The sequence below is a fragment of the Hemitrygon akajei genome, chromosome 27 (genome assembly GCF_048418815.1).
Source record: "Hemitrygon akajei chromosome 27, sHemAka1.3, whole genome shotgun sequence".
NCBI lineage: Eukaryota > Metazoa > Chordata > Chondrichthyes > Myliobatiformes > Dasyatidae > Hemitrygon > Hemitrygon akajei.
The window spans coordinates 34,862,134-34,988,282 of NC_133150.1; the positions used below are offsets into that span (position 1 = coordinate 34,862,134).

General features: G+C 43.9%; 1 protein-coding gene and 1 long non-coding RNA gene across 2 annotated transcripts; one reads left to right on the forward strand and one right to left on the reverse strand.

Annotated features, from left to right (window-relative positions):
* Nucleotides 1-16,549: 16,549 nt before the first annotated feature.
* Nucleotides 16,550-64,049, forward strand: nuak2 (NUAK family, SNF1-like kinase, 2). Its single transcript, XM_073030621.1, has 7 exons — nt 16,550-17,111; nt 38,753-38,873; nt 46,131-46,282; nt 51,935-52,000; nt 55,963-56,082; nt 57,469-57,601; nt 60,124-64,049. Exons 1-7 carry the CDS (start codon nt 16,875-16,877, stop codon nt 61,221-61,223), a joined length of 1,929 nt encoding a protein of 642 aa, XP_072886722.1. The 5' UTR covers nt 16,550-16,874; the 3' UTR covers nt 61,224-64,049.
* A 1-nt stretch (nt 64,050) lies between these two features.
* LOC140717251 (uncharacterized) lies at nt 64,051-76,367 on the reverse strand. The gene is made up of 4 exons (XR_012096502.1): nt 76,263-76,367; nt 70,964-71,136; nt 64,542-64,727; nt 64,051-64,373 (listed from the first exon to the last, which is right to left on the reverse strand). It is a non-coding gene; the product is annotated as an uncharacterized lncRNA (long non-coding RNA).
* Between the last annotated feature and the right edge of the window lie 49,782 nt (nt 76,368-126,149).

The following is a 126,149-nucleotide window of genomic DNA, read 5'->3' on the forward strand; positions in this document are numbered from 1 at the left end:
AGGGATGTTATGGCTCCTCATATGTTAACCCTTTCATTCCCAGGATCATTCTTGTGATCTTCCTCCAGATCCTCTCCATTGCCAGCACAACCTTTCTTAGATAAGGGGCCCAAAACTGCTCACAATACCCCATGAATAGTCTGTCTCTTTACCAGAGTATAATTCAGTAATAAAATTGTACTGCTTTACAGACCATATAGATTTGTTTGTGCTCTGAAGGAGTTGGAGGGGTGATCTTATAGAGACTTTGGATGGCCCCAGATAGGGCAGGAAGTCATACCTTTTCTCGGTTAGGAGAGTCTAAAATGGGCAGGCATAGTTTTAAACGTGTTTTGAGTCATAAAGCAATACAGTGCAAAAAAAAAAGGCCCTTTGGCCCATCTAGTCTGTACTGTACTCTTATTCTGTCTAGTCCCATCAACTGGCACCTGGACTATAGCCTTCCAACCCCGCCCATCCATGTACTTATCCAAGGGGCAAGTTTTTCACAAAGACGATAATGGGTTCAAGGAATGATCTGCTAGAGGATATGGTAGAAGCAGGTGCAAATATAAAATTTTAAAAAACATTTGGACACATGCGTGGACAGGAAAGGGATATGAGGCAAACACAGACAAATAGAAATAATAGATATCTTGGTCAGTATGGGTGAGTTGGGCTGAAGGGTCTGTTTTCATGCTGTATAACTCTATTACCATTACCAACTGGCCTCCCTCTGCTAAATACAGCTACTATCAAGAATCAGAATCAGAACCACATTTAATATCACTGGCATATAGAACATGGCACATAGAAATCTACAGTACATTACAGGCCCTTCGGCCCACAATGTTGTACCGACCATGTAACCTACTCTAGAAACTGCCTAGAATTACCCTACCGCATGGCTCTCTGTTTTTCTAAGCTCCATGTACCTGTCTAAGAGTCTCTTAAAAGACCCTGTTGGATCCAGCTCTACCACCGTTGCCAACAGTGCATTCTGTGCAACAACCACCACTCTCTGCGTGAAAAACTTACCCCTGATATCTCCTCTGTACCTACTCCCAAGCACCTAAAACTCTGCCCCCTTGAAATGTCGTGAAATTTGTGGTTTTGTGGCAGCAGTCCATCGCAATACATAATAGTAAAAACTATAAATTACAAAATGCATAAACAAGCTCAATTAAATGAAATAAGTCGGGCAAAAAGAGCAGCAAATACCGAGGAAGTGTGCATATGTTCATTGTCCATTCAGAAATCTGATAACGGAGGGGAAGAAGCTGCTGCTGGAACTTTGGGGGTGAGCCTTCAGGCTCCTGCACCTCCTCCCTGATGGCATAAGTCAAGGCAAGAGGGCATATCATGAGCTGACCATGGAGAAATTCACAGGATGAGCTCGCACGGGTGAGGGACACTACTATGTAATTATAAAGAAATCAGACCCGTTTCCCAAATCTAATGTCAAATCAGGTAGGATGGAGTCAGTCAAATAAACGGCCAACTTCCTTATCTCGAGTGTTGAACAGTTGTGACCCACTGGGAACTGGCACATTTATTGGACGGAAATAAAGTGCAGTCAAACACATTTCCTGAGCTGTAGGCTTCCTTGATGATCTAATAGCAGCTGCCTCTGCCCCATGGACTCAGCAGCCCGAGAACTTCACTTTTTAGTTGTTTTTTTGTCCTCGCCGTATTCTATTCTGCTTTTTAAAGCAAATTAGCTATTATTCTGCATTCATTGTAGATACAACAGGCTACATCAGAGTATGAGTACCAGAGGGACAAGCTTCAGTATCCTGGCTGGCTTTCACTATAGCTTTCACTGTTCTTTTGTTCTTAAATGGGAATTTAAAGAGCATTTGATTTCCTGCCTTTAATTGGGCTTGGCATGACATCATCCTCACTCCAGAGACATGAGCCCCAAGCTGATACTCTGTGTAGGACCGAGGGCGTGCCGTGTTGTCAGAGACCCCCCCCCCCCCCCCCAATCTTTTCTTGGCAGTCTTCTCATAAAGATGCAAAACAAATTCAGTGCCATGATTTTTGTAGAGGAGAAGTGTGGAGCTCTCCCTGGTACATTGAACAAAATATCACTGGAATAGGTGGCCTGATGCTTGTCTCATTGGAACTGGGTGAAATCTGGCTGCTGCATTTCCCAGTACTTCCAGGAATACACCACTCCCAAAATTCACCTGCAATATGCCAGTCTAGAATGAGAGCTTACTATCTGATATTCCTAAATCTATGTGTGTTCAATAGGTTTCAATAGGTACATTTACTGTCAGAGAAATGTATACGATATACATCCTGAAATTCTTTCTCTTCGCAAACATCCACAAAAACAGAGGAGTGCCCCAAAGAATGAACGACAGTTAAAGGTTAGAACCCCAAAGCCACCCCCAGTTCCCCCTCCCACGCACAAGCTGCAGCAAAGCAACGATCCCCCCCACCAACAAAAAAAGCATCAGCACCCTCCACCGAGCACTCAAGCGTGCAGCAAAGCATCAATAAAGACACAGACTTGCAGTACCCCAAAGACTACTCATTCACCCGATATTCAACATTCCACAAGCTCTCTCTCTCTTCCTAATAAGGGGGAAAGAGATGTCCATGTTTCACAGCGAGAAGGGAGACATGACAAACAACTCGCTGATTTGTGATGTTAAAAGTCTGTTGCGTACTGAGCTCTGCGCCCAGGTCTCTGGCCACACATCCAGCAGCCAAACCACTGCTCCCGATGTTCCGTGTTCTCTCGAAACACCTCAGTCAGGAGCACCGGCCTTCAATCAGCCCGTCTCCAGAGCCACAAAGATCCGGCGCGCTAGTCTTCCAGGCCGCGTTCTTGGCATATCAAAAATCGCCCGGCCGTGAGGCCCCGAGAGCAGGTCCTATTCCCGCAAAGAACTGAAGTCAGACTGTAACTCCAGGTCAGGGTCTCCGAAAGAACCTTGAAAAGGAAAAAAAGATATCAAAGATAGACCCGATGCAGACTGGGAGACCGTTTCGCTGAACACCTATGCTCTGTCCGCTAGAGAAAGCAGGATCTCCCAGTGGCCACAAATTTTAATTCCACGTCCCATTCCCATTCTGATATGTCTATCCATGGCCTCCTCTATTGTCAAAATGAATCCAAACTCAGGTTGGAGGAACAACTCCTTATATTCCGTCTGGGTAGCCTCCAAGCTGATGGCATGAACATTGACTTCTCTAACTTCCGTTAATGCCCCTCCTCCCCTTCTTTCCCCATCCCTGATTTATTTATTTCTCCCCCCCCTTTTTTTCTCTCTCTGCCCATCACTCTGCCTGTTCTCCATCTCCCTTTGGTGCTCCCCTCCCCCTTTCTTTCTCCCTAGGCCTCCCATTCCATGATCCTTTCCCTTCTCCAGCTCTGTATCACTTTCGCCAATCACCTTTCCAGATCTTAGCTTCACCCTCCGGTCTTCTCCTATCATTTCGCATTTCCCCCTCCCCCTCCTACTTTCAAATCTCTTGCTATCTTTCCTTTCGGTTAGTCCTGACGAAGGGTCTCGGCCTGAAACGTCGACTGTACTTCTTCCTATTGATGCTGCCTGGCCTGCTGCGTTCCACCAGCATTTTGTGTGTGTGAAAGATAGAAATAGAGCTGTTTCCGAAGATGTAAAGGAGTCGCCGTTTAGTGCCATCTTAACTTTGCTCTGCCCTCCAGAAAATAGTATGTATGTACGTACTAATTTCTTTATGTATTTACTGTGATACAATGTAGAAAAGGTCACTCCGGCCCTTTGAACTGCACCACCCAGCAACCGCCAATTAATCTGGCCTAATCACAGAACAATTTACAATGATCAATTAACTTACCAACCTGTACATCTTTGGACAGTGGGAGGAAACCAGAGCACCCAGAGGTAACCCACACAGTCATGGGGAGAACGTACAAACTTCTTACAGGGGCACAGAGAATTGAACCCGCGTCGCTGGTACTGTAAAGCGTTGTGCTAACCACTGCGCTCCCGTGCAGCCCAATATACAAAGGAATAAACACAGCAAAACGTTTTACATTTTAGTATCAGACTGTCACTAGTGTTTCTACTTCCTCAGGGGGATAAAGAAATTTGGCATATCCCCTTCCACATACTAATTTTTATTGACGCATCACAGAAAGCGTCCTACTTAGATCCATCACGGTTCGTAAGGCGACCACTTTGCCTGTGACCACAAAAATCTGTGGAATGTTGTGGACCCAGCTCGGCACATCACAGAGAAAAGACTCCCCTCCATGAACTCCATGGGTTAAGAAGGAAATGGATCAGCCATGATGAAATGGTTGCGCAGATTTGATGGCCCGAATGGCCTAAACCTTCTCTTATATCTTATTCACCTGTAAAGCAGCCAGATTAATTAGAAAACCCCACCCACCCTGGATATTTTTCCTTCTCCCTCCTATAAGGCTGAATGTATCACCAGCCTCAAGGACTCTATCCCTCAGTTATGAGACTATTGAACAGTTCTCTATTACAGTAGGATGGACTCTTGACCTCACAGCCTACCCCATCATGAGCCTGCACCTCCTTTTCTGCCTGCACTACGCTTTCTCTGTGACTGCAACACTTCATTCTGCGTACTGTTATTGTTTTCGCCAGTACTACCTCAATGTAATGATGTGTTAAAATTATCCGTACCGATGGCCTGCAGCCAAAGTTTTTCACTGTATCTCAGTCCATGTGACAATAATAAACCAACTTACCAACTTAATTTTATTTGGTCAAAGCATTCACTGGTGTTAGCACATTTTGTTTGGTAAGGGTGGTGCGGTGGCGTAGGTTAGCACAATGCTTTACAGTGCAGGCGACCTGCCACTGCCTGTGAGGAGTCACCTGTTGTGACTGTGTGGGTTTCCTCTGGGTGCTCCAGTTTCCTCCCACAGTCCAAACCGGTTGGTAAATTAATTGGTCATTGTAAATTGTCCTGTGATTCGGCTAGGGTTAGATTGGGGGACTGCTGGAAGGACCTATTCTGCGCTGTATCTCAATAAATAAATTTTAAAAGATGGCTGACTCTATCCCTTATAATTTTAGAAATATCCAGAAGTTCACCCCTCAGCCTCTTTCATTCCATGAACATTGGTGCAGGCAGAATGGATTAATTAGGGGTTATTAGCTTAATTAGTTTGGCACTACGGGTGGGTATTGGGTAGATGGAGCACGTCAGCCTGGGAAGGCAGTCCATCTAAGAGAGGGAAAACTCTGATTTCAAACCTCCGCTGCCTCGCGGCCATACCCACTCATGGGAAGGGCTTCGGGAGTAAACCCTGAGGACAAATCCGGAGCTGGAGTCCCTAAGGCAGTCCTTCAACCTCACTCTGGCAACTCCTGTGATGACACTGGTGCCAAGCTGTATCAGCCCTTGCCCTTCCCTTGGACAACATTGGTGGGCATGGAGAGGGGAGACTTGCTGCATGGGCAACTGCCAGTCTCCCATAAACCTTGCCCAGGCCTGTGCCCTGGAAACCATTCCAGGCGCAGATCCATGGTCTCACAAGACTAACAGATGCCACCACATGTGGGTCAAAGAGCCTGTTCCCATTCTGTACTCTTCTGTGTTGACAAAGTACCATCGATACTCATGTGGCCCTCTGAGCTGACACACTATTCTGCTGTTAGGTTTCCCCACCAGACTCAACCCCTCAATGTGGAGGGACCTAGACTGTGATCGTTCCCCTTTGCCACCAAGCCTCAATGTGTTCCTCAGCATGTATGCTAAGCAACTCAGTCTGCTGTTCAGATAGACATCTTGGCTGCCACGGAAGAGATGGGCTGAAGAGTCTGTTTCAATGAGGTATAACTCTATGACTCCACCGAGTCAGAAGACATGTTTAAAAGTAATCCAGAATCAGGATCAGGTTTATTATCACTGACACATGATGTGAAATTTGTTCCTTTGCGGCATCAGTACATTGCAATGCATAAAATATACTCTAAATTATAATAAGAGACATACACTCAGTGGCAATTTTACCTGTACCCTTGCTCGTTAATACAAATATCTCATCAACCAATCATGTGGCTGCAACTCTATGCATTAAAGGATGCAGACATGGTCAAAAGGCATAGTTGTTGTTCAGACTAGACATCAGAATGGGGAAGAAATGCGATCTAAGTGACTTTGACCATGGAATGATTGTTGGTGCCAGATGGGGTAGTTTGACTATCTCAAAAACTGCTGATCTCCTGGAATTTTCATGCACAGCAGTCCCTAGGGTTTACAGGGAATGGTGCAGCAAGCAAAAAGCATCCAGGAATGGCAGTCCTGTGGATGAAAACGGCTTGTTAATGAGGGAGGTCAGAGGAGAATGGCCAGACTAGTTCAAGCTGACAGGAAGGCAACAGCATCTCAAATAACAACTCATTACAACGGTGGTGTGGAGGAGGGCATCTCTGAATGCACACACGTCGGACATTGAAGTGGATGGGCTAAGCTACAGCAACAGAAGACCACACCGGGATCCACTCTTGTCCTGATAAAGTGGCCACCGAGTGTGGTAATTTTTAAAAAAGTTGAATAAGTAGTGCAAATGGAGAGCAAAACTACTGAGGTAGTGTTCATGGGCTGTCCAGAAACCAGATGGTGGAGGGGAAGAAGCTGTTTCTAAAACATTGAGTGTGGGTCTTTAGACGTTGGTCCCTTCTCCCTGATTGTAGTAATGAGAAGAGGGCATATTCTTTTTGGTGGGGGTCCTTTATGATGGATACCACCTTTTTGGGGTATCACCTTCTGAAGGGGAACGGCCATGAGTTAGAGCACCACTGTTGAGACAGACGATGTTGGCTTTCAAAAGAATTAGCTGAAGGAGAGGGGTTGGTGGGGGAGGGCACAGAATGAAGCAGAGTTGGGACAAGGCACCGAGTCCAGATTTTATTCCATCAAGTTTTTAAGCGTGGCATGGTTGTCCTACGGTACGCTGCTATGGGGCTGTCGGCTTTGTGATGTGGTTACTGAGGAAAGCTTGCCCAAACCAGCTGAAACACACAGAGCTGCTAATAACAACACATCCCGACAGTCCTTTCCCTAAACTGGCTCGCTCGAGGAATGGAAGGAATGCTGGCGTGCTTTGGAAATGCCTTCCCCTCTTACCGTCACGGCAGGGGAGGCCGTGGATAGGTTTCACCCACTGTGAAGATCAAGGATAGGAGGGCTGCTGGCGATTGAAGCGGAGGCCACACCAGGATTCATGATTCATCAGTCAAATGGATGGATGAAGGGGGTAAATGACCAGGGCTCAGGGTGAACGTGTAATTAGGTCACACGAACAGCAAATTGGGCGAATGCAGTGCTTTCAAGTTGTGATTCCTGTGTAATTCAATATAACTTAATGCTTTGAGGCTCCAGGCAGATGGTTTGATGTGAAGTGCTTTCAAATCTCTTGTAATATTTAAAAAGAGCGTGAGCCATTGAGTGACCCCAGGACAACCATATCCCAGGAGTCTGAACAGTGAATGGTATTACAGTCGGAGAATATTTCCATTGAGAATTACAAATGGAAAATAAAAGAGAGACATTCAGAAAAGACAGCAGAATGTAACAGAGACATAAAGGAAAAGAGATGAAAGGACTACCAAAAGTGATTCACGTTTTTTTTAACTGCTCGGGCAGAATCAGCAGGAGATGGAGTTGGGAGCGTTGATTTCAACACAGCCAAAGATACAGGGAAGAGGATGAAGCTTGCAGACAGTGTACTTGAAGTCAAGAGGGGTCTACAAAAAGGAGGCTGGAGGAGCACTAACCTTTGACCCTGAAGGACAATTGATGTCAGATGCCGGATAACCTCCGGCCCTATGGGATTACATCATCGGGGACTGTGTAGCTAAGGAAGCAGGAGAGAGACAGTTTGTAATGTTGACATCACTGTTTGCTTTAGAAAGATCTATCATCAGTTCCTGAAAGAAAATTACCACAGGGGGGTGGGATGGGGGGGGGGGATCACTGCAGGACAGCATATAATGAGAGCAATTAAAATAGCTTTATAATAGATGAGCAAGACTTTTTTTACAAGTGGGGAGAAGAAAATTGCAGCTTGTTAAAGGGAAAGAAATATGCATTTGAATTGAATTTCGTGAGAGGGTAACTTATATCTCATGCACAAGGACTTACATAATGTTTGTAGCACCACAGTGTGAAGGGACAGCAATACATTAAAGGACAGAACTTGGATAAGACAGCTGGGAAAATCCTCAGCCTTCAAGTAGTTTTTAACAAGAATTTTAACAAGCTCGTCAAAGTAGTGATTCTTCCCAAAATAATGTTGGAGAGTAACGAGAGAATAAAAACAAATTAAGCACTTTGCAAAGGAGGAAAATGTCCCAAGGCATTTCTTCTTCTTAAGCAGACCCTGAGATCAAGGAGAACAGGCTTCCACTTTAGTTCTATCAGTTTTGAGGTGTCAATGAGGCTACTGTGGGACCCACAAACATTGCCGGAGTAGGTGAAGTGGGAGGTGGGATGGGTGGGTGATTTTGGGTGGTAGCAACGTTCACTGGTTCTACTTGCTATAGACAGACAAACTCGAAGTTACATAGAACATCGAACATTACAGCACTGTCTAGGCCCTTCAGCCCACAATGATCAATCTAACCCTTACCTCTCTCCATCATCCATGTGTCCATCTTAAATACCTCTAACGCATCTGTCCCCAATGGCACACTCTGGGCACTCACCACTCTCTGTGTAAAATTCTACCACTGACATCCTCCCCGTATACTTTCTTCCAATCACCCTAAAATTCTGCCTGCAATTTTACTGCCTTTCCAAATGCTCTACAATTCTGAGTGGTCTTAGGCCCGCGATTCCAATGAGCTGGAGGGGATATTGTAATTTCCCAAAAGAGTTTTGAAAATGTCCTTGAATCACTTCCTCTGCCTATTTGGCAAACTCTTGCTCCAGAGGAGCTCAGATCACAGAGTATTTCAAGCTTATTAGCATATCCTGAGGCGCTTTTTAGACCGTCCCTCAAGATTGAGGGTGACTTGCTCCAGCTTCAGTTCTGTGGGCTCTGAGGCGGCAGATTAAGGCATCTTCACCCTCCCTGTCACCTCCATATACTACCTCCCAGCTTCAGTCACTACTCTGCTCTCCCCTGCTCCTTCTGCTGGCCAACCCGCTTCACCTAGATCCGCCTATCGCTTGCCAGCTATTAGAACATGGAATGCAGAACATTACAGCACAGGAACAGGCCCTTCGGCCCACAACGTTGTGCTGAACCAACTAAAAAGTTAATCAAACCCTCCCCAAACTAACCCTTCCTACCTACACGATGTCCATATCCCTCCATCTTCCTCACATTCATGTGTCTATCTAAACATCTCTTAAAAGCCTCTAATGTGTTTGCCTCTACCACCATATCAAGCAGTGCATTCCATGCATCCACAGCTCTCTGAGTAAAAGATTTACCCCTCACATCCCCTTTGAATCTACCCCCTCTCACCTTCAATGTATGCCCTCTGGTATTAGACATTTAAACTCTTATTATACTTTTGCTTCATCCCTTCCCTCCATCTCTTTATACTTGGCTACCTCCTCTGAGGTTTTCAGTCCAGATGAAGGATCTGGATGCGGAACAGTGACTGCCCACTTCATTTCCTTCCACAGATGCTGTCTGACTTGCTGGGTTCTTCCAGCAGTTTGTTTTCCGGCTCCAGATCCCAGAACCTGCAGCCTCCCGTGTCTCCACATGACCTGAGTGGCCTGTCCAGCTGAGCTAATGAGGTCATTAAAGTCTCAATGCTGGGGACGGGGAAAATACACCAGCATTAGTTCACTTCTCATGCAATAACCTAGTCAGTGCTGCTGTACATTGAATTTGCTTCTGCACCTTCATGGGATTGAACTTTCTCAGAAGGGTTAAGCTTATCCCATTAATCACCAGGATGCTTTTAGGAGTGACAGAGAATTATTGGAGACCAGCAATTGCACAGAGTTGCACAGACCCTGTTTGCTTATTCAGCTGTGGAACATCGAACACTACAGCACAGTACAGGCCCTGCAGCCCACAATGTTGTGCCTCCCTTGCAACCTAACCCTTCCCTCCCACAGAACCTTCCATTTTTCTATCATCCATGTGCCTATTTAAGTGTTTCTTAAATACCCCTAATGTATCTGCCTCTACCACCAGCCCAGGAAGGGTGTTCTACGCACCCTCTACTTTCTGTGTAAACAAATCTTACTTCTGACATTCCCCCTTGTAGTTTCTTCCAATCATCTTAAGATTACGATCCCTTGTACTATGCCCTAGGAAAAAGTCTCTGGCCATCCGCTCGAACTATGTCTCTTGTCACCTTGTACACCTCTATCAAGTCGCCTCTCCTCCTCCTCCTTCACTCCAAAGAGAAAAGCCCTAGCTCGCTGAATCTACCCTCACAATATACGCTCTATAATCCGGACAGGAACATTACATTCCTCGGTGTGATCATTTCACAGGACCTGTTCTGGACCCAATGCACTCGTGCAATTATGAAGAAAACACAATAGTGCCTCTACTTCCTTAGACTTCTGCAAATATTTGGCATGACATCTAAAACTTGGACAAACTTCTGTAGATGTGTGGTGGAGAGTATATTGACTGGCTGTATCACACCCTGGCATGGAAACATCAATGCCCTCGAATGGAATATCCTACAAGAAGTCTGGATACGGCCCAGCCCATCGAGGGTAAATCTCTCCCCACCATTGAGCACATCTACATGGAGGTTTGTCACAGGAAAGCAACACCCATCATCAGGGTCCCCCACTGCCCAGCACATGCTCTCTTCTAGCTGATGCCATCAGGAAGAAGGTATAGGAACCACAAGACTCCCACCACCAGGTTCAGGAAGTATTATCCCTCAACCATCAGGCTCCTGAACTGGAGGGGATAACTTCACTCGCCCCATCATTGAAATGTTCCCAGAACCAACAGAGTCACTTTCAAGGACTCTTCATCTCATGTTCTCAATATTTACTGCTTATTTAATATTATTATTAATATTTCTGCTTTGTATTTACACAGTTTGTTGTCCTTTGTACACTGGTTGCCCATCCTGTTGGTGAGACCTTTCCCTAATTCTATTATGGTTATCATATTTATTGAGTATGCCCACTAGAAAACGAAGATCAGGGTTGTATACGTTGACGTATACCTACTTTGAACTTCAAAAATCCTCTGCACCTCTCTAAACCTTCCACGTCCTTCCTATAATGAGGCAACCAGAACAGAACACAATATTCCGAGGATTCTATAGATTTAGTAGTTTTGCATTGATGGTGCTTGCTGGTACTTGTTTGGGCTTTAAGGTGTCTGCTGCAGATGTCCAGGTGCAGGAGGACACGGATCACTGCTCCGGGTTAGAATATGAACTGCTTGTTGAGTTTGATGGTTTGATCTTCAACCTGCCCTCGCCTCAGACGGCCAAAGACTGTGTCTGCATACAACAGGCAATCACTGATTCCTGCCTTTATTGGAATTGGCCACTAAGATACGAGGCTCTGCAATGGCCAGCATACTGCTGCGGATCTTCATTAATGGGGGCAGTTGTCTACCCAGGAGGCAGCTTGTTAAAAGAGGATCGTGTAAGCCAGGACATGGGCAGCAAGGAACGATCTGCTGAAGGAAAGGAACTCAACGTGTCATAGAACATCAGCCAATACCAAGCCACCTGGCCAACAAACTTGTGTCAATCCTGACGCTGATTGACACTAAATGTTCTCCTGTTTATCATCCATATCCCTCCATTCCCTTCATGTTCATGCAAAAGCTTGAGCAGAATTTGTGGAAGGAAAGGAATTGCTTGACAGTCTGGGCCACACCCTTGCATTGCCACCAAGGTTTTAACCCAAAATATTGAAAATTCCTGTCTTCCGATAGATGCTGAGTTGGGTCAGATCCCAACATCTGAAGTGTTTTATGTACTGCAAGGATTTAGTTCCTGGCAGCTTTAGAGGACAGGATATGGGAAATAGACTCCTACACTCATAGCCTTTGTGTTCCTTTTCATCACTCTTCCAGCTGCATCAATCTTCACCCTCCCCTCTCCACCACCACCCTGCTCCATCTCTCTCCTTTTCTTGTCTTCTTCCCCTCATATCCATATGCCTCTGGCCCCAATTTCACCTCTCCACATCCCCTACCTACTTCAATCTTCCCATCACCTTACGGATCAAAGCCCTACATCGCCACCAGACCCCCAGTCTCCTCCGGCCCCTGTCGCACCACTCCCCCTTTCCTCTCTATCCTTGCTATTTCCTTTCTCAGCTCTCAGACCCAATGCAGGCATTCAACCCGAAACATTGGCATTTCCTTCTGAGTTGCTGAGTTCCTCCAGCAGGTTGTTTGTTGCTCCAGATTCCATGCATCAGCTGTGTCTTGTGTCTCTTAGATCAGCAGTGTACTTAAGCGGAAAACAAGTATGATTCAGCAGCAACTGAGCTGAGACAGAAGCTGTTGCAAAGGTGAAAACAGGTAGTCTTAGTCATGCTGTTGGTATGTAGATGAAATCATTTTGCTGGGTCAAATATACCAAGCTACAAACACTCTATGACTGTTTCAGACTGAATGTTGTTGCATGAGGTTTAAGTGCTGGCCAGCATCCCTATAACTTCCTTGTTCTTCTCCAAACAAGAACAATCTTTTCTTGTTCTTGTGATCAAGAACACAAGAGCATGTGATCACCATCATGTGATCTTTAATGTTCACCTAAGAGGTCTTGGCTTGACATTTTATGCTAAAAACTACAGGGATCCGACTGTGCTTAACTCTCTCACTACTGCAGGCAGGGTTAGGGTTGGGTTTAGGTGCTTGGAGTATGGGCTGAAGCCTCTAAGACATGGACCCCTTGCTTAATGGTATAGGTCCATGGCATAAAAAAAGTTGGGAACCCCTGCTCTAAGAGTCCTTAGCTCCTTCTAAAGCCCACAGTTTCAAAGTTCAAAGGTTCAAAGTAAAATTATTATCAAAGTACTTCTGTGTCACCATATCTAGCTTGAGAATCATTTTCTTACAGGAGATTGAAGGAATAGAATTTATGAAAAACTTTCAATAAACAAAAACTGACAAACAACCAATGTGCAAAAGCAGACAAATTGTGCAAATAATTTTAGAAGAGTAAGTAACTAATGCTGAGAAAATGAGTTGGAGAGTCCTTGAAAGTGAGTCTATGAGTTGGAGAGTCCTTGAAAGTGAGTCTATAGGTTGTGGAGTTAGTTCAGCATATGAGGTGAATGAAGTTATCCACGTTGAATCGGGAGCCTGATGGTTGTAGGGTAATAACAGTTTCTGAACCTGGTGGTGTCTGATCCAAGGCCCCTGTACATCTTGCCTGATGGTAGCAGTGAGAGGTTTGGAATGCTATTGGCTAGAACACGCTGACATGGTGGCACACAGGGGCATCAGCACTGGAGAAGGCAGTGTGAATTGCCCTCTAGGAGTATAACATAATGTGTGTATTGTACAGTATAGTAGCACTAAAGACATGCCTTCCTGTTGTAGGAATTCCAATGGGGGACTTTTCTGGTTTTGATTAGGAACTCATTGTTTTTCCATGGTTATGTCACTGGTGATTAATCGCAGACACCATGTCAGTCAAACAGACTCAGGAAAAATAAAACAATGCTGAGTTCCTGATGTCACTGCAGCCATGGAATTCATACAGACCCTTCCCAGGGTCACCCGATGGAAGCTGCTCTGCCCATATTTGGACTAAACCAGTTTCTTAGGGAAACAAATGCAAGTTGATTTTTCAGTGAGAAAGAAACTACGTACTAATCTGTCAAACTAAACAACTGTGGAAGTGCTGTCTCACTCTCCAGTCCCTCGCCCTCTGCTGATGTGCAAGGGCATGGTTCCATGTGCCTTTTGCAGTTCAGTGCAGTGCCACAGTATAGCTTTACATTCAGGCTGGGCGGCACATTGCGTGCCCAGTCCGGCCCTTGCTCGAGACCCGGGCATGGCTGCTCCAACTGGATAGTGATGGGAAGTGAATGCTCACTGCTCTTCACTAACCTGAGGCCACTCTCATGTTGAAGGAACAATGCTTATTATTCTGTCTGGAAAGCCTCCAACCTGACAGCATGAACATCGATCCCTCTAGCTTCAGGTAATTTCTTTCCCCTTCCCCTTCTCTGCTTTTACTTTCCCCATTCTGGTTACCCTCTCTCCTCTTCCCTTCTCCTCACCTGCCCATCACTTCCTCCAGGTTCCCCTTCTCCTTCCCTTTCTTCCATGCTCCACTGTCCTCTCCTATCAGATTCCTTCCTCAGCCGTTTAGCTTTTCCACCTTCCCCTCCCCTACCTTCTTATTCTGGCTTCTCCCCTCTTCCTTCCCAGCCCGAAACTGTGACTGCTTATTCTCCTTCACAGATCCCGCCTGACCTCAAGATTTCCAGCAACTGCAAAACCTCCTGCGTCTAGAAGCATAGTCATCCCCAGTCTCAAGAAAGTGCTAATCAGAAGAAGCAGGTGGGTTTGTACGCTCTCAAATTTGCAAATACCGCAAACTCAGAGCTTTTAAGATTTTCTAAGTAGTACTAACCAATGTTTTCTAATTAGCCAGATGTTGCTCATGATGAATCTTTACTGAGGAAATCTGTGTTTTTGTACCTTGTGAACCTCAGTACTTCTGGGTTGGAGTGTCTATATTATTGACGAGTACCAATGGGAGTGCACATGGAATTCTGCTCCCCCTTGTGGCCAGTCTGATATTGCACTGGCACTGTCTGGAATATTAGCACTGCAATTGGCAGGATTTATTTCGTCCTTTTCTCCTGGTTATACTGTACTGTTCCTCCAAGTAAAAGATCTCCACTCATTTACTTGTCATTTAGAATGGAATAACCACACATTGCCAACGATGAAAAATGATTCAACATCAATGGATTTCTCGCTGATGACGTTTCAGATTTCAGTGGGGTATAGACCATATGACCGACCACAAGATATAAGATACAAGATATTAGGCCATTCAGCCCATCAAGTTTGCTCTGATATTAGGTCATGGCTGATTTCTTTTTAACACCAGTTTCCTGTCTTCTCCCCTAATCCTAAACCAGGAACCTGTCAATCCTAGACTCTCCTACCAAAGGAAACATCCTCTCCATGTCCACTCTATCCAAACCTTTCAGTGTCCAGTGGATAAAATCCTTGTCTTTCTGAACTGCATCAGTACCGGGCCCAGAGATATCAAGCGCTCCTCATATGTTAACCCTTTCATTCCTGGGATCATTCTCTTGAACCTTTTCTGGACCCTCTCCAGGGCCAGCACACCTTTCTTTCGATACAGGGCCAAAAACTGCTCTCACTATTCCAATTTTGGTCTGACCAATGCCTTATAAAACCTCAGGGGTGCCTAATTGCTTTAATTTTCCTGTCCTCCGGAAATGAATGGCAGCGTTGCATTTGCCTTCTTTGCCACAGTCTCAGCCCGCAAGTGAGGTAATCCTGAAAGTTTGCGAAACAAAGGGAATGGGTGAGGAAGATGCTGGATATATTTGAATCAAGGACTGATTGTGGTATTGGAGAACGAAATAATTGTTACTCTGGATCTAATGCAGCGCAAAAAAAAAACAGTAATATAAAGAAAGCAATAAACATAAACACATAGATATACATAAAACATAAAAAGATAAAATAAAGCTAAACTTATAAAATAAAGCTACTTAAAATACATAAGATCAGGATCTCGGCTCTAAATACCAACTGCTATTCCACAGTAAGAGGCTTTATCTCTGAGCCATGCGTTCGTTCAGCACGGGACTTTCTGCTCTGAAGGTATCCTTTCCATGTTAGTTAGTTCCAGGAAATGCCCATTCATCCTAAAGACTTACAGTTTTGTAAACACATTTTGATGACGTCGGGTGTCACTTTTAGTTTTTTTTTCATTCCGTACAAATCACCGATACAATAAGGTCAAACTAGCCGGGCAAGTAATCAGGTGACTTTCTGGAAAGGTTGATGTCAGTTCTGAGGACAACTCAACAGCTCGAAACGTGTTTATCTCTCGCCTAGCCTGCCGAGTTTTACTTTTCGCCGAATTCTATTCTAATTTGGGATTTTCAGAAACAACCCTCAAGCATATACTGCTCGATATAAAGGTCACCGACTGGAAGCCTGGTGCGATTTTGCACTATCTGATTATTCCATCCCCCCTACCTCCCGGTGAGCCCGCAGTGTCAGTGCGCACTCCGTTCCCAGTTAACTGATTTCACTCGGCAAACACGAGGAAATCTGCAGATGCTGCAAATTCAAACAACACGGATTGCCTGAAAATATCTGGGCGAAGGGTGTGTGACAAGATAGAGAGAGGGGATGGGGTGGCGATGGGATGTAAAATATCTGTATTTTCATTACAATTCATTGACCAGCTGCATCATCCCGCACTGCATAGGCTCCCGTGCCTATTATCTATGGCGATGATGCCTCTTGTGGCCGAATAGCAAGTGATTAAAGAGTGCCCCGATACGCGGAGTGTCGGGACCCCCGCAGAGCAGCAAGGCAAGCGGCGAGGGAAGGGATAAATGGGACGTTCGTTATTTTTAATATTGATAATACACTTCGTTAAAAGAAGACCCGGTGGATGATTGACGACGCATTGAGGCTGGGCTATTGGCCCGGGTGTTGAAGGGGAGGGGATAGGCTAATGAGGCGTCTGCTGAAGGGTTCACACGCGACCGCGGTCTGGGTTGTTGCAATTGTGTTGAGGATACGTTAGTGTCCCTGTTACCTGGATAATGCAGGAACAGTAGCAAGCGTTCAAAATATGTACCGTTTCACCGCCAAACTCTGACCATCCGGACTCAGCGCTGCCTTCTCTCTCTTCCCCCTCCCTCCTCAGTGTCTTCGGCACTTTTATTTCCACCCTGTCTCCCCTTCGAATCTCCTTCCCTTCTCCCCCCGCATGGATCCAGCCTCTCCCTGTCTGGGTGCCGCCTGCTCCCCGTCCGTGAGCGGCGGCCGGGATCACCATCTGCCGGCGGGCGCCCGCTCCTCGGCGCAGACGCCCGAGCTGAAGCGACAGGCGGTGAAGCGACACCATCACAAGCACAACCTGAAACACCGCTACGAATTCCGCGAAACCTTGGGCAAAGGCACTTACGGCAAAGTGAAGAAGGCAGTTGACAGATCCGGCCGAGTGGTGAGCATTTCTGCAATTCATTCCATAAAGAATTATGTTAGTTAAATCTGTTTGCATGTTAGCATCAAGTTTTTTTTCCACCCGCTGGGGAAATTTGCAGCACAAAGACTGGGTGGGGAGAGAGAGGCTGACGGCATCTGTCCTGAGCGTTCTCGTCAACTTCAATGAAACTGACTCGCTGTTAATTTCCCTGGAGTTTAACGACTCGCTTCATTTACACCCGGATCCCGTAGACCGGGGCCTCTTCCAACCTGCTTAATCAGCGGTTCCGCTCGCCATCCCAGCCCGCTTCTAACAGATTTGGGACCGATGCTGTTTGTAAATGGTTAGACCATAATTCCGAGGCCGAGATGCTGTACCGAGATGGGTCTCGGCCCGAAACGTCGACTGTTTATTAATTTCTATAGATGCTGTCTGACCTAAGTTTCTCCAGCATTTTGAGTGTATAGTGGTTGTGTTTTTAAACAGCTTCATACAGAATAGTCTGTGAATTTCTCCTGTTTGTAAAAGGCTGTGTTTTATTGTAATATGATCATAGATTTTCCTCTGCAATTTTCCAAAATATTACAGAACATATTTTCTGCGTGTATATATTCTATATTATACAATAAAACATGTTATCGTTTATATTATATATTCGGTGTAATTTTCCTCACCTTGTTATGGTTTGAAGAATATATTATATACATCCATATATATTTCCTCAAGTTATGGTTTATGAGGATTATATATTATAGTGCACATTGAAATGGATTATAACAGATCCAGTTAATAATTAAAGCATTTAATGTGGGTCAGACGACAAAACTGTCGATCTGCCTGAATATATTTTGTTTAAATGATGCCAAGGCGTAATGTTACCGTGTTTAAATTTCCAGAGGTAGCAGATACCCGTGGCACTGTTTGTCGCCCGGTGCTCTGTTGTTTGCGGCAATGAAATATTAATCGTTGATTTCCTGCACGTTTTCCCGAGAGTCTGGGGACCGAATCCCGCTGTCCTGCCGGTTCTGAAGCAGAGCCGGGTGGTTACGGTGGCTGCAGGGACCAGTTGTCGGTTTTGTTCCGCGGGACTTGGTTATGGGAACTGTTTTAGCTTTTCTTGCCTTGTACAACTCGGTGTCTCGCCGAGTTTCCGCTTCACACAACTAGTCAAAAAGAACATGCAGGCTGCCACTAAGACCCAGTTTGGATTCTCCAATACAAAACCACAAAACACCGCAGCTGTTGGAAAACTGAAATGAAACAGTGGAAGCACTAAGCATCTGTAGAGAGGGAGACGAAATTAACATTTCAGGTCAATGACCTGCTATCAGAACTGGCTCTCTCTACTTCTCAGCGCGCTTGACCATTTGGAAATTTTGGGGCTCGTTTCAAAGATTTCCAAACCATAAAATCTAAAAATGTCTCCACCTCTTCCCCCCCCCCCCCCCCCATTGGTTCTGAAAATGTTTATAATCAGTTAAAAACTGTAATGTTTAGAGGCAGGTGTATTTTGGCCTGTATTGAAGGGGTTTAAAAACTGGAATGACCTTCCGCTGTTCCCTTTCAACGTACAGTAGCTAACTTGACCCGTTTGCTGTCGCCAGGTTATGTACACCCAACAAAGGGACATCTCTGATTACCACCAACTCCATAAGACATGGGAGCAGAAGTAGGTCATTTGGCCCATTGAGTGTGCTCAAATCCTGGCAGATTTACCCTCCTGAACCCCATTCTGCTGCCATCTTCCTACAGTGTTTAACACTTTAATTCGCTTTTTCCCCATTATTATGTATTGCATGGTACTGCTACCACAAAGTTAACAAATTTCACCACGTATGCCAGTGACGTTGCACCTGATTCTCATTCTGATTAAATTCAGAAGTTTGATATATTTGCTCCTATGGTCAGTAGAACTAGTTTCCGGTCTCCACTTCCTAATCAGTTACCATATTGGGGTGTGTGTGTTTTCTTGCTTAACAACAACATCGACTTGTGGCCATCTGTAAAAACAAGCTGATCATTCTCATGGACAGCCTGTAAACAACCTCTTTTCCCCCCAATGTGAAGCCATAGGCAGACTGTGTCTGTAGTTTAATTTTCCTTCATTGAAGCGTCCAAGTTGTCAGCCTTTGTGCACAGGTTTTCTTTTTGTTTCTTTGTTTTACAGTGAATGCCTGCAAGAGGGTGGATCTCAGGGTAGCATATGGTGACTTGGGAGTATTTTGATAATAAATTTACTTTGAACTTTTTTTTTAATACCACTTGTTGAAATGCAACTATAAAATAGGATGGGGCAAATTAGAATATCTACTAGACGCTGCGCTTGGCCCAGATAATGGCCAGTTTAGGATTAATTCGGATAACTGCAGGCATTTTAATGAAACAGAACGATGCACAGATGGTAAAGCGGCTGGGTTTTCAGTTTCCATTGAGCCAGCGTTCTGCAAGTTGCTGGCCAGAGATGGACAGGAGGAGATGCCAGGCCACTGCAGTCACGGCTGCTTGCCTGATCTACCAACAGAAGGACAGTTTCTGCACTGGTCCCTGCCTCAAGGCCCCTGTCGAACCCAGGCTAAAGCGGCAGGGGTCACTGAGGTCTGCCTTGATGATCTGAGGATATCAGGCATGGGGATTTTGAGGGATTGCACCCGTGGTATATAAACAAACTTCAAATTAAATCTATTATCAAAATATACGTAAGTCACCATATGCTGCTGCGATTCATTCACAGTAGAACAAAGAAATATAATAGAATCATTGAAAAACTGCACGTAGATAAAGACTGACAAACTGTGTAAAGACAAAAATAAAAATAAGAAATAAAACTGAGAACATGAGTTAGAGTCCTTGAAAATAAGTTTGTGGAATCAGTTCCGTGTTGAGGCGAGGGAAGTTATCCAGTCTGTGTCAGGAGCCTGATGGCTGAGGGGTAATAGCTTGTCCTGAGCCCGGTAGCGTGGGACCTCGGGCTCCTGTACCTCCTTCCTGACACCAGTAGCAAGAGGAGAGCGCGGCCTGGGCGGTGGGAGTCCTCGATGGATGCTGCTTTCCCTGAAACTGGAACTTCTTCCTGTATAAAAGTTCCTCCCTGCAACTTGAGTCAGAATTAGAGTCGGGTTTATTATCACTGACGTCCGTCGAGAAACTTGTTGTTTTGCAGTAGCAGTACAGGGCAACGTATAAAAATACCTTGGACTATAATAAAAGATCGGAGGTGCAGAGGGACTTGGAAATCCTTGTGCAGGATTCCCTCGAGGTTAACTTGCAGGTTGAGTCAGTGGCAGAGAAGGCAAGTGCAAAGTTAGCATTCATTTAGAGAGGACTGGAGTGTAAAAGACTTCCCATCCTCCAGCATGCTGGCTCACTCCTGAGACCAGTTCATGTGACTGGCCACTTGCCCGTGAATCATGTGCTTGGTCATTCTCCCAATTCTTGTCCGGAATGTACGGCTGAGTGAGCTGCTGGACCACAATGATGCCAAATTCTTCTCAAGGGCCATCGTAATCTCAGAGGACGTCTTCTCCCCGTGCTTAGGTCCGGGGAAGCAGCCCGGTGATACTGAAATCAATGAATCCCTGGCTAGTTTGCATCAATTGTGTTGTCACTTTACTGAACCGATTGTAGTGATCAGGATGATAAGAGGCATAAACCGAGTGGCTAGTCAGGGATTTTTCCCCAAGGCAGAATTAGATCATATGAGGGGGCATAGTTTTAATGTGATTTGAGGAAAGTGCAGGGGGATGTCAGGGGTAGGTTTTTTTAACAGAGTGGTGGGTGTGTAGAATGTGCAGGGTGGGGTGTTGGAGGCACATTAGATAATTTCAGGGACTCTTGGATAGGCACATGGATAATAGAAAAATGGCGGGCTAGGTGAGAGGAATGGGTTAGATTGATCTTAGAGTTGGTCATAAGCTTGGCACAATATTGTCAGCTGAAGGACCTGTACTGAGCTGTAGATGTTCTAGTGATTCTTTTTGGGTGGTTCTTTGAAAGTGAAGAAGACTTACTTTTTTTGGTCGCTCTGAGATGAATGATACGTTCAGCATTTGGGCTCGCAAACTAAGGGAGACGGGGCTGGGAGTGCCTGATGGGTGGGTATGTAATTTGGAAGACGGTGCTCCATCCACCATCTACACAGGGCTTCTGTGTGTCTCTGTTGCATGGTCTTGAAATTCTTAATACAATCCCAAATTCCTCCACTTTGAGTGCTCGTGGGCTGCATATTCTATGGGGAGTGTGGCGGGGTAGGGGGTGGAATCTTGCATTTTATTTCCACAGAGGCTTAGCAACCCCCTTCAGATTGTTTCCTTTGTCCGCCTGATAATCACTTCCTATGACCGGTTGTCAGAGTAGTGTTTCGAGAATCAGTTTCCAGACACTGATCTGCCAGACAGGATTTTTATTGAAGGCCTCAGCGCCAAGATGTTGGCCTGAGAAAGAACACTGATGTTGGTTTGCATACCTGTCCAGCACCCTGGAGAATGCTGCAATTTAAAACTTCTGCTTGTTGCATCTTGATGGGATTGCATTCCCTGGAAAGGGCGGACCCTGCCCCATCATCCGTCTAAGTGAATGCTTTCAGGAGAATGGAATGACAGAGTGATGCGTGGATTGGAATCTAGCTATTGTGTCACTTAGCAGTGAACTTGCACCCACTGACCATTGAAAGCATTAGGGGGAAATGCTGCAGAATTGGGCTCTTTGCTATTTGGTATCGGGTTATTAGTGTCACATGCACCAAGATGCAGTGAAAAGCTTCCCTTGCGTACTGTTCATACCGATCAAAACCAGAAAGGGGGCATTGTGATAGAATAAGTTAAAGCAATAACAATGCAGAATAAAGTGGAAAAGTGCAGAGCAGGTAAAAGATAAAGTGCACGTAAATGAACCGGATTCTAAAACTGGAGCTGGTAACATTTGTTTTCATCAAGTGTCTTTAATGCAATACCACATCCTGACTCAGAACTGGATAGCAGGCCACATGAATAATTGGAGAGGTGCTTAGCTTTGCAGCTGTAGAATCAATAGGAGTCCGATCTCTCGAGTCGAGTGTGATGTTCTCCTAAGGGGTTGTCTGTTGGTGGCTCTGGACATGGTGTATGTCGGGTGTGAGAGAGCAAGATCTCAGTGGCTGTTAATGTTACAGCGGATCAAACTGAGGATCAGCAAGATGTCAGAAAAGGAGGCGCACAAATAACTTGAAGGGCCATAAAGCTGATTACAGAGCAGTGGAGGGAAAAAGCCAGGGATAGATTTGAAAGAATATCAATTTGGGCTCTTTTTTAAAAAAAAAAAGTGGGAGCCATTGTAGATACTCAACCATAGAGTTGCTGGTGATTTTGTGCAGATTAGTGTGACATCCCAGTTGAGGAGGAGTAAACTCTCAACTTTGGGGGAGGAAAAAAAAATAACAATTTCAGTCAAGCTTTATCATATGGATATCGCGCGTAATGGTTGAATTTTCTTTTCATTGCCTTGTGTTAGCATTGACCCCAATTTGGAAAGGCCAGGGCAGCCATGGCCTCTTGCATGAATACTAGGTAAGGTGGATTGTACTAAATAATGAATTGAGTAGAACTGTGCCTAGAGAGACAAAGTTGTAAGGAAACCGAGTACTACTATTTTTTTTTAATTATTCTGAATATGTGTCTTTCCAGTGAGACTAACTTCCATTATCTCTACTGAATGACCCTTAAGAAAGTGGGTAAACTACTAGGTTCATGTAGTTCCACGGTGCTTTCAGACAGGGAGTGCCAGATCTTCAGAGTTCAAAGTAAATTTATTATCGAAGTACGTTTATGCCACTATATACTAGATTCATTTTCTTGCAGGCATTCACGGTAGAGCAAAGAAGTATGATAGAATCAATGAAAAACAACGTAAAGACTGACAACAGCAAATATGCAAAAGAAGACAAACTGCAAATACAAAAAAGAAAACAATGAAGACGATAGAATTGTTTAGGTAGTTCAAAAGTACGTTTATGAAAGGGAAATTACAGGCTGGAGATTGCAGTGATAGTAGCTCAAAAGTGTATCTCGTAGTTTTGTGAGATGCCTACAAAACATCACCATACAGTATATCGCCCAGTCACAATGAAGTAACAGTGTTCTACACCCAATAGGGGGTGGTTTATTGTTTAGGGTTTAACAATGCCTTTTCCCCGAAATACTGTGGGGAAATTGGTGCAGGAAAGCAGTATTCATCATGGGGGAACCCCATCACCCAAGACGTGCTCTCTTCTTACTGCTACCATCAGGAACAAGAGTCTCAGGACTCTCTCACCACCAGGTTCAGGGTCAGTTACTACCCTTCACCCAGCAGGCTCTTCAACCAAAGGGGATAGCTTCACTTGTCCCATCAGTGAAATGTTCCCACAACCAATGGGCTCACTTTCAAGGACTCTTCGTCTCATGTTCTCGATATTTATTGCTTTTTTATTAATTATTATTGTTTCCTCCTTTTGTTTTTGCACAGTTTTGTTGTCTTTTGCACACCGGTAAAATGCTGTAGTTGGGCGGCTCTTCATTGATGCTGTTATAGTTATTATTCTATAGGTTTATTGAGTATGCCCGCAGGAAAATAAATCTCAGGGTTGTATATGATAACATATTTGGACTTTGATAATAAGATTTACTTTGAAGTTTGAAACTATAGATCAAAAATATTTCTACTGCTTATAGATGATCTATTATCATTCACTTTAATAGTTGCATAGTGTCTTAGAAATAATACACTAGATCTATATCTTTACAATTTAATCAAGTGGTGGAATTTTTATTACTGTTCAGATAAACGCAGTACCCAGGCAGTGTTCAGTGGCTCTTTTGTACTCGTTGGAGAGACGCTGCCCCTTAGCACTATGTCAGTTGCCCTGCGTGATCACAGAGGTTCCCACAACAGTGCTCTCATTGAGTTGGTGCTTTTCTGGATGGGAGCCCTGGATGAAATTATTCAAACAGGTGCAGCTGTGTGAAAGGCAGTCTGTCCATTAAACATGGAAGAGGGATCACAAAGAACGTGGAGCAGGTAAACGTACTGATTAACTCCGCACCCTGCTCTACTTCTGAAACCTGCTTTCACTTTGGAGAAAGTTCAATTACAGAGTAGTATAATTAAGACGCATTTGTAGTGCTGCACGTTGACCCGGGGGAGGGATAGGTCACCAACCTTTCTTAGCTCTTCATGTTAAAAATACCTCAGGCCATCAGATTTCTGAGCTGTCTCCTTTTTTTTATGTTATATTTAGAGACTCTTGTCTTTTTCTAATGAGAAATCCTAGCTTGGGAACGTTTGAAAAGGCGAAGAGAGTGAGAGATATCTTGGTAGGCTGGTGATAAATCTGTGCAATGTAAACAGAAGGCAAGTCTGAGTGGGGTTTAGGGGTTTCCAATTACCTATTAACACCCGTCTCTAGGTGGCCTGAATCTGCCAAATCCCTTATGGGGAAATTAAGCAGTGCTTGACAAAGAAAGAGGTCTAGACTCATCTGCCTTCTACCATCCTGGGAGCCCTGTGGTTAACAAATAACGAGCTGTGGAGTAATTGGAGTAACTGATCTCATTCAGACCCCATAGCCAGACAAGAGGTGAGGGGGAAATCCCAAAGGCTCTAGGGAACGGGCACAAGTTCATTAATTTCTCCCAGACTAGCTGGATTCGCCATATGTCAGATCTCTGGTTGATCCTTTGCCATCTCCCTGATATGAGGTGGATTTTGGTGCATCAACTTGTTTGGCTTCGTCAAAGGCTCGATCAGAAATTGGGTTGCTGTGGGGAGCCTTCCTGAATGCCACACGGTGTAGAGTTGAGTACGATGCTCTCAGTGTAGTAGATCTCCACAGAGATTCAACCTAGAAGCACCCTCATCTAGACCTCAGCATTAAAATGATGGGCACCTCCCTCAGCAGGCTCGAGTCTGGAGGCTCACTGTGACTGACGTTCTGACAAAGGGTTGCTGACCGGTTTCTCCTTCCAGCTTTCCGGTTTTCATTGCGTATTCCAGCAATTTTTCCATGGCTAAAGTTCACCTGTCGATTCACAGCAATGTCCTCTATACAGATGTCAGCCCCAGAATGATGTAACAGTGGATGCAAATTAATCTATCCTGAAAAATATCTGTTCACCAGAAGTGAAAATGTGGGTCTGGTTTTCCCACCCTCTCAAAAGAAAACTGTTGAGACCAGAAATTAATTAAAATACTTTATTTTATTTAAAAAACTGATACCAATATCATTTCTATAGAAACAAGTTTGGGATGTGGACCCACAACAGGTAGGTAGAATTAAGATATGGTCCTTAATGAGGGTAAATGGGGTTTTTTTTGTCGATGGGAATAAAAGGTTGGCATGGAAATGGTGGCAGACTGGCCTGTTTCTGTGCTGTACTATTCCATGACTCTATCTTGATATAAGTGATTGGTAAGCAGGAATGTGAAGCTATAAAGCTTGCGGTTCCTCCATAAGCTGTCCTTTAGTTCCTATTTTAATTACAGTGCATCTGAAAAATTCATGGCCTTGACCAAGGTGACCAGGAAACAATACCACATTGTTCACTTCTTCTCGATTCTATTTTTGCTTTGGATTGATATCAAATGCAGGGACATTACCCTTTGATCTCGTTTGCAAATAAAAACTGCCAGAACTGCATCGTAAAAGGCTGTTCTGGTGTAGAATGCATAACCGAAATGTAATATCAGCAAATAAGTAACGAGCAATAAAATGTCTCTCTCGTGCAATTCCAGTTAATCAGTTGCTAGGCTGCTCACGGAGTGCCCTGAATTGGATGACGAAGGCGGAAAACTGACGACTGTCTCCCCAGGCTAAGATGCTCGTCAAGTTCGACGTCCCTGAAATTTGTTCAGGGTCCATTCTTGGTTCAAAAAATTGGTTCCAATGTCCGTTTTTTCAGGTGTGCGCTTGAGTAGGCCATTTGACCTACAGAAGCACACAAATAAGGTCAGATAGCCTACTCTAGCATACATCTGAAGACGAGCACTTGAAGCAATTTCAGGGATGCCTTTGGCGCACTCGAGCTGATTCTGTTCTTGCATCGTCTGCTCAAAGATTTGTGGAAATACTGCGCATAGTGCTAGGATGCCTGTTGTATTCTTTGGGGATGGTTTTCCTCCCCATTTACCCAAGAGTATCTCAAAGCTCTCTCATCACTCTCCACAAAGAGATTAAACCTAGAGGCACCCTTGTGTGGACCTCAGCAGGCTGGAGGCTCACCATGACTAAAGTTCTGACGAAGGGTTGCTGTCTAGTTTCTCCTTCCACAAGTGCTGCTTGACTGACTGAGGTCTTCCACCATTCTCACTTTCACGGCTAAAGTTCACCCTGTAGATCCACAGCAATGTCCTCTGTCAGTCCCAGAATACCACACGGACCTACGAACTAGGAGATTGAATGTCTGCGACTATGATCGGTGGCCTGTCCACAAAACTCTCAGCTATTACTCCAGTACTGTGGGAGTGCTGCACTGCCAGAGGTGCTGTTTATTTTTACTTGCTCCGAATCGGATAACAAGCTTGAACTCCCTGGTGCCATTTCAGAGCAGGTAAGGATCAATCACCACCACAGGTTATCTGGTATTTATTGTGGGAGCACACTGTTGTCACGTTCCCTGTGCCACAGTGGTACTGTACCCCAAAACGCCTTCATTCTGCTGAGAAGTGCTTTGCCCGATTCTCATCTCATGCAAGGCACCATGTAATTGTGAGGTTGTAACTGTAGACTCCAGGGCAGCTGCCAGGTATCATTTGATAACCATTCATAATCTCATAAATGATAGTGTAATCACATGAAAAATACGTCATTGCCTTGTCCAATTGGGTAATGGGTCCCAATGAAGATGAACTGTGGAGCAGTTAACTGATAAGAAGCTTGTATCATTGGGTGGATGGAAATGTTTTTGGTAGCATGGGAGTAGTTAAGGATAGTGGCAGTGGAGAATGCTGACTGATCTTTGTTAATATATTCTGTGTCTAATTAAAGAAAAAATAATCAATTGCGAGCAACAGATTCAGAGGACCACCTTGGGCAGTTTTAACCTTTCAGTTATTTCTTCACTTGTTATTTTTTTCTTTGCTTTGGAGATCCCTCCATAGCTTTATCGAAGTGGGTGGACCAGCCATCTTGAAGAAGCAGAGATTGGTCGCATTCAGGAATTCTGAGACCCCTTTGAGAAAGGTGAGGTACGTCAATCCCAGAAGCAGCCGTGATTAAGTGATCACTCCTCAACGCAAGAAGCACCAAGTGTCCTTGACTTCGATTAGTCTGGTGGTGAGCCGGCCGGAGATGGGTCATTATTCCCAGGTGTGTCCCAGTAAACTCGGACTCGGCAAGAGTGGCACTTGGAGTGCTCTGTGCAAGAGGTCGAATGCAGGGAACGATGCAGGTGGCCATGGTCCATCCCTGCATTGCTGAAACTCACTCAGTTGCTTGTTGGAAAATGCCCAATTCAAAGTATTTATGAAGGTGATTATAGATGCAATCATCCAGTCATCCTACAGTGTGAGAATGAGGTACGAGTACAGGGAATGTAACTGAATGTAAGGATGAAAACAGTTTATTGACTATTATATGTTGAATGTTATAATTTGAATATTATTTTCTATTCAGTAGAGATACAACAATAATATATAAATTTGTATTTAATTTGATGATTCCACTTGATAATCAGTGAGATTCAAAATGTTACACAAGACGTTCTCCTAATGTTTGGGGTGAAGTACATTGAGTTGTTCCATCAGGATTTGGGATGAGGAGCAAGGTGGGTAAGGAAATAATGTAGAAATTGGGCTTATCATGATATTCTGCAGATGCTGAAAATCTACAGTAACGCACAAAATGCTGGTGGAACACAGCAATTCGGGTTCCAAAGTGGTCACAAAGCTACAGAGCAGGGAAGCTGTATAGATTTTTTTTAAAGCGTTCTCATAAATGTTTGCACAAGGCAAATACTGGAGTTAAGTCCATGTCAATTAGCCCTGCTGCAGCCCTGTTGGTTAGAACTGGCCAATGCTTGTTTGCTCAGGGGGATCGTTTAACCTGGTGGACATACATGCAAGAATGCAGGTTGGCAGGGAGGAAAATAAATTGATTCAGGAGTCTGGTTTCCACCTGCTTGCCGACACCCAACAGAAGATGTTTAATTTTGAAATACTGAAACCAGCAAATCAACGTCCTCTTGCGTAATGGCCTATTTTAAAAGAAAACAAGCCAGTGCGAGTGGACTTTAACCAGAAGTCACTCCTGTGTGTCTCCTGGTTATTGCTGCCCCAGAGTTTTAGCTAAGAGGTTACACAAGAAGCTGGTGAAGCATTCTGGTGAGATTTGAGAAGATGCATAGTAGTGTAACACGTACACACTGCGTGACAGCTTGTAGCACAGTGAACCCATGAACGGCAACAGTCCCATTACGTAGTTTTAACGAATGTCACAAAACAGTACTGAAGGCATTGACTATGACTGCAAGAACAGAAAAGCATTGCACGGTTTATCTTTGTACAAACGTAAATTTTTTAAAAAATTATGAATAAAGTTTATTTTGATATTTTTTAAAAAATCTGTTGTTATCTGTTCAATATCAAAAAAAGAACCCTGCTTCGTCAGCAACTGTTCAAGGTGGCAGCTCACCAGCACCTTCTCTGGGGCAGATAGGGATGGGCAATAAATGCTTACTTGTCAGCTGTGTTGACATCCCAAGAATGAATTGGGGATGGAAAAAAAGCAGTTAACATTTGGAATACATTTTAAGGTTTTGTTTGTACTTCAAAGCAGCTGCCATTTTTCTGTAAAGCATGGAGTCCCTGATGTTGTTAGGCAGCCCTCTGCCTCAATGTGCCTCTCTTTAAGTGCTGTTTATAAAACCCTGTCTGCTTTCCCCTTCTATATTCAGTCTTGGGGACTTTCGCTGATGGCATGTGGTTAGACTGTGTTCTTTATCACAGGCAAATATGGAAAATAAGCCCCTTTCTTCTTCGGACAGGAGTGGTCACAGTTCTCTCTTGTCAGTCTGAGTCTGAAAGTTGTGTCTTCACTGGACTGATGGGTTTGCTGTGAGGGGAGGCTTGTCCCCCAAAGTTTAGAAGAATGAGAGGTGGTTTCATCCTTGCAGGCTGAATACTTTTCCAGGAGTAGACCATTCAGGAATAAAATGAGGAGAAATTTCTTCAGGCAAAGGCTGTTAATCTTTGGAATTCCCTCCCCATGGGCTCAGGAGGCTCTGCTGCTGTGTACACGTTTAAAAAAAAAAAAGGCTGGTAAATTTGTTTATTGCTGTCACATGTACCAGTGTCCAGAGGAAACGTTGCTCGGCACGTAATCCATATGCAGCATTGAGCATTGCATCACGTCAGTACATTGCTTTTCTCTTTGCCTATCTCAGTAGCAGAATGCATAGTGTTAACCTTACAGAGAGAGTGCAATGCAGGCAGAGAATGCGGTGTAAAACCATGGCGACCAGCGCTTTCTCATTATTTCCAAGACCCAACATCTGCAGCATCTTGCTTTTAATCACATCACTGACCACGAGAGGCTGATTAAATGATAGAACCCGAGGTTCTGGCTATTCTGCGTTCACTGACTTTTTCAGAACTTGCTGTCCATAGTCTAGTTTTTCCCCGTATTGCTTGCACAGACACTACTGCTTTCCCACTTCGGGTTTTCTCCCCCCCTCCGCCTGTACAGACTGTTGCTTTATCTTTTTACAAGCCTTTTTTTTCCATTCTGTGGTCTTTAATAAGTAACACATCACGCATCAGTGCACAAACGCATCCCCTGTGAAGGCTGATTCCTTGAAATCCACTTAGAGGATTAACCACGTGGGTCAGCTGCTGTTCAGCCTGAATTCCACAGCGCTGCACCCCCTCACTCCCTCCTGCCTTACCCAATAACGCTCTCCTCCTCCAACTCAGACACAAACGACCTGAATCTGAATTCTCTCTGTGGGATGATTACTGATGATGCATGCCGTCTCCTGCGGTGAACTGTTGAGCACTGACATTTTTCTCTTCCCCCCCCCCCCCCCCCAAGCTGAATCGGCTTTGGAGACAAAAGATGAATGTTTAGGCCAGACCAAAGAGACTGGGGCAGCCTTTGTGTGCCTGGCCAGTGTCTCCAAAGGATAAAAGGGTGCTGTGAGACGTTATTCATGTCTTGGAAATTTGGGGGGGGGGGGGAGCGAGGCATGAGGGGGTTGAAAATTATTTTAAGTTTTATGCTCATCAAAATGTGATGGGAGAGAACTGGAGCGGGTGCAAGGGAGGATTTAAGGGATGTAAATCTCTGTTAAAAAGTCAGGGTGGGCCAGGGCTACTTTCTTTGAATGGAAGAGGGTGATGGGAGATGTACCTCAGGTGTACAAAATTCTGAAGAAGCTGGATCAAGGTTGGGTTGGTGATTTCCAAGGTCGGTGGCAGCGACTGGGCGACACGGTCACGAAGAGGTTAGCACAATCGCTTTACAATGCCAGCGGTCACCGATCAGGGTTTGATTCCCACCGCTGTCCATAAGCAGCTTGTCCACTCTCACTGCGACCATGTTGATTCTCTCTGGGCTTCCTCTCGCATTCCAACAACGTACAAGTTGGTGTTAGTAAGTTGTGGGTACGCTATGTTGACGCCAGAAGCGTGGCGATACTTGCTGGCTGCTTCCTGCACAATCCTTGGATGCAAAATGATGCATTTCACTGTATGTTTCAATATTTTGATGTGCACATGACAAATAAAGCTGATTTTTCATTGCCTTCAAAGAGTTTTGACCTGCAGTGCCAGTGATTTAGGATTATGCTAACATAGACACATTGAGCTGACTGGTCTCCTACGCTGTCAAATATTCCATGTTCCAAACAGCACTGTGGGTGTACCTACACCTCAGACTGAAGCGGTTCAAGAAGGCAGCTCATCACCACCTACTCAAGGGCAACAAGGGTTGGACAATAAATGCTGCTATAGCTGGTGATGCCCACATCCCGTAAATGAATTGTTAAAAAATTGATAATTCTGCTTTGCCAAAACGAGTGGGGTATCATGAATAATCCTGGAAGTTGCTGTATTTCCATCCCCAAAGGGTCACCAAGTCAAGCTGTTGGGATGTTATAACAACCCAAATGTTCCATGGTCACCCATCCTAGTAATAAATACTGTTTGAAGACTTGAATTTCAAGATTGTTTATTGTCATTCTTCAGTATACAAGTGTAAAGGAGAACAAAATGATTGTAACTCTCAATCCAATGCAGCATTAAAAAAAAACATAATTTAAACAAGCTTATTAAAATGTATTTAAATTTAGGTACATTAAAAAACACTCAAGTTTTTTTAAGTTCCCAGTTGTTGTGGCTGAATTCAAGCTTGTCCCTCGAAATCAGGAGATCAGTCTGTTATATCAGCTGCTTCTTGGTTGTTAAACTGTCTGGTGTTGGATCAGCGGCATGCTGTCAGGCTGGTTGGATGATCCAGGATAAAAACACACAGATTTAAGGCAGGGCCATTCAAGATTGAAGGCTGTAGGTAGGGGAGGAATGTCCAGATTCCAGTTCCAGCTCTTGAAGTGACCATGCCTCCTTTGATTCACACTTTATCAGTCAAAACTAGGTTAAGTGACATTGGCTAAGAATCTCCACTTCGCTTCACACTATAGAGGATTTAGAATTAAAACCCAGGGCATGCCCTCTTCTCATTACTACCATCATAGAGGAGGTATGTGAGCCTGAAGACACACTCAACATTTCAGGAACAGGGTTTTTTTTTCCCCTCTACCGTCAAATTTCTGATTGGACTATGAACCCATGAACGCTACCTCACTGTTTTTGTTCTCTATTTAATTTATTTTTTTATATATATAAAGTGGATTCCAATTGTTAATTGGGCCAGTGTTAATTGTGTTGCTTATTTGGGCAACTCTTAAAGAAAAAAAAACCAAGAAAATAGTGAAATTCCCTTCACTTATTTGGGGTGCTATGCTACTTAATTGGAACAGGAAACGTGCAGAACAGTTTCTAACTAGTGTCAGTCACGTGTACTTTTGTGGTCATTCGATCCTATGCCATGCTTGGAGGGAATCGTTTTTACATAGTATCAGTTGTGTGTGTTCAGAGAGCAGTGATTTTTGTCACCAATGGTTGGCAAGAAATAAGTGGTAAGATAATTCAGAACAGTTTTGCTGACTGTAATTTCAACCATTCAGGCATGGAGATACCGGAAACAGCCAGGAGTGTAAAATGAAATAATTCTGCTATTTCAGCAAGTTAATATCTGTGAAGAATTTGAAGTTGTCAACAATCATTTTGCATGTTACAACAAAAATGAATATTTGGAGGATGTATTAGTCAAAGGCAGTCCATTATCTGCACTAGGAGTCTCCGTGATTTTGTTCATTTACAGTCAATCAAAAGAACAAGGCAGTGTGTACTAGATGAATTCCTCTGTCAGTAACTATCAGGAACTAATACACAGTGTTATAGTACTGTAATAGCATTGGTAGTGTTCTAATTTGTTCTGTATTTTATTTAAATGCATTATTTGTTACTTCGTTAAATGACGTTTGTCTTTTTTTATAATATCTGTTTTCAACTATTTCAGTGAAATATAGGGAAGCCATTTAATTGGGCCCAGAATGTACTGGTCCTGATGTGTACCAATTAACTGAAATCCACTGTATTTTTTATTGCAATTTATAGTACATTTTACTATAGTATTTTGCTGTACTGTTGCCACACAACAACAAACTTCACGAACTGTCTGTGATCGTAAACCTGATTGATGCTGCTGGGATAATTTGGCCTGTAAGGAAAAGGGCAAAGTAATATCAAACTTCATCTTCACCAATGCCTGGTATTTCCAACGTTCACCGTTCCTTTTTAAATTATCATTATGCTTTTGCACATTCGTCTGTACTCGGTCTCAATCTGTCAGCGAGTCCTGCTGTGTGAGACTTGGCAGGTTCCTCTGACCCGTTTTCACCCATTGCCCCCATATTCACTAACCCGCGCTGCTCCGGACTTGTTATACTGATTGCAGCCATGTTTACTCTGTGAGCTTCATGTGAACAAGGAAATTCATCGCACCCTGGTGTAATCTAATCTATAATTTTTATCAGAAACACAAGAGGTTCTGCAGATGCCGGAAATCCAGAGCAACACGCACACACAATGCTGTAGGAACTCAGCAGGTCAGGTGGCATCTATTAAAAGGAATAAACAGTCAATGTTTAAGGCCGGGACCCTTGGTCAGATTTTATCAGCTGTCTTAAATCTCCAGTTTCCTATTCCCTTTGCTACCTTCGTCACTCCCTCCATCCTTGCTGTCCTTCAGTTCTGATGTACTTCTGGTGTTGGTCACTCCACCATAGCTAGCCATGAACGTACCAACCTAGGATTTAACCTCTGGCATTTCTTTCTCAAAACCTTGCAGCTCCACCTGCCTTCCTTGCAGATGTCCTTGAAACCTACCTCTTCCTCTGGATTTTTGGTCATCTTGCCCAATGTATGGCAAGGCTTTGTTTAATAACTACACCTGTGAAGTGCTGAGGAATGAAGACCATAAGACATAGGAGCAGAATTAGGCTATTCAGCCTATCGCGTCTACTCTCCCATTCCAACATGACTGATTGTATTATCCCTTTCATCCCCATTCTTCTGTCTTTTCCTCATAACCTTGAACTCCTTTACTAATCAAGAACCTACGAACCTCCAACTAAATATACCTGATGACTTAGCCTCCACAGCTGCCTGTGGCAATGAATTCCACAGATTCACTACCCTCTGGCAAAGGAAATTCCTTCTCATCTTTGTTCTAAAGGGACTTCCTTCTATTCTGAGGCTGAGCCCTCTGATCCTACTGTAGGAAACATAATCTCCACCTCTACACCACTCTATCTAGGCTTTACAATGTTCAACAGGTTTCAGGAGATCCATTCCCCCTTATTCTTCTAAACTCGAGTGAGTATACTCCCAGAGCCACAAAATTCTCCTCATACTTTAACCCTTTTATTCCCAGGATCATTCTCGTGAATCTCCTCTATACCATCTCCAACACTAACACATCCTTTCTTGGATAAGGGGCCCAAAACTGCTCACAGTATTCCTCGTGCAGTCTAACCAATGCCTTATGAAGCCTTGTTTTTATATTCTAGGAATACAAAGGTGGAAAATGCAAGCTGTTCTGTCACCACCGGAGACGGACTCTTGGTGGAAAAAGTCACATGTCAGTCATTTGGCTGAACGTAGGCCGACTGACAGACCTGTGTCTATTTACATTGAATCTCTTCAAGCGAAAGCAACCCAGCTGACTGGCTTCATGTAAAAGGGCGTCACGGATTTGTGCCAAACTCTAATCGCCATTCCAGATGCCTTCCTCCCTCTGTTGTCAAGGTGACCAGGATCAATGGTGTTGAATTAGGTTTTGTTTAGTGTGTGGTTTCAGGATCACTGCAGTCCCTGGTCCTTTCCCAGGAGACCTGTTTGTTCTGCGGGAATTCCCGCCCTAAGTTTCCACCCTGATAAGTTCCAATAAAAAGGTTTTGCATAATAGCCTGTGACCTCAGACAGATGCAGAGATGGCTTTGCCAGAGATAGCCTGATGGGCTGTCAGTTTGGGTCAAATGCACAGAACCCGATTTATTTTTTTTTTAAACTTCTAAATTCTGAAACTGAGGGACAAGAGATTCCCCTGGGTTCAGTGTCCTGGGATTTGTGAAGTGTGCCAGTGTATGAAAGAGCCCTGCATTCTAACATTTTTCACATCGGTCTCTATCAGGAACGTTAGCATTCTAAAGCTCCCAGTCTGGAAAGGCCCAATGTGTCCAGAGGCTCCTTGTGTTCGTTTAAGTAGCTTTTGATTTTGCAGATGTAGAAAATACGAAACAATTACTTTGCGTATAGCAAGCTCCCACGTACTCCATTTTGAAAATCTCTTCATGCAATGTGGATTGAAGTGTAAATATTGACCGCGGTAGTGCAGCTGTTAACACAGCGCTCTCTGGCGCTAGTGACTGGGGGGGGGGGGGTTCAATTTTTGCTGCTGTCTGTAAGGAGTTTGTATGTTCTCCCCCGTGACTGCAGGGGTTTCCTCTGGGTGCTCCCGCAAGGCAAAGATGTATTTGCTAGTAAGTTGTGGGCATGCTAAGTTGGCGCCAGAAGCGTAGGGGTTATTGCGGGCTGCCCCTAGCACGTCCTCAGACTGTGTTCATCGTTGATGCAAATAGTGCATTTCACTGTACGTTTCGATGTACTTGTGGCAAATAGAGCTAAATAGAGACAATTCCTCTTGACACTGCAGCACTCCCTAGGAATTCCTTACCTCCTGGCTGTTATCTAGCTTGACCCCAAGTTGAAAGGTTGGAAAAGGAATGGGCCCGGTGCCCTGTCAAAACAAGCCCCACTTAGTTGACTTCTTAAAAGGTCGAGAAATGAAGCACCAAAATTAATTTGCTGATTGTGGAAAATATCCCTAGGATATATAATGACTCCCCACTTAAAACACTTGGCCTCAGCAGAGAGGTCATAACTACAGGTTAAAGCGGTTGTGATCTGTTTACCCGGCCTTCATTTTTGAGTAGATCATCATTTTTTCTTGCCAATTGTATAGACCCCTTCACAGTCCGCCTAGCAACTTCACTGCTCTTCTCCCTATCTGTTCTTCCTGGACATCAATAAATTGTTTTCTTTTAAGTTCTTATTCTGTGTTCTCTTACTTAACCAGCACTTATTAATTATCTCTGTATCTTCATCCAGTGCCCCGACCTCTGTGTTTCTGTCTCCTGAGTCATCTCTGATTTTTATTGCTCCGCCATGTGTTGCCGTGACTTCAGCTGCTGAGCCTCGGCTCTAAAATTCCCAGCTGAATCTTTCTGACCTGGAGCACTCCCACGCCAGATTTCACGCCCCCCCTCCCCCCCAGCCATGCCTTTGATCACCTGCCCAATGGTGGGAGTATCAAATTCCGTTTGATAATGTCCCCTTGAAGCTCTGCGGTGCGCTGCTTCACAATTGGGGAGATTAGAAAATACAAAAGAGGTTCAGATGCTGGACATTGGAAGTCAAATATTAGCAGGTGCAACAATATCTGCGGAGAGAGAAGCGGATTAAACTTTCCATGTGGACGATCTTTTGAGTTCTGATGAAGCCTGAAGTGACTCTGTCCTTCTCTGTTGCCTGAACAGTAGTGTTACTGCCATTTTCTTAATTTATTGGTACTTGGCATCCTGACTGGTTGAACCAGAATTGGGCTCATTATCACTGACATACATTGTGAAATTTGTTTTTGCAGCAGCAGTACAATGCAACCATAAAAATTAGCATAAGTTACAATGAGAGCATATTTTTGAGGAAAAAGGAAATCAATAGTGCGTAAGGAGAGCAGAATAGGTCTTGTTTATGAGATCTGATGGCAGAAGGGAAGACTAATCTCGATTGCACAGGAACATAAGCTACAGAGAGTAGTATACTAGGCCCAACAGATCACAGGCACGTTGCTACCTACCATTAGTAGTATCCGCAGGAGGCACTGCCTCAGGAAAGCAAAGTCTGTCGTCAAAGATCCCCACCACCCAGGCTCTGCCACCTTCTCACAACTACCATCAGACATGAGGTACAGAAGCGGGAAGTCCCACACCAACGGGTTCAAGAGCAGCTACTTCCCTTCAACCATTCAGTTCTTGAACCAACTGGCCAAACCCTAATCATTGCAGTTTAGCATCAACATGCTGTTTTGATCACTTTCACTAAAATTGATCCTTTTTTTTTGTTCTGATTGTGTTTGGTAAAAATCGTGTGTATGCTTTTTTTTGTTGTCATGATGTTGTGTCCCTGTAATGTAGCTGCAAGTAAGTTTCTTTTTGGTTGCACCTGTGTATAGGTGTCCTTGTGTATGTACATGATGGTAGGTTTAGCTTTGACTTGGCCCAGAGACTGGAACTACTTTGGGAGTCTGAATCCCATATCTACCCTGCTTTTCTGCTGCTGAGAACGAATGTGGAGACTCGGCAATGCGCACGGACTCAGAAATACAGCTTGGTAAACAACAAGCAGCCTTTCTGTAGTAGGAGTGATCTTTTACAAGAAGTACGGTACTCAGTGAAAGCTACAGTACTGGAATTGAGTCACAGAGCACCTGTCACAGGGAGGGCAAGAAAAGCTCCTCTGGTGAGGGCTGGTTCTGTTGACAGTCAAGGTCAGTGTTTATATTCCCACTCCAGGAACTGGTTGTCTTATTTCTCGGATTCCTATGCCTTGATTCACTTCTTGTGCTGCCTTCACAATCGAGTCGTTGGCTTAGGGACTTTGACCCGAAATGTTAACTGTTCTGCAGATGCTGCCCAACCTGTTGAGCAGTTCCAGCACTTTTTGTTTCAATTTCAGATGTTACAGCCGCCCTGCCAACAGTAAACTGTACTAATAAATTTTAAATTGCCCAATAGCTGTTCACTTAAACAGTGGTATAGTGGCTAGCATAACACTATTACAGCACCAGCATTCCAGGTTCAATTCCACTGCGGTCTGTAAGGAGTTTGAACGCTTCCCCCCCCCCCCGGAAATCGCATGGGTTTCCTCTAGGTGCTCTGTCTTCCTCCCACGTTGCAAAGACGTATGGGTTAGTAGCTTAATTGGTCACATGGTTGTAATTAGGTGGAGTGTAGTTGGGCCGGTGGGGCGCATTGCCGTGATGCATTGGGCAAAAGAAATTGACTCCGACCTACGGAAGGAGATGTCCAGATTCTACTGAGCCCGAGCCACACCTCCGCCATTACCACCTCTGGTCTTGTGGCTGCATCCAGATGCACGGTGAACTGCAGTTGGCCGAAGTGAAGATCCCCATCGCTTGCAACCGACTGAGAGCTCTTGTTATCAAGGGCACGCCCCAATGTTTGCAGAAGATTAGTATCCTGCTCAAGGAGTAGGTGTGACTTCAAGAAGGAGAAGGGCTGTTTGGTTTATTACCGCATAATGTACTGAGATGCGGTAAAAAGCTTGTCAATAAGTTTTGGTACATTTGACGAAAGAAGAGGAGGAGTTTAATGAGCTTGTCCTGGAGCTTAGATAGCTGATGTATGATTGGTTTTCCATCATATCTGACGGCAACAGAGAAACCTGTGCGGAAAAGTTTTTAAAGTGGAAAAGCACTTGGTGCAGTTCCACTCTCTTGACCTTGGAAGTCCGGGGTCCAGTGGTATGAGGAGTTGCCAGAACTGGGGTCTTCCTTGGTTGCAGTGTGACCACGACTACTTCTGTGCCTTGTCACGCCCTTTGCTCCCCACAAAGCACTGCAGAATTGCCCTCGTGGCTGTCGGATCGCACTGTTGATCCTATCCACTCAGTCTGCCAGAGCTGATTTTGCATGCTAGGACAGGGCCCCCGTCTACCCTCATCTGGTTTGACCACTCTGTCAAAGCAGAGTGCCAGGGTGTGACCCCTGCAGCGTGCAAACAGCTACTTGGAACCACGGATAAGAGCTGAGTGTCTGAGTGACTTAAAGGAAGTCAGCTAACCCAGGATGGCCCCTTTACCAGAGGTGCAGAAAATCAATCTCAGGATAGTATTTGGCATTTTGCTAATAAATGTACTTCAAATCCAAGGAAGGATCTAGCCATGGTTTTGAAATAGCAGAAGTTCATTGTTACTCAGTTGGTTTTAAAGGAGTCTGTTTCTTATTCCTGCAGGTGGCCATTAAGTCAATCCGCAAAGACAAGATCAAGGATGAACAGGACCTGGTTCACATCCGCCGGGAAATTGAGATAATGTCATCGCTCAATCACCCACATATCATTAACATCTATGAAGGTAGGCCTGGGTTTGAGATTTGTGTCTCGTGTCGTCTCATTAATGGAAGCTTCAGGAGTTCCAATAATGACATTTTCCATCACAATATAATTTAAATAACTTCGGGTTAAATTGTGCCTAATTTTCTTGGGTAAATTGGTTGCTTAAGATGGTCGTCTGGAAGGATTGTTGCCTAAGTTTGATAGGCTATGCTGTAAAGGAATTAATGCACTGACACGTTCCAGTCACCTCTGTTGGGTTGGAAGTAAGTTGCTGCTGATCTTGAGGAACTGACTTAAGATGATGATTGGTCGAGACAACTGAGGGTTGCTTTCTCCTGCATCTGCAGAAGTTGTTGTCTCTTCAGATATCTTTCAGATGGGCTGCTAACTGGAAACATCTGCTCTCTATGTTAGATACAAAAGATTGCTGTGGCATTATTTCGAAGATCGGGCAATTTCTCCCCAGTGTCCTGGCCAATATTCATACCTCAATGAGCATCTATAAACAGATTATCTGGTCGCGAAAACATTCCTGTATTTGGAATTTTCTTGCGCACAAACTGTCTGCCACGTTTCCTACGTCACAGCAGTGACTACACACAAAGTGCTTAATTGGCTGTGAAGTTCTTTGAGACATACTGAAGTTGTGAAAAGAAAAATTGAAATGCAGGTCCCTGACCTTTCACCAACAATGGGCCTAATGTCTGTTTCAAATTCCCCCTTCTGGTTCTGGTTTGCTGGAGTCCTAGTCCTACATTGAGGTGGGAAGGGATGGGGGTGGGCTGTCAAGCTTGACAATCTCCCTAACCATAAAGGGGGATGTTCAGTCTGGCCTGTGTGAATGCCCCTCCAAAATACAGGCCTTTCTTTGTGTGTGATCTCAGATTGCGAGCATCAGTCAGTAGCTGGTGTATTTGGAGGGGTTACACATCCTGACATGAGCCCAATGCCCATCCACGGCACGTTGCGATATCTTCTCCACTCCTCCCTCCCACACTGCTCTCCCCCAACTCCAGGACCCAGTGCCTTCAGGAGGTAAGGTGGCGCAAACTGAGAGAAAACAGGCCGCTTGTTCCCCACACCCTCAACTCAATCCCTCCCAAAAACAGCGGCTGCAGCCAAAATGCCTGTTGACTGCAGAGCTCATTGGCTGCGCAGAGTTCACCTGTAATCTTAGACGGTCTGCGTGTGCGTGAGCAATAGTCCATGGGGGAGATGGATCTGGTTTGTGTAAAGTGTGCAGCTGTCTCCAATACTTCCAATAACTCCTCTGGCAGCCTTCCCATCCTTGATCTTTGAATAAAAATGTTGTATGGGGGTTTTTTTTTAAGCTTTTAAATGGGTTGTAAAGCACACAGCATGGCTTGATTTATGAAGTGCCTCTCAAGTCTCTTTAACAAATAGCTCTCATCATGGGAGCCATTGGAAATGCTTGTGGTGACACTTGTACGTTTGCAGGGTCAGCTCCTCGCTTGTCCCTGCGCCGTGCCGTTGTGAGATGTGACAGGTGGCGTCACCTTCTGTTGCACAGCTCCCAAGTGAGCCAGCGCAAGCCCCTGGTCTTTGCTGAATTATCTGTCCCTCTCGCGTCGGTGACCCAGGCACAGGCAGTGAGCTTGCTCATCACCTTCTATTTGACTGGCCCCAACCTCCCATGATCCTCCTGCTAGCAGGCACGCATGTAGACAAGTTCAAGTTTAAAGACCTGGGAGAGAGCGGGAGACCTGCAGTGAGTCCCTGTGGAGATGAGAATCTAAGCCTCAGATCAGCCCCAGGTCTCTGCTCGGTTGCTGCATGGCTCAGGGTCAGATATAAAACCAGGGACCATGAGATATAGCAGCAGAATTAGGCCATTTGGCCCATTCAGTCTACTCCGCTATTAAATTTTGAATATTTTTAACCCCCATTCACCCACCTTCTCCTCATAACTCTTAACCCTTTTACCAATCGACAATTAATCAATTTCTGTCTTCAATGCATCCAATGTCTTGGCCCCCACAGGCCCCTGTGGCAACACATTCCACAGGTTTGCCACCTCCAGGCTGAAGAAATTCCTCCTCACCTCAATTTTAAAGGGAAGTTTTAAAGTTCATATCCTAGACTCTCCCTCTCATGGAGGGATCCTCTCCACACCCACGCCATTAAAACCTTCAAGTATCGGTAGGATTCAATGAGGTTTTTTCACCCATCCACGCAGGCCCAGAGCCATCAAACACTCGTTATACGTGAGGCCTTTCATTTCTGGGAGCACTCGTGTAAACCTCCTTCGGACCCTCTCCTGTGCCAGCACACCCATCCTTAGTTACAAGGCCCTATCCCAAAATGCATCTTGCAGGGAGAGAAAGGAGTGTTTTCTTAAAAAAAACATTGAACAGATCAAGTGGGCAGCACTCTTTATAATGCTTGCCCACTTGATAAGGCCATGAAACAATTAAAAGATGACAGTGATTGATGTGTGTTCTGGCTGTTCCTGAGTCAGCTGTATCGTGACAAGCCACTATAAGAAAGTGCCCCAGATTGCATTTCCTTGTAGTGCTGAGTGCTCTATGTTGTTGTAATGAGGGAATGGGCCTGGCACAAGATCGAAACTTGAGCCTTTTCCTTCTTTCTCTCGTTCCCTTGCTGCCTGTAAGGGGAAATTCCACAAACCTAATGTTTGTTTGCTGTTTTAACAAAAGCCTGGCCAAAAGGAAATTGCTGACCTTCTCCAAGGTTGGAGTGTTTTGTGAATTTTCACATTCTTTCTCGGTAGTGTGCATTCCATTAACCATTTATCCCTCCAATCACGTTGAAATCCCGTTATTGCCATGACTTCATTGGATGGAAATGAGGAAAGTTTCCACTTATTTGGGTAATGTCCTCTTCCTGTGCTGTCTGCTCCTTGTCATAAACAAACCCTCGCTTGCTTGTGGTTTCTTGGGGATTTTGATTTTGTTCTCTCAACCTGCCTCCTTTCTCCTTCAGATGACACATGCCAATGGCTGGAGGAACTTGGCAAGTCAGGCATCTACAGAAGTTGCACTTGTAGACGGAGGTTTATTCCCGTACATCTACGGGAGAGAAAAAACAATCCATGTCTATTCCCTTCTGTAGATGCTGCCTGACTAGCTACGTTCCTCCAGCAATTTGTGTGCACTACCCAAGGTTTCCAGCATCTGCAGTACCTCCTGTGTTAAGGTGCTGGTTTGTGGCCTTTTCGAAGATGATGGGTCTCCAGCACCAATGGCTAAATCTCCAAAGTGTGATCACAGACTGGGACCTTGCATGGTCATGGTGACTTCCAGTGAGTTCAAGATGTGCTGGAACACTCTACTGGCCACTGAGTCATTGTGGTTGGCCACCGTGATGTACGAAGTGCAGAAGGCGCTAGGCTTGTGCTACAGGGAAGTTCTGAAGAGGTGCTGCCTCCCCAGAGGTACGGCCCATCACGTGAGGTATTAAGCCTCATAATACAAGCGTATCAAGTGCTTTTCTTGGCTGCATGTAAAACATTCCATTGTCTCACTGTTCGGAAGTGGAGCAAGTGAGTTCAACCCACTACTCTCGCCAATACCCTCCTCCAAAAAAAAAAGCAGCTTTCTTTACTTACTATCGTTCTTTGTTGGAGCCTGCTGCTCACAAACTGGCAGCCATGTTTCTGACATTACAAGGGTGTCAAAGACGAATGTAAAGAAAGGTGCCGGAGAAAAGGCCCGCCATATTATGAAGGATCCTGCCCACGATGCTTGTAGACTGTTTGACCCACTCCCTTCAGGGAAGAGGCTAGGGCGCATCCACACCAGGACCACTAGGTTCAAATAGTTACTTCCCTCAAACCATCAATACCTTCACCCATTAAACCAGTCCATTACATTACCCAACATCACTTCATCTACGTACAGTTAGTCCATGTGTACAGCTGTTAATTGCACGTTTACATGCTATATGATTGCTTTATATATTGTGTTCTTTATGCTTATTGTGTTTTTTATACTGCATTAGATCTAGAGTAACAATCATTTTATTCTCCTTTACATGCATGAGTTGAAGGATGATAATAAATAATCTTGAAAAATAAGGGTACCTCTAGGGCAGGGCTTGCTCTCTTGTGTTCCATAAGATCGCCCCCTCATGATTTCCCTGAAAGCGAGGGAGTTCCATTAGCCAATGTGTGGCCAGGTAAATAAAGGTTTCAAAGAAAAGGAGTGGCCTTTTAGATCTGTTGACTATAACATCCAGGACAAACCATTGCTCTCTCTGTTGACTCAGGGAGTTCTCTGTATTCTTTTTGCCATTCCTCTCTGCAGTTATCTGAGTCTTTTTGTGCCTGACCGGTTTTGTTTTCAGTAACAGAGAAGCCAAAGAAGTACAGAGGCTCAGATCTGGTTTAAAAGCAGAAATTGCCGGAAGCACTCAGCAGATCGGGCGGCATCAGTGGAAGGAGAAACAGAGTTAAAGTTTCAGATTTAGTGAACTTGATGACCACTGGAGAACTTTCCTCAGACCCACAGCCTGGAAAGCTTCAATGATTGTATATTCAGGATCCTGCACCCTTCTCGTACTGCCATCCATGGACTGGGATTTTACAATACGACTAGGAAAATAATTCAGTGCCTGAACATGTGCATTAATAACCACTCACAATCCAGTTAGTTGACCTTTACTGACCATGAAACTGCTAAAGTTTGTATTACGTCTATCGATAAAGATTAAATGTTTATCTGTCAGGATTGCCAACTTTCTTCCACTGGACAACTTCAGTAGGAAGTGTAATTTCACTTTGACACTGTGAATAGACATATCCTGTACACTGATCCTACATTAGGAGCAGTGCATCTTTACACTGTCAACATGTACAGTTTTTACACCGTCCCAGCCATTCTCTCTTCCCCCCCCCCCACCAATATCTCTTGAGAGTTCAGTGATGTAGTGCAAACCTTCAACCTGTGTTCATCTGTGCATTTTGCAACCCCCTTTCCTTGACCACCGCCAGCTTCTGCAGGCTAAATTTCTCTGCCTCTCCACTGGGAAGATTTTCCTAAAGCTACCTTCAGCCTTGCCAAAACCTCCTGCTTTGCCTCCTTGGCAGATCTGCGTTTGAGAGTGCTGCCGAACTGCAAGTTCTAATTTAATAAAGTTCTGAACCAGTGAATTCCAAACGTGTGGTGAATGCATTTCATTTGCCTCCTAGTGTGAATGCTGAACCTCGCATGTGGATTTTGTTTTTGATGTTTGTTTTACTGTTGATCTAAAATCAGTGGCTTGCATTTAAATTGATTGATGTGGCGAGCAGCTTCTTCTCTCAACACTCTGTGGCCACTTTATTGGGTACACATACTCGTTAATCCAGATGTATAATCAGCCAATCATGTGGCAGCAACTCAATGTATAAAAGTATGCAGATTGTGATCAAGAGGTTCTGTTTTTTTTGTTTAGACCAGACATCAGAATGGGGATGAAATGAGACCGGTGACTTTGACCATGGAATGGGTGGTTGAGTATTTCAGAAACTGCTGATCTCCTGGGATTTTCATACACAGCAGTCTCTAGAGTTTACAGAGGATAGTGCGAGAAACAAAAAAATATCCGGTGAGCGGTAGTTCCGTGGCCGAAAACACATTCTTAATGAGAAAGGTGAGAGGAGAATGGCCAGGCTGGTTCACCCTGACAGTAATTCAAAATAATAATGCATTACAACAGCGGTGTGCGGAAGAGCATCCCTAAATGCACAAAACACATCGAACCTTGAAGTGGATGAGCTACAGCAGCAGAAGACCACACCAAGCTCCACTCCTACAAAGTGGCAACTGAGTATCTTATGGAAAGAGGGAGGTTCTTGGCCCTTTGCTCTGTGTTGCTGAGAAAATTTCGAGTTGCCAACCTTTCATTAGCGTTATCTGATCATCATCTTGTTGTGGAGTGGAGTGTTTTTATTTCGGGTTCATGTGAACAACATTGAAACTGCAGGGTGGTGGCTGATTTTTTTTTCCTTCATTTTTCTTCCAGCCATTTGATGTGGCATAGGTGGGCGGGCTAATATGTCGTAGGCTGCCATAACTACAGCTTCACGTCAAATTTGAGGCACGTCTGCAGTCAGTAGGCAATGAGCATCTATTGGAATTCACTGGAAATCGCGGGTCGTTTCATTCCCACGTCTTTGTTTTTAATTCTCTCTTCTCTGGGGACTTGATTCCCTGTAAAATGGTCAATGGTTGACCTCTCGATGCCAACCCAAGGTGTGAAAGCTGCATCTTTCTGATTGTCCTCAGTTGACACAGGCCAGCCTGTGATTTAAGTGATTGGGTGACGATGCTGGAGCCTGCATACATCAGAGTGGGAAGGGGGAAAGATGATCAGTCGGGTTATTTATAATGTTTATATTTTAAATGAACGTGGGTTCAATAAGATCACTTTCTTTCTCATTTCTTTTTCTGAATTTGGAGGTATTACCTTTGTCTAAGCCCATAAGATACAGGAGCAGAATTAGGCCATTCAGCCCATCGATTCTGCTCTGCCATTTCATCATGGCTGATCAGCCCCAGTCTCCTGCCTTCTCCCCACATGCCTGACTAATCAAGAATCTATCAACCTCTGCCTTAAATATACCTAAAACACTTGGCTTCCAGAGCCCCCTCCATGAATTTCACAGATTCACCACTCTCCGGCTGAAGAAATACCTCTTCATCTGCATTCTAAAAGGATGTCCCTCTATTCTGAGGCTGTGTCCTCTGGTCTTAGACTCCCCCACCATAGGAAACATCCTCTCCACATCCACTCTATTGAGGCCTTTCAACATTTGCTATGTTTCAATGAGGTCAGCCCTCATTCTTCTGAATTCCAGTGAGTAAAGGCCCAGAGCCATCAAACGCTCAAAAGTTGTCTTTGCACTTTGGTTATTTGTCAGATTCGTTTATGTATACTAGTTTTGTAAATTCTATAGTATTCCTTTAGTTTCCTGTAGTTGTCTGCAAGAAAATTAATTTCAAGGTTGTATATGGTGACATATGTACTTTGATAATACATTTTATTTTGACGTTGACTTTAACTGCAACAACTGCACTCAAAACAAAGCCAATCAGAGGAATGTATCTTCTTAATCTATTCCAACGTTGGTAATTTGCCTTTTTTAATTTCACTGGAGAGATCCTTCAGTAATTTGTTTGAATGTGAATCCCAAAATTCCAAGTTTCATTAGTGTCAGATCATAATGAGTAAAGTATGGGCTGAGTCAGCAAACATGCTGCAAGTAGCTTCAACTTCCAGTTGAACAAAGGCTTCTTTAAATTATTTTTTGCAGTGTTTGAAAACAAGGATAAAATTGTGATCATCATGGAATATGCGAGCAAAGGCGATCTGTATGACTTCATCAATGAGAAGCAGAGCCTGACTGAACAAGAAGCCCGGCACTTTTTTCGTCAGATTGTGTCTGCCATTTATTATTGTCACAAGGTATGATATTGGACACCATCTGCTATACAGCTTGTCTGTCTGGGTGGGTGGCGGAAAATCAATTGTCAATGGGCTATGCGTGCGTTGCCGAGGTTATTAGCACTTTTCAGCTCCAGCAGCTGAATGTAAACTTTACACATATGCACATTCTCTCTCTCTCTCTTTCACTCTCTCTCTCTTTCACTCTCTCTCTCTTTCACTCTCTCTCTCTTTCACTCTCTCTCTCTTTCACTCTCTCTCTTTCACTCTCTCTCTTTCACTCTCTCTCTTTCACTCTCTCTCTTTCACTCTCTCTCTTTCACTCTCTCTCTTTCACTCTCTTTCACTCTCTCTTTCACTCTCTTTCACTCTCTCTTTCACTCTCTTTCACTCTCTCTCTTTCACTCTCTCTCTTTCACTCTCTCTCTTTCACTCTCTCTCTTTCACTCTCTCTCTTTCACTCTCTCTTTCACTCTCTCTCGCCTTCTCTCTCTCTCTCTCTCTCGCTTTCTCTCGCTCTCTCTCTCGCTTTCACTCTCTCTCTCACTCTTTCATTCCCCCTTCTCTCCCCCCCACCCCTTCTTCCTCTCTCCCTGTCATCATTAATTTGCAGATTCATCCACCGCGTTAAGCTAAATTGTAGAGACAGGACAGTGTGTGGCTGTGGCTGTTACCTAGGACAGAGAGCAGGACATAACCAAAAATAAAGCCTTGACTGGCGAGGCAGTGCATTCTAATGAAAATATAATGGGAGCCAGGTTGCTTTGAAACAGTCATTGAAGGTGTAACCAGATTCTTTGTGGATAAAGTCACAGACTGAATGATAATATTCTGTTTAAAATAGAATAAGGGTTCTAAGCTTGTTAATAGGTACCGTGCAGGCCTGTATGAATTCCCAGACACCAGCTCTTGCCTCTGGCTGACGTGACTCGATCTTGCTGGCAGTGATGCATCCTGCTGTTAGGGCTGAAGTGTGGAGTCTGGGGATGGGTGAATGGAACAAGGGAAAGAGTCAAGTCGTTGACTGCTCCAGTATCCAAACTCCCTGGAGACCCAGCCCTTTGTGCGAGGTCACGGTGTTGTCAAGGTGACGTGTCTATCCTGAAAGGGAGCGAGAATAGCGAAGTATTCTTCTCCCCCCCCCCCCCCCATCCCCCCCTTTTTCATGTGTAACCCAAGCCCTATCCTTTTTGGGAGTAATTAGACGGCCAGGAATGCAGCCAAGTTCATTGTCGAGTTGAATATAAAGCTTGAGGAATGCGTGGGAGAGCCGAATTTTTCTTTTTTTTTGTTCCTATTGAAACCTGAGCTGAGAATATCAGAGATCAAGAAATATTTTTACTTATAATTAAAAAACATTACAGTATTTTCTCCCTACTGTATCAGGTGTGGTCAAGTCTGGATTTCCTCCTTGTGTGTGAGACTGGCAGTTTGTGTTGGCAGGATTTTCGAAAGCTAAAGAACCATCTCGCCCGGGACTCCACCACCTCCTTTCACCACGCATTTGCCCTGCAAAGTGTAGTGATCAGGAACAGGGCCCTTAGCAGATTTCCCAGTGCACCGCCCTGCCCCCTCCACCCCCCCCCCACAGCCCACCCAGGCTGAATAGGTTGCATAAACTTGACTCGTATTCACGTGGGAGGAGAAGATTGATAGGTGATCTCCTGAAGGTGATTTAAGACGTTAATAGAATTTGGTAGGGTAGATGCAGAGAAACCATTTCCTCTTCTTGGGAATTAGGAACTTGGCAACATATCCAAGGATTAGGATGTTAAGGAGGGAAGATACATTTGCACTGGATAGTTTTAAAAAAATATATATATATCAGGAATTCTCCTTCCAGAATAGGCTATGTTGGGAATTAGCTTTACACACTGCAACCCCCGCCCTTTCATTCAGCTTGTGTGTTAGTATATAGGCCAGAGGTACAGGTGAGGCCTGGGGTGTAGTGGTTAGCACAATGCTTTACAGTACGGGCGACCCAGGTTCAGTTCCCGCCACTGTCTGTAAGGAGTTTGTACGCGTGCCCTGTGACAGTGTGAGTTTCCTCCCACAGTCCGAGGGCATGCAGGTTGGTAAGTTAATTGGTAAATTGTAAATTGTAATTGGTAAATTGTAAATTGTCCCGTGATTAGGCCAGGTTTAATTTGGGGAATTGCTGGGCAGTGCGACTCGAAGGGCCTGTTCTGCACTGTGAGTAAATAATATCAGTATATAGCGAAAGAGGCTTGAGGAGTTGAAAGGCCTTCTTGTTTGCACCTCCTCTCTGGGAGGCTCAGTAACGTGACGGTTAGCGTAATGCTGTTACAGCACCAGCAACACGGATACAGTTGTGCCGCTGTCTCCAAGGAGTTCATATGATTTCTCCCTTGCGTCCCTGTTGGGTTCCCCCCCCCCCATTCTAAAATTCCAAAGATGTACAGGGTAGTAAATTAATTGGTTGCATGGGTGTAATTGGGCAGCACAGGTTTGTTAGGCCAGAAGGGCTGTTACTGTGTTGTATCTCTAAATAATTTTTTTTTAAATTCAATGTTGCTCTCTGGTACAGAGAACGCAATATTTGCCTTGACACCAGTATTTGAAATGTTACCATGATCTGGGCATAGCCTTGTTCACCTTGGCTTCAAAAAGACAAAAGGCCAAATCACCTCTAATTAATCACAGGCACTGTTCATCTGCACTGTAAGTAAACATAACGTGTATTTCTTTTGACAGAAGTGAAAGAAATAAAATGTGTTCTGTTCCCTCCCAATAGCCCACTGCATGGAACACTACAGCACAGTACAGGCCCTTCGGCTTACAATGACACAGTCCACTACAGGTCCTCTCCTGTGTTCTGTAGCATTACTCACACAGAAAGCTTACCCAAGCACCTTAAAATAAAAATAACAAATTGCTGCAGATGTCAGGAACCTAACTTACCGAGCTCAAAACAGACAATCATTTCTTATTAGTTGTAGTCCAAGCACAGAGTAAACCGATGTCCTCCACAGAAGTTACATTGGGGAGACACTTGAGGTAGTTTGTATTGTTTTAAATTTACGCTGGCTGAGCCCCATAAGAATGTTCCAGAAGAGGATGAAGGAGGGAGAAACTAAGTGGAATTGGATGGGAGAGGTGGAATGGGGGGGGGGGGGGGTGGATTGAGATGGAAGGTGGGGCAGGAGAAAGATGGAATGGGACAGGAGATGGAGGGGGCCAGAATAGGGTGGAAAGAGAGATGATGAAATGGAAAGTGCAAAGGTGGGGGGGGGGGGAAGAGTGGGAGATAAAGAAGAGGGTTAAGAAGGAATGCGTTAGGTATGCACCATCCCGGCATTGTGACACTTTTTTATTGGGGAGATACAAAAGGCGTTATCACACTGGGATCTTATGAAGCCTGTTCCCAATTGAGCCTAATTCACAGGCACATTGTTGATTACAGGTTGAGAGAAAGCTGGGGAGGGGACCGTTGAAGAGGAGGAGGAAAGCATGCTGGAGGTGAAAGGTCATTCTCTTGTGCCTCCCATGTGCCCTCCACATAAAAGACATGGTTCCCTTTCGACTAGGCTTAGGGAATGAGACCTTCGGGGTATTGTCTAAACATTCCTCCTTTCATTCACTGGGAATTTAGAATCTTAATAGGCAATTGTTTGGAATTTGGGACTTGTGTATGTTTTGAGTCCAAGTCCCAACACTAATTAGGCTGCCTATAAAATACAAGTTGCTGATTCATCAAGGAATGAAATGGCTCAGTACGACTCTTTTAATCCAGTGACTAAAAACACCACTAGGCAGAACACTAACCTATGTGGAGCGAGAGTTTAATTGTCCGCCTGAGCTGGAGCACTGGCAAAAAGAAATGTAGTTGCTCTCGGCACCTTGGTACTGGGTTAGGGAGACGTCTAATTGGATGAAGTGCAGCACGGTGACACGCCTGGTAGGGTTGCTGATTCTCCACTCTGGTGACCAGGGTTCGATCCTGACTCCCGGTGCTGTCTGTGTGGAATCTGCACCGTCTCACCGTGCTGGACTACCCCTGAGTGCGCCGCATCCCAAGGCCTGTGGGCTGCGCATCCCTCCTCTGTTGGTGGCAGCGTGGGGAGAATAAAGTGGGATGCTGTGTGTAGAATGGTTGACTGCCTGCTGGCTGGTATAGATTAGATGGGCTTAAAGAGACTATTTCCAAAGCAACACACACAGAATATTGCAGGAGATCAGCGGGTCAGGTAGTATCTGTCGATGTTTTGAGCAGAGACCCTTCGTCAGGACTGTTTCCATGCTGTTTCTGAAATACTCTGAATATTCTGAACCCGTCCTGTACCCCTCCCCACTGTTCCGTTGGATTGAGACCTATTGTGGAATTTATCATTGCATGATAACACTGGAAGTGTCAGTCCTGGTTGGGAGTGTTTCCTGAAGGCATATGTCTTTTTTTTTGGGGGGGGGGGAACTATGCCCTTGTTATTGCTGCATCAAGTGCCCAGAATTTCCAACTAAAAATGGAGAATGAATGAATGTTAGGCATTTTAAACAAATTGTTAACCCATCAACAAAGGTTTGAAGAAATAGTGTATTATCTAGGCCATAAATCCCTAGAGGCTTCAGAATGAATCTGAAGCTGTGAAATCACCAGGGAGACGGGAATTAAGCTTCGCTGCTGCTCTTCCCTTCTGGAGTTTTTCTCTAGTCATTCCTACATCTTGTACTGGGAGGAGACTTTACAATGTAGAATTGTAGTCCAGAATGTCACCTTTCAGGTGTAAGGGGAAGAACACTATGGGTCAGTACAATGTGCTGGAAGGTGGGCCTGCACGGTGCTGAAGCTTTCGCACTCGGACTGCAGCTGGGAAGGAAGCCAGCTCTGTGGCTGGATCTCCTCCAACAGGGCCACCGAGGCCCTCCCCCGGATCTGCCCGTAGATATCCTGAACGTTGGGGGAGGTCCAGGCCTTCATGCCTGTCTGCTCCAGTTTAGCCGGCTGCCTCGAGTCGGTGAGCTGAGCACCATGGAGAGTGCACAAGCCAATTAAAACAGTGTGAACAATCAGACAATGAAGTTATTTCTGCCTCTGCAGGGGCTTGGAGCCCGTCTCGAATTAGAACTGCTCTTCACCCCCAGCAGAGAGAGAGAGAGAGAGAGAGAGCTGACAACCTATGCTTATACTAAACAGCTACAAGCAATTCTGCAGATGCTGGAAATCCAGAGTAACACACACAAGATACTGGAGGGATTCAGCAGGTCAGGCAGCATCTATGGGGAGGAATAGGGGTTGAACTGTTTATTCCTCTCCACAGACGCTGCGTGAACTGCTAACCACAATTGCATCAGCCATCAGGGTTCGATTCCACCGCTGTCTGAAAGGAGTTTGTACATTCTCCCCGTGACTGCATGGTTTCCTACAGGTGCTCAGGTTTCCTCCCACATTCCAAAAATGCACAGGTTGGGGTCAGTGAGTTGTGGGCACACTGCTTTGGGATCAGAAGCATGACGACACTTGCGGGAAGCCTCCCGAACAACCCTTGGACTGTGTTGGCCCTTGACGCAAAATGATGCACTTCACCATATGTTTTGATGTCCGTGTGACAAACAAAGCTAATCTTTCTAAGGTCCATATTATTGCAGAGATATGTCAAGAACTTTCTGGGGTTTAGCTGAGAATTCATGGACTCGTCCTGACTTCTTCTCTTTCAGAATGGGATTGTGCATCGGGATCTGAAGTTGGAGAACATCCTGTTAGATGCTACTGGCAACGTCAAGGTGAGAAGCACGTACTTCATCACACTTCTGTATGTTGCGATGAACATTTACAAGATAAAGATAATTGTATATCACTGACTTTATGCAGAGAATCAATGATCAACTTTATTCGCCTTGTACATTTACATGTATTACGAATTTCTGTGGTGAGTGCATGCTACGTGCACGAGCAAATGACAACATCCACCAATTATACAGAATAAAGAATTTTATAAAAATAAAGTTAGTTCCGATATGGAATAAAAAGTACATAAATACTAGCATGTATTTACAATGTAAAGAACATTATTAGCAGTGTTTTAAAGTGTTTACAGTGTAGAGCAAAGTCATTCGTATCTGAATATTGTACTTTTAATTGTATTAATAAGAATTTCTAGAAATTTCCCTAGAAGGGAATTGCTATCTATGATGTATAATTTTAGTTTGGGGAGGGAGTGAACAAGGTTTCCACGAACAGGTTACTGATCTTTATCACTCTTTTACTCTACCTCTTCAATGATGCAGCACTCTATTGTTCAATAAATTCCATTCACTAGACTAAAACTGGCTAAAATAGTAACTGCTGCCTCCTCACGTCACTTCCAAACCTATAATGAGATTGTTTTGTGATGGGATCCATAAAAGGTCATTGTAACAAACACACTGTCGCATAGCAACTGATACTGACAAACTCGACCATCATTCCTTTTCTTTTTCTCAAAGTCTCTTCAGTGTAGTGGCAATCTCACTTTCTCTGTTCACCACCCCCTCCAAACAACTACGTAGATCATCCTGTGTATAGGTTTTTCATTAAAGACCACCTACACTCAGTCTCTGCCCAATTGGAGCTAAAACTGTGGTCGCAACTGCTTGTTATCAAGGGCTACTTATTGTTAAAGACCACCCAAATTCTCTCCCAAAAGCTGAGACCTCCAGTTTTCTTTTATAGCCATTGCCTTGTGGTTTCTATGTGTGAATTTGTTTCTATCCCTCCCTGCCCCCACCTTCTCTCCCAATACCTTTTTTGTTGCTCTCTCTCTCTCTTTTGTCCCAGTATCAGTTTCCAAGGCCCACCATTGGAATTGTCCAAGAATTAGGAAATTCTGCAAGATTAAGAGTTGGCTAAAAGTGATGTGTTGATGTTAAGATCCCAGAATAAAGTCCTTCCTGATAATTATCCTGATTTTAGAACTCTTTCTGGAATGCCTCAGTTCTGTAGCCAAGTATTTCCTTAGCCAGAGGATGGTGAATCTGTGTTCATTGCCACAGACAGCTGTGGAGGCCAAGTCATTGGATGTATTTAAAGCAGAGGTTGATCGGTTCTTGATTAGTAAGAGTCAGGTTACGGGGAGAAGGAGGGAGAATGAGGCTAAGAGGGATAATAAATCAGCTATGATAGAATGGTGGAGCAGACTCAATGGACCAAACTATATAATTGAAAAAAATTTGAGGTCACTGCATCAGTTTCCAAGGCCCACCACTGGAATTGTCTATGAGAATTACGGGGAATTGAAAGAATTGGCAAATTAGGTTCCTATGTCTTATGGTCTTGTGGATACTTGTCGTGAAGATTGATGTAAAAAAATCATCTCCCATATCCTTATTTTCCATTATCGATTTCCCAGATTTGCGTTTGATCAGTCCTTCTCAGTTGTCTGCTGATACTCTTGTGATCTTCTGGCTAGCTTTATCTTCTACTGCTGATTTTTTTTACTTTGTTAATCTTTTAATTGCTTGTTTTGTGTATATATAGTCTGTTCAGTCTTCTGACATGCTACCTGTCTTTGGACAATTAAATTCTTTTATCTTTTGAAGGTGATGTTACAGTTTTTAACAATAGCAGTGGATCTCTCCTAGGATTTATTTTCCTTTCTGGAAAAGATTCTATTCTGTGTGTATGGAAATAAATGTCTGTATGTGCAGGTCTCTTACATGGACGTGGCAGCTTGAATATTATGAGGGAATATCTTCTTTAGGGAGGAGAAAAGTAGTAAAACAGAATATTCTTTGAATAGTGTGACATTGAAAGGTATTGGTTTCCGGAGAGACCTTCTGTCCTTGTGCACAATGAATGTTACAAGTAACTATAACAAGCATTGAAAGAGAAAGCTATGAAGGTTTGTGTCTTGTTGGGTTGTGTAAACTCCAATGGGACTACAAATGGTATATGGTGTACAGTCCAACCTCCCTCCCTACTTAGCAAAGGATATATTTCTAAGAAGAAAACATAATGAAGATACACCAAATGGTGCTAAATGGATATTAAGTAGACTAGACTTTTATTACTAATTCTTCTAGACTTGGGAGAATAATCACACTGAGCCATTACTTTTTACAGGTCTTAACAAGGGTAGATGCTGGTATGCTGTATACCCCTGGCTGTGGTATCTAGGACAGAGAGATGTGTTCTCAGTTGTTTTTTTAAAAATGGGATTAGCCTTTCAACACTAGAAATTTCTTCACCCAGAGGCCAAGTGTATCTTCCCAAGAGGGGTATGGAGGCTTGGTCACTGGGGTACATTCAAGAAACACTGATAGATTTTAGGATGCTAAGGAATTAGTAAAACAGGAAAATTAGTACATAATCAGTGAATGACAAAGGAGGCACGAGCTGCTGAATGTTTCGTGTGTTCTTGTGTACGTTTGTCCTTCAGGTGGAACTGCTCATAACAGAACTAATATTTGTGTTAGCTGTAATTTTTTTTTTGCTGCTTTCGACATCTTGACCTACGCACACTCCAAAGTTATATGTATTTTGTTTCTCTAATCTCGAGGCCGTGATCTTTGCTCAAAGTCCAATCTACTACTTAATTTACTAGTTAATTTTTAATGTGGCTTGAAATATAAAAGAAATTGAATCTGAGGACACTGCAGGAACAGGCATACTAGCTGGTGTCAATGTTCATGGGGTAATTCCTGTACCTAAGTCCCTTCATAAGGCACCACCTTAAAGAGGGAATTTTATCTGTTTGAATATGTGATGTTTACCTAACATATTATGCCAAAATATCATTTGAATCCAATTCAAAGGTCTGTTGGTGACTTGTGATGCTTAAGAATCGTTCTGATCCCCTAGTGAAGTGTATGAAGTCTTTGGGAGGGGGCGGGGGGCAACATTTTACCGAGAGGATAGTCAGTATGTGGAATGAGCTGCCACAGGAAGTGGTTGAAATAGGTACGTTGACAACATTTAGAAGGTATTTTGAGAGGTACACAGATAGGAAAGGCTTAGAGCAGGGGGATTCCTAGCCTTTTTTATGTTCCATGGACCAATGTGATTAAGCAAGAGGTCCGTGGACCACAGGTTGGGAATCTGTGGCCTAGAAGGATATTGGCTAAATGCAAGCAGTTGGGACTATCTCATTGGCATTGGCCAAAGGGCCTCTTTCCGTGCTATGACCAGGGTAGAACCTGGCATGGCTTCTGCTGCCCCCCAACGGGAACATGACCTTCTGACCTTGGCTTGCTAGAATTGCCAGCAAGGTGTGATCCTTAAAGTGGAAATGGTGACGCAATAGGGACCAGCTCTCCTTCTGCCCAGTTCGTCCAATGAAAACAGTCACAGCCCTTTTTTTTTAGAAAGTAGGAAAGTGAAACAGAATTGTTCTTGGCTGTGTGCCTGACTGGTGTGTTGGAAACTAGGCCAGAAAGATCCTTTGGGACCTTATGGAGTCCAGACCAGGATTTAGCCTCTCCTACTTTCACTTGCTCTGATATATAAAACATGCAATTACACACACACCATCTGTCAGTTCCCCTTGGCTTCATCTGATCCAAGCACATAAACCTCCCCCTAAGTAAACATGTTGTAACTGCACTGTTTGGCATCCTTTAGTAACCCTGTATACATGTGCGTGTTACTTATCATCTACACAGCATTGTCTTTTGAATTTTCAATTTGATTAAGAATTGAAAGAGGTGAACTGATGGGAACTTTACCATGATAGGATTTCTAACGATCTGGATTTTTTCTTTCTTTCCAGATTGCTGATTTTGGCCTGTCCAATTTATACCACCATGACCGCTTCTTGCAGACGTTCTGCGGTAGCCCCTTGTACGCATCTCCTGAGATTGTCAATGGGCGGCCCTATCGGGGTCCTGAGGTGAGTGCCCTGCCCCTTGATGATGCCTTGGGATAAATCAAAGAATAGTTGTAGAACAGAAGGAGGCCATTCCGTCCATTGAATAAAACGTGTGTATGTTGGGAGTCGAAGATAAAAATGGAAAATGAATTTGTACTGCAGAGAAACACTCTTCAGCCCAACTGGTTGTTGGCGATGGAAGTGAATTCCTGAGCTAGTACCATTTTCCTGCATTTGACCTGTGTCGCTCCGAACATTTCCTATCCAAATGTTATTTTAAGTGTGGTAATTGTGAAAACAGAAAATGGTGGAAGTGCTCAGCAGGTCGGAAACCAACTGCGGTGAGAGAAGCAGTTAACATTTTAACAGGTCTTTCTGCTGAAACCTTAACTCTATCTCACTATCCACATTTGATGCCTGGCTCGAGTATTTCCATCATTTTCTGTTTTTGATTGTGTTATTAACTTAAGACTCACATATAATCCCAATAAGGAAGCCTAGAGAAAATTCAGCCGGATGACCAATTGGAATATAGACTTTACTACCAAAGAGCAAAGGTGAAATTCAAAGGCAAGGTGAATGAGTAACAAAGATGACAATGTACAGTCACAAGCTGAGATGAGATGAAATAGGTGGAGGGCCACGTGGAGGACAATCATTGGTATGGAGTAACACAAAATGCTGGAGGAACGCAGCTGGTCGGGCAGCATCTATGGAGAGGAATAGACGGTCGACGATTTGGACTAAGACCTATCATCAGGAATGTCGGCAGGAAGCATCAACTCTCCATAGCAGCTGCCTGACCTGCTGAGTTCCTCCAGCAATTTCTCTGTGTTACTTTAGGTTTCCAGCAGAATCTCTTGTGTTAATCATTGGTATAGGTTTGTTGGGACAAGTGGCTTGTGTGTATCAGAAATTCTGTGTAAGCTTACCTGGTGTTGGAATAAATTCATATTATCTAAAGGGGAAACTTGGTTGAATGTATATTAATATATTGGATCAAATAATAGATCACTGGCACCTAAACCATGGGCCTTTCCATTATCAAATGAAAGTTGACATTTTACACTGTTAGTTTTAAGCAGCCCCATTCCATTAATCCAGCTTGATACAACAATTATAACACTTGCTGGTACAGGCAAAGTGACACTGACTCCCTCTGCATGGTTTATATTGCTACTGTCTATTGGGCATTAGTTTGTTCAGAGGGGCTCGCACTGGGGCTACGGAGCTGTTCAGTGATTGTGCCAGGCTCTTGAGGGGAATTGTACATGAACCTTTGGGCCCACAATGTTATGTCGACCTTTTAACCTGCACTAAGACCAGTCTAGCTCTCCCCTCCTTGGATTGGTTCCTTCCATTGTCAACCAACTTGCATATTAACAATAGTTCTGCTGTTCTTCACAGGTTGACAGCTGGTCCTTGGGTGTACTGCTATATACCTTGGTCCACGGCACCATGCCTTTTGATGGACATGATTACAAAAACCTGGTCAAACAGATAACTAATGGTGAATACCGTGAGCCAACCAAACCATCAGGTAAACAAAGTCACTCTTGTAACTGGCCTAAATTTTGATACAAGTAATGAAATGCTGCAGTTGCTAAGATGGTATTGGAAACATAATCTAGGCAGGAATTGTTACTCACATTGGAGGCTTATTGAAATCCTTAACTTCTGTTCAAAGTTCAAAATAAACTCATTATCAAAGTACACATATTTTACGCTAAGATTCATTTTCTTGAAGGTGTTCACAATAAATACAAAGAAACACAATAGAATCAATGAAAAACTGCACACAAACAAAGACGGACAGGCAACCAATGTGAAAAACACAACAAATCGTGCCAGTACAAAAAAAAAAGGTGGGGGATTAATATTGAGAACATGAGTTGTGAAATCCTTGAAAATGAGTCCATAGGTTGTGGAATCAATTCAGTGATGGGGTGAGTGAGATTATCCCCTCTTGTTCAGGAGCCTGTGGCTGAGGGGGTAATAACTATTCCTGAACCTGGTGGTATGGTACCCAAGGTTAAGGCAGAAGAAAGCCCCTTGGGGTTTACTGTCCATCTAAGATCAGCGACTGTGCCCAAGGCAGGGTTTGAACCTTGCACCATCCTGATGCATGTGACTTGGCATCTTACCAAGGGCTGAAGTTTCTAACTGTATGGTTAGCAGATTATGGTGCGTGGTTGAACTATTGTTCACTTACGTTATTGTTTCCCCAAGTCCAGATCACTTTCCACAATTGTGGCTACTGGCACTCACTGCCCAGTAATTCACCCCTGCCTCCTGATCACCCAGTGCCCAAATGTTGTCTTTGTATTCAAATCCCTCTGGCATATCATCTTCTCCCCACCTCGGTTATTAAATTAGCATAATTTATCACATGTTCATGGAAATGTGCAGTGAAATGCATAGTTGCATCAAATCAAATCAGCAAGGATGTTCTGGGGGAGCGCACGAGTATTGCCAATCTTCCAGCTTCACCTTTGCATGTCTGCAACGTGCTAGCCCTAACCCACGCAAGCTGAAGCGCCCGGAGGAAACCCACACAGTGCTGGGGAGAACATACAAACCCATTACAGACGGCGCGCGGAATCAAGATTGATTAAGATTCATGTCACTTCCTGTACACAAGTGTAACGGAGAACAAAATAATTGTTACTCCAGATGCGATGCAGCAGAAAAGTCGAACGCCAAAGATAAAGAACACAATTTTAAATCTACAATAAAATGCACAAGAAAGCTTGTATATCGATTGATTGTGTGCCCATAAAGTTACGCTAGGCTGTACATAAGGCGACTGACAGGAAATAATAAAGTAGTGGTGGAGTTGGTGGGTGAAGGTGTTAATCAGTCTCGCTGCTTGGGGAAAACAGTTGTTTCTTGAGTCTGTTGCTCCTGGGGTGGGTGCTATGTAGCCTCCTCCCTGCTGGGAGTGGGACGGGTGGGGTCCTTCGTGATGTTACTAGCCCTTTTCCGGCACCTTTCTGTTTATATATCCTTGACGGTTCTGGTGATGCATGGGGCAGTTTTGACCACCTGTTGTCAAAATTTGCAGCAATCAAGCGATTGTGCTAACCAGTCAGCTTCCACACTTTCCCCCCTTTTTACCAGATGCTCTTATCTCTTCCAGCCTGGCCACTTCCAGAGAGCAAATCTGCCTCTCTCATACAGCACCCTTGGCCCTCAGCAATGCTACCTCCATCTGTCTCGGGCTGGAACTCCAAAATTCCCCACCAGACCTTCTCTCCCTCAGGCTACTATTAGATAGCTCGTTAATGCTCGCGTTGCTCAAGCACTTCCTCTCCTCTCCTCACTCCCTGACTGAATGATTCGAGTTGCAAGTTGACTTTCCTGTAGGGAGAAGCCTTGGGTATGTTGTATGTTGTAAATGAACCTCAGGATAGTAAATGTTAACACCCACTCAGTGGCTGGCCACTTTATTCGGTACCTCCTGTACTTACTTAGTGGCGACTATCTTCTGCTGCTGTAGCCCGTCCACTTCAAGGTTCAGGATGTGCGCTCAGAGATGGCCCTCTGTATACCATTGTTGCAATATATGCTTTTTTAAAATTACTGTTGCCTTCCTATCAGCCTGAACCATGAATCTCCCTCATTAACAAGCCGTTTTCACCCACAGAGCTGCATCTCACTGGATGTTGTTTCTCCCACTGATCTCTATAAAATCTAGAGGTGGTTCTGCTTGAAAATCCCAGGAGATCAACAGTTTTTGACTTACTTAAAAAGCCCCTCTCTTGATTATTCCATGGTCAAAGTCACTTGGATCCTGTTTCCCCCCCCCCCCCCCATTCTGATATTTGGACTGAACAACAACTGAACCTCTTGACCACGTCTGCATGCTTAAGTGCATTGAGTTACTGCTACACGATTGGCTGATGAAATATTTGAATTAGGTACAGGAGTATGTATTAAACTGGCCACTGAGTGTATGTACTTGGATAATAAATTTGAATTGGAGTGCAAGGTTTCGGTGGTGGTTGGTGGGAAATTTGCGAATGGTGTGCATTTTGGTTATTTATTTTATTTGTTTTGCAGATGCATGTGGGCTGATCCGATGGTTGCTGATGGTCAATCCAGACCGCCGGGCCACCATTGAGGACGTTGCCACTCATTGGTGGGTCAACTGGGGCTACAAGACCCAGGTCTGCGAGCTGGAGTCGGCTAGGGACTACGAGTCGTCTGTGACCATCAGTCTGGACTGGTTGCAGCGGCCGTCTCGCTTCATCTTTGAGAGCGGCTCCAAAGTGCGCTGCTTCTTCAAGCAGCACAGCTCGCCGCTGGAGCGGCAGAGGTCGCTGAAGAAATCGAAGAAGGAGAACGACATTTCCAACTCGCTGCAGGAAGGGGGGGCGACCGAGAGCACAGGGAAGTCGCTACTGAAGAGGCCGAAAGGGATCCTGAAGAAAAGGAACACCTACGAGCATCGATCGCACAGCGCGGGCAACGTCAGCCACTCCACGGAGGAGACCGTATTTGCTTATCTAGACTCAAGCATGTCCACAATGGAACAGGGCAGGCAGCAGGATGGTCCATCGGTCCCTGCACCAAAGAAAGGGATATTAAAGAAGCCGGCAAAGAGGGAGTCTGGGTATTATTCCTCACCGGAGCAGAGTGAGTCAGCGGACTTGTTGGACTGTGACAACCCTGTCTTTGAGACGGTGACTTCTGAAACCCACAGCGATTTGTGCGACAGTGCCAAAGACCCCTCTGCCCGGCGCAAAGGCATCCTCAAGAGGAACGGCAAGTTCTCCTCCAGCAGCACGGACTCTGCAATGGGCAGCGCCACCCTGAAGAGTCTGGGGTCCTTCAACGAGCTGGCCTTTTCCGACATCAGACTCTCATCGAACAGAAGCCACCCGTCGAGCGCGGTGAGCGAAGACAGCATCCTCTCCTCCGAGTCCTTCGACAGGCTCGACCTGCCCGAGAGCCGGCAGGAGCGGAGCCAGATGCGGAGCTGTGTCTCCGCTGATGACCTGCTCCGCCTGGACGAGGCGGAGTCGGACTGCAGGCCGCGCCTCTGCAAGATGAAGTGCTTCGCAGACCACTTGGCCGACAGCAACTTCTCCCTCACCGACCTCGACAACGTGACCGAGGTCTATAAAAAGGCTGTGGCGATCTGCAATAAGTTGATCTGAGTGGGACATTCTCAGTGGCTGTGTAATCAAGCCCCAGGCCTAATTATGATTCTTTGTTTGTTGAGACTGGAAAGATTACAGGCCAGGCACACAGCTGAAGTTAGAGATGGTTGAGTAAGAGGAAACCAAAACACAAAAGAGATATCATGGCTATAGAATGTGAAGAAAGATTTGGGAAAGTGGGGCAGCCAAGGCATTGCGCAAGGAGATTCTTTTTTCCCTCTGTTAACCTATGTTTCTTCAACAGATACATGGGAGTTCCCTAAATTGGGACCAGACGCAGTAGTAGTGAATCCCTTGCACTGTGAAGTCTGAGCAGTGAAAGAGAGGCGGGAGTGGTATTATGTAACGATGGGTGATCAGATTGCGAGTATAAACTAAAAGGGAAGGTTAGGAATTAACCTGCAGAAACGAAACGGGGAAGGTTTCCCTTTCTCCCTCCCTCACAAAGAATACGGGGAGGACAAGTGTTCGAGAATTTCTGTGGCGATAAAATACGTGGCGAGGAAAGCTCCATCTCTAGCTTACATTTCTACAATAGACTTGGCTGGTTGCAATCGTTTAGGTCACTGGTCAGCTGACACGTACCTTGTGTAACTGTCTCTGCCAAAAAAAATTAAAGTACAAGAAACAGTTGCACCAGAAAGAGGAGAAAAAACAAGTTTACTATTTATGTGTCAGACATGTATATATTTTGCAAATTAATTTATTTTTATTTTCCCCACCCATCCTCGTCTCAGACTTTTGGTTGAATGCAAATGAATGAAGTTTGAATAAGTTTACTATTATAATGAAGTAGATTTTTTTCTACTAGTTAGTTATAATAAAAATGAATATAATCTTCAGAGCAAAGAAAACCAATTGTTCAAAGCGAGGAAACTGTTCGTGTTTCCCTGGGGGAAGAATTAATGCCAAGACGAGCATTTATTTGACTATCTTCTTAACGCTGGACAAGGTTTGGCATTTGAGATACAATCAGAATACTGAAAATTTATTTTTGGTGTTCAGATATACTGTTCTGGATTTGGATGTTGTTTGTTTTTAAGAGGGAAGCTAAGGGGATAGGGTGTCAGGAAAATATGGTGTCTCCTCAACATTCCCTTCCAGAAATATGTTAATGTATTGTTAATTTGTATTCACATGCTGTGATGTTGCATGCCATCCTGACTGAATGAATGTTATTATGACTGGTGAATTTTTTTTTGAGTGAGTACTTGAATCCCACTTGGGAGTGTTTATTGGTTAAAATCTATCCTCTCCACTCCCAAACCAACCCCTCCCCATTCCATTCACATCAAATGCTGCTTTAAAAAGGCTAGGTGTTCTAACTTCGGCATGAACAATCTCACTTTGAGGGAAGGGCCACCCGGAGGTGCGCTAGCTTCCTTTCTGTTCCTTTGTGAATGCTTTGTGTGTTATTTATGTGAGGCAACCGATGTTAACTGGACGACATTGCTGTGTCCAATTGCAACAGGCCAGTTCCCCCTCTCTCGAGCAAGTTCAGCCAAAAGAGGGGAGACCTGCAGGAGGAGAATGCGGAAAGGAGCAGGCCGAAATTTGACCATGAGCCCCTTGAGTCTGGACAGTTGACTTTTTACTTTGAGGGGGAAACGACTTGTTTTCATTGAATTTTTTTTCTTGAAAAACCAGTATGAGATTTGTAGAAAAAAAAGTCAAACCCATTTTGATATGTAAGTTATGATGTATGCCAATTATTGTCAATTGTGTTTTTGAATTGTGCAATGGAGAAATATTGGTCTGGGGTGAAATTGCTTCACAGTGTTTGCAGAGAGCAGTTCTAAAATTACCCGTCATTTGGCTATGTGCTATGGGCTATGATCCCTCACAGTGGCCGATTCCTTGACCACCCCCGAAAACTTCATGAGCAGATTGGCGGTCTATTTGTCCCATTGACAGGAGATATGAGGTGCTGAGAATGATGATGATTGTAGCTTTAAAAAAAAGGTAATTTTAAAATTTGAAATAGCAAAGACTGTTAACCACAGGGATAGTCTATTCAACCTAACTTTGTTGGATGGTAGTGATCTACCATTTAACATCTTTGTAACACTAGTGGTCAATCTTTGTGTAATTTTGCTGGGAGTGGGAGTTTCAGATTTCCATTTCCACTTACCTCGGTGGTTGCATCATCACCTTGAGTAATCTACTACTTTCTAGACAATTTCCCCCTTATTTGGGACTTTGGGGCAACTAGGGGATCTACAGAAATCGTTAGTTCCTTTAATCCTTAAACACCTCAATAAGACAACTGCTACGTGGAACTCTGTTAGAACTCTGGTGTGTTGCTGAACCGATTTGGCTCAGACTGAAGCAACCTTAACTACTGGTATGATTGGAAAGGGGGAGAATAATCTACTGGAGTGAGGACGGGATGTCTCGCTGTGATCTGATCAACATCCAGATTCAAACTTAAGAATGATCCCTTAAGCAAGGGATATTGTCATCCAGCCATTGCTGGGGTGTGATCATACATCTTCAAGCAAAGAGTGGGACCAATTTTAAAAAATACCAACGGGAGAATAATGTGATCATGTTCATACCAATATTTCTCACCTTGCATGATTATGAGACCTATTTTTGCCCCGTTACAGAAGATGCAACTCTGGGGCGAAGTGATACGTTGCCTTGCTGCCTACTTGCTGTGGATTACATGCTTTGTCCATGTGTTCCTTGAATTACTAAGTAATTTGTATCAAACAGAATGTCATTCTGAAGAAATCTGTGATTTGTTTTTGTTCTAAATGGCTAATTTATTTTTTTTAGATGGTTAAAATCCATTTGCCACAATAAAAGAAATTGCCTTAATTCTCATTAGTTTTTGCATTTTATTCTTTAATTAAGCTGTAGGAAGTGGCATGTCTGTAATGCAGGTTGTGGAAAGCTGCTGAGGTTGTGTTCCATAGAATGAAAGCTTTGCTTCAGCATGAGTAGCTGTAGAGTGGGAGGAGACTCGTGCATATCCATCTTCTGTATCCTCAGTTTCCTGTTAAATCCATCTTCAATTTCTTCCTGGCTTGGCAAATTCCACTCTCAAGGAAGGAAGTTTTCCCTAACGAGAAAATCTGCAGATGCTGGAAATCTGAGCAACACACACAAAATGCTGGAGGAACTCAGCAGGCCAGGCAGCATCTATGGAAAAAAGCGCAGTCAATGTTTCAGGCTGAAAACCTTCAGCAGTTTTCCCTAAATCTTTATAACACAGTCTTTTTATGATTCGCATTTTGACTTCTGTGGCAGAAACATACACTCTTAAGTTGATCCAGTAAAGTCACTTCATAAGAGGTGCTGTGAACTCACCGATTTCTTTATTTGGGGTAAAATAGACCTGGCCACTTCAGCCATTCCGGATGCTCATAATTTCTCTCATTTCTGGGGCTTGTACTTGTCCACTTTCTCCAGTAGCTGTGCTTCATCTTGTGGGTCTCATAGCTCAGATAGTTTTGTAGCGACCAGCTGATTCTCTTCCCTTCCCCCCACCCTTAGCTACAATTGGAGAGAAAACAAACTTAAATTTACTTGTATTTTAAATATTAAGAGATCTGTCTACTGCACTTCAGAAAGGAAACAATCAGATTCGGGTTTATTATCACTGGTGGATGTCAGGAAATTTGTTGCTTTACGAGATGTACAGTGGAAGACAAAGCTACTGTAACTTAAATGGGAAATAAAATAAATAAGACTAAGGCATAGGAGTAGAAATGGGACATTTGGCTCCTTGAGTCTGCTGTACTGTTCTATCATAGCTGGTTTATTATCCCTCTGATCTCCATTCTCCTGCCTTCTCCCCATAACATTTGTCACCCTTATGAATCAAGAACCTATCAACCTCTGCTTTAAATATACCCAATAACTTGGCCTCCACAGTTGTCCATGGCAATGAATTCCACAGATTCACCACCCTCTGGCTGAAGAAATTCCTCATCTGTTTTAAAGGGACATCCTTCTATTCTAAGGCTGTGCCCTCTGGTTATAGATAAATAGATCAAAAGAAGAATAGTGAGATAGTGTTCATGAACTGTTCAGAAATTTGTTGACTGATGGGAAGAAACTACTCCTGAACAGGCTGCTGTACCTTCTCCATCATGGTAGTAATGACAAGAGCACATTCCTGGATAACGAGGGTCCTCAGTGATCCAAGCATCCCCACCTTCTCGACACACTGCCTTTTGAAGATATCATCAACGGTAGGGAGGCTTGTACCTAAAATGGAGCTGGCTGAGTGGACAACTCCGCCGCTTTTTTTGATCCTGTGCATTGGGCAATGATGTAACCAGTCAGAATGCTCCCCACTGTACGCCCTTGAGTCATTGATGATATGTCAAAATGGTGGTGCAAACATTCACCAAACCCAAAATAGTTAACTGAGGACTGAGTACATAGATTCATTTTGAAGCCCCTTGTTTAAAAAATTCTTTTGTTCATTATGTACTGCACAGAGATTGACATGGGTGATCATAGTCTCATGACCAGGATTGTTCTTGGCAAATTTTTCTACAGAAGCGGTTTGCCATTGCCGCCTTCTGGGCAGTGTCTTTACAAGACTTCATTATCAATGCTCTTCAGAGATTGTCTGCCTCGTGTCAGTGGTCACATAACCAGGACTTGTGATATGCACCGGCTGCACATATGACCATCCACCACCTGTCCCATAGCTTCGCGTAACCCTGTCTGGGAGGCTAATCAGGTGCTACACCTTGCCCAGGGGTGACCTGCAGGCCAGCGGAGAGAAGGAGAACCTTGCACCTCCTTTGGAAGAGGCATATCTCCACCCCACCACCCATTCAGGGTGATATAATCAGAGTTTGTGATGATTAAAGCATTTAACAAAGTGAATAAATGAGAACTATGTCTTTTAATAGAAGGATCTAAAAATATAGGGAGGGTGGTGATCAGGGGGGGCACGAAAATCAGAAACCCAGAAAATCAAACTTGATGTATTTGTAGGTGATGTAAAGAAACAGTTCTTCGTGTAAATAGTGGAAATCTGGAACACATTTACATTTAATTTCCCCACCCAAAAGAAAAGACTGGATATAAACATTTTGAAACTTTGATTACCCATTGCAAATATTTCACATGCATGAACACATAGGAGTATAAGCTGAAGCAGGTAAATAAAGGTTTGGATATCAATTGAATGAAGGATCAGTTCAAGGGACTAACAAGCAGGCCACTGGCTTTCCTTTTGATGTATATATAAATTCAAAATTCAATTAACGTCTAAAGCAGTTCCTAATGAATTGGTTTAAAGCCTAGATTGTTTCTAAAATTACATAGCTGTTGCAATGCAATTACTTCATTCATTTCTGTAGTCTAACTTATTACCCCACAATATTCTCAAAATATTGGCTGGGGTGTGGATTGGAATTGTATGTAAATAAACCATCATGCCCAAGGGTTATGTGCCTGCCAATACAAACGAAAGTTATCCATAAAATATTTTTGTCCTAGTTTCAGTGTCTCATTAAATATTTAATAGCTCCATCAATGCATGCAATTACCATGGGTTGCCAAATCTGAGTACTGACCTAGAATTACAAATTAAACTCAAACATCACAGTACCCAAGTCCAAGATTACACTAAGTTTTTTTTTGTTGTTTACATTTTACTTCCCGTTCAAAAGTAAAGAGAGATTGACTGATACTCAACACTTGTCCATTCAAGCTGCTAAGAGGATTTGGTTCCTGGTGTGCTCTGGAAAAGCCTTTCACTGTGGCTTGTTGCCTGACAGATGGATGGGTGAGATAGAGAGAATTAAAATGAAACCTGCAAATGTACTTTTCCTCATAACAGATGTCAACAAGGAGAGAGTACTGTGGAACATACACAAACACACAAAATGCTGGAGGAGCTCAGCAGATCAGGCAGCATCTATGGAGAGGAATAAACGTTTGATGTTTTGGACCGAGATTCGTCAGGACTGGGAAGGAAGGGGGCAGAAGCCAAATAAGAAAGGGAGGGCAGGAAAGCAGCATTTATAATCAAGAATTGCCACCATTCAGACTAGGCTCTCACTGCTTCCATCAGGAAGGAGGTACAGGAGTCTCAGGACCAGGTTCAAGAACAGTATTACCCCTCAACCACCAAGCTCTTGAACCAAAGGAGATACTTTATTCAACTTCACTCACCCCAACACTGAACTGTTCTCATAACCTGTGGACTTCACTTTCATGGTGGACTCATCATCTCATTTTCTCAGTATTTACTGCTTATTTATATATTAATATTTTGTTGTTTCTTTGCATTTTTTGTGAACGCCTGCAAGAAAATGAACTTCATGCCTGTAAATGGTGACATGTAATAAATTTACTTTGAACCTTGAAGATGGCAGGTGATATGTGAGACCAGTTGAGGAGAGAAGTGGGGGAGGGTGATGAAGTAAGAAGCTGGGCGGTGATGGGTGGAAGAAGTAAAGGGCTTTAGTAGTAGCAGAGGGGAGTGGACCATGGGGGAAGGAGGTAGGGCATGAGGAGGAGGTGAGGAGAAGATTGTTTATTCAGGCATATTGATAGTCAAGAATTCTCTATTCAGGCAAATTGATAATCAAGAATTGTCTCTTCAGGTCACCAAGATTAAGGAGAAGTCATTGAATGTTTATTCCTCTCCATTGATGCTGCCTGACCTACTGAGATCCTCTAGCACTTTATGTGTGTTCCTCGATATCTCCAGCCTCTGCTGAATCTATAGTGTTTAGGAAAGAACAAAATGTTTAGGGCAATGGAAAGAGGAAAATTCATACAGGAATTTTCTACACTCAGGGGCTGGTTGGAATCTGGAATGCACTACCTGAAGGAGGAACTCCCCCAGCATTTAAACATCTAGACAAGAACTTGAATTGTCAAAACCTGGAGTAAGTATTTGGGACCAAGTGTCAGTAAATAGGGTTATACAGCACAGAAAAAAACACTTTCACTCCATTTGTCTACCATGGGCCCATATCCCACCTCTGTTTTTTTTTTCCCTAATCAGAAACTTGTTAAAATACCTTTTAAATATTGTAATTATGTCTGCCACTACCACCTCCTCCAGCAGCTTGTTACATATAACCTCCTCCCTCTACATGAAAAGCTTGCCCCTCTTTCATTTAATCTCCATTAAATTTCTCCTCTCTTCAACCTCTGCCCCCTAATCTTGAACCCTCCCAGAAGACAGCTCGCTCTCTCTCCCTCTCCCTCTCCCTCTCCCTCTCCCTCTCTCTCTCTCTCTCTCTCTCCCTCTCCCTCTCCCTCTCCCTCTCCCTCTCCCTCTCCCTCTCCCTCTCCCTCTCCCTCTCCCTCTCCCTCTCTCTCTCTCATGTGTCTATGCCTTGTAATTTTATAAATATACAACCTAGAACAGTACAGCACAGTACAGGCCTTTAGGCCCATAATCTTATGTCAGCCTTTTAAACTGCTCTAAGATTAATTTAAGCCTTCTCTTCCACATAGCCTTCCATTTATCTTTCATCCATGTGCCTATCTAAGAGTCCGTTGAATGCCCCTAATGATTTGCCTCTCTACCACCCCTGGCAACGCATTTCATGCACTCACCACTCTGTGCAAAAAAAAATCCCCCTACAATCACCTTAAAACTATCCCTCCTCTAGGGTCACCAGTTCAGCCTCCTACATCCAGTGAGAATGATCCCAGCCTATTCAATCTCCCTTTATAAGTAAAATCCATCTTTATATCCTGAGAAGCATCTTCTGCCATCTATCTAATGCTAGCATATCCTTGCAGAACAGTACACCAAAACCCCAAGTGCTACCTGACCCATCTTTGGCAAAGCTGCAAGATGATATCTCAAGATGTGTAATTGATGGTTAGCATAAACCTGATGGGCCAAGTAGCCTGCTTTGGAGCTATAAGATTCCATAAATTTAATACAGCCAACTAGATTAAATGATCTTAGCCAGTGCCTAGTTGCAAGCTGGGCAATGAACTGCCTATTTTCTGGATGTAAATTATTACCTTACAGTGACCGCACTTTCTCTGCAGTTGTTACACTTCATTCTGCATTCTGTTATTATTTTACCTTGTTCTACCTCAGGGCACTGTGTAATGATTTGATTTTTCTTGGAAGGTTCAGCTTGGAAGGACGTCCCTTTAGAATAGAGACGAGGATGAATTTCTTTAGCCAGAAAGTGGTGGATATGGCACATAATGAATGACTGAAGGGGTTGGTGAATTTGTGGAATTCGTTGCCAAGGACAGCTGTGGAGGCCAACTTATTGGGCATATTTGAAACAGAGATGGATAGGTTCTTGATTAGTAAGGACATCAAAGATAACCAAGGAAAAGGCAGGAGAAGGGAGTTAAGAGGAAAAATAAGTCAGCCATGATGGAATGGCAGAACAGACTCGATGGGCCAAGTGGCTTAATAATCTGTTCCTATGTCTTCTGGTCTTATGATCTGTATGAACAGTATGTGAGACAAGCACATACATTATGTGACAATAATAAACATTATACCTTGACATATGTGCTGATAATATCTCAATTTTAATTTTCCTCCAGATACCTCTACCAAAAACTATCTGAGGTGACCTTTCTTGAAGATGGCCTTCCTTTGATGCAAGTATTTTCTTAGGCCTAGCTAAAAACAATGATTATTTGGACATGGCAAAGCATTGGAAGAACCATAGTTAATTAAAGTCAGGTGCCCTACTAGAGCAAAGTTCTCTACATCAATAAATATGGTGTTGGAAAATTTCTTTCTGCACTTCCTTCCATTGGAGGTCTATCAGTAATGAACCCTTTTCCCTTTCCACATTGATAGATTTCTAAGGAAGCATATATATAAGACCTCCAAGTGGACCACAACCATGTCATAGGGTTGGGAGGCTTGCATGCATTAATGACCCAGAGAGCTATGTTGGCTGCAGTCAATACCCTGTGCTTTGGCTCTTGGTAGGGTCGCCCATGCCAATCAGGTCAAAGGGTCAAGGCCAGACTAAGAGTGGTCCACCAGTGCTCCAGGGTCAGTGGTTCAGCATCCCTGTCTGGTCAAAATATAAATCGTTATGGAAAAAGCAAAGAAGAATTCCTCTACAACTGCGTGTGACTGCATGGACAGACAGAAATGGAGTACCTTCACTGCTGCCCCAAACGCCAGTGGTGTGACATAGGACCAGAATTAGGCCATTCAGCCCATTGAGTCTGCTTCAGTTCAATCAGAGCTGATTTATTATCCCTCTCAACCGAATTCTCCTGCCTATACATTTCTAATGATGTCCATTGGTAATATTTCACTAGACAAATTACCTTTACATTCACTTGCGTTATATAAGATTCCTGATGGAGGAGCAAATATTGTCTTGGATATCTGATTGTTAACATCTGGTGCATAAAGTGCATCTGATTCATCTATCACCCCCAGAGCGTCAATTTAAAAAAGTTAATCACTGAAATGTATGTTTTTGTTTAGATTGAGATGCTGAATGAGTGATAAATGGGCTGCGAAGTGACAATTTATCAGTTAGCTATTTTTAAACAGAGTTGGTAGAAATCCCTGTCCAACAATAACAGCTCTTGGCAAGCACGTCCCGTGTTTATCAGGATTTGCTCCTGCAGGAGTTGCAATCCAGAACTTAAATAGCCAAGGAAGAACTTCCAGCCAAAAAAGTGAGGGCCAGAGGTGGACAGAAGATATGAAATCCTGAAAACACATACCACACCACCAGGTTCAAGAGCAAGTATAAGCATCAGGTTCCTGAACCAACAATAATAACATCACTCACCTCAACACAGAACTGATTCCACAATCTAGGGACTCACTTTCAAGGACCCTGCAACTCATGTTCTTGGTACTTTTTTTATTATTTGCACAATTCGTCTTCTTTTCCACTTTGTTTGTTTGTTGTCTTCGTTTCTGTATAGGTTTTCATAAATTCAATTATATTTCTTTATTTTCCTGTAAATGTCGACAAAAAATGTGAATCTCAGGGTAGCATATGGTGAATATGCATACTTCGATAGCAAATTTGCTTTGACTTTGGCTGGGCTCAAGGGCAGATTCTATTCCACTGTTTAAGACTATTGAACAGTCCCCTTGTACAATAAGACGTGCTTGACCTTACATTCTACCTTATTGTCTGTACACACTGCACTTTCTCAGTATCGGTAACACTTGATTCTACATTCTGTAATTGCTCTCTGCTTGTACTTTCTCAATGCATTAATGCACTTTTGTAAGGAAATGATCTGCATGGTTTCAAAGATTCAATGATCCAAAGCATATTTATTATAAAGGAATATATAAATTATACACCTTGAGATTTGTCTGCTTACAGGCAGCCACAAAGCAAGAAACCCAAGCAACCCAATTAAAAAATAAATAATCACTGTGCAGCGAAAGAGGGAAAAAAGCACAACATCATGCAAGCAGTAGAAGTAAGCAAAAGCATTCTGAACTTAGATCCACTCCCCGGAGCAGCCAGAGAGGCTCAAGCCTCAGTCTCAGTTCATAAATTAGAAACATAGAAAACCTACAGCACAATACAGGCCCTTCAGCCTACAAAGCTGTGACATGTACTTGCCTTAGAAATTACCTAGGGTTACCCATAGCCCTCTTTTTTGAGCTCCATGTACCTGTCCAGGATTCTCTTAAAAAACTCTATCGTATCCGCCTCCACCACCGTTGCCGGCAGCCCATTCCACGCACTCACCACTCTCTGCGTAAAAAACCTACCCCTGACATCTCCTCTGTACCTGCTTCCAAGCACCTTAAAACTATGCCCTCTCGTGCTAGCCATTTCAGCCCTGGGAAAAAGCCTGACTGTAACGTTCTCGCTCGGGTGTGAAGTAACGCCGAGGTAAACGTCGAGATAAACCAGAATCAATGCAAACGAGACCGCAGTAAGATTAACCATTTACTGTTCACTCTTCACATTAACGCATGGTGAAAAAGCGTTGCTTTCACTGTGTCTTTGGTGCATAGAGAGACCCTAGTCAGCGTTATGGTCGCACATGCGAGTGACCCCCGCCCTTGCGTGAATCTCAAACCGGTAATTCCCCACAAGACGCGGCGAACCCGGATGTGACGTCATCGCAGCCGCGATGTATTACAGACAAATCAATTGATTTAAACAATCCTAACTTTAACTAAAAAATGCTAACAAATTACTATGCGAAAATATTATAAACTAAATAACTGCCATAAAGGCAGCACACTCCCCGCTTGGCCTTCGTAAGGTCACAATGAACGTAATACAAACTTCAGTCTCTAAATCAGTCGTTAGGTAGAAGTAAAATGACTTCTGTAACGGGCCTTTGGTAAATTTTCCCATCGCCTTGGTCAGTAATTTTCAACTCGACTTCCCTGACATGTCCATCCCTACTAGGGAATGTGGCAGTGATTCTGGCCATTGGCCAGCAGTTGCCAGCGATTTGCTTGTCCTTGAGCAGGACTAAATCTCCAACTTGAAGGTCCCTTCTCCATTGCTTTGTGTACAGGTCCTTATCGGAGAAGTCCCCTGGTGGAGGGGCAGCTCCTGCCTTCGGCGTAAGGAGCATTGATGGCGACAGTATGAAGGGGTTTTCCGGGTCAGGAGACACGGGTAGGAGTGGTCGTGCATTCATAATGGCTGTGACCTCTGCCATTGGTGTGCCCAGTACCTCGTGGGTCGATCGGATGCTTTGCTGCATCTCAGGTCTCCTTTTCGTGGTTTTTTGCAAGGGCGTGAACCGCTTGACTGCCTGCTCTTTGTTGTTTGGCAAGCACTGGCGTGGTTCTCTGAAAGGTAGTGGGGCGACCCCACTATTTGCTTTGTCTCTGAAGACCTTGGTGTCCTCCGTTTTTAAGATGGTGGCGTCTTGAGCCGATGGAGCGAGTTTATTATCATGCTCCTTTTGAGCAAAGACAGACTGACCGAGCGTCTCGTCAGTTACTTTGCGCTTGTTAAAGCCTTGTGGTGCTTCCTGGACGCACATGGAACTTGTGCGGGGTTGAAGAATCATATGGTGGCTACTCTCTAGCACATTGGTCTTGAGTGTGTTAGCCGTTGATTTGTGCTCGTTGCCAGGGCACACCTCTCCTATCACCACCCAGCCCAGATCCAGGCGTTGGGCGAAGGGGGCGTCGTGTGGTCCATTGACCTGCTGCCTAACCTTATGTACCCGGAGAACATCTCTTCCTAATAGCAGGAGTATTTCTGCTTCTGGATCCAGCTCTGGGATGTGTTTGGCGATGTGGTGGAGATGTGGTTGGTGTAGCACCGCACTTGGCGTCGGGATCTCAGTGCGGTTATTCAAGATTTTCTCGCACTCTACGAGTGGGGGGAGACAGATGAGGACTTTACCATCCAGGGACTCGATCTGGAAGCCTTCGGCCCTCCTTCCGTAAGTTTTCATGTTGCCTGAGCAAGTTCTAAGGTAGTATGGGAACTGCTCACTCTCAATGTTGAACAAGTTAAAGAACTTTGGGCTGACTAGCGAGCGGTTGCTCTGATCGTCCAGAATTACGTAGGCTTTGATGGCCTTGTCTTTGGCTCCCTTAGGGTACACCTTAGTGAGACAGATCTTTGAACAAGAACGGCTTGCCTGCGCTTGACCGCAAACTTCCGTACAGCTCGAGCTGACAACAGTTGTCCTGGAGTGAGCTTCTCCCTCCCCGCCGTCCTGTTGTGGGGGTGAAGGAGCGTTGTCGGTTTGCGGTGACGGGCCAGGATGCATGGCCCAGTCGTGATTAGTGCTATCACATTCCAGGCACTTCACGGCGATCGTACACTCTCTCGCACAGTGAGAGGTCGAGGAACAGCATCTAAAGCATATTCCTTTCTCCTCGAGGAGGGCCTTCTTCTCTTCAAGGGGTTTTTCCCTAAACGTTCTGCATCTTTTGAGGGGGTGGGGTTTGTTATGCAATGGACAATTCTTGCTAGAGTCGTTGTTAGTTGTAAGGACTTCAGTCTTAAGCGCTGAGACTGGTTTAGTAATGTTGGAATTATTCGAAGTGGATTTATCTGGCTTGGTGTAAATTGTACTGCTTCCTGGACCTATGAGGCTAGGATCGTTTCGCTTCTTCGCCTCCTTGCACACGAACCTGGTGAAATACTCGAAGGGAGGGAATTGACCTTCGTGTTCTTCCTTGTAATCTGAGGCAACGGACAACCATCTGTCCTGCAGCCCAAATGGAAGTTTGTCCACGAGTTGTCTAATCCCGGTTGGAGTGTCTAGGTATACTAGACCAGCTGAGTGGCCATCTTCTTTGGCGCCTTGAATCTCCATGAGTAAATCTCCAAATTCTCTTAGCTTGGTGTGGTCCTTGGCTGACACCTTAGGAAAATTTCCCAAACGTTGGCATAGCACCGCCTCAATAATTTCGGGGGCTCCGTAGCCCTCCTGAAGTCTCTCCCATGCTTTCTTCAATGCTAGCTCGGGTTTGTTGATGTACACTGAACGCATGCGTCTCACCTGTTCGCATGATTCTTTTCCCAGCCATTTTGCCATAAGATCCAACTCCTGGGTTGCTCTGAGCTGGAATCCGTCGATAGCGTTGGTGAAAGTGGAGTACCATGCACGGTAATTTTCGGGTTTATCGTCAAACCGGTATAGTCCTGAAGTGACGAGATCCCGTCGTGCGAAATACCGTGCTGCGGATTCATCTGCAGGTGGCGTGCGGGCTGAGGGAACATGTCCACAGGTACATGACTGAGGGCGTACATCTGTTATGGGATTTGCTGGTCTGGACTCAGTCTTTGCCTCTCTTCTCCCCAAATCCGGTAAGTTCGGTGTCGAGAAGTACTTGTCGTGAGCCCTTGCATTCCTGGGTTCATCGCGGAGTTGCGAGGGTAAATTATCTTCCTCGAATGGACGTGATGCCGTCGGGCCTCTCCAAGACTCCTCGTGAAGTGGGACGTTATCGAATAAGTAAGGAGAGGAAGAAAGAGTCTTCCATTCCATTTGAGATTGGACATAGTCCCTTGTACGTTCCAATCCGATCTTTTCTGAGGTAGATTTTCCGTCCTTCGGATCATGCATTTCTTCGGCGTCTTCTATTAACTCTGCTTCCACCTCGGCAGCTGCTGCTTCTCGTTCTAGCTTCAGCGCTTCTAACCGTGCCTCTACCCTTTTCCTTTCCAATTCGTTTTCGGCTTCTCTGGCAGCCTTTTCCTTCTGGTTTTCGGCTTCTCTGGCAGCCGCTTCCTTCTGGTTTTCGGCTTCTCTGGCAGCCGCTTCCTTCTGGTTTTCGGCTTCTCTGGCAGCCGCTTCTTCTGGTTTTCGGCTTCTCTGGCAGCCGCTTTCATCTTTACTTCTAATTCTTCTTTGGCAAAGCGCGCTCGCACCTTGGCGGCTTCTGCTTTCGCTCTTGCTTGGGTGGCCTTACTTGATGCCCTACTGCCCCTATCGCAGGATGACGATGACTTTGACAACGACTTGATGCTGGATCGGGTTGACATGGCTGCACTTTAAACACCTGATAATGCCGCTTTTTCACTGTAACGTTCTCGCTCGGGTGTGAAGTAACGCCGAGGTAAACGTCGAGATAAACCAGAATCAATGCAAACGAGACCGCAGTAAGATTAACCATTTACTGTTCACTCTTCACATTAACGCATGGTGAAAAAGCGTTGCTTTCACTGTGTCTTTGGTGCATAGAGAGACCCTAGTCAGCGTTATGGTCGCACATGCGAGTGACCCCCGCCCTTGCGTGAATCTCAAACCGGTAATTCCCCACAAGACGCGGCGAACCCGGATGTGACGTCATCGCAGCCGCGATGTATTACAGACAAATCAATTGATTTAAACAATCCTAACTTTAACTAAAAAATGCTAACAAATTACTATGCGAAAATATTATAAACTAAATAACTGCCATAAAGGCAGCACACTGACTATCCACACAATCAATGCCTCTCATCATCTTGTACACCTCTATCAGGTCACCTCTCATCCTCCATCGCTCCAAGGAAAAAAAGGCCAAGTTCACTCAACCTATTCTCATAAGGCATGTTCCCAATCCAGGCAACATCCTTGTAAATCTCCTCTGCACCCTTCTATGGTTTCCACATATTAGCGGGACTAAACGCCACAAAAACTCACCGAGATGAAGCACAGCCTTGGTGCCACGGAGAGAGGAAATAGCATTGCGGGAGACTGAGTCAAATCAGTCTGACCCTTGCCTCCAGTCCTGACACTCGGGCTTTCCAGTCTATCTGTAACAAAAAATATACTGAGAAGGTAAATGTGAAGGCAAAGACCCAGCAGGGAATAACACAATCACTTAGCTTCCTCGTGACTTTGTGTGAAATTTGAAGAAACTGATGGAATTATGACAAACTTAGATAGGATCTGACTGTGGCCATGCTAAATGTTTTTCCGAACTTACCCTGGTGGAAATTTTGATTCATTCAAAGATAGTTACGAAATATGTTTCACAAACTGAGATGCCTCAAAACATTTTGGGCTCAATTTTGGCAGACGGTTTGTGCAAAACAAACTCCCACAAACAGCAAGTAATAATGGTCAATGGATTTGTTTTAACTGAAGGCTAAATAATGCCAAAGCTAATTCTGTTCTTCAAACTATCACTATAGGATAATGTAACGTCAATTTGTGAGAATAGGATCTTGCTATAACACTTCATCCTTTACACAAGAATTTGGAAAACTTGGCAATTTTAAGGATGCCTGATGAATTGAGTTCCCTAAGAAATTTCCCCCTATACTATATAAACTGGGACTTGAACCCCTGACTGGAAGACACAGAAGTGACCTGCTACTGAGCCATGCTGTCTAGAACGGTTGTAAGTTGTAGGAGCTGTTTAACAGATGTACAGTACTTTCAGTATTTTTACTATAGAGTGGAGTGTTAAACCTTTACTTCAATGTACCTTGGCATTCTCCATAAACACATAATAACAATGATGTGGCACTGCACATCTGAATTACTAGTTTAGTACGATCCAAGAGGTTATGTTTCCATTTATGATTAGCTTTTAGTAGAATGCTAAGTAAATTTACGCAAAGCTGAATCAGGATGCAATTTCCTATTCTGTGATAGGTCATAAATCTTCTCATGTGTCATTGCAGAATGCATTATATCAGTGTAACAAAATACAATTTACAGTATTGTAGAGAGAGACCTGACCTTTAGATAATTTTGTGCATTAAGTGTATGCACTCATAGGAATGTTCCTGAGCATTATTGAGTGAACTTTCAACAACTTGCAATGTTGTAATGCTTGAGAGTTTCAATACCAATGTAACCTTTTGTGTCGAGCAAAACGATCACACCCCTCTTCCACATCCTAATCCCTATTTTCTCTTACTTCTCCTTTGTTCACCTCTCGGGACATTCCAATTAATGTCACTGCTTCGCTTGAAATTGGCATTGGAATTGATTTGTTATTGTCACATGTATCAAGATGCAGTGAAAAACTTGTGTAAAATCCATATAGATCCAATCATTACACAGTGCATGAGGCAGAACAAGGTAAAAGAATAACAGAGTGCAGAATAAAGTGTAGCAGCTACAGAGAAAGTGCAGTGCAAGTGAACAATAAAGTGCAAGATCATAACGAGGTAGATTGTAATTTCAAGAGTCCATCTTATTGTTCTAGGGAATGCTTCATAGTCTTATAACAGCTTCCTTGAGCCTAGTGGGTCATGCTTTCAGGCTTTTGTATCTTTTGCCCAATGGAAGAGGGGAGAAGAGAGAATGCCCAGGGTGAGTGAAATGTGTCATTTGCATTAGCAACCAACACAACCAAGGATGTACTGGGGGTAACTCACAAGTGTTGGCACACAATCCTGCCCCAACATAGCATACCCGCAAGTGCTCAACAGAACAACGCTACAAGCAACTAAACAACAGTCAAACAAGCCCCTTTCCTCCCTTCCACCTACCACTCACACCCGAACACGTACTTACTTCTCCAATCACTTAATGAGTTCACAGTTCCTGCAGACGATATTTGGAAATAGTGGAAGACACATTGTACTTGGAGCAAGGTCCAGCCAACTTTTGGGAAGAAAGGACTGACTGAGAATTTGGTTTTGTCGAGGTTTTCTTAAAGATGTGACCAAGTCACTCAACTGTACTGTTAGCTATAGGATGATAAGGGGGCAACAAAATATGTAAACCCCATTTTGTTTCAAGTTCTTGTGCAATAAATTAGGGACATTGGTCTGACACAAATTCTTCTTGATCATCATCATCATCATCATTACGTGCGATGTCATATGACATGAGCGATCATGGTCTTTATAACTATGACTGTTCATGGCAAATTTTCTACAGAAGAGCCTTGTTTTTGCCTTCTTCTGGGCAGAATCTTTACAAGATGCGTGACCCCAGCCATTGTCAACACTCTTCAGAGATTGTCTGCCTGGCGTCAGTGGTCGCAGAGCCTGGACTTGCGATGTGCACCAGCTGCTCATACGACCATCCACCACCTGCTCCCATGGTTTCACATGACCCTGGTCGGGGGGCTAATCAGGTGCTACACCTTGCCCAAGGGTAACTTGCAAGCTAGCGAAGGGAAGGAGCAGCTTATATCTCCTTTGGTAGAGATGTATCTCCACCTCGCCACCCTTCTGAGTAAATCCATAAAATGCAAAGAAATAGTTCTGAAGAAGCATGGTCCTTCTAGTGGTGGTCAGTTGTGTGGGAAGCTCTTCCAACCAAGTGGAACTGTGTCAATCACAACCAGAAAATCCTGCCTACCTGCTTCTGCTGTGAATGCAGTCCACGATGGCGTGGTTATGGACCCCAAATGCAGCCATACAGACTCACAAATGACATCACGAATACCAGCGTCCTCGCCATGGACTCTATCTTCTCACTGCATTTGAAATGTCACAATTATAATCCCAGCCACCTTGGTCGGGCTTTCTCTCTTCTCCCGCCCTTCCGTTAGGCAGAAGATGTAAAATCCGGAAGGCACATAGCACCATGCTGAAAGGCAGCATGTATCTCACTGTCATATAACTCTTGAGCGGACCGCTTCTATAATAAGACAGACCCTTGACCTCACTCATCTACTTTGCCACGGTCTTGCACTGAACTTCACTTTCTGCGTAACTGGAACACTTCATTCTGCAATCTGTTATTGCTTTTATCTTGTACCACCTCAATACACCATTGTAATCTATATGGCTGGCATGCAAAACAGAACTTCTCATACCTCAGAACATGTGACAACAATAAACCAGTTACCAAATTTTACCTATCGCCCTCTAGCTATCCCCCGTCCCCTCGCCCCACTTTTTTATTCTAGCATCCTTCACCTTCCTTTCCAATCCTGAAGAAGGGTCTCGGCCTGAAATGTCCACTGTTCATTCATTTCCGTAGCTGCTGTCTGACCTGCTGAGTTCCGCGGACATTAAGTATACATTGCAGCATATTTCAGTAAAATCTTGCCTGCTCTTGGTCAGCTGAAGCAATCACCACCCCAAGGCCTTCACCGCCATGTTCCAGGACGACATCTTGGGTAGGCCAGACGGTAACCATCTCCTGGAATTTGGAGGTATGACTTCATAACCCACAGAGTCCAGCCTTGAACTCTGGATAGCTGGTCCATCTTTAATCAAAGAAAGAATGCTGTCTTAGGAATGTAGTCCGGTGTGTCTTTTAAATCAAAAACCTTTAAAATGTTAGGATCCTGTGTTCTTTTGTAGCAGTAGAGCTTTGGATATGGACAACTCCCCAATATATTGTTGTAATTTGTTACTTCTAGCCTGTGTACATGTCATGGAACACTTACTGTGCTTTGTAGCTTGGAGATATACAAATTCCAGTATCAAAGGAATTGTAATCTCTCCCACAACCCGGGATTCTGTCTCCTCTACATGCAAGAAGTGAACATATCAAGGCTGCAAGGATTACAAAATAAACTTCTCCTTGAGTATACACTGTGAAACAAATGACATAGGTGTCCCGTGTCTAGCTATCCTCTCATTGACCTTCCTGTCAATTGGAAGTAAATTCTTTCCCTTGTGAACCCAAATTGTTCTCGCACTGTGCAAAGGGTTTTGGGAGTCCTCGTGCAGGATTCCCTAAAGGCTAATTAGCAGGTTGAGTCCGTGGTCAGGAAAGCAAATGCAACGTTAGCATTCATTTCGAGATGACTAGGATATAAAAACAAGGATGTAATGCCAAAGGTTTATAAGGCATTGGTCAGACCGCATTTAGAGTATTGTGAGTAGTTTTAGGCACCTTTTTATAAGAAAGGATGTGCTGGCATTGGAGAAGGACCAGAGGAGGTTCACGAGAATGATCCTGTGAATGAAAGGATTAGCATATGAAGAGCATTTGATGGCTCTGGGCCTGTACTCGCTGGAGTTTAGAAGAAAGAGGGAGGGGAATCAGACTCAACTGGCCGATAGACCTAACTCTGCGGTTCAGTGACCTCTCTGATGTCAATCTTATGCTCTGTCCAAGTAGAGGGTTAGAGGATTTTGTAGCTTTGCATATTCTCTCTAACTTCACACTTTTTCACAATTGTGTCATCTTCTCCTAGAAAATGTACAGGAAGTTTGATCATGTAAGAGGTTTGTTGAACATCTAGAAAGATGCCAACATCACAGGAGCTTGTCAAGTGGTGTCACCAGTAAGACCTTCTCCTGAACTGGTGGAGGAGAGTCTAGGAACCAAAAGGTTCATTCATTTTTCCTTTTCACTGATGCTGCCTGATCTGCCGAGTATTTACAGCATTTCCAAGTTTTACAACAACAGGAAGCCTCTAATCCAATTTCCCAAATTTATGCAACATAAACCAGAAATGTTTTCCATTTCATATTGTTGAAGCAAACAGCATGAAGACATCGAACTTCCAGGTAATAATATTCCACCTATGAGCTGCTGCAGTAAATCAGCTAGATTTATGCGTCAATCTGGCAAGCTTGAGAACGTTAAGAAGCCCGCTAGGACCTCAGTACAATGAAGGACAAACTCTGCACACGTTGTGAAGTGTATTACATTTCAGAGCTTAAAAGTGGAGGAGGAATAATCAAAAATGCTGTGGGAGAAGTGGATTATATCTGAGAATATTCCAAGTAATATCTAAATACTATTCCAGCATCCTCATTCAGTATATTGAAAGCTATGATATAGTGAGAGGAGAAACTTGTGTACAGGTGCAAGGGACAACTACACTTAATGACCACTTTATTAGGTACATCTGCTCAATAATGGAAATACCTAATCAGCCAATAATGTAGCAGCAACTCAATGCATAAAAGCATGCAGACATGGTCAAGAGGTTCAGTTGTTGTTCAGACCAAACATCAGATTGGGAAGGAAATGAGATTTAACTGACTTTGTGGAATAATTGTTGGTGCTAGATGGGGTGGTTTGAGTATCTCAGAAATTGCTGATCATGCACAACGGTCTCTAGAGTTTACAGAGAGTGGTGCAAAAAACAAATAAATACATCCAGTGAATTGAAGTTCTCTGGGCAAAAATGTCTTGTTAATGAGAGAGGTCAGAGGAGAAAAGGCCAGACTAGTTCAAGCTGACAGGAAAGCGACAGTAACGCAAACGACCGTATGTGACATGAGATCTCTGTATGCACAACACATTGATTCTTGAACAGGATGGGCTACGACAGCAGACCATGAACATGCACTCAGTGGCCACTTTATTAAGTACATGAGCTACCTAATAAAGTGGCCACTGAGTGTATTTAAGATCTAAATACTATTCCAATATCTTCAAGTGACATATCCAAAGGTTTGAGAGGAGGAATTTGCATAGAGATGTGAAGAGCAACTATGAAGCGTGATCTGGAAAAAGGCTGATTGTACGGCTGGAGATAAGCTCTGGAAATATATCTACTGACAGCAAAAACCAGACTTTTGCTCGAAGGAAGTATTTTCTCCTCTCTTCTTTTTATGCATTCAGACAATAAAATGGACTGCACACGCCCAAACGTCTGGAAGAAATCCTAATAGCATTTTTGAAGGAAACTAATTTTATTTCCCAACAATGCAGGGCCTTGTTTTAGACTCAGGGTCCAAGGCAGGTGTTGATGTTAAAGAGACTTGAAAACCCTTGCTATCAATAGCTAAAGAAAAAAGATTTGCTTTAATATGGTGTAACCACAGACTTCCTTCTTTGACAGAGCCTTTGAGCTGTGAAATTCCATTGACGATATGAATGTTTTCCCTATTACGTGAGAGCCCTTTGATACTTATTTCATGGTCATTAAAGTGAGAAGGAGAATGACAGAGGTCTGGTGACACAGCAGTTAGTGGATAGTTAACTTAGGTTAGCTTCAAAATGCACAAGAACAAAAGATAAAGGAGCTGGTAATAACATCATAGGTATAATTAAAAGTCATACATGAACACCCTGTGTCTATAAAATTTGCAAATACTCTATAAAGTATATTTTGGGAGCAAATAATGAGAAACAGAAGCAAAAATAGAAAACTTTGCTCTTTGAACATGCTCCACTGTTTAATTAGACTATGCCTCATTTGATCCAAGTCCCAGTTCCACATTCCTGCCAGTTCCCTGTAATTCTTAATTCCCCGAAGGAACGGAAAGTAGTTTCTCAGAATTCATAGATTCAGTCTGTGAGACTTCTGCAGGTAGAGCATTAGACACAGGAGCAGAATTGGGCAGTTCAGCCTTGTCAGTTCGTCATGGCTGACTCACTTACCCTCTCGACCACATTCCCCTGTGCTCCCTCCTTAACCTTGACACACGTACTAACCAAGATGCTATACGCCTCTGCTTTAGATGTCCCCAATGTTTGGCCTCCACAGCAGTCTGTGGCAATGAATTCCACGAATTCACCACTTTCTGTTTCAAGAAGTTCCTCCTCATCTGCGTTCTAAAGGGACATCCTTCTATTGAGGCTGTGCCCTCTGGTCCTAGACTCTCCCCACTACACCCTCCACATCAACTCTATCTAGATCTTTTAATGTTTGGTAGGTTTCAATGAGATTTCCTTCTCATTCTTCCTTGCTCCAGCAAGTACAGCCCCAAAGCCATTAAGCATTCCTCAAATGGTAACCCTTTCATTCCCAGGATCATTTCTACAAACCTCCACTGTACTCTCTCTAATGCCAGCACATCTTTTCCTAGATGTGGAGCGCAAAACTGTTCACAACACTCCAAATGTGGTCTGACCAATAAAGTGACAGCATTACATCCTTCCTTTTACATTCTAGAAACGAACGCTAACTTTACCTTTGCCTCTCGTACCACTGACTCATTCCGCAAATTAAACTTTAGGGAATCCTGCACGTGGACTCGCAAGTCCCTTTGCACCTTTTCTACCTATTTAGAAAAGAGCCTACACCTTTATTTCTTCTCACAAAATGCATGACCATACTATTCCACCGACACCCCTTTGCCCATTCTCTTAATTGGTCCAAGTCCTTCTGCAGATCCCCTGCTCCCTCAACACCATCTACCCCATCACATATCTTTGTGTCATCCATAAACTTGGCCACAAAGACATCAATTTCCATCATCCGGATCATTAGCTTATAACACGAAAAGAAGCAGTCCCAACACTAAACCCTACACAACACCACTTGTCAAGAGCAGTTAATCAGAAAAGGCCCCTTTATTCCCACTCTTTGCTTTCTGCCAGTCAGCCAATTTTCTGTCTACACCACTATCTTTACAGCAACACCCTAAACTCTTATCTTGTTTAGCAGCCTCATGTGCAGCACCATGTCAGAGGCTTTTTAAAATCCAAATAAACAACATCCACTGACTCTCCTTTGTCTATGCTACCTGTGATTTCCTCAAAGAACTCCAACAGATTTTACAGGCAAGATTTCCACTTAAGGAAACCATGCTGACTGCACCTGAAATGTCGAACTGTACTCTTTTCCATTGATGCTGCCTGACCTGCTGAGTTCCTCCAGCATTTTGTGTATGGTGTTTGGATTTCCAGCATCTGCAGATTTTCCCTTGTTTATATTTTCATATTTTTGCCTCCTTTCTATTTACAACGTTTCATTCCTCTAGAATCAATCCAGAAACTAGGGATTTTTGAAAAATCTTACTATGCCTCCAGTACCTCTTTCAGAACCTTGGGGTGCAGTCCATTTTCTCCTGCTGACTACCTATCTTCAAACCTCACAGCTTCCCAAGCACCTTCTCGTTAGTAATAGTGACTCCTCTCACTTCTGCCCCCTGTTGGACATGCTGCTGATGTCTTCCACAGTGAAGATATTAAGGAAGAGAGTGTGCTGGAGCTTTTGGAAAGCAACAAGTTGGATAAGTCTCTGGGACCGGATGAGATCTACCCCAGGCTGCTGTGGGAGGAGAGGGAGGAGATTGCTGAGCCTCTGGCAATGATCTTTGTATCATCAATGGGGACGGGAGAGGTTCCAGAGGACTGAAGGGTTGCAAATGTTGTTCCCTTGTTCAAGAAAGGGAGTAGAGACAGCCCAGGAAATTATAGACCAGTGAGTCTTACTTCAGTGGTTGGTAAACTGATGGAAAAGATCCTGAGTAGCAGGATTTATGAACATTTGGAGAGACATACAATGATTAGGAGTAGTCAGCATGGCTTTGTGAAGGGCAGGTCGTGCCTTATGAGCCTGATTGAATTTTTTGAGGATGTGACTAAACACATTGATGAAGGTAGAGCAGTAGGTGTAGTGTATATGGATTTCAGCAAGGCATTTGATAAGGTTATTGAGAAAGGCATACATGGCTTATTGAGAAAGTAAGGAGGCATGGGATTCAAGGGTACCTTGATTTGTGGATCCAGAATTGACTTGCTCACAGAAGGCAAAGAGTGGTTGTAGACAGGTCATATTCTGCATGGAGGTCGGTGACCAGTGGTGTGCCTCTGCGATCTGTTCTGGGACCCCTTCTCTTCATGATTTTTATAAATGACCTGGATAAGGAAGTGGAGGGATGGGTTAGTAAATTTGCTGATGACACAAAGGTTAGGGGTGTTGTGAATAGTGTGGAGGGCTGTCAGAGATTACGGCGGGACATCGATAGGATGCAAAACTGGGCTGAGGCGTGGCAGATGGAGTTCAACCCAGATAAGTGTGAAGTGGTTCATTTTGGTAGGTCAAATATGATGGCAGAATATAGTATTAATGGTAAGACTCTTGGTAGTGTGGAGGATCAGAGGGATCTTGGGGTCCGAGTCTATAGGACACTCAAAGCTGCTGCGCAGGTTAACACTGTGGTTAAGAAGGCATACAGTGTATTGGCCTTCATCAATTGTGGGATTGAGTTTAAGAGCCAAGAGGTAATGTTGCAGCTATATAGGACCCTGGTCAGACCCCACGTGGAGTACTGTGCTCAGTTCTGATCACCACACTAAAGGAAGGATATGAAAAAAACTATAGAAAGGGTGCAGAGGAGATTTACAAGGATGTTACCTGGATTGGGGAGCATGCCTTATGAGAATAGGTTGAGTGAACTCGGCCTTTTCTCCTTGGAGCAGCAGAGGATGAGAGGTGACCTGATAGAGGTGTATAAGATGATGAGAGTCAATGATCATGCGGATAGTCAGAGGCTTTTCCCCAGGGCTGAAATGGCTAACATGAGGGGGCACAGTTTTATGGTACTTGGCAGTAGGTACAGAGGAGATGTCAGGGGAAGTTTTTTATGCAGAGAGTGGTCATTGTGTGCAATGGGCTGCCAGCAACGGTGGTGGAGGTGCATATGACAGGGTCTTTTGAGTCTCCTGAATAGGTAAATGGAGCTTAGAAAAATACAGGGCTATGGGTAACCCTAGGTAATTTCTAAAGTAAGTACATGCTTGGCACAGCATTGTGGGCTGAAGGGCCTGTATTGTGCTGTAGGTTTTCTATGTTCTAAGACTGATACAACATCAGTCCACCATTTCTTTGTTCTGCATTACTACTTCTTAAGCGTGATCTTTCAGCGGTCTGATGTCCACTCTTGTTTCTCTTTTACTCTTCATATATCTGAGAAAAGCTTTTGGTATTCACTTTTATACTACTGGCTAGCATATTTCATCTCTTCTCTCCTTATTACTTTTTTTATTGCCTTTCATTGACTTTTAAAAGTTTCCCAATTTTGTGGCTTCCCACTCATTGTTGCTATACGTACGTTCTCTCTTTTGCTTTTCCGCTGTCGTTGACTTCCCTTGTCAGCCACAGCTGCCTCATCCTCCCTTTAGAATGCCTCTTCTTCTTTGAGACGGACCAATCCTTTGTCTCCCAGATTACTCCCGGAGACACCAGCCAATGCTGCTCTCCAGTCATTCTCTTTGATGTCCCCATCTAGTTCCCCTAGTTCCTCTCTCATGTCTACACTACCTTTACTCAACAGTAATACCAATACGTCCAGGTTTACCTCCCCCCCCCTCCCCCAAACGGCAAGGTGAATTTTATTATATTATGACCACTGTCTCCTCAGGGTTCCTTTATCTTAAGCTCAACGTACATAGTTACCTACAGCTAAGGCCGTACTACTTCCGCAAGGATTATGAAGCTTCATGTTCCTCAGGGAAGAATTCCATCCTATTTCAGCTCTATTTCAATTATGACTCTTCAGTCTGAAACTAAGCACTGCCCCCTCCACAGTCCCTCCATCCCCAGTCTCTCAGGCTGCTGACTGAACTATTGAACCTTGAGTTCAAACTATGCATTCCAGCCGAAGATCTAAATCAGCCTAGTCCTGCTTCTCATCCACCTCCTCTTGTCATGGTCAAGGGCAGCATTAGAAACTGTCTGAGAACAAGCAAAATATCCACCCACTCTCCCAGCATTTGGAAAACACCAGAGTGAAGCAGAACGGAAAAACATCAAGCTCAGACTAAAATATCTGATCTTCAGAAAAAAATCACAGCGCAGCACGGCAGCATAGAGGAAAGCAGCAGTGACCCAGGTTCGATTCCCGTCACTGTCTGTAAGCAGTTGGTATGTTCTGCTCGTGACCACATAGGTTTCCCCAGGTGCTCTGCTTTCCTCCTACATTCCAAAGATGTCGTTTGAAGGTTAATTGGTCATATGGGTTTGATTGGGTGGCGCAGGCCTGTTATCGCGCTGTATCTCTAAATAAAATAAATAAGTAAAACTCTTTTGGGAAGAAACTAACGTCCCACACATTCTGCTTTCTCAGCAGGAGAACATCAGCGTGTGTTTCCATTCAATTGTCATCCATCACACTCCCCAGGAAGAATGCAGGCTTGCAGTACTTCTCCCTCTATCTTGCCTTGCCACCGAGTGCACTTTGAAATCCTACTTTCTTCATTCCAGCAACCCCCTCCCCCCACAATAGACCATATAAAATGAGAAAAGCCTCTCTTCCCCTTCCTTCACTCCTGCCCCACAACATGTTTCAATAGTCAGCAGTTTACTTGGTTGGGAATTCAGAGGAACTGGACTCAAATCTTGAAAACCACACTGAATTTTAACAAGAGATGGATAGCTTGCAGCAAAGCAGTGGGAGTTTAGAAACATTGCTGAAAACTGAGAGAGAGAGAGACAGACAGACATCTTTGACACAGTAATTTTCTGCAAACAGAGCCATGTCGAACTAGCCAATTCCATTTTCATTGAGGCTGTTTGAGGGGTTAAGTACTGGAGGAGGTAAAGGCACCATTTCCTTCCCACTATATTACAATCGCATGGTAGGGTGAAAAGTCAGCACCGCATGGTGGGCTGAAGGGCCTGTACTGGGCTCTAATATTCTATGCTCTATTTACTTTATTCAGGGGACAAGATATTTCTTATCTGAAACATGGTGTCTCTGACACCATCAGTGACACACTGGGATCCTCAAACTATGGAGTTGTATTATACCTCTAAACTACTGATTCATATCTGTGAATTACTCAACTAAGACACAATGGACAAATAGCCAATACACACAATAGTATTGTGTCCAGTTCTGGTCAGCTTATTATAGGAATGACATGGAAGTTTTAGAGAGGGTGCAGTGGATTAGAAATCGTGTCCCTTGAGAATTGGTTGGGCAAGGCTTTTCTCTTTGGAGAGAAGCAGGATGAGAGGAGACTTGGCAAAGATGTACAAGATGGTAAGAGATATAGACTGTGCAGTCCGCCAGAAAACTTTTTCTCCACTGAGGAAATGGCTAATGCAAGGGAACATAACTTTGGAGGGAAATACAGGGGGTATCAGAAGTCGTTTCTTTACACAGAGAGTGGTGGGTGTGTGGAGTGCACTACCAAGGGTGGTGATTGAGGCAGATACATTGGGGACATTTAAGAAACTCTTAGATATCACATGGATCAAAGAAAAATGGGGGGTTATGTGGAAGGGAGGTGATAGTTTGATCTTGGAGTACATTAAAGGCTCAGCACAACAGCATGGGCTGAAGGGCCTGTACTGTGCTATACTGTATGTTCTGAAAACAAAGCCATCAGGTTATAATAGCAACAAATGTGAGCACATAACTTTTGATGAATCACCTTAAATTTAAACCAAATGACCTCACTGAGCTCGATCCCGTAGTCTGGTGAGATGCGGAACCATTCTCTCTCCATGACCTTTGGCTCCCTGACTGTCTGTAGAGCCCTACGTCTAAAAGCCAGACAGCGTTTTTTTTGGTGTCTGTGTCTCCTTTTCTTCGAAGCCGGACTGCACTGTCGACACTCAGTCCAAACTATTTACTTCTAGTCTCGGGAGCAGAGGCAGGCAATTTGACCTGGTGATGAACCCCCCGGTGAGTTCAGGCATATAGGATTGGAGCTGGCTGGAATGTCAGGTTATCTTGTGTTGTATGTGGTGTGAGAGGGTTCGGATGCACTGTCTGAATATGTGGTAAATACCGGCCTAACTTGTTATCCGACAGATTAAACAGTTCTAACATCCTACGTCTTTAAAACAGGACAATGTCCTGGGACGCTTCAGAGGCACCTAACAAGCAGAAACAGTGATAACTAGCCAAAGAAGCTAGAATTTAAGGAACTTCTTGGAGAAGAGGAAGTAATAAAACGATAGGCTGAAAAGGTTTGGGAAGGCAATTCTGGAATTCTGGAATCCAAGACCGTGGCTGCTGAAGGCACAGTCAGGAGATCAAAGAAGACAGAATGCACAGTGACAGGGAAATGAAGGAATGCAGAAACCTTGGAGACTTGCAGGGCTGGAGGGAATTACAAAGATGGGAACTTGTAATGCCAAGCAAGGATTTTGCCCCAAGAATGAGAACTTAATACACTTATGTTGCTTTATTAGATTGGTCACAGTAAATCAGACCATCTGCACTTTAGGAAGAGGTTCACCTCTATCCCTGCTTGCAGCACTGAATGTGTTTTAAAATTGCAGATGCACTTCCAAAATCCAGTTTCACTTGCAGCCCCCTGCAGCTGAAGTTTTAACACCACCGTCCAGGAATAATTTCTAAGTACTTTTGTAACTCTATGCTGTGCATCATGAAAAATCTCTGTGATCCTTTAAAGCCCCAAGGACTAATTGTAGTTTCAGGCCAATCAGAGTTTAATTGTCCAATTAAAGAATTCTGTACTCTGCAGCAGAGTATACGTATAAGTATACTCTACACTTCTAGATGTTCGTCAGGGGCAGCTATAAAGTGAGCCTAACATCTGGATTCACATAACAAGCAGGACTGTTGTGTCATCACACCTACAGTCAAATGACTGCGGCCAGAAAGCTGTGCAACCTGGATCAGTAACAACTGCAGTGTGGCTCGAGGCACCTCCTTTGTGGTATGGATTGCTATGTCCGGCAAATCTTCTGCAATGCCACATCTGGCCCAGGAAATTTGGAACACAGTCTGTTTATGTGATATGAACACAGAACATAACACAGTGTAGACCCTTCAGCCCACAATATTGTGCCGACATTTTAACCTACTGTAACATCAATCTAACCCCTTCCTTCCTACATTGCCCTCATTTGTTCTGTTATCCGTTTGCCTACCTAAAAGTTTCTTAAATCTCCCTATCGTGTCTACAACCACTGCAAGGCATTTCATGCATTCACCAGCCTTTATGTAAAGAACTTATCTCTGATATCTCCCCTATACTTCCCTCCAATCTCTTTAAAATTACGCCCCCTGGTATGAGGGGGACCGACATCTGATATCTGGAAATTAGCATCTGCAGCCAGAAACCCGAGGGTGAACATCTCGTGCATGATTTTTCGATTTGTCACCTGCATTGTAAAACTTGGAGAACCTTATCAGGGGTAAAAAATTTTCAGAGAAGTATCTGTGGTGTGATATCTGGGGGACACGTGAACACACAAGATTGCATATTCTTTCCAGCTAAGCTCCCTAGTGACTTTTTATGATCAAACAACTAATTCTGAGGTGAACAACTATTTGATGTGTGAATGAGACCTTGGTGGTGATTGCAAACATGCAGGAGGTGTAGCTGGAGACAGCTATGGAGGCTAAGCAACTTAAAGCAGAAGATGATAAGTTCTTGATTAGGAAGAGAGTGTGGGACCCGAGGCCACAGCTTCAGAATAGAAGGGGGTCCCTTTAGAACAGAGATGAGGAGGAATTTCTTTAGCCAGAGGGTGATGAATCTGTGGAATTCACTGCCACAGGCTGGGGCGGAGGTCAAGTCATTGGGCATATTTAAACCGGAGGTTGATTGGTTCTGGATTTGGAAGGGTGTCAAAGATTAAAGGGGGAAGACAAGGGATTGGGGTTGAGAAGGAAAATAGATGAGCCCTGATCGAATGGCAGAGCAAACACGATGAGCTGAATGGGGTGATTCTGTTCCTGTCAGTGTGCCCAACACATCCTAATACAGAAATGTCTTACATTAACTTGTCACAGATTTATAAACCATCCCTCTTGGGACGTACTGGCATCAATTGAAATGTTGTTACATTCTTCAATGGCATTATCCAAGGATTGAAACTAGTAATAAGAGTGTTAGATATCAGGCATTTCAAACTGAGACAAAACCATACTTTAAAGAGTCTAAACGACATGACCCCATAAGGAAGTCATTACGAGTGATAATCAAGGCCAAGAATTCCCTTCAGGTTAACTAACTTGTAAATCAAAGCACACAATTTTAAATCGCTTGCATCATACTGAGAAAATGAATAACAGTGAAACAAGAAAGAGCTTGGTGTTGACACAGGAGAACAGTACCCATTCGATACTGAAAGACCTGGGTGGTGTGGACAGGGAGAGAATATTTTGTTAGTAGGTGAGTTCTGGATTTGAGGGCATGGCCTCAGAATTAAGGGATGTCCCTTGAAAACAGAGATGAGGAGGAGTTTTTTCCAGCTAGAATGGTGAATCTGTGGAATTTGTTGCAACACTCGCAAATTTCTACAGATGTACGGGGGAGAGCTGCATCACCATGGGGGTGGTGGCTTCTGCACAGGATCGAAATTAGCTGCAGAGAGTTGTAAACTCAGTCAGCTCCATCATGGGCACTAGCCTCTGTAGTGTCCAGAACAACTTCAGGGAGCGGTGCCTCAAAAAGGTGGCATCTATCAATAAGGACCCCCACCACCCAGGTCATGCCTTGTTCTCATTGCTACCATCGGGAAGGAGGTACAGGAGCCTGAAGGCTCACACTCAACAATTCAAGAACAGCTTCTTCCCCACTAGCATTCAATTTCTAAATGGATATTGAACTCATGAACACTACCTCACTACTTTTCAATTTCTATTTTTGCACTACTTGTTTAATTTAACTAGTTAATATATATAATTACTGTAATTCATGTATTTTTCCTATCATTGTGGATTTCATTGTATTGCTGCCACAAGAACAATACATTTCACGACATATGCCGTTGATATTAAACCTGATTCTGATTCTGACCAGTGGGCTGTGGAGCCCAAGTCATTGGCCATACCTGAGGCAGAAACTGACAGGCTCTTGGTTGGTAAGGGGGGGGGGGTGGGTAATAGAAGGAGGCCATTTGGCCCACTGAGTCTATTCCAGCACAGACTAAACATTTCAATCCCATGTCCCCACTTATTTTTCTGTAACATATTCCCTGACGTAGGGCAACTTATACCCCCAGTTCTCCTACCATCTAACTAAATTACAGGCAATTTATAGAAGACAATTAATCAAACAACCAGCATTGCTTTGGGATGTAACAGGTAGCCAGAGCACTTAAAAAGAAACCAACAAGGTCACAAGGACATCATGAAAACTCCACCATCAACACCCGAGGTCAGAATCGAACCCAGGTCCCTAGAGTGGCTCCACTATGCTATTCATCAAACATCCAACACTCCTGAGAGAATTCTGAGAGATACATAAGCTCATTTCTAGGACAGCTATACTTTTTACACAATATAACATCTGTTACTGAAAGTTCTGTGGTCAAAGCAATCAAGTTTGGCCACTTTTTTTTAACAACCCCACACTGCACTGTGGGAATAGGCAAACAAGCTGTGCCAACTACATATATATTTTAAGAAATTCCTGATGAGCAAATATAACAATTTGTCAGAAAGATTATTTTCCTAGCCAAAGATCCAGCAATTAAAACAGAGCTATATATTTTTTTACCCTATTGTTCTTTGGTGTGGGAAGCTGAGATGCCAATCTTGTGTCCTGTATTTGTACTAATACAAAGCAAACTCCATCAGTTTTGTCTGACAGCCTTGCAGAAATCTGTGGAATTCTGTCTGCTTCATTTCGATGCCTCAGTTTCCTGAGCTCCCTCTCCTGTGAGCCACATTCCTGCCATTCCTGGGCTCCATTAACACTGCTCAGGAGCTAGAAAGGAATGTTTATCGCGTTCAATTTGTTACAGCCACTTACTGCTCTGGGACTAAGTAGCATGTGATCCATTTCTGTGATGATTGAAAGGCAGATTAGGAAAGGAAATGGCTACCTCATGTGAAGGGCTGAAGTATTTAACCCTTTACTATTCCCCAGTCACCAAGGAAAGCATTTCCCACTTTTTTGGGTATTTTTAAATAGTATAAAATTAAACTATAACCATAACAGCATGCATTTTAAAGGAATAACATCTTTATGCATAGAAGATGTTTAATAGACATATGAGATACTGGAAATCCAGAGTACCACACACACATTGCTGGAAGAACTCAGCAGGTGAGGCAGCATCTATGGAGAGGAATAAACAGTTGGTGTTCTGGGACCAGATGTCCTGCGGAAGGGTCTCAGAGTGAAATGTCACCGTTTAACTCCTCTCCACGGATGCTGCCTCACCTGCTGAGTTCCTCCAGCAATTTTGGGTGTGTTACTTTAGATCTCCAGTATCTGCAGACTCTCGCGTGTCTAGTTATGGAAAGAAACATTTAGCACATCTCATTTTACCTACTTGCCAAACATTTGCAAGAGGACACTATTTGCAATGAAATGTCTCACCAACAGGCCTTTGTGCTTGTCCTTAGGGGATGACCAGGAAAGGGTTTTGTTCTGGACAATGAATGACTCATGGCTTCAGTACTTCAGTTAACCTTAATTATTCAGTGATAAAATTTGCTGCATTCTAACCTAACATTGAGAATACAGCAATATTATCCTGGTGCAATCCTTTAAGAGATCACATTCAATAACCCACAGGCTCTGCAAGTTCTACTAGTTACTGAACCCTTGAATCTGTAGCTCAAGATCGTCATCTTCTCAGGTAAAGATTCTTGATAAAGATTAGCTTTATTTGTCATGTATACGTCAAAACATACAGAAAAATGCGTTGGCTTGCGTCAATGGCCAAAATAGAGGATTGTGCTGGGTGCAACCCACAAGTATCGCTAAAGTAGCATGCCCACAAACCACTAACCCTAACCCTAGCCATACATCTCTGGAACGTAGGTGGAAGCTGGAGTAGCTGGAGGAAACCCACGTGGTCATGGAGAAAATGTGCAAACTCCTTACAGGCAGCGGTGGGAATCAAACCTGATTGGTGATCACTGGCGCTATAAAGCAATTGGACTAGCCTCTTTGCTACTGCATTGTCCGTCATTTAGAAAGATTAACTCCAACCTAAACTGAAACAGCCTGACTGAAAGATAATGAAGCAAGAATCTGCTGGAAGAACCCAAAGTTTATTGCAGCATCTGCCGTCTCTTATGTCTCATGAAAGATAACGAAAGTAGACTTAATAGCAGTTGCAGAAAAGAATTGGATATGTCTGATGTGACACTCAACTGATCTCATATTTTTATCTTTGAGATATAAATGGGGGGATGGGTGTTCAAATCTCTCACTTGGTATCAGCTCAAAGATCGAAGCTTAGGTTGACCAAGCCAGGGGTTTTCTCCTTGGAACGAACGAGGATGAGAAGTGACTCGATAGAGGTGATAAGAGACATAGATCGTGTGGAAAGCCAGAGAAAGACTTTTTCCTAAACTGAAAATTGTTAATACGAGGGGGCATAATTTTACACCACTGGAGGTAAGTATGGGGGGGGGGGGGGAATATCAGAAGTAAGTTTTTTTTAACATAGGGAGTGATGGATGTGTGGAACAGGCGGCTAGATGTGGTTATAGAGGCAGGGACACTAAGAAACTCTTAGATAGGCAACTAGATGATAGATAAATGGAGGACTATGTGGGAGGGAAGACAAAGATCTTAAAGAGTAGTTTAAGGGGGGAGCACAACATTGTGGGCTGAAGGGCCTGTACTGTGCTGTAATGTTCTATGCTTGCTGTAGAAACGAATATATTCAAAGAGTAAAAAGATTGTGCTGCAATGCTAGGAAAGTTCGAAGTATATTTATTACCTAAGTAGATATTCCAAATACAACTCTGAGATTCGTCTTCCTGCAGATGCCATGAAACAAAGTTACACATGGAACCCGTTCAAAGGAAACATCGAACAGCCAGTGCGCAAGGAAAGAACAAATTGCGCAAATAGCAAAAAGCGATTGAACAACACAGAGAATATCAAACATCAAACCAGGAGTCCAGGGGTCTTCAAGTTAGTGCAGTTCAGTGCTGCCGCGCTAGCTGACTGCAGGCCGCAGAGCCAGTCTTTTCTGGAGCGCCCCAGACTGCGTTGAAGCGCTCCAATCAAACTGCTCAAAACAGCAAAACAAAAGTATCCAGAAGCTCATGCAACAAGAACCTCAGAGTCCCCCAGAACGAGTCCACAGCCACAAACCGTGACAATCAATCCTTGCAATATGGAACTCAAGACTCCTGCACTTTAACAGCTAGCGAGCGGGAGAGCAGGACTGGTCGAACACAGACAAACACCCACCTACCCTCCGCTCTCATCCTCGGCGATTTCAACCTCGCTCGGCCCTTCAATCGGCGAGAAGCATTGGAGCTGATCGGGAACCTCCAGGCCGCACACTCCGCTCCCAACCTCAGCCAACTCCCTTGGAGAGAGCCAAGAACTAGATCACTCAAATGGCTCAAAAGCACAACCTCAGAACATAAAACACAGGCTCCAATCAGTTTAGAAGTAGAAACCTATTTGAAAGAAGAAGAAGTAAAAGAAGTAGTTTCGTGAACAGCTTGAAGGTCAAGGTGCCTTCTGAGAAGATCAGAATAAGGGGCCATCGATTAAATGTGACTGCTGGAAAACACCAATAAGTTGCCAGCAGCCCTGTGGAGGAACAATGGCTGGGTTCAGTATACCACCTTCTCGTCCTGTCCCTGCTCTGAGGGAGCCAGTTGTGGGTGCTCAAAATGAAACTGAATACACTTTTCAATAATTCTGTTAATTACTTTAATGCACTTCTGTTGCTTTTAAATGCTTCTGATCATCAGCAACATTTACAGACTGGAAAACACAATGTGTGCACAAAGATCATTGAGCTGATCGTACGGTTAGCACTCTCTGAGATTTCTTCATCGTTCATGGAACGGTCATACTGGCAAAGCCATGGAGTTGAGAGGTCACATGGGTGTAAAGTCCAGAGGGATCAAGCAGAAGGTAAGGGAAAAGCTCAGGATGGATCAAGGATGATCTGAATCAAATTCACCAATATAACCAAGAGGAGATTGAGAAAAATCCTTTTAATTCAGGGAGCAGAAGCAAATTATAATCTACTTCAGTGGTAAACAGCATTGACAAGATTATGTTGAGAAGAAAAGGGACAGAAGGTCACCCCGTTAGGATCAGAATCAGAATCAGGTTTAATATCGCCAGCATATGGAATCTGTTGTCTTGGCAGCGGCAAATACATAATAATAGAGAAGAAACTGTGAATTACTGTAAGTACAAGTATTAAATAGTTAAACAAGTGGTGCAAAAATAGAAATAAAAAGTAGTGAGGTAGTGCTCATGAATTCAATGTCCATTCAGAAATTGGATGGGAGAGGGGAAGAAGCTGTTCCTGATCATTGAGTGTGTGCCTTTAGGCTTCTGTACCTTCCTCCTAATGGTAACAATGAGAACAAGGCATGACCTGGGTGATGGGGGTCCTTAATGATGGATGCTGCCTTTTTGAAGCACCCCTCCTTGAAGACTTCCTGGCTACTACGGAGACTAGTGCCCATGATAGAGCTGACTAAGCTCACAACTCTCTGCAGCATATTTTGCTCCTGTGTAGTAGCATCCCCCACCCCCATACCAGACAGTGATGCAGCCAGTAAAAATGCTTTTCACAAACATCCGTAAAAATTTGAGTGTGTCTTAGGTGCCAAACCAAATAGAACATAGAACATAGAATAGTACAGCACATTACAGGCCCTTTGGCCCACAATTCCACCCTTAAACCCTGCCTTCCATATAACCCCCCATCTTAAATTCCTCCATATACCTGTCTAGTAGTCTCTTAAATTCCACTAGTGTATCTGCCTCCACCACTGACTCAGGCAGTGCATTCCACGCACCAACCACTCTCTGAGTAAAAAAACCTTCCTCTAATATCCCCCTTGAACTTCCCACCCCTTACCTTAAAGCCATGTCCTCTTGTATTGAGCAGTGGTATCCTGGGGAAGAGGCGCTGGCTGTCCACTCTATCTATTCCTCTTAATCTTGTTACTAGATGTTACTAAATCGCCTGAAACTCTTGATGAAATATAGCCACTGTCATGCCTTCTCGTAGCTGCATCGATATGCTGGGTCCAGGTTAGATCCTTAGAGATAGTGATTCCCAGGAACTTGAAATTGCTCACTCTTTCCTTTTCTGATCCTTCAATGAGGACTGGTGTGCGTTCCCTCATCTTTCCCTTTCTGATGTCCACAATCAGTTCTTTGATTGTGATCAAAGAGTGAATGGGGTTGGTTTTAAGAAACACGATTGGAACAATGTTCACTGGTTCTGGCTGTAAATTCTGTGCAGGCAAAGACATCAAAACAAAGCAATAAAGAAAGATCAACATTGACCTCAACTGTCCTCTTTAGTAATGTCTAATCAAAAACTTTCAGTTTCTACTGCACCTTATTGGTCTTCATCTGGCAACGTTCTTCAAGGTATTCAAGGTACCTTGATAAGGTATTCAAAATAACAAGGCAATGTTTGATGCAAATACTGAATTATTTTATTCATGGGCTCTTATCTCTGGGAACTGCTGATAGGTTTGAGCATATGACTGTTTCATGGCAGTAACCAGCTCTTTTAGGGTCATTGTTCTGAGCTGGGCCATCTCTGAGCAGGAAATTCTGAGACTCTGATCAAAAGGACTCATTTCAATGTCATTTTTATCTCCCAAAATCAAAATAGGTCACATTTTAAAATATAATGAGTCAGAGTCATACTGCTCCCTTTATTTAATTACTGTTTGCCTCATGGGTGTTAGTGCTGGGAATTGAAACAATCTCATTTCAAGCGTCCTGTCAGCATTGACAAAGCCTGGAGCCAATGTAGAGGAAAAACCTGCATATCTGCAGTGCTTTCAAGCTCACAGATCGTGCCAGAGCACTCTGTAGACAATGAGTTCCCTTTGAAATGAAGCCTCTGATATAAACCAACGCTGCAAGCTCCCAGGGATGTCATAATAACCAGAAAGTCATTCAACCAGGTAATTGTTATTGCACCCAACTTGGCCATTCAGCCTAATAAATCTTTTACTGATGCTGGCTTCTGGATAAATATTGGTTGAAATACCATAGAGTCTTACAACATGGGGACAGGGCCTTCAGCCCAACTGGTCCCAGCTCACCAAGGTGTCCGTTCAAGCTAATCTTCTTTTGCCAGCATTTTGAGGCCTCCATCAGTCAGGGTCAGCTATGGATGTTGTGTCCCAGCTGTCTACATATGCAGGCCAGGGCACTACTATTCGCAGAGCGAGCTGTTACCCGTGAAGCAAGCTCCCCCTCTCCACGCATCTGATGAACCCGAAAGAACGGCAGTTTGGCACCGGCAGCATTGGGGGAGCTACCAGGTTCACTGAACTCAACGTAGGACCGCCTTAGGGACTCCAGCACCGGGTTTCCCCCTCTGGATTTACTCACGAAGCCTTCCCCGTGAGAGGGTTTAACCGCAAGGCAGCGGAGGTTGGAGATCAGAGTTTTCCTTCCCCTAGAAGAGCTGCCAACCATGGCTGATGAGCTCCATCTGCCCGAAGCCACTTGCTTTCAGGCACCAGTAACCTGCCTTTGCCCCTTCTCCTGTCAGTCAAAAAGGTTCCACTGGGCTTAGGAGCTAAGTCACACGTGAAGGCCAGCAGGTGGACTTGGTTGTCAGAGGCTATTTGAGTCACATGCCATTGGGGGCATTTAGTAGATAGTGGGAGCCTATCCCCACTACCACCCTTGGCTACAACAACCTTAAGAACTAAAAATTTGTCACAGTTTGGCCCATAACTTTTTAAACCTTTCCAACTGTATTTGAAAAGTTGTTTTTGTGCCTACCTCAAGCTCCTCCTCTAGGTGCTCATTCCGCATATATACCACCCTCCATGTAAAATGTTGCCCCTCAAGTTTCTATTAAATCTCTCCCCCTCATCTTAAATCAATGCCCTCTTCTTGATCCCCCAACCCTGGGAAATAGACTGAGTGCATTCACTCTATCTATGATGTTACACACCTCCCTGTAAGATCTCCTCTCAGTCTCCCAAGCTCTGAGAAATAAAGTTCTAACCTGCCCAAACTCTCTGTAGAACTCAGTCCCTCAGGTCCTGACAACATTCTTGGAAATATTTTCTGCCCCCATTTCCAATTTAATAGCACCTTTCCTATAGCAAGGTGAACAAAACTGAACAGAGCACTCCAAGAGTGGTCTCACCCATATCGTGTATAACTGCAACATGACCTCCCAACATCACTTCTCTGTATTGTGACCGGCAAAGGCCAGCACACCAAAAGCCTTCTTCACCATCCTGACTAGGTGAGACTCCATTTTTGGGGGACCATGTACCCGAACTCCAAAGTCCCTCTGCTCCACCGGAGTGAATTCTCCTCCAAGATAATGCCATGCAATATTTTACATCCAGCTGAGAGGAGAAATGGACCTCTCCCTCAGTACTGCACAGCGTAATTAGCTTAAGTTATTGTGCAATGCGATTATGCTTCAGCTGTAGGCTGTAAGCTTCAGGTCCAAGCTCGGAAGAGAATTCAAAAGACTACTTTTCTACTTCCCACAAGAGCTCTTCTGAATGAGGCTGCCAAATTAGTGGAATACTTAAGGTTGTCATAAGGTTGTGAGTTCACAGCTCTACACCAAGACTCAAGCACATAATCCACCCCACAGCATCACTAAGTATGCTTCAGTGTCGAGATGCCTATCTGATGAGACATTAGGCTCGCTCAAGTGGATCCAAGGCATCGATTTCAAAGAAGAACAAGGAGTTTCTCACTGATGTCCTGGCTAAGTTTTATCTCTTCACAAACCACTAAAAGTCAGATTACCTGGTCATTATCTCATTGCTCCTTCTGCGCCCTGACAGGGCATAAATAGAAGAGTGACCACACTTCAAAAGCAGTTAATTGGCCAGAAAGCATTTTGGGCTGATCTGTGGTGATGAAAGGTATTAAACAAAAGCTGTTCTTTCTTCTCCTGTCTTTTTAGGCTCTGGTGACATGGCTGGGTTTGAACCTGTGTTCCAGAGATGAGAGGGAAGCGTTTAAATTGATGCCTTGTTCAGTCCCTCAGCGTGCTCCCCTTTAACCTTCTGACTGCAGTTACATCCCTTCAACAACAAAAAAAGAAGGAATGGTAGCATAGTGGTTAGCTTTTTGCCAATACAGCAACAGTGACCCGGATTCAATTCTGCCACAGTTTGTAAGGAGTTTTTACGCTCGTCCCGTGACTGTGTGGGCTTCCTCCCATTGATCTGGTTTCCACCCACAGTCCAGAGACGTACAGTTAAGTAGGTTAATTGATCATGAGCAGAAGAGATGAGCAGAAATCTCATCATGAGCAGATGCTGCAAATTCAGAGAACAAACACAAAATGATGGAAGGTCTCAGCAGGTCAGACAGCATCTATAGAAAGAAATAAATGGTCAACATTTCAGGCCAAGACCCTTCACTGGGACTGCCAGACATAATTACACAGCACGGAGTCACTGGGTCACTGGAAGAGCCTGTTACTAAATAAATCAAACCTAGCAAAAGGCAGGACTATCATATTTTACTAGAGAGGTCAGAATTTCAGATGTAAAGTATTGCTGAAACCCCAAACAATAACTTACATAAATCAGTCGTTACATTGCAAATGTTATTTAAAGTATGTGTAAAGTGAAGCGCATTGGGAAATTCTTGTGGGATACATTAAGGCGACATTTCCATAATAATTTATCACCTCTCTCTCAATCATCCCACATTTACTGGCAATTATATGGTCACTGTTATTCAAATAAAGGTTCAAAGCCCAAAACAGTTTAAGATGGCACCGGTGAATCTGAGAAACTTCTGGCTGGTAGCCAACGAGACAATGAAAACAACTAAATACTTTGTTGATGACTCTTTTTCTGGTAAATGATCTCCACAAACAATAGCCTGTAACTTTCCTTTGGACTTGGAGGCAATTTGATGTGGCAAGACCGAGGCGAGGTGAGGCAGCAGGCCTGTCGCTGAGAGCGAGGAAGACCTGAGATTTAAGCGCTGTGCCGAATTGGAAAGGTCAAGTACAGGTCGAATAGAAGCGGTGCGGCTCAGGCCGCAGAGTGTACCGAAGCAACTGAGCCCGATGTTTGGACGATGACTTTAGCTCCGGACCGGATTGCAAAGGTCAGGGTGTTGGGGCCTGAGGCAAAGGGCAGGTCGGTTCAGCTCACTTCTTCATGACGTTGTGCTGAACAATGGATCTGTGGGCAGGACTCTCTTTGTGGATTTCAATTGAGAACACAATTCGCTTGCACTTATTGTTTGCTGATTTGTTTTTTTTTCCTCTCTGCACATTCGGTGTTCAATGGTCTTTTTTAAAAAAAATCCGTTCCTTTGGGTTTCTTTGTTTTGTGGCTGCCTGTTAGGAGACCAATCTCAAGGCTGCATATTGTATACATACTTCGATAATAAATGTACAGGTACTTTGAACTTTGTTTCTCTTTCAGCAGACGCTGTCTCACCTGCTGAATGTTTCCAGCATTTGCTGTTTTTATTTCAAATTTTCAACACCTGCAGTTTTGCTCTTTGATTTCTGTTTACATGGTCACTAACGCTACCTAAGCGATAATATGGTTGAAATCAAAAGCAAAACATTAGAGCAGCTTATCCGGGTATTTAATGATACTGCAGATGAAATATACTCTGATAAAGGAACTTCTCCAAGGATCGTCACCTCGTGAGTTTCGAAAATCCAGAAAGCGATGCCATTTTGAGATCAGCCATTTGGCACTGAACTCCTGGCAGGGTCACCCTTGGCGGTTAGGTCAAGGGGAAGGTTCTAAGTGAAGAGCAATCCAACCAAGACCTCAGTGGTGGAGATGGCAGAAGATGGTGACACATCACAGCAGTGGTGAAGGTGGAGGAAGGCTGCAGAAGTGAAGGCTCCCTAATTGTCTTGTGTTCCATGCCACTGGAGCCTGACCCTAATCTGTCAAGGACTGTGCGGTGGCTGCTCGTGCATCAGCCTTCCCACATTAAACAAAGTCACACACAATCGTTCTCCATTAAGGGAATCTACCCTAACTTCTCAGAACATGTGGATCCTGGATCGATGTGATCTAACAGCTACCTGAGGACTTTTCAATACTCACCGCTTTTGGAGAACATCCTACTCAACTCGAGTGATTGTGTTCCTGCTTCTACTGCATATGATATATAGGAACAGTCATTCGGCTCTTTGAGCCTCTCATTCTTTCAGTGAGGTTGGACTGACTGTAACTTCATCCACTTGGCCACTTGTACATTCACATGTCTTGCTTCCATGCATTTTATGCATTTATCAAATCTATTAATTTTTGATTGATTGATTGAGCCAGAATCAGATTCCTTTCATAGGAAACAGATGTTCAAATCTGCCAGCCTGTGCTTTAAGAACTGCTTCCTAATTTCTTCCTCATAAAGCCCGGTTTAGATTTTAATTCCTTTTGCTCTGGACCCTCCTTCAGTCAAAAAGCTTTTTCTACCAAGTCAATTCCTTTCATTGTCTTAAAATTCTCAGTCAAATCATACCTTAATCTTCAGTAAATCCAGGGAATGCCAAACAAATATGTGTAATAATCTAACTATGGATTTCTGATAGAGAGGATCAATGTCAAGATTAGTGTCTTGAAAGGGAAGAGTATTGAATGAGAATCATTGTTCTGAAGGAAGATTGTCTGTCTCCACTACTGCAGGAGGTTCATCGTAGGACAATGACCAATGATATAACTGATGAGGAAGCAATAATCCAGTAGGATTGCTAAAATCTTAAACATCACTTTCTGGTTTCTCTTTTCATATGATAACCTTTTAAGTTAACCATAAATCACCATTATTGCACACACATTTTTTACAAGGCCTAGCAATTCCTCCTTCATCTCGATCGCTGTACCTCCTTTCGTGTTTGAGTACATGACAGGAACCCATCAAAAGTGCACTATCAATATGTATTTTTAATAGTTTGGATTTTTCCTCAGGCTTTTGTTTCCTCATGGTTTTCTGCCAATCGTGTCTGAGTGAAATATTGCTGGGTGTACCTACTTCTTGAATTACAAAGCTGGCTACTTGTTTTCATAACTCTTATAAGCTTATAATTAGAGTCAAATTTGAATTGTTGGCTCTTTGGGACCTTGACACTCCATTTAAATTTTTAAACTACTGACTAGCTTTGCTAGTATCAACATTTTTTTATTGTCTGTTACTGGATTTCACGCAATAATGGCAACTCTCTATACACTCAGGTGGCCTCACTTTAGGTACGTTAGTGGAAATATCTAAGCAGCCAATCACATGGCAACAACTCAAAGCATAAAAGCATGCAGACGTGGTTAAGAGGTTCAGTTGTTGTTCAGACTAAACATCTGAATGGGAAAGTGACCTAAGTGATTTAGATCCTGCAATGATTGTTGGTGCCAGACAGGGTGGATTGAGTACCTCAGAAACCACTGATCTCCTAGGATTTTTATTCATAACAGTCTCTAGCATTCAGAGAATAGTGCAAAAAGCAAAAAAAAAAAATCCATTCTGTGGGCAAAAATGTTTTGTTAATGAGAGAGGTCAGAGGAGAATGACCATACTGGTTGAAGCAGGCAGGAAAGCGACAGTAACACAAATAACCACAGATTACAATAGTGGTGTGCAGAAGAGCATCTCTGAATGCACAACATGTTGAACCTTGAAGTGTATTGGGCTGCAACAGCAGAAATCCACAAACATACATTCAGTCACAAAATGCTGGTGGAACGCAACAGGTCAAGCAGTATCTATAGGGAGAAGCGCTGTCGATGTTTCGGGCCGAGACCTTTCATCAGGACTGGGTCTCGGCCCGAAACGTCGACAGTGCTTCTCCCTATCGATGCTGCCTGACCTGCTGCGTTCCACCAGCATTTTGTGTGTGTTGTTTGAATTTCCAGCATCTGCAGATTTCCTCGTGTTTGCAACATACCTACAAGTGGCTACTTTATTAGGTACAGGAGATCCTGGTGAGGGGTCTTGGCCAGTCGAAAACATCGACTGCTTACTCCTTTCCATGGATGCTGCCTGGCCTACTGAGTTCCTCCAGCATTTTGTATATGTTGCCATAATTGAGAAATAAAGAATGATTCAGATGAATAAAGTTGAAGCAGGCGGTGATGTTGTGTGCAATTTGGCTCAGCCCTGGGCAATACGCCTACATTATCCTGCTGCCTCCAAACAGATGGGGGAGGAACACAGGCTGTGGTGTTCTGCGAATAATAATCTCCCCTTCACAAGCAACACACAGAAAATGCTGGAGGAGCTCAGCCTGCCAGGCAGCATCTATGGAAAAAAGTACAGTCGCTGCACAGAAGGGTCTTGGCACGAAATGTCAACTGTACTTTTTTCCAAAGATGCTGCCCACCCTGCTGAGCTCCTCCAGCATTTTGTGTGAGCTCCTTGGATTTCCAGCATCTGCAGATTTTCTCTTCCTTCTGATTTCTCTCCTTCACATGTCTCAGTGGGTGTATTTGTATCTCTGAATGCACAATACATCGAACCTTGAAATGGATGAGTTACGGCAGAAGGCCACAAACATAAACAGAGTGGCCCCTTTATTAAGTACAGAGCATAACCAATAATGTGGCCATGGAGTGTCTGTGTGCAGGAGGGCTTTCTCCATGGATCCTGGTGGAGGTAGGATGCAAAAGGAATTCCAGGATATGGATGAAGAAGTAACGCAATAAATAGCTTAGTCAGTATGGTGCTCTGCTTAGAGGTGGTTTCCACAGTGTTTGGTCTTTCCTCCAGGCTCAGGATCGGAGACTCCTGACGTGACCATGACAACCTGCAAGTCGGTATTAATGAAGCATGCTAACACTGAAGTCAACTGCAGTTTGAATATATACACCCAGTGGCCCCTTTATTAGATGTGTCCTGTACCTTATAATGTGGCCACAGAATGTGTGTGTGTGTGTGTGTGTGTGTGTGTGTGTGTGTGTGTGTGTGTGTGTGTGTGTGTGTGTGTGTGTGTGTGTGTGTGTGTGTGTGTGTGTGTCTCTCTCTCTCTCTCTCTCTCTCACTGGCCTCAACTTGGCCTTTGCTCTGAAGTTGAAATGAGCCCAGAGACTTTTGTTCATGAAGTTAAGTTTTAACATTTCAAAGTTCAAAGTAAATTTATTACCAAAGTACATATATGTCACCATATACATTTTCTTGCAGGCATTCACAGTAGGACAAAGAAATACAATAGAATCAGTGAGAAGCTACCCACAAAGACTGACAAATAACCAACGTGCAAATACAAATAAATAATAAATAATACTGAGAACATGAGTCCCTGGAAGTAAGGGTTGGACACTGTCCACATCCAACAAATATTGCAAATGAGCACCACAAATATTCCAAGTAATATTTCAAAATAATTTATTTTATTTAGAGATGCAGTGCAGAAAAGGCCCTTCTGGCCCAATGAGTCACACCACTGGCAGCCTGTCTATTTAACTCCAGTCTCATCGCAGGACAATTTACGATGCCCAATTAACCTAGTAACCAGTGCTTCTTTGGACCGTGAGAGGAAGCCAGAGCGCGTAGAGGAAACAGACGTGGTCAGAGAGAGAACGTACAACCTCCTTACAGACGGTGGTGGCATTGAACTCTGAACCACCCTCAGCTGTAATAGCGCCGTGCTAAATGCTACACTACCATGGCGCCACATGTCGTGAGATCATCTTCAGCACAGAAATAGTTAACCTGCTCCACCAGGTGTACAAAATACTTCATTTTAACTCATTATCAAAACAACTTTCATTGAAGTGCATCTCATCCACGCTGGAACATGCCTCTCAGCGCTTTTATCAGTTGATTCATCCCTTGTGACATGTGCACCTGATGCCACCGACTGACAGGCTCAGGAGGTATGCCTCATCGCTCTGAACTTCAAGACGTACAATCATTGACCAAATCTTAAGTGAAGAATGTGCAGCTGTGAGTCTCCCTTTGCCCGACCTCACACGGCTGGGTGACCACTCTCAAACATCTCAAAGCATCTCCTTTGAACTTAAGCTGCAACCTCCAAACTTAGATGGTGTCTGACTCACAAAGGCCAGGTGGGAGCGTGTTTTACACTCTGAAATGAGTCAATGTCCATTGTGTTAGAAAAGAGGAATCTTTGCAAAGTTGCACCTTTTAAAACAATGAAGGAAATCAGACAGAATTAGTGATAAACAGCAACACGTCTTGATATTTATCTAGATGTTGTACAAGTTGGTTACCAACTGTCTGATTTTTCTTTTACAGAATAGTCTGGTTGCTAAGGTGCAGTGTTTGGAAATTACTGGAACTAACTTTAAATTCCAAGTGCTCCCCCTTCCCACCTCTGCCTGGCATACTGATTGATGGCTCTGTGCCTGTACTCACTGGAGTTTAGAAGAATGAGGGGGGGGATCTCATTGAAACCTATCAAATATTGAAAGGCCTAGATAGAGTGGAGGTGTCTCCTACTGTGGGTGATTCTCGGACCAGAAGGCACAGCTTCAGAATAGAAGGATGTCGCTTTAGAACAGAGGTGAGCCGGAATTTCTTTAGTCAGAGGGTGGTGAATCTGTGGAATTCATTGCCGCAGATGACTGCAGAGGTCAAGTCATTAAGTATACTTAAAGTGGAAGTTGTTAGATTCTTAGAAGGGATGTCGAAGGTTTTGGGGAGAAGGCAGGAGAATAGGATTGAGAGGGAAAATAAAGCAGCCATGATGGAATACTGGAGCCAATTCAATGGACCAAATGGCTCATCCCTGCTTCTATGCCTGATGGTAAAATCTAGCTGGGATCATTTACCCAGTAGAGCAGAGGTTCCCAACCTGGAGTCCATGAACCCCTTGGTTAATTTTAAGACTCCAGGGCATAAAAAAAGCTGCAAACCCCTGCATTAGAGACAAGTCAGCACACTGTACCCCATAACTGTTGGCATCCTTGTTGTCTTGCAATGTGTAGCAGTACATTTATTTACAGAACTAACAGAAGCTTTTCACCAGAACAAACTTAGAATTAAGTTTGGTGTGCTGCATTCTGAATAGAAGATGATGCCTGGGTTTAGGATTAAATTTCCAGAATGACACTCTTCCTTTGCTCACTCTTAGCCCCAAGGATTTGTTTTACAATTAACTTTCCAAAGTAGATTGAGGTCCATTCACACTCTGCTGTATTTCGCACTTTCTGATCCAGTCCACAGTGAAATCTTTCGGCTTTCTCATCTTAACTTTCTACTTCATACCAACCAAAGTGATGGAGGCTATGTAGACCAGTCCATGGTCAAAGCCTTCCCCATTATACTCCCAACTCTTCCTCCGCTACACTGATGATGACATTGCTTCATGCACTCATGCTGAGCTTGTCACTTTTATCAACTTTGCCCTGACCTTCCACCCTGATCTTAAATTCACTGGGCCATCTCTAGCACCTCCCTATCCTTTCTCGATCTTTTGTCTTCATCTCTGGAAACAAACTGTCAACCAACCCCTTTTATAAAACTATCGATTCCCACAGCTATCTTCATTATACCTCTTCCCACCCCATCTCCAGGAAAAATGCTATTCCCTTTTCTCAATTTCCTTGCCAGTATGTGGCCTTCTGTTCCAGGACATCAGAGATGTCCTCCTTCTCCAAAGAACAGGGTTTCCCTCCCTTGACTATTGATGCTACCCTCATCCACACCTCCTACATTTCCCACACATCCACGCTTACCCCATCTTCTCAACACCTTAAGAATGGCAGTTCCTCTTGTCCTTTCCTGTCACCCCATCAGACACCATATTCAATACATTATCCTCCGCAACCTCCGCCATCTCCAAAATGATCCTACCACTAAACATACCTTTACCTCCCCCCACCCCTCTGCGCTTTCCTCAGGGATCACCCTCTCTGCGATTCCCCTGTCCATTTGTCCCTCTCGGTACTTAGCACTGCAAGCGGCCTAAGTGCTCCACATGTCCACACACCTCCTCCCTCACCTCCATTCATGGGCCCCTAGATGGTCCTTCCAGGTGAGGCAACACTCTGCCTGTGAATGTGTGGGGTCATCTATCATGAAAGGTGCTCCCAGTGCAGCCTCCTCTACATTGGTGAGACCCATGGTTATCTGGTGGATCATTTCATCAAGCATCCCCACACCATCCGCCACAAGTGAGACTTTCCAGTGGACAAACATTTTAATTCCAATTCCCATTAACGTTCCATGGTGTCAGTTCATGGCCTCTTCTTGTACCAAGCTGGAGGAGGAACACGTTATATTCCTTCTGGGTACCCTCCAACCTGATGGTATGAATATTGATTTCTCCTGCCGGTAAGCGAACTTCCATTCCCCCCACCCCGTCTATTCCCCACTCTGACCTTTCACCTTGTTTCACCTGTCTATTCCTCTCCCTGGATTCCCTTTCTCCCATTCTCCCTCCTATGGTCCATTCTCCTCTTCTATCAGATTCCTTCTTATCCAGCGCTTGACCTTTCCCACCCATCTAGCTTCACCTATCACCTTCCAGCTAGCCTCTCTCCCCTCCCCCCACCTTTTTATTCTGGCGCCTTTCCCTTTCCTCCTCAGAAAAGCTTACGAAAGGTTCAGAGAGCCAGGTAATGTTAAAGATCTAGAAGATTATAAGGCTAACAGGTAGGAGTTTAAGAAGGAAATTAGGAGAGTCAGACGGGGCCATGAGAAGGCCTTGGCGAGCAGGATTAAGGAAACCCCAAGGCATTCTACAAGTATGTGAAGAGCAAAAGGATAAGACGTGAAAGAATAGGATCAAATGTGACAGTGGGGAAGTGTGTATGGAACCGAAGGAAATAGCAGAGGTACTTAATGAATACTTTAGTTCAGTATTCACTATGGAAAAGGATCTTGGCGATTGTAGTGATGACTTGCTGCGGACTGAAAAGCTTGATCATGTAGATATTAAGAAAGAGGATGTGCTGGAGCTTTTGGAAAGCATCAAGTTGGATAAGTCGCTGGGACCAGATGAGATGTAACCCAGGCTACTGTGGGACGCGAAGGAGGAGATTGCTGAGCCTCTGGCTTTGCATCATCAATGGGGACGGGAGAGGTTCTGGAAGATTGGAGGGTTGCGGATGTTGTTCCTTTATTCAAGGAGGTAGAGATAGCCCAGGAAATTATAGACCAGTGAGTCTTCCTTCAGTGGTTGGTAAGTTGATGGAGAAGATCCTGAGAGGCAGGATTTATGAATATTTGGAGAGACATAATATGATTAGGAATAGTCAGCATGGCTTTGTCAAGGACAGGTCGTGCCTTACGAGACTGATTGAATTTTTTGAGGATGTGACTAAACACCTTGATGAGGGAAGAGCAGTAGATGTAGTGTATATGGGTTTCAGCAAGGCATTTGATAAGGTACCCCATGCAAGGCTTATTGAGAAAGTAAGGAGGCATGGGATCCAAAGGGGACATTACTTTGTGGATCCAGAACTGGCTTGCCCACAGAAGGCAAAGAGTGGTTGTAGACAGGTCATATTCTGCATGGAGGTCGGTGATCAGTGATCTGTGATCAGCCTCAGGGATCTGTTCCAGGACCCTTACTCTTCATGATTTTTATAAATGACCTGGATGAAGAAGTGGAGGGATGGGTTCGTAAGTTTGCTGATGACACAAAGGTTGGGGGTGCTGTGGATAGTGTGGAGGGCTGTCAGAGGTTACAGCGGGACACTGATAGGATAAAAAACTGGGTTCCAAAGTGGCAGATGGCATTCAACCCAGATAAGTGTGAGGCAGTTCATTTTGGTGGGTCAAATATGACGGCAGAATATAGTATTAATGGCAAATCTCTTGGCAGTGTGGAGGATCGGAGGGATCTTGGGGTCCGAGTCCATTGGACGCACAAAGCAGCTGCATAAGTCGACTCTGTGGGTAAGAAGGCATACGGTGCATTGGCCTTCTTCAACCATGGGTTTGAATTTAGGAGCCGAGAGGTAATGTTGCTGCTATGTAGGACCCTGGTCAGACCCCACTTGGAGTACTGTGCTCAGTTCTGGTCGCCTTACTACAGGAAGGATGTGGAAACCATAGAAAGGGTGCAGAGGAGATTTACAAGGATTGGGGAGCATGCCTTATGAAAACAGGTTGAGTAAACTCAGCCTTTTCTCCTTAGAGTGACGGAGGATGAGAGGTGACCTGATAGAGGTGTACAAGACGATGAGAGGCATTGATCATGTGGATAGTCAGAGACTTTTACCCAGGGCTAAAATGGCTGCCACAAGAGGGCACAGGTTTAAGGTGCTGGGGAGTAGGTACAGAGGAGATGTCAGGGGTAAGTTTTTTTTAAACAGGGAGTGGTAAGTGTGTGGAATGGGCTGATGGTGACGGTGGTGGAGGCAGATACAATAGGGTCTTTTAAGAGACTTTTGGATAGGTACATGGAGCTTAGAAAAATAGAGGGCTATGGGTAACCCTAGTGATTTCTAAGGTAGGGACACGTTCGGCACAACCTTGTGGGTTGAAGGGCCTGTATTGTGCTGTAGGTTTTGTATGTTTCTATGTTTCTAAGGGTCTCAGACCGAAACCTGACTATCTATTCAGCTCCATAAATCCCGCCAGACCTGCTGAGGTCCTCCAGCATTTTGTGTGTGTTGCTCAGGAATTGTTAATCTTTGTGGAAACATTGAATAAAGCTGCAAAAGTAACCAATCACAAAATAACAGAAAGACTCTTGCCCACTTTTTGTTTTATTTTTATCCAGTCTGAGTTGTATGCATTATTAATGATGTCACAGTGTTGCTAAGTCACTCAAACTCACATCTTTCAACAATTTCATTTTGGGCTGACATATAAATACCAGATCCAGTTTTTAGTCCCACTCTGCACCATCTATCACTCACATACCCAACAACAGGGTCGAGGAACTCACTTCATTGAGAATGAAGCCAACGATTTAACAGCTCCTACCCGGCAACTCCTTCCTTTTCCATCCCCCCAACACGGAACCACCTCTTCCTCTGGTTCCTTCCCTACTTTGCTGTCAATCATTATAAATCCCGATCCCAGGAATGAAGGGTCAGCGTAGGATGAGTGTTTGAAGGCCCTGGGCCTGTACTCGCTGGAGTTTAGAAGATTGAGTGGGAATCTATGACCAGATAGCACAGCTTCAAAGTAGAAGGACATTTCTTTGGAACAGAGATGAGGAGGAACTTCTTTAGGCAGAGGGCGGTGAATCATTGGAATTCATTACCAAGGACGACTGTGGAGGCCAAGTCATTGGGTATATTTAAGGCAGAATTTGATAGGTTTTTGATTAGTCAGGGCATCAAAGGTGACAGGGAGAAAGCAGAATGCGGTTGAGAGGGATGATATATCGGCCATGATGGAATTGTGGGACAGACTTGATGGGCTGAATGGCCTAATTTGCTCCCAGGTCTTATGGTCTCATCATGGTTGATTGATTTTTCATCTCAGCTGCATTGTCCTGCCTTTTTCCAGTAATGGTGACACCCTTACTAACCTCACCTCCCTCTGACGGGAACATCAAAGTCATATCCAACACTGCCCTTACAGAATGTTGACACACTGATTACCAATCAGAAATATAAAATCAAGGGTGCTGAACACCATTACAGTAGATTTCACAGGTCTTCTCACCACAGTGGATAAAAGAAACGAGTTCTAAAATTAAACCAGGCTGCTGGCCAAATCTTTTAAACCCACACCACAACGTATTTTCTTAAATATTTTCAGTGAGGATTAACGTGACATAAACTTGCCGCGCTTTGTGTTCAGTAGTGCATTACATCTTGCAGACATATGCAGCCACAAAGCATCTTTAGTATCAGAGCTGGAAGTTGCTGGCAGTTCAACTGTTGAGGGACTTCCTCCCTCCTCTCCATTAAATAGATTTCCCAGGACCTTTGTATCCAATTCAAGTACTGTACACCCTAGGATGAAAGCAGTCTTGGAAGTGAGGAACACATGGAACAGAAACTGCCCAATAAAATACATGAACCGATTCTTTCTTTTAAATCTGCTCTCCAAAATAAACAAAAGCTAATAAATGGAACATTCCTTTCATAATGTGGCAACATAAAAGGCACTTGTGTGGCACGGTTCATGGTCTCAGAATACTCCCAAAGTATTTCACAGACAATGAAGTACTTCAGAAATGTGACCGTTCTTTGAAACACTATAATTATTAAATAATGTGCTGGTTGGAAGACGACCAGGGACCAGAGCAGCCTGGAGAACTTCCGTGCTCTCATTTCATTAGAGTTCCAGGATGACTTGCATCCACTCAAAAGGTATGACATCATCTTGATTTAACTTTAATCCAAAAGAACGATACCTCCAATGGGCTCCTGACAGAAATGGAGCAGAACCTTCGGGACAGAGTTTGTGCGCTCACCTCTTGAGTGAGACTCCAACCTACAAGCTTCTTTCTTGGATTCAAGCTGCAATGTCACTAACGTACCTCACTTTAACCTATCGAGTCATTCAAAGTCCAAAGAGGAAGGGACAGGGTTAATGCCAAGAGATTGTTTTATCCAAGGCATCATTCTCAACCTAACCTCGAGGTAACAGACATGGCCGCTGGTATACACAGAGTCACAAAATTGTAAAGTGCAGGAGCAGACTATTTGGCCGACTACAGACCTCTGCATTAATCTATAGCAATACGATTTATCCACAGTGGGTCCAAGTCTTCTGTGCACTGGCAATCCAAGTTCCTGTCTAGCAACTTCTTAAATGTGAAAGCATACTTCTTGCTGCCTTAGTAAAACAGCCAGCATAATCGAATCAGACCTCACCCACATGGACATTTCCTCTTCTCTCCTGTCCCACTGGGCAGAAGAAAAAAAAAGCCTGAAAGCACGTACCAAGGGCAGCTTCTACCGCACAGCTAGTTAATTGATTAGTGGTTTCCTAGTACAATAGCTAGGCTCTTTTTATTAGATTGCTTAACATATAATTTTTAAAAACATTTATTTTAGTTTAACTTTTGTATATAATTAAGATCATTTTATATTTTAATTTTTAAGTTTTTAATTTAGCTTCTAATTAATAAAAATATGTATTTTGTTTTATTTTTTAAAATAAAAAATATATTTCTTATTGTGGTTTATTATTTATTATGAATTCACTGTGCTGTTCCATAAAATCAGAAGTTTCACATCATAAACACAGATTCTGCAGATGCTGGAAACCCAAAGCAACACATGCAAAATGGGGGAGGAATTCTGCAGCCGATTCTCATAATCGAACTCAATGGGATCTTGTGCCTTATTCTTTACCTACTCTGCACTTTCCCTGGATTCTGTCGTGTTACTAGCATATCCTTCTCTGCCAAGGATCTATACTGTCAAAGTAACACACACAAAATCCTGAATGAACTCACGGGTCAGACAGCAGCTATGGAAATATAGAGACAGCCGACGTTTTGGTCTGAGACCCTTCTTCGGGACTGAAAATGAAGGGCAAAGATGCCAGAACCCTTTTCTGATCGTACGTGTCCTTCCTCTCACTAAGTACTTTGTTCAACAATTTTTGTGAACCGTCAGGCATTATCACCAGGCCTCTCGTCCTATTACTTCAAGCACCAAAGTGTGATTGATGTCCTCACCTAATTTCTTGACATCACACATTGAACTCTATCTGCTGCTTGTCTCGCTTTCAACTTAGCCCCTTAGATTATGAGTTATTCAATATTATATAATGTTTCAGCATTGCACTGAGTCCTTTAATGACCTACTGGGTTCTTGAACTGTCAAAACATAAGTAGTTTTTTTTTTAAGTTATACCTTGTGCCCAATGCTATAAATCTCTTTTTCTTCTGTCTTTTATGACAAGCATTTTCAAACTGGAATGATAGAAATGCAAGATAGCACTGCCAAGATTTGCAGAATCCATTTAACAAGCAGACCACAGTTCCATTTTCATTAGTCCAAGTGTCGGAGGAGATAAACAGTGGGTGGATCTGAGGCATAGATTTACAGCTCTGAAGTCCACTTGGTTTTGTTGCTGTGTTTCATGAGAAATATGGCTTTCTCAAAAGGCTCAGTGAATGGTGACTATGATGCAATAAGGAACTGTTTGAACCATGGAAGTTTCACATTGAAAATCAATTCAATGCTGTGTGAAGGACTTTGCATGACTACGTGAGTTTGAGAGCAAATTAAAACCTTCAGCAGTATCTTACTGTCATAATGCAGGAAACAGGCTTGCCGATCGATCTGTGAGGAGCAAACTCCCACAATTAGAACTAGTATCAAATCTTGAGTCAAGTATGATGTTTTTCTAAGGCAATATTTCCCAGATTTTTTCATCCCATGGAGCCTTACCATTAAATGAGGGGTCTGTGGACCCCAGGTTGGGAAATCCCTCTTAAGACCATAAAATCATAAGACATAGGAGCAGAATTAGTCCATTCAGCCCATCGAGTCTGCTCTACCATTCCATCATGGCTGATCCCGGATCCCACTCAACCCCATACACCTGCCTTCTCGCCATATCCTCTGATATCTCTTCTAAGGGTTTATCTATTGGTGGGTCCTTGGGTGGCTATAGAAGCCATTCAGGGATCCACAAATTCTGGTGCAGTGTGAACAAAAATAAATGGGGGCTGTGGTCGGGTCTTTTGATTGTTCAGTCTCTCCTTTTATAGCTGCCACTTGTCCTCTGTGGCAAGTGGAGGTCGTTCTCATGTAGCGCAGCTCCCTCTTCCTCCAGGTGTATTCACTGAGTGAAATCTCTTCCCAGTTTTCAGATGTCAGGTTGAATTTCTTCACACTGATTTTCATGTTACCTTTGAAGCGTTTTCTTTGCCCACAAGGGGCTCGCTGACCTTCCTTCAACCGGGAGAGAAGAGTCTGTCTGGGGAGACAATGAACGGGTCATAGTTACTTTAAGATGCCAACTGAGGGATAAATATCATCTGGGATCTGGGATCAATTCCCCTGCCCTTCAGCAGAATAATTACAAAGAAAAGGTGGTTTCACATCTCATCCAGAAAGCAGCACGTCCAGCAGTTCAGCATTCCCATAGTCCTGACCAAGAAAGTTCAAGGGAATTGCAAGGGGTTCATGTTGCACCCTCCACTACCAAATATGCCACGTTGAACTTTGAACTTCTTCACCTAGAGAGCAGTAAGTACCTGTAATGCACTGACCGAGAGGGTGGTTGAAGTTGGGTGGCTGACACCATTGAAGAAGTTTCTAGGTGAGCAGATGAGTCGCCCGAGTATAGAGGGCTGCGGGCCAATATCTGAGTGATGGGTTAATACAGAAGAGCGCCCAAAAGTCAGTGTGGATGAGTTGGGCCAAATGGCCTGTTTTCTTGCTGTAACATATCTCATCCAAAACAAGGCACATCCAACATTCTCGCACTACTGCCCACGGAGTTCAAAGGAATTGCACTGGGTTTCTGATTTGGCACCCTTCAAGCACCATGCATCCAACATTACAAATTAACTAAACAAATATCAAGGAGGAATGAGGAACCAAATTTGATTATTTCTCTTCCCTAACCCAGGGTGCTAACACTAGATGACAGAGGTCTACTGACCAAACAATTAAAATAAAGAACCTTCCTGGAATGCACACCGTAGAGCTGATGTTAACTGACGTATTGTTCCATTGTTTGTGGAATTCCTGAAAAGAGCATCAAATATCAGCAGTTGCTACGTAAATATCACCATGGCTCCAACCCTCTGCTTCTCCCTGTTTTGCTTCAGTTTGTTCTGCTCTTGATCCTTCATCAATTAGCAAGCCTCAGAAATGGAGAACAAGATTTTTCTCTGTTAATAAGTCTGCCCAAGGGTTAAGTATCTATTACGTAATTGTTTTTAATTGCTGCTTGAACCAGAAAAACAAATCTAGATTTGTTTACAAAGAATACGATCGTGTGCAGATTCCTGAGGCATAGTCTGCCTCTGCTTTCTCTGTGGAGTACCAAATCTGCTGGAGGTGAAATGTCTAAATTTCACTAATTAAACAACTGAGGGTTTCTGACTCCACGTTGTCTGAGATGATGTTCCTGCACTGAAGTGAAATTACATCTTAATAAAGTTATCAGTGCTGATTGGTCAAGTTCCAATAAATTTAATTCTCACCTCCAATGCAGAAACCCCAGTCTCATGCCACTGGTCATTTATCTCAGTGATGCCCAACTGGCACTGCCTCATGGGAAAGCAGTCAGGCTTCTCATTGTCAGTCCAATGGTTTTATTTGCTAAGTGGTTTGGGCCATCGTGAGAGATCATCAACTATCATTTTAGGGTCTTTTGGTATTAATACAAAAAGGAAGCAAAAATGTTGCCTTTCTCCACATGTTCATTATTAGAACATAGGAACAGTACTACGCAAGAGCAGACCCTTCTCCCCATAATATGTGTTGAACATAATGCCTAATGAAATCTCTTCTGCCTGCAGAAGGTTCATTCCGTGCAAACTAGTCAGCTCCATCATGGGTACTAGGGTCTGTAGAGTCCAAGACATCTTCAGGGAGAGGTGCTTTAGGTAGGCAGTGTCCATCATTAAGGACCCCCACCATCCAGGGCATGCCCTCTTCTCAGGTAGGAGGTACAGAAGCCTGAAGGCACACACTCAGCGATTCAGGAACAGCTTCTTCCCCTCTGCCATCCAATCCCTAAATGGACATTGAACCCATAAACACTACCTCAATTTACTTATTTCAAATTTGATTTTGCACTATTTATTTTTAACTTAACTATAATATACATGTATATAATTACTGTAATTAAGTTTTTTTTCTATAACATGTATTACATTGTACTGCTGTTGCAAAGTTAACAAATTTGATGACATATGCCAATGATATTAAACCTGATTCTGATTCTGTTTTATGTGTCTACCCAAGACCCTTCTCGTCACCACTATTATAACTCAGAATCAGGTTTATTATCACCAGCATGTGTCGTGAAATTTGTTAATTTAGCAGCAGCAGTTCAATGCACTACATAATATAGAAGAAAAAAATAATAGGTAAATCAATTACAGTATATATATTGAATAGATTAAAAATTGTGCAAAAACAGAAATAATGTATAATTGGACACTCAATGCTGCTGCACAAGTTGACTCTGTGGTTAAGAAGGCATATGGTGCGTTGGCCTTCATCAACCATGGGATTAAGTTTAAGAGCCGAGAGGTAATGTTGCAGCTATATAGGACCCTGGTCAGAAGCCACTTGGAGTACTGTGCTCAGTTCTGGTCACCTCACTGTAGGAAGGATGTGGAAATTATAGAAAGGGTGCAGAGGAGATTTACAAGGATGTTGCCTGGATTGGGGAGCATGCCTTATGAGAATAGGTTGAGTGAACTCAGCCTTTTCTCCTTGGAACGGCGGAGGATGAGAGATGACCTGGAGGTGTATAAGATGATGAGAGGCATTGATCGTGCAGATAGTCAGAGGCTTTTCCCCAGGGCTGAAATGCCTAACATGAGAGGGCACAGTTTTAAGGTGCTTGGAAGGAGGTACAGAGGAGATGTCAGGGGTAAGTACTTTACGCAGAGAGTGGTGAGTGAGTGGAATGGGCTGCCGGCAACGCTGGTGGAGGGGGATACAATAGGATCCTTTAAGAGACTCCAGGGTAGGTAGATTGAGCTTAGAAAAATAGAGGGCTATGGATAACCCTAGGTAATTTCTAAAGTAAGTACATGTTTGGCACAGCATTGTGGGCCGAAGGGCCTGTATTGCGCTGTACGTTTTCTATGTTTCTAATATATATTAAAAAAGTGAGATACTGTTCAAGGGTTCAATGTCCATTTAGGAATTGGATGGCACAGGGGGAGAAGCTGTTCCTGAATCACTGAGTGTGTGCCTTCAGATAGTGAGAAAAGGGCATGCCCTGGGCGCTGGAGGTCCTTAATAAAGGACGCTGCCTTTCTGAGACACCACTCCTTGAAGGTGTCCTGAGTATTTTATAGGCTAGTACCCAAGATGGAGCTGACTAGATTTAAAATCCTCTGCAGCTTCTTCCGGTCCTGTGCAGTAGGCACATGACCCCCCCCCCCCACCATACCAGACAGTGTCAGAATGCTCTCCAGGGTACATCTATAGAAGTCTTTGAGTGTTTTTGTTGACATACTAAACCTCTTCAAACTCCTAATGAAGTATCTTGCCTTCTTTATAACTGCATCAATATGTTGGGACCTGGTTAGGTCCTCAGAGATCTTGACACCCATAAAATTAAAACTGTGTACTCTGTCCACTTCTGATCCCTCTGAGGATTGGTATGTGTTCCTTCATTTTACCCTTCCTGAAGTCCATAATCAGCTCTTTCATTTACTGACGTTGAATGCCAGGTTGTTGCTGTGGCACCACTCCATTAGTTGGCCTATCTCACTCCTATAAGTCCTCTCGTCACTAGCTGAGATTCTACCAACAATGGTTGTATCGTCAGCAAATTTATTGGCACTATTGGCACCCTGTTCCTATTCATTTCCTTTAAACATTACCCCCCTCACATTAAAAGCATGTCTTTTAATATTTGAGATTTCTACCCTGAGGGAGAAATGACTCTGACTGTCCAACCTATCTTTACGTCAAAAGCCAATTCTATCCATTCTTACAGTGTATCATGATGTAAGTGAGAGTGGGGTTGGCGTGTGGAAGGAACTTTATGATTGGCAAGTGTAGTGTAGGGGTTGCCCCAATGGGAATAGAATCAGGGATGGGAGGGAATAGGCTCTGAGGGTTTAAACTGCTGCATTGCCCAATAACACCTGTAGTGCCAGCAAATTAAATTCAACTCAAACTCTCCAGCAGCAGAAAAAAAAATGGAGAAGCAACAGCTTAGTGCTCTAATTGACCATGCAAGAACTTTCACAAACTCAAACGTAAACAACAATCCCATCAGGGAGGAGGCTACACAGCATGCATGCCAGGACCACCAGACTCAAGACCATTTACCTCCCGCAAACAGTAAGACTGATCAACACCTCCACCCACTAACATGCACCCCCCCCCCCATACCCCACCACGGTATCATTTCCTGACAGTCACCTTATGTACAGACACTCCCATGCCTAGCATCAACTTTTGGACGTACAAATAATCTATCTATTTTAGCTATGCTATGTATTTATATTTAGTGTTTTTTTAGTATGATTGTGTTCTTTATCTTTTGTGCTGCATCAGATCTGGAGTAACAATTATTTTGCTCTCCTTTACACTTGCATACTGGAAATGACATTAAAAAAATCTTAATTTTTTTGAGTGATTTTACCTTCTATTTCCTTAATCCTAAGCAACCTTTAGTATTTTTATTATTAATCAATGCAACAAGGAAATTTTTACAAAGCCAGGATTGATTGCTCATTCCACAATGCTATTTAAAGATTAACGATTAGCTTCCTTTACCACACGTACATCGAAACATCGCAGCATGCAGTGTTTGTGTCAATCACCAGCATAGTCTGAGGATTGTGCTGGGCATCCCACAAGCTTTCCCCTGCTTCTGGTGCCAACATAGTGTGCCCACAGCTCACTAACCCCCAACTTGGACACCTTTGGAATGTGGGAGAAAACCAGAGCTCCTGGAGGAAATTATCTCTGGGGAAAATGTACGAATTCTTTTCACACAGCAACGGGAATTGAATCCCAATCCCTGGCATCACTACACTAATTATTACACTGCCATGCCACCCAGTGAGGCTTTTGACCCAAAGACAATGAGAAGACTAGGAAGGGGAGGAGGGAAGAGATGAGAGCGGTAGTGATAGGGGATTCTATAGTCAGGGGGGCGGATAGGAGATTTTGTGGGGAAGATCGGGAGTCTCGGATGGTATGTTGCTTCCCTGGTGCCGGGGTCCGAGACATCTTAGATCGGGTGCAGGTTATTCTCGAGAGGGAGGGCAAGAATCCAGATGTTGTGGTCCATGTAGGGACCAATGACGTGGGTAGGATGAGTGAGGGGGTCCTGCATAGGGAGTTCAGGGAGTTAGGTGCGAAGCTGAAGAGCAGGACCTCCAGGGTAACAATCTCAGGATTGCTACCTGTGCCACGTGCGAGTGAGACAAGGAACAGGAGGATTATAAAGGTTAATACGTGGCTGAGAGGATGGTGCAGGAGGGAGGGCTTCAGGTTTGTGGATAATTGGGCCTTGTTCCAGGGAAGGTGGGATCTGTTCCGAAGGGACGGTTTACACCTGAACTGGAGCGGTACTAACATTCTTGCAGGGAAGTTTGCTAGAGCTTCTTGGGGGGGGGGTTTAAACTAAATTTGCAGGGGGTGGGGATCCAGAATGTGAGAGAGGATAGCGAGAGGATGAATAAAGAACAGGTGGGGACTACACAGTTCCGGAATATTAAGTGTGTAGTCGAGAAAGGTGAGGCGGAACAAGTGATAAGGAGGACTCGTGTACAGAGGGATGGTCTGACGGAACATGGAGTTAAATGTGTTGCAATAAGTAGATGTAGGAAGGACAACAAAATTCTAGGGGCGTATAGCCCGATGGGAGTTTGGGGAGCTGGGTTAAGCACAATAGGCAGCGATTCAAACAGAGAGAGGAGAAATGGGTTAAAAATTCTATATCTGAATGCATGAAGTGTCAGGAATAAGGCAGATGAGCTTGAAGCTCAGGTGTGAATGGGCAACTATGATGTTGTTGGGATAACGGAGACATGGCTGCAGGGAGATCAGACCTGGGAAATGAATGTACAAGGGTATACGTGCTATCATAGGGACAGAAATGTGGGCAGAGGGGGTGGGGTGGCCCTATTGGTGAGGAATGAGATTCAGTCCTTTGCAAGGGGGGACATAGGGTCAGGAGAAGTAGAGTCTGTGTGAATAGAACTGAGGAACAGTAAGGGCAAAAGGACCCAAATGGGTGTTGTCTACAGGCCACCAAACAGTAGCATGGATATTGGGTGCAAGTTAAATAGGGAGTTAACATTGGCATGTGGCAAAGGTAATGTCGCAGTAGTTATGGGGGATTTCAACATGCAGGTGAACTGGGAGAATCAGGTTGGTGCTGGACCACAGGATAGGGAGTTTGTAGAGTGCCTACGGGATGCATTCTTGGAACAGCTTGTACGAGAGCCGACCAGGGACAAGACTATTCTGGATTTAGTGTTATGTAATGAACAGGATTTGATAAGCGATCTTGCAGTAAAGGAGCCATTAGGAGGTAGTGATCACAATATGATGTTTTTTCTGCAATTTGAGAAGGATAAAGGCAGCTCGGAGGTGTCAGTGTTGCAGATGAACAGGGGAAACTATGGAGCCATGAGGGAGGAGCTGGCCAAAGTTGACTGGACGGATAGCCTAGCAGAAAAGACAGTGGAACAGCAATGGCAGGTATTCTTGGGAATAATGCACAAGGTGCAAAATCAGTTCATCCCCCAGAGAAGGAAAGATTCAAAGGGGGGAAAGGGGCCTCAGTGGTTGACAAAGGAAGCCAGAGACTGCATAGCATTAAAAAAAAGGAAATATGACAGAGCTAAGGTGAGTGGGAGGACAGATGATTGGGAAGTTTTTAAGGAACAGAACTTAACTAAAAATACAATACGGGGTGAAAAAATGAGGTATGAGCGCAAGCTAGCCAGGAATATAAAGGAAGATAGCAAAAGCTTTTTTTTTTGGTATGTGAAGAGAAAGAAGATAGTTAAGAACAATGTTGGGCCCTTGAAGAATGAATTGGGTGAAATTGTTATGGGAAACAGAGAAATGGCAGAAGAATTTAATGAGTACTTTAGATCTGTTTTCACTAAGGAAGACACAAGCAATCTCCCAGATGTATGGATGGGCCAAGGACATAGGGTAACAGAGGAAATGAAACAGATTGACATTAGGAAGGAAACGGTGATAAGACTGATGGGACTGAAGGCTGACAAATCCCCAGGTCCAGATGGTCTGCACCCTAGGGTACTAAAGGAGGTGGCCCTGGAAATTACAGATGCATTGGTAATCATTTTCCAATGTTCCTTAGATTCAGGATCAGTTCCTGAGGATTGGAGAATGGCTAATGTTATCCCACTTTTTAAGAAAGGAGGGAGGGAGAAAACAGAGAACTATCGACCTGACAGCCCGACATCGGTGGTGGGAAAGATGCTAGAGTCCATTATTAAGGATGAAATAGTGGCATATCTAGATAGCAGTGGTAGGATTGGGCTGAGCCAGCATGGATTTACCAAGGGTAAATCATGCTTGACTAATCTGTTGGAGTTTTTCGAGGATGTAACCAGGAAGTTAGACAGGGGGAGATCCAGTGGATGTAGTGTACCTCGATTTTCAGAAGGCATTTGATAAGGTCCCACATAGAAGATTGGTGGGTAAAATCAAAGCTCAGGGCATCGGGGGGGAAGGCATTGACGTGGATAGAAAACTGGTTGGCAGATAGAAAGCAAAGGGTAGCGGTGAATGGGTGTTTCTCGGAATGGCAGGTGGTGACTAGTGGGGTGCCACAGGACTCGTATTGGGACCACAGCTGTTTACCATTTACGTTAACGATTTGGATGAAGGCATAGAAAATAACATCAGCAAATTTACTGATGATACTAAGCTGGGTGGCAGTGTGACATGTGATGAGGATGTTAGGAGAATTCAGGGTGACTTGGATAGGCTGGGTGAGTGGGCAGATACTTGGCAGATGGCGTTTAATGTGAATAAGTGTGAGGTTATCCACTTTGGGAGTAAGAACAGGAAGGCAGATTATTATCTGAACGGTGTAGAGTTGGGTAAGGGAGAAATACAAAGAGATCTTGGAGTCCTTGTTCATCAGTCACTGAAGGTGAATGAGCAAGTGCAGCAGGCAGTGAAGAAGGCTAATGGAATGTTGGCCTTTATTACAAGGGGAATTGAGTACAAGAGCAAGGAAATCCTCTCGCATTTGTACAGAGCCCTGGTGAGACCACACCTGGAGTATCGTGTACAGTTTTGGTCTCCAGGGTTAAGGAAGGACATCCTGGCTGTAGAGGAAATGCAGCGTAGATTCACGAGGTTAATTCCTGGGATGTCTGGACTGTCTTACACAGAGAGGTTAGAGAGACTGGGCTTGTACATGCTGGAATTAAGGAGATTGAGAGGGGATCTGATTGAAACATATAAGATTATTAAGGGATTGGACAAGATAGAGGCAGGAAATATGTTCCAGATGCTGGGAGAGTCCAGTACCAGAGGGCATGGTTTGAGAATAAGGGGTAGGTCATTTAGGACAGAGTTAAGGAAAAACTTCTTCTCCCAGAGAGTTGTGGGGGTATGGAATGCACTGCCTCGGAAGGTAGTGGAGGACAATTCTCTGGATGCTTTCAAGAAGGAGCTAGATAGGTATCTTATGGATAGGGGAATCAAGGGATATGGGGACAAGGCAGGAACCGGGTATTGATAAGGAATTGATCAGCCATGATCTCAAAATGGTGGTGCAGGCTCAAAGGGCTGAATGGTCTACTTCTGCACCTATTGTCTATAAGATGGTGATAGATTTCAAAATCAGGAGGAAAGGAGAAACTGCAGGTGATGGTGTCCCCCTAGTCCTGCTCCCTTTGTCCTTCTTGGGAACAATGAACAGCCTAGACAAGTATCTGGAGTTCATTTTGCAGATGGAATGCATTGTAGCCATAGTGGAGCAAAGGAATGTGTGGAATAATGGATGAGTTACCAATCAAGCAGGCTGCTTTGTCCGAGATGGTGTCAAGATTCTTGAGTATTGTTGTAATTGTTCTCATTCAGGGAGGATTACTCCGTCATATGTCTGACCTATATCTAGTCAATGGCAGAAAGGTTTGGAGGGGGGTCAGGCGGTACGTCACTCACCACAGGAGTCCTGTCTTTGACCTGCCCTTGTTGCCACAGAGTTTTTGACTTCCCAGAAGGTTGATCATGGAGTTCTCACTCATGGTAGTAAGTTAAATGTCATGGGACAAACTAGACTCTCTCTTCTTGAATATACCCACTCTCTAAAACATCTGTGTGGCAAAAGGTTGCCTAAAAGGAAAGGCAACAATGAAGTGGCTTTCACAATGTCCAGAAAATGATCTGCAAACAATTAATTTGTGAAGCCCAGTCTCTGTTGTATTGCAGGGAGGAGTAGCTCTGACAGAATCTTAAGAATTGAAAGGCCGAGAAAGAGCGGGTGTGAAGAGAATGTTTCCATTAGTGGGAGAGTCTAGGACCAGAGGGCACAGCCTTAGAATACAAGGACATCACTTTAGAACAGAGTTGAGGAAGAATTTCATTAGCCAGAAGGTGGTGAATCTGTAGAAATTATTGCCACAGAAGGCAATGGAAGTCAAGCTACTGGGTATATTTAAAGTGAGGTTGGTAGGTGTTGTGATGGAAAATAACTGGTTCTTTGAGTCTCAACAGTAGAGGCCTGGACACACACAGTTTTAATAATAAGGAATTTATTTACAAGGGGAAGTCGGGTCAACACAAGCAACTACAATACACAGGAAGCGGTGTGGGGACAGGGTACGGTTACACAAACAAAGAACAAGGGAAAAGCACTACAACAGCTATCCCCCTTGACCTTGGATAGCTGCGGCTCCCTTACCAGGGCAAACGATAGACCTTCCCAAACATAAATCAATGCACTTACCTTCAATGAGGTGGTCGGTAAGAGAGACCGAGCCAGGCACAAGTCTCACATTTTATAGCATGGGGCTGGGCGAGATAATCCAATTAAGGTGACCAATAATTTAGGTGTGCATTGATTATTTGGGAGGGACCAAATGTTGATTGGCATGTGGTGCGTCCTCCGAACAGCCAGGTGGCAGTGCATCTGTCACTTGGCCAGTATCTCTGGATACACTAGGTACTCAATTAGTAAGGGCATTAAAAGTTATAAGGAGAGGGTTGTAATTGTCAGGGAAAATAAGTTAGCCATGATCAAATGGTGGAGCAGAATTGATGTGCCAAATGGCCTAATTCAGCTTCTATGTCTTACGGTGAAATAAAAACTCATCGTTGATGGAGCTGCTGTTCCATGTGGGGGCTGGGGGAGCAGTGAATGCTGGCTGAAGTATCAGAAACTGTTTTCAGGTCATTGTATGGAGCTTACTGACCTAAATTTTGGGTTGGGGTGGAGTTGGGGTACGGGATGACCATTCCCTGATCTCCCCCTACTTCTACCTGTTGAACCCATCGAACTTTATTTAGCAATGCTGGTGGAGGATAAATTCTGACCAGGATGTGTGAATGTACTCTTCCTGTCCTTACCCAACACTGAAGGATATTTCTCAAGCACCCAAAAAGCAATGTACAACCAGAGTCCGAGCTTCCCCAGTATTCCACAAGTTGTCCATTTGGAGAATGAATGTTGGTGAAGATTGGATCCACGGGCTTCTAAACCAATGATGAGATTACTAACAATGCTTGTACGAGACCAGAGCAAGATCCAGCTCACCAGTTCATATGCAACTAGGTCAATGGATGTCTGTGTGCAGAGGCCAGTTGGGAACAAGAAGTGCGCACGCTTCTACTGAGAGCTAATCCCCTCCAATGTTCAATACCTGATTTTGTTCCCCTTCTTGATTTGAGCACTTTCATTGTAGACCATGTGCACTGAAGCCCTGTTTCGGTTGTCTCTGCAGCAAATAATCTTAGAACCTGTGGAAACCGATAACAAGCTTCAAAATTCTCAGAAATCACGTGTTGTTTTTCTCCCCCAGTGTTTGCGATTTAAGGGGTTGTGAAATTCCATGAGTCATCTTAACTGACTAAGCCATTCGACAGAGTAATATTGGGCCAGAGTCAACCATGAGTAATGCAATGAGAAAGAATGTCACATTGTTTATTACCGGCTAGAAGGCGAAAGAAGTTGGAACTCAGCCTCAATCAGATATTTTTCTGTTTTGCTCCTTCCTCTCACTTCCAGGACATGGCATCCTTCCTGATGTACATAACATGGCCGTCAGTTCTACATTTGGCAAGTATTTGCTTGCTAGTTTAGACAAGTTGTGTGTCAGCTTTCAACCGAGTGAGAGTGCGAGGTTGGGTCAGAACATCAGCTGTCTCCACTAACATACATTCACTATTTGGAGAGCGTTCAGAGGAGGTTCACGAGAATGACGCTGGAAATGAAGGGGTTAAGATATGAGCACCGTTTGATCGCCCTGGGCATGTACTCGCTCTAGTTTAGAAAAATGCGTGGTGGGGAATCTTATTGAAATCTATTGAGTATTGAAAGTCCTAGATAGAGTGGACTTGGAGAAGATGTTTAACATAGTGGGAGAGTCTGGGAGAGAGGGCACAGCCTCAGAATACA

Coding starts and splice junctions, on each gene's coding strand:
- nuak2 (XM_073030621.1), top strand. CDS start 16,875: ATGGATCCAGCCTCTCCCTGTCTGGGTGCCGCCTGCTCCCCGTCCGTG. Junction 38,874..46,130: donor TATCATTAACATCTATGAAG/GTAGGCCTGGGT, acceptor TATTTTTTGCAG/TGTTTGAAAACAAGGATAAA. Junction 57,602..60,123: donor TGAGCCAACCAAACCATCAG/GTAAACAAAGTC, acceptor TTTGTTTTGCAG/ATGCATGTGGGCTGATCCGA.